The sequence below is a fragment of the Mesocricetus auratus genome, unplaced genomic scaffold, assembly GCF_017639785.1.
Source record: "Mesocricetus auratus isolate SY011 unplaced genomic scaffold, BCM_Maur_2.0 Super-Scaffold_2245, whole genome shotgun sequence".
NCBI lineage: Eukaryota > Metazoa > Chordata > Mammalia > Rodentia > Cricetidae > Mesocricetus > Mesocricetus auratus.
Genome location: NW_024429180.1, coordinates 23,301,801 through 23,445,979, shown reverse-complemented (window position 1 = coordinate 23,445,979; position 144,179 = coordinate 23,301,801). Strand labels below are relative to the sequence as shown.

At 40.3% G+C, this 144,179-nt stretch overlaps 2 long non-coding RNA genes across 2 annotated transcripts; both read left to right on the top strand.

Moving 5' to 3' along the window:
* The first annotated feature begins 19,498 nt into the window (after positions 1–19,498).
* LOC121142614 lies at positions 19,499–24,207 on the top strand. The gene is made up of 4 exons (XR_005879663.1): positions 19,499–19,559; positions 21,405–21,491; positions 23,488–23,580; positions 23,679–24,207. It is a non-coding gene; the product is annotated as an uncharacterized LOC121142614 (long non-coding RNA).
* A 30,984-nt stretch (positions 24,208–55,191) lies between these two features.
* Positions 55,192–126,352, top strand: LOC121142574. The gene is made up of 6 exons (XR_005879599.1): positions 55,192–55,327; positions 62,686–62,813; positions 66,755–68,320; positions 69,702–69,866; positions 124,053–124,303; positions 124,993–126,352. It is a non-coding gene; the product is annotated as an uncharacterized LOC121142574 (long non-coding RNA).
* The last annotated feature ends 17,827 nt before the right edge of the window (positions 126,353–144,179 follow it).

The following is a 144,179-nucleotide window of genomic DNA, read 5'->3' as shown; positions in this document are numbered from 1 at the left end:
TGTTTCAACTTTATTGATTTCAGCCCTGATTTTATTTATTGCCATTTATTACTTTTGGGTGTGATTTCTTCTTTTTGTTCTAAAATTTCAGGTGCTGTTAAGTTACCAGTATGAGACCATTCCAATTTTTTTTCCTGTAACCACTTAGTGGTGTGAACCTAGTGTCTTCTTAATGACAGGATCCTAATGTAGTTGTATCAGTTTAGGGAAAGACCGAGTAAGGTTTTCAGACAAGGGTGTTGGTGAGGTAAGGGCACTCCATGTAGAACAGTATGGTCAGGAACAGAACTAGTTAAGTGTTACTGGGAAGTGTGGAGGGTGGCTGGAAGGGCCTGAGGCTAGGAAGGTCAACAGGGGTGGATCCAAATGAATATCACATCTCCAAGAAGCCTTTTCTTCTAGATCTACAGATCTACTACAGTAGCCAATAACAATATGTGGAAATTGAACTCCAGAAGAGTTGTTCTAAGTTCAAAGTCCCACATCAAAATTCTATCTCCAAAGTTGGTGCATACATGCAGTCACATACACATACACATGCATGTACAAGTGTTTCTATATCTTTTAATAGTTTTAAAATATTTTGACTCTCACCTCCAGAAAGAAGCATCAGCAGAGACTGCTTTCCTGTGGAAGGTCCTTGTTCCACACTGCAATCACTCATGTGTTCTTGGCTAAGCATGTGGTAGCCATGTGTACAATGATGCTGTCTGAGGCATATTAGGCAGTTTGTACACCAGGACTGAGATCAGAATATACTGTGGTCATCATACCAAGAAAAGGACACAGAACCAAAATGAACCCTAGCCTTGACAGCTAGAAGACATCATGGCACTTTGTTGTACCCTGGGAATCCAGGAGAGCACTAGACAATAAGAAAAAAACACCACTGGATCAATGGTATAACTCAATTATGAAAGTGCTTGCTCTTGAAGCCCTATGACATGAGTTTGGTCTCTTGAGCCTCCATCAATGAGCAAGGACAGGACCAACTTCTTGAGGTTATCATCTGAACTTTCTCAGGTATGCCACCACACACACACAACTCCCAAATCATGTACACACATGTAACCAGAATGGTTCAGTGATTTTCAAAGTCATGCTCTTTTTTTTTTTTTTTGGCATTCCGAGTCAATAAGTAGAATTTTCTGTCTTCTAAATTGAACTTTCGCCAAGAGTAATTATGAAATTACAGAATTCTTAGCTTCAGCTCAGAAATCACTAATCCATTATTTTGATCTTATCCCATGATAACTTTCAGGTTAGTTTCACCAAAGATCCTTTTTAATGGAATACAAAACTTCGTGTTAAGTCTACATATTTTCTGTGTTGTTTTTGTTGTTGTTGTTATTGTTTTCTCTGTGTTGCTTTGGAGCCTGTCCTGGAACTCACTTTTGTAGACCTGGCTGGCCTCGAACTCACAGGGATCTGCCTGCCTCTGCTTCCCGAATTCTGGGATTAAAGGTATGCGTCACCAATGCCTGGCTCATTTTCTGTGTCTTACAAGGATTTAATATCAAGTTATATCAGGAACACAACTCAATAACATTAACATCAACTACTACAAAAGACAAATAGGTAGATAAAAGTGGTCAAAAGACACTCTGAAGGCAAAATATCTTTATCATATTAACTTGCAGTAAAATTTAACTGGAAATATAATCCTAATATTCTAGTATAAGTCAGATGGTTCACAAAATTACTGTTTTGGGATACTGAGTATTTCTGCCTACATGTTTTATGATGTGTTAGTGTAAGGTGGCTTCTCTATGTATTCCATATAGCAGCGGTAATTTTCTTCCATCCAAAAGTCATATAGGATGAACATGTCATCCATGAGTTAGCATATGTGTATATCCAATGTTTTTAACAATTCCTGAGTTTAGTACTAGTAGTTCTAGGAGCCGGGCCATATGCAGAGGATGCTAGGAGCTATGGTCTCTGTGAAAATCACTGACTCTGGTTCTGTTGTCTTTGAGCTATGACAGGGTGTAAATAGCCAGTAAGTATACGAGCTGAAAAGCACTGTGAAGCAAGTCATTACCAACACCATCATGTTTACTCCCTTTGTACCTTTTACACAGTTTGATTTTTCAATAAAGCATCTTAGTGTGCCTGAACTTTGTGCAAGTTTACAAGGAGTCAAAATCTAAAATCAAAAAGAAGACAATATGTTGAAAAAAAAAAAAGGTCTCAAGTCAGAGCTTCTTTAGTGGGCTGACTTATGAAAACTTTTGCATTTTTTAAAATTTATATTAGAAATAAGCATCACATGTCAATCCCAGCTCCCTCTTCCTCCCCTCCTCCCCACTCCCACCAACCCCCTTGAATCCCCCACCCAATCCCCACTCCACTCTCCAGGGAGGGTGAGGCCCTTCATGGGGTATCTCCAAAGTCCAGGGCAGGGCCTAGGCCCTCCCCCATGTGTCCAGGCTGAGAGAACATCCCTCCATGTGGAATGGGCTCCCAAAGTCCATTCAGATGCCAGGGATAAATACTGATCTAGTACCCAAGGCCTCATAGATTACCAAGGCCTCCTCATTGATAACCAAATTTAGGGGGTCTGGATCAGTCCCATGCTGGCTTCTCAGCATCAGTCTGGGGTCCACAAGCTCCCCCTTGTTCAGGTCAGCTTTTTCACACATTACCCCCACCCCCTACCCCCTCACCCTCCCAATTCACCCCCCCCCCCCTCGGTTCCAGGAGTTCAGTTCAGTGTTTAGCTGTGGGTATCTGCCTCTGCTTTCATCAGCTACTGGATGAAGGCTCTAGGAATGCATACAAAGTAGTCATCAATCTCATTATCGGGAGAGGGCATTTAAGGTGGCCTCTCCACTACTGCTTAGATTGTTAGTTGGGGGGTCATCCTTGTAGATCTCTGGAAATCTCACTAGTGCCAGACTTCTCCTCAAACCTATAATAACTCCCTCTATTTTAGTGCCTCTCATCCTGCTCTCCTCTATTCTTCCCTCGACTCAACCTTCCTGCTCCCCCAAATCCTCCTCTCCCCTTTTCCCCCTCACTTTCTCCCTGCTCCCTCTCCCCTCCCCCATGCTCCCAGTCCACTCAGGAAATCCTGTCCCATTCCCCTTCTCTGGGGTACCATGCATATCTCTCGCTGTTTCCCAGACTCTTTGGCAGTGGGATTGTAGGCTGACACTTCCCTGCTTCATGTCTAAGATCCATATATCAGTGAGTACATACTATGTTTGTCTTTTTTGTGAATAGGTTACGTCACTCAGGATGGTTTCTTCTAGTGCCATCCATTTGTCTATGAATTTCAAGATTCCATTTTTTTTCTGCTGAGTAGTACTCCATTGTGCAAATGTACCACATTTTCTCTATCTGCTCTTCAGTTGAGGGGCATCTAGGTTGCTTCCAGGTTCTGGCTATTACAAATAATGCTGCTATGAACATAGTGGAGCAGAATTAGCTCAAGTGGTAGAGTGCTTGCTTAGCATTCTGATTTTTTTAAAAAATATTTCCAGCGTGGTTCTAATTTTGAATAGTAGAATAGCTTTGAATGAAATATCAAGGAAAAAGATTATTGTAAAAATTCCAAAGATGTTGGTACAGATATATAATCCCAGCACCTGGGATGTAGAGGGAGAGAACAGCATTTGAGGTCAGTCTAGGCTATATGGTAATACCTTATCTCAATTAAGACAAAAGAAAAAATTAATAAAATAGGTACTTGGTTCTGTCTCCTCGTGCAGTTGGACTCCTTGCCACAAATTGTATTGCTATGGAAATGAATAGCATAATGTCCTCAGGTCCTGCTCTGTGAGTGCTGAGAATTGGGGGAATATAAACTACCTAGATGCTGGATCTCAATTTATTTTACAGCCTTCATATTTATGAAAAGCCTGAGGATTTGTGGCACTTAAGAGAGAAGATGATTTTACTTGGTTGCAAGAATTCAAACATCTGCTTATTTTCTCTGAATACCTTCTGATTTATGTGCCTGTACGAACTTGATAGCTATAAAACCAACTAGCAACGTAATATTTTGAAATTATATTCTCTCTCTGCTTTAGGGAGCTCCAGAACCTAGGAAGTGACTAATGATATTGCATGGATAGATTAACTTAATTCTTTCATCATTGATTTTTGTTTGTGACTGCACAGTAACAACTGTAAAAATAGAGACTAAGTGCTCACTGCTTGGAGCAATTCTGTTTTCCTGTTCACTTCAGGAAAATGCAGCTATATTCCATAATTTAAGGATTCTTCTGCCCTCCCTCAGCATCACGATGACTCAGCAATTTAGCCTTGTGCCATGGAAGCAAAAGAAGAAAAGTAGACTATTTGGATTCTGGCTTAGTGGGTATGGGTGTGGGGCTCCCTAACCAAGCCAATTGAGTCTTTAAACTCAATGTCACCACTTTAGAGAGAGCTACATGGTATTTGAAGACTGGGTTCTAACCTGATAGTTACTGTTTTGTCTTGACAGTAGTGTATCTTAAATGAAATCTTTCACTCTTTCTGCTCAACCGATGGTTTCATCTTCTTACCCCAGGGGAAGAATGTCTCCTATTTGTCCCTGTATTGGGACTTCAGTAACCTGTGTTGAAGCCTTGCAAAACCTTTATTTCCATCTTGGATCTATTTTCCCTATTATTTGAAAGTCTGGTGTTTTATAAGGCCTGAAAGTGATTGTAGGTCATTTCTGTTGTCCCTGAAGTACCTATTGTTTCTCCCATTCTTTCTGCCTGTCACTCTGTCTCTCATTCTTTGCATTCTCATTTTGAGGAGGCTCCTATGGACTTTCTTTAGTTAAGCTATAATTGAAGTCTGATTTCATAAGCCCATTACTGTGGCCAGATGACAGAAGAGCCTCTCAAAGGGCACACTTAATACAGGAAGTGAGGTTAGTGATTCAGTAGGCGAAACTCTTACTTGTGACTCACCGTAACGTACCACCTAATAAAATGCCTTGCTCACAATGGAGATTTAGCAAATGTTTGTGGACTGATTACTAGACCGCTGATAAATCCTGAGTATAAGGAAAATGTCATGTAGAAATCACCTAATTCAGTCCTAAAGATTAGGAAATAGAGATGCCCAAAATAAAACAGTGCATCTGACACAGTGTGAAAAAAGGCTTCCACAATAGAAATATTCCTATTAATGGATCTACTTTGTATGCCTATCTGTCTTTTTTTGTGCCTCTATCTTTCCTTTTCTCTTCTTTGAGATATGATCTCCTTCTGTAGGGCAAGCTAGCCCCAGACTCAGAATTCTTCCTAGCAGCCTCCTGAGCATTGGGATAATATATTTTCTTACTATAAAATCTTTGCACCCTGACATTATGTCTTAGCTTCCCAAGACATCTTAGGTGGCCTTTTGGAACAAGGGAGTGTAAAGGAATAATCACTAAGAAGACAATGAAACTTCAGCTTCCCAACTGTGCCTTGGCCATGTGTTTAAATTGAACACAACCTGAACTGGAAGTCGGGTTTCATGTGATTGGTCGGAAATGATGTAATCTGTGACAACTAGTTCATTCTAAGACAGAACTGACTCTGTTCATGTGCAGCGAGTTCAATTGTGCTGGGCCTCAGGATAGCTCACTCCTGAAACATAAATGACCTTGAGTGGTTTAGCAGTGGATTTTCATTTCTAGGAGCTTGTGGACATCATAAAGCTGTCCATACATATGCAGCCAGAGCAATTCACAAACAATTCAGCAAGCTTTTGTAGTATCTCCTAGTCTCTTTGTTGACACTCCATGGAACAATGGAGGAAAGCAGAATATAAAATCAAGACTATCTGGCTTAGAAAATGGGGGACTTCTATCCTGGTATGCTGGTTGTCTTACTTTTCAGAGGAGAGGGGACCATGTTGTTAAATCTTTAAATCTATTTTATGCAACATCAGAGAAGCATTTCCTTTAAAAACAGTAAGTTACAAACACTGTGAGTTTCATTCTATGGATATTATGTTCACGCTAGAACTTACTTGTGATTCATAAAAGTCAGGCTTCCATCAAGGTGTCACATGATGATAAGCAGATTCATTTCCAGTTCTAGAAATAAGAATTCAGGGAATCTGGAAGATGGCAATGACCTTATCTGGAGAAGACAAACCAAGACAGGAGGACCAGATGGGCCCAGCTACCTGAGTATGTAAATAGGATTATACTTGAATTCAAATCACTTGGGGTTCCTATGGCTGGCTTTATACTTCACAGGCTATTAGTTAATTATGACAGGTATTGCATAATAATACTAAAACTTAAAATATTCTCACCTGGCTCTTAAAGGAAAAGTGTACTGAACTTTGTCCTACAATGTTTTAATCCACAAATTCTCAGCCTCAGCATTATTGGTATGTTGGTTTGGATACTCTTTCTTGGTAGTAGGGCACATCTTTTGCATGGTAGGATTTTGGCTTTTATCTCCAGTCTCTGGTACCCACCAGATGCATCCTTTCTGATCCCTTTAATCAGCTTCTTCAGTTACTTTGAGTCGTAATACAGTATCGCAATTACTTTTCTTTCCTTATTTATATGTGAAGTCACAATGTCTCTTCCATTTTCTTTTTAAACAAAGAAATAGTTTAGAAGAAAAATTGACCTTTTTCTGTGTGGTATATATGTGCGGATGGTGTACACTTGTCTGTGTATGTAGCTGTGTGTGCCTGTGTGTATGTAGGCCAAAGAATGGTGTTGGGTATCCTCTGTCACTTTTTATGTTATTCCCTTAGCACAGGGTCCCTTGCTGCACCTGCCCCTCCCAGTGTTTTTCTGATAGGCTGGTTGGTGGTGAGTAAGCCCCACTGATTCTCCACTGTGCACCCCCAGAGATGTGGGGTTAACGATGTTCATGGCTACTCCTGGCTTTCGTACGTGTATGTTGGATGTCAGATCTTACTCCTCTTGCTTGGGCAACAAGCATTCTTATTCATCTCTCCCTAACCTTCAGAAAAACTAAGTTTAATGAAACAGTTTTTTGCTTTTGTTTTCATTAGAAGTTGTCATCTAAAAAACAAAAACAAGCAAACCTATCTTTACTTTCAGATAGATGAACAGAATAATAATTTTAGCCATCTAGATAAACTCGATGACTCTGGGGGTACTCTCATTTTGGTCCAAGGAGATATCTGTTTTAATGTTTATCTTGAGAAAATGAGTGAGTCAACTTTAGATATCTTGTTGAAATCAGACAAGGAAAACATAGTTGTTCCAGAGTCTACTCTAAGGCAAATGATGTGTTCATAGAGAAAATCCAAGCTGTTTGTCAGTCCAGAATAACTGACATGACATATTATTGCAAATCTATTACAGTGAAAATCCACACACCTTGAAAACAAAATGAAGCTTAGAGGTCAGGGCTGAATTTATTATTTGGAAAAAATGAGAAGTGAGTTTAAAATGAATTCATTGACTACTCAGCTTTAATGACCTGCAGTTATGATTCTTGTATCTTACCTGGTGAGGTAAATATGACCTAATGTTCTAGAAGCCTGTTCAATATGTGTGGCAACTGTGACGTCGCCATGGATCCGAGCAAAATATTGTTTCTTTGGCTAGGCTTCTGTTAGTACTGCTGTTATGTAACCTTAATCATCAGGGCCTGGATTAGGGAAGCCACAGAACTTGGTCAAGTTGCTGTAAGATAATCCCATGTGTCACTTACCTTTCTGTGTAAAATTTTGTCAGGGGAGTTTTGCTTCTTCTGTTTTACTCGGGTATAAGAAATCACTTTCAAAGTGTGGGAGAGCAAATATCCCATAATGTTTCCTCCGAAGCCAATGCCAAGGGGATCAAAGTTCCTTGTGACATCAAAGCTGGAGGCGCACGTTGTTTTGTTTTGTCTTTAACGATACAAGGTGGTCTCGTTTCTTTTCTTTTGTTTAATTAATCGAATTTCCCATGCTGGAAACTATTACTGTTTCATACTTGAGTGAATAGCCGCTTTGACCTTCTTACACAAAGAATTTTCAAAAAAAGTTCATTCAAATCCACAAACCAGTGTTTTTATTTGGAAAAAAAAAACTTTATGTTTCTGTGAAAAGAAAGAAAAAGAAAAAGGGAGAGCATAGCAATTGCTTGCTATTCATGGTTGTGGTGGTGATTATCCAATTACATGTGGTTTGTCCTGTATCATCTTGTCTGTATATCTTGTGGGTGTTATTCTGTTTAGTTTTGCTTTGATTATTTTAGAATAAGTGCAACATAGAGTGTGCCTGAGAGTAGAAGTTACTTTCAGGCCCAATCTTGTCAAGCTCTCCACCCTTTCACTACACAAGTTTCCAGAGGTAGCATGGAGGGACAGGGAACGTTTCCAGAGACGGTGAGATAGAGATAGAGAGACACACTGAGAGATCATGTATATAGAAATGGGGAAAGGAACAAACGGTTTAGACTGCACCGGGGAGAGGGATAGTGGGCACCTCCCCATTGGTCATTCTAAATCTTTGTCTGTCTCACAACAGGATTATAATTTACAGAAAAGATGAGACAGAGTCAGGCAAGCAACACGTAGGCCTTCTCCTACTGGGAGATGAGTCTTTCTTTCCAGTGCCAGGTTCCTGTGGGTGGCCTCTAGGATGGAATTTCCTGGAGAAATCCTAAACCCTAGTACCCCTGCTCCAGCATCTGGGTCCCACTTCGACTGCTGTAGGCAGTGTATCTGGAAGTGGGAAGGCTAGCTCTCAGCATGTCTCTGTTCCAGCCTTGGAGGAACGTTAGTTTTTTTGCACAACAGCTACACATTTCATCTCCCCATCAACTATGGGCAAGGAGCCCAGATTTTCCATGACTTCGTTTTTTTTTTTTTTTTTTTTACTTTAAATAATAATCTTCCTAGTGGGTATGTCCACAAATTAATACAACATTTTATGAAGTATAATTAAAATATGCTCATGTATTTCTAGACCCATTATCCTAATATAATGTGGCTCCTTTGTTTCGGAGCACAGTTCTACGGGTTCATCATGGAGAGAAGTTTCTGGAGGAAAGTACCTGCAGTTGAAGCACAGTGCCTCCTGAGTAGTGGTACTTCTTACAGTGAAATACAGCTCCTAGCATTCTGAAAAATGCATGTGGATTGTGGCCATCTAGTTTTGGTCTGGACCGTGTTCGATGTAAACGATGTACTTCCAGGGTATTCTGGTAACCAAAAATAGCAGTTGAGTTTGTGGGGTAAAATTTAGAGGTAAATCAGAAAGTCATAGGTTATTGTTTTTTTTTTTTCATGAGAATCACACCTGTCTTTCCTTCTGCCTAAAACGCAAGCCAGGGACGGGCAGTTCTAAAAGCAAGCAGCAGCAGCAGCCATAATAATTATGTATAAATCCGTCCTCATGCTGCTGGCAGAGGCAAGAGTTAAATCAGACAAGGATAGGGACAGCAACAAGACACTGTCATCCTGCCTGCCTCCATCCTCTGTGGCTCATGAAATTTGCCAAGGAGGAGGAGAAAACTGTGTTTTTGGTAAAATGTATAAGGCAAATGGAATAAAAAAATGGTTTCCTTTTCTCCCTTTCATTTAAGATTTTTGACACTGCTAGACAAGTCACTTGGGGCCTAGAACAACAAAGGTGTTTTTGTCCCACTATGTGTCCTGGGAGAATGGATTTTTTAGCCAAAGAGGGGGAAGGAGCATTTTATATTTTTTGTGCAAATTGCATTGAAAAATATTTCCTAAAATTATTAAAAGTAGGATTGAATATATAATTTTGCTCCATAGGGATGTTATTGGTAAACTTTGAGTTTGCCTAAATTTTTAGGTGGATGTCCATGTGTCACTGATGTGAACTCATGGTAGTTCATATTAGAGAATGTTTAGTCTCATGATCATGTTTTTGAAATATTATTTTCCCATGTTGGCAATAAATATTCAATAAAAGTGGGACATTAAATTATAAGATGAACTGAATGCCTCATCAGTATTTTCATTGAAATTAAAATCTAGATTGTGCATCATATAGAAGTTCTCTGACTTTCAAGGGTGCAGAATCTTTTTTTTTTTTTTTTTTTTTTTTTTTTTGGTTTTTCGAGACAGGGTTTCTCTGTGGCTTTGGAGGCTGTCCTGGAACTCACTCTGTAGACCAGGCTGGCCTCGAACTCACAGAGATCCGCCTGCCTCTGCCTCCCGAGTGCTGGGATTAAAGGCGTGCGCCACCAACGCCCAGCCAAGGGTGTAGAATCTTAATCAACCCATGTTTAGTTAAAAATATTATAAGCTGAAAATGCATTTAATGCATCCAAGCTACAGAATATCACAGCTTAGTCTGGGTGATTTCAGCTATACTTACTGCACATATCCTAATCCCAGCTAACACAGGGCCTTGTCTAAAGTAACAATGTGAGTGAGTGAAAAAAGGAAACATTATAATTTAGGCCTAGAAATTTAGAGATGTGTTCTAGTATGGTTTCCATGTGCTGTGATTAGCGCCCTAACCAAAAGAAAGTCCTTAAGACCAGAGAGAAGGAAAATCATTAAAAGGTGCTATTTGAGAGGCCAAGATTGGGTCCCATAAGATTATCTTCCTTTTACTCAATTTAGACTCACTCTCTGCGACCCAAAGTCGCTCTTCTAGGCTGAAGTATGCAGCCTCCCTCGAGGTTCTCCAACTGCCCTCTGTTATACCTTCTCTGTAGACTCCTGGTCTACTTCCCTCTAGAGGAGGCTCCAGGTATGGAAAAAATAATCCCTTGGAACAGCAGTTTCTCTGCTGAGTAGAGTTCAGCACCAGGTTACCCAGCAACCTTGTCAGGGACAGTGATTCCTTTTGAGGTGAGTGGACATGAGATGTGATATCATTACATGAACAATCACAGATTGTGACTACAGGTGGACATTTCACCACACAATGAAAATGAAGTGCCTACTGATTTTCTCCGGCTGGTGTGTAGTATTTGAAAAAGTCCTTGGATAAAATACTAAGAACAGATGGATGGGAATTCAAGGAACAGTATGAGTATGAGTATTTTTCAAATTTTAGTTTAGAGTTTTATTCCACTAATACCCTCTACTGAGAGATAGATGGCTTGAGAATCTTTTAAAACTTTCATATATTGTATGTTCTAAATTTATATTTTTTATTCTCCATGCTGAACCCTGCTGGTTTCTTATAGAAGGTAATAATGGACTGAATTTCCATAATCAGGATGCGATATCTACCACAGCCCCCCTTCCCCACCAACCACTCACCCCAAAGTCTTTGAGATAGTCTGTCTTCTACAAAGGTGTGTGTGTGTGTGTGTGTGTGTGTGTGTGTGTGTGTGTCTGTATCTGTGTCTGTGTATGTAGTGAGAATGTAGAGAAGATATCCCACCACTGAGATATTTTCTGTAGTGTGGGAAGGAAGGAATTCTGGAGTTATAATTGTCTCAGTGGCTTGTTAGTCTTGTCTCCATTTCTTCAATGTGTTTTGTTCTTGTCAAAGACTTATGTGGGGATTGTTTACACATCTGTACTCCATCTCTGTTAATGATGTTGGACTTCATGCATTTCATTTCCTGTATTATTGCATTCATGAAAAATTCCCAGTTATTCCTAAGCCATGCAGATTTAGGAGATAGTTTCAACAAAAGTATGTTGAGTTAAAAACAGCAAGTACCTAGTAATGACCTCCTTGTCAAATTATAATACTATCCTTATAGGCTACATGAAGAGGGATGTAGTCTCCAAGTAGAGGTGACTAGATAAATATTGTTATTTCAATACTCCACACTCTAGTTATGTTCATGTGGACATTTTAATAAATCATAGACAATGACTCCAGAATGCTGTTAATTTAGTGATGGAAGACATAGCTAATATTGTGTGAACCACTTCTGTGGTATTTGCTATGTGCCTATCCATGAGGCCCCAACTGCTTTATAAGATGGTTCTGACAATAATAATAATTAGTGATGATAATACCTTTTTGGATTTTCTATAGACATATATATATATATATATATATATGTATGGTGGGAGTCAGCTCTCTCCTTTGAACATGTGGGTTCCATGGATTGAACTTAAGTCATCAATCTATGTAGCTCTTTACCCACTGATTTATCTTGGTGGCCACTGCATAGAGCCATTTAATCTCATGTAATTATTTTAGTTGATTTGGGGATTTTTTTCCCCTTGCTGTTGGAACCCTTTTAAGAAACACTTGCCTATGCCTAACTCTTAAGGTGGTTTCCCTAGATGTTTCATAGTTTCAGATCTTATGTGGGAATTTAGTTCCCAACATTATTTGTTTAGTATCTATTATGTGTTTTTAGCCCTTTTGTCAGAAACCAGCGGGCAGTATATTTGTTTCTAGTCCTGTATTCAGTTTCATTGGTATGTATGTCTTTTTCTGCCACTAACCATGCTGCTGTGTTACTATGGTTCTATAACATAACTTGAGATGAGATTTTTATGATGCTTCCAGGATTGTCTTTGTGCTAAGTACTGGCTTGGTTATATGGGCTATTTTACATTTCCATATAAATATTATCCATATTATTGTTTTAGTTTGAAAAGGAACTCTACTGGGATTGATGGACATTTTGCTTAATCTAGAGATGGCTTTCAGTAACATAGCTATTTTTACAAGGAGATGACAGACTTTAAGACACTAAAGAAGGACAATGAAGAAGACACTGAACAATGGAAAGATTTACTATTGCAAAAACCTGAGAAACCATGGAAAAGAAGGACTGGGAATAAACACTAAAGGCACAGAGAATTTAGTCAATGACATCATAATAAACAATACCCAAAAGAAGTAGACATTCAAACAGAAGAGGTATTAAAAACTCCAAATAGACATTGCCAAAGAAGAACCACTTATAACAACATGTTAGTTAATATTAAATGAAAAACTCAGCAAGCTAATTTAAAAATACAGGGGCTATTTAGAGTTTTGAATGTAGACATAAGAAGAAAAACTCCCAACAACATATTATAGTCAATATGTAAAAAGCACAGAGCAAAGAAATAATACTAAAAGTTACAAGGGAAAACTACCAACTCTTCCCAAAAGGTAGACATGCCACCATGACATTAGATCCCTCATTAATGATACTCACAGGTAGGTTTTCTGTGGAAATTCTTGTGTTGGGCGCCATTTTGTAGTGGAGTTTTCTTGTCCCACCAGGTTCTGCTACCACTTCAAGCCCCAAATAAACATACAGGATGCTATATTAATTATTAAACTATTGACCAATGACTAGGGCTTCTTATTGGCTATCTCTGTCTTAATTATTAACCCATTTCTATAAATCTATGTATTTCCACATAGTCTTGGCTTACTGGAGAATGCCTGGATCTGTTAAGCCCTTTTGTGGATACATGGTGCCTCTCTGACTACCTTTCCCAGAATTCTCATCTCCTAGTCCTGCCTATCTTCCTGCCTCTATTAGCCAAATAGTGTTTTATTCATCAACCAGTAAGAGAAACATATATACAGAAGGACATTCCCCTTCAGAAAGAATGATGTATTTCAAGTCCTAAAATAAATAACTGCCAGCCAAGATAGCTATATCCTGTAATGCTATTTTTTAAAGCAATAGAACAATATGCTTGTGAGATGGCTTGCTGGGAAAAGGCAGTTGTCATGCAACTGACAACTCAAGTGAGAGCTCCAGAACATATGTAAAGGTAGATGGGGAGAAGCACTCTACAAAGACAACTCTTTCCTTGGTGCAAAATTGTTATCTGACTTCCGCATGTGTGTTGATATTTACAACACACACACACACACACACACACACACACACACACACATATGCATACATACAATGACAGGGAAAGAAATTCAAAATAAGCACAAACTAAAGTGGTTCATGACACCAAACCACTCTGTGGAAAATAAAGAAACCTATACACTGAAGGGAAAGGATGATTGTCTTAATCATGAGAAGGACTGAAAAAATTTCATGAGAAGAATAGATAAACAAAGGAGAGCCAGGAAGGAATCCACCATGTCCAGCACAGCAAGGTAGTAAACCACTGACGTTAATAGGAGAGAGCAAAGAACAAGCAATCTGTTCCCATAAAATCCATCAATGAAGTTACAGCAACTAAAACTATGTCTCAACAGTAACCTTAAATGTAAATGGCCTCAACTTACCAATAGTGAGACTCAGACTGGCTGTTTGCATCAAAGGACTAATTATTTTTGTGCACAAGGAGTGCATCTCACTGGTAAAGATACAGTCTGAGAGCTGAAGGATGCAAAGCCACCAAGCATGCAAGCCAGAAACAAGTTGGCCCAGCTATTCTGGTATCTCATAAAATGGACTTTAAATCAAATTAGCTAGGAATGACAAGGAAAGCCACTGCATATTAGTAAACATTCCTTTATTAAGACTATGTGATACTTATAAGTATATGTGCATTGAACACTGGTGCTCCTGGCCTCATAACAAACATTATGGGTCATAAAGGTCAGATAAATGCTAATAGATGCTGATATAGTAATAATACTCCACTCTCCTTGTTATCAGATAGATCACCCAAACTGAAAGTCATTAAAATAAAGTTCAACAACACCGTGGGTCAAATGGAATTGACAGAACATTTCATTCAACAGACACAGCTATATACTCTTCTAAGGAGCCAATGTACTGGTCTAAAATGTCACATTCTAGGCCACAAAGTCAAGTCTTACCAAATACAAAAGAATCAGAATAATTTCTTGTATCTGATCAGATCATAGTGGCATAAGGTAGAAATAAATAACAAGAAAGACTACATTAACTACACAGACACATGGAGACTGAAAAATACACTCTTGAATGTCCAATGGGTCTTAAAAAAATGAGAGAGGAAATTTAAAAATTCTTACAAGCAAATAAAAACGGAAGCACGATTTACCAGGAGCTTTGGAATACTGTTATGGCAAAGGATCCTAAATAAATAACCTAATTATGTAACTCAATGTCCTAAGGGAGGAAAAAGAACAATCCAAATGCAAAAGGAGTAGATGGCAAGAAATTAGAAATATCAGGGAAGAAATTAATAAAATGGTGGCTAACGTAACAATGCATTGAATCTGCCAAACAAAGAAGAGTTGCTTCATTGAAGAAATAAAAAAGATTCACCCCCTTTTACAAATCTTGGTTTACTATTTACTCTTGTGTCTCATGGCTTCCTTTGGGATTGATGTTTTTAATCTTTTAGGAGCATTTTTACAAATTGCACTACAGTGTGTTTATCAGAGATGAATTTTCTGGTGTTTTTCTGAGTCTGAAAATATTTTGAATGCCTCAGTGGAAATTTGGGCTTAACAGTTATTGCTCTGTTTTCTTGCTTCCATTATTGCCTTGATAAGTGAGCAGTTAGGTAACTGCTGCTTTTCCGTAGGCAACAGAAAATAAAAACAAAAACAAAAGCAGGAATTACCTGTTCTTTCTATGATATTTGTGTTTACTCTTTGTTCATTGTTAGGTTTTTCTTCCTGCCTTAGGTATTCTGCAGTTTCTGATGCACCAAGGTATAGATTTCTTTTTGTTTACCAGGCTTAGCATTTTTTGAACTTCTTTAATCCAAGGGTCTATGTCTTCAGTCAGTTCTAGAAAATTTTAGCTATTGCTTCTTTAACTTTACTACATCATCCTCATTTCATGTTGTTGTAATCTGTGTAAGACTGTCTTCCTCTTTAAGATAGCATTTTCCTTACTCTGCTTAAAAAGCAACTGCTATTGTATCATTATACTTGTAAATGTATTTATTGATCCTTACTGCTTACTCATTTATTAAATATCGTATCTTAGCAATAACTCAACATTAATGTGTCAGATTCTCTTCTAGGTGCTGAACATGTGTTATTGACTAAAAAAGAAATGGTGTAGCGCAAAGGGAGTGAGAGCACTGAGCATTTTAGTTACTGCTTCATGTAGGCTGCTTGTGTCTTCTGGGCTTTCCCAGGCATAAACAGGAACATATAACTTTAGATTATCTTAAGTGACATAGAGAAAATAGAGGCTTGTTTTTCCATGTCCTCTGACCTGTCTTGAAGTCTTACTATGTTACCCAGCCTAGACTGGAATATGCTCTCCAGCACCTCAGCCTCTAGGGAGTTGGGTGTCCCAAACACGGCTTTTAACTTCCTTTTTTAGAGACAACTTCTTCAACCTCAGTACTATTTTGCATATAATAAACAAATCTACATTTCTGAAATAACTAATTTTTCCTATATTTTGAGTTCTTATAGTTTTGGTTGTGAGCCTAGCCTTTAACGGCTGAGCCATCTCTCCAGCCCTATTTTGAGTTCTTTTAAACAAGTCAGTATATTTAAAAACCTAAAGGGCACAAATATAATTGTGGACCTGATTAAAACGCTGTCACAAAACCCACAATTATGGTGTTTTGCCAGATATGTAATAGAAAATAGAAGGTGTATAAATGTGAAATTCTTTCTGTAATCCCTAAATCTTTCCTCCTGGTACTTGGTCAAAAGCACAAGTATCTTCATGCTGTGGTCTTCAAACTAACCTAGACTTTTCATCTTTGAAGATGAAATATTTGCCATGTGTCATCCTAAGTAACAATGTGGAGGTTTGCATGTGTGTTTTCTTTGCATTGGGCATGTGCTGATCTAACCTGTGTGAGTCTTACCAGTACTTACAACCATGAGAAGATCACTGATTCGTGACAGTGGAACTTCAGGGGACTCATTGGTGTCATTTACCAAAACGTTTGGCTGAGCAGTGCTTTACATCAGAGACTCAGAAGACAAGTCTTTTCATTACAGGCACCTGAATTACATACGGTGTTAGTTATTTTTCTCATCTCTGTGACCACGTACCTGACAAGAAGCAACTTTAAAGAGAGAGGCTTAATAAACATTAGGGCTTATAGTTTGAGAAGGGAAATAGTCTATCACAGTGGGGAACACATGGTGGCAGGAGCCTAATGTCACCTCATTATCCACTGTCCGCATGTAAAAGACACGGGGTCTGGCTCCCCAGTCACAAGGCCCTTCATTTCCTCCGGCAAGGCTCCACTTTCCTGTGGATTCAGTGGACCTTCCCAAACAGTTCCAGTAGATGAGGGCCAAGTGTTCAAACACATGAAGCTAGAGGGGACAGATCACATTCAGATCACAGCTCCTGGTATCAGCCCATTTACCCATCAGACCATTGAAGCGTACCTTACATACAATGCACCTTAAGTGCTTCAGTGTCACACATCTTGACAACTGCTTAAATAAATCCTTGTAGCATTCACAAAAAAACAACATGAGCTTCCCCGTGAATCCTTCCTTCATAGCCCTTTCCAGCCAATCTTCACCAAAGCAATTACTTTATGTATTTTGTTATGACAACATGACTTTGCCTCCTTTTGGACTTCATGTGGATGGAATATCCATTACTTTCTTTGTGCTTAACTGATGGCATTTAAATATTTTCTAATTAACAAACTCTTTTCATTTTTATTTGATCTAATGAAAATAACTTTTAAGACGATCCTCAAACACTTTGTCTTGAATTGACTATTTGTCTTGTTTACTGGAAATATCTAGGAGCTTGAAATATGCGTATTAAGAGCATAGGTCTCATGGGTGAATCACATGAGGTTTCATATTGCCATTCCAAGTCAGGAAGTGTTTTAACCTTTTCTGTTTATGTGGATTGACTGTAGCATTCAGCTGAGCAGTTTAACTCATAAAGGCATAAACCTGAGAGCCAAAGGGGTTTTCTGCAATCACCTAACTGCTCCACTGTCATTGGACATCAGGTCTCAAGCAGCCATTGTGCTAGATGGACCTGGAAGATAGAGTCACAAATCAGATGAACAAGTGGCCTGAAGGATTCATAGCAGGAGAGATAGAAGACAGACAAGAGGTCATGTGATGTGTTAATCTGACTTTGTCAGAAGGTCACAGAAGATAGTCTCTAACAAAGGATGCTTAGGTGAAGATGGGAAGAATAAACAGGAGTAAGCCAGTGAAAAGGGCAGAAAAGAAGAAAGGAGAGATAAGGAGGGGAGGATTGATCCGGAGGGACCAGAATGGGCAATTGTAGGGAGGTGACACTGTTAATACCCCAGGGAACTGAGAAGCTTATGACTGAAAGTGGTCATAAAGACAACAAAAATTGCAAAAGTAGCAGAAAATTCACAGCCAGGTAGAAGTCTCTAATTAGTTCTGACCTCACAAGAGCCTCCAAAGTGTTTCAAGTGTGCTGTTACACAATCATACTTGCAGAAGCTTCTTCTATGCTGGGGAGCATGGGCTAGAAAGAAGTCAGACTGAGCCATTGCTTGAATGAACAGAGTGATGGAGCTAGTGAGAAGCAGACTAGACTAAGAGATAGTTCAACGGTGGTTACGTCAAGTTCTGGGAGGCAGTAATGGACATTGAGGAGAAAGATAACTAAAAGGTTCTTCACAGGTTGCCTGTTTAAGCAACCAGTCATTTGGTGGTACTGTTTCCTGAAAGGAGGAATGCCCATGAGAACACATTATGTGTGTGTGTGTGTGTGTGTGTGTGTGTGTGTGTGTGTGTGTGTGTGTGTGGTGTGTGTGCTCGCGCATGCGTGTGAGTACATGTACAGAGGAGAGAACCATGAACAAAAATGTTGGACCAATTTTTAACAGCTTTTCCTGTTGCTCATAAGACACTTGTATAGCCAATGGCAACATCCTGCAATGCATGGCAGAAGCTGAGGAGAGAAAGAGGTTGACTGGGTACACAAATTTGATGATGATCCACAAAAAAATAGCTTTTGAAATTGCCTACAAACCAGATAACTTTTAGAGATAATTAATATGTTGTTGGTGTAATATGTAGTGAATTTCATAGTAGACTTGTTCTAGTCAAGCAAGCTCCAGAAAGCATTGGATAACATTTTTCTATTGAAAATGTATAAGGTACAGGAGTGAATTAAGTCCACCAGTGTCAAAATGAGTTTCAATTAACACAATGCAGAGTCTCACAAACACCCCACTGCCATGTTTATTAAAATGTGATATATGTGCTGGCAAGATGGCTCAGTAAGCAAAGATGCCTGCCACCAAGTTTGACAAACTGAGTTTGGTCCCAGGAGCTATGTAGTTGAAAGAGATAACCGACCCCCATGGGCTGTTTGACTTCTGAACAAACCCAGTGGCACATACCCCTCCAATAATGTGATAATTTTAAAAATCAAAAGAACACAAATTACAAAAAAATAGAGCATGTGTATGTTAAGTGCACACAGAGGAGAGAGGAACTAAGCCCCACTAGCCTTTGCAACGCTGTTTCAATTAAGTTGACCCTGGGTAATGTGTACTCTGGTTCACTTCCCTGTGGTCTCATAGGAAGCAAGGAGTCTGTGCACAGACGTGTGATACAACTAAGGGTCTTGATTTGCTGAATGCTTAATATCAGATTTAGAGATCATCCTAGGTTCGATGTTCTTCAAATTTTATTCTTTTTTTTCTAAACACAATTTAAAATGTGATGGTGCTATTTTTGGGTTCTAAAATAATTGACAATTTTCTTTTATTGTAGTGCTATGTGACAGAAGATGTTAAGTCACTTAGTGAAATTTGGAGCCTATTCTCCTCTTTCCTTCTTTTACAGATTTGGAAAGACTGTGGCCACCAAGTCTTTTAAGTGACATAGGAGGCTAGCGTGTGAAGGTATGCAGTATTTGCTTAATTAATCGGGATTGTTTTAGAACTTAGCAGAGGCAGCTGAGTACTGTATTTAAACAAACTAACTAGAATCCTCTTGATGGTCTCACTGTCTCACTTACATCTATGGTGTTGACCTTTAATGGCATCAGGGTCTCTCAGATGAGCACTGAGTACATGTTTTACAGTATTCTCTACTCTGTGCATTCAAGTCTCTTTTAATGTAAAGCTTGTTGTCTTAAACTCACTGACCGCGAGTCATTCTAAACCTATGTCTCTTCATTTCCTGACTTGCCTCTTGGCATTAATGTATTAATTCTCTCAGGAAGAATTTATTGTTTTTAAAAATGCAGCTATTGCTTCACGTCCTGGGGCAGAATGGGGAAAGACAAGAATTTGTAGTTATCTTAGAATCCAACAACAGCACCATCAACTTTGAAGCTGCCTCAGGAAAGAGTGCAAATATGAAGGGCATTGAACCCAAGATCTCCTGTTAACCTGGTGTTAAGCATTCAGCAAACCAACACTGGTTCAGATGTTTCCTTCATCCCTCAGTTCTATCTCTCCCTCCTTCCCTCCCTCCCTCCCTCCCTCCCTCCCTCCCTCCCTCCCTCCCTCCCTCTCTCTTTCTCTCTCTGCTCCACCCCACTCCTGTGACTGATTGCCCCAGAGCAGTTCCCCATGTCCAACCTGGATGGTTGCAACATCCCTTATCTGGTGCCCCTGTCTCTTCTTTCATCCATCTCTGGTCTTCAACCTCCTGCTAGCATTATCTTTTTAAGGCCAAAATCTGATCAAGTACTTCTACTTTCCATCCATAATCACCATTGTTTATGGTGATACACGATCTTTGAGTGGATTTGAAACACTAATCTGATTTCATGTATCTCTATAATCCCATTTTCCAGTTCTTTCTCCACTCCCCTCTAAACTTCTTCAAGAGACACTGTTAACTTGTTCTCTGTCCCCATGCTCCATGCCTATTCTCCATGTCCTGGCTTACAATGCTTTTTCTCACTTCCTTTGTCTTTATTGTTATTAAAAATATGCAATAAACTCACATTTCTCCAAATAGATGGAATATCTTTTCCATCATCACTTCTGTTTATTAAAGTGCTAGTCATGCTATGAAGATGAAATATGTGTGCCCACCTATCCTACTATAGATTATGATCTTCTAAAGGAAATGTCTGCAAACTTTTCCTTAAAGGACCTTATAGGCCAGTCAAGTGGATATTATTATGTCAACCCGTCAACTCAGCTGTCTACTGAAAACATTCATAGAACAACAGCAACAACAAAAAGAATTAAAATTCATAGACACCAAAGTAAAAGTGAAAAAAACCTTGTTTCCACAAAAGTGTACAAATATGAACACTTGAATGTAATATAATTTTTGTAACAATGAATAGTTCTCTTCTTTTTCTTTTCAGACAACCATTCAAAACCTTAAAACTATTCTTAGATCATACAAACAAGACCTTATCCTATGTTCTGTATTTTGATCACCCCTTTCCCAAATGACAGGTTGTTTCATATTTGTTTCATATTCATAGTTTCAGTACCATTGGTAACTAACATCATACCCAGCACTAAATGAATGTTCATCAAATTCAATGCATGGAAACAAATATAGATCATTTTATGGTATCTTCCATCACAAACTGTGGTGCTGTGATAGAAACTATTCATTAGTTAAAAAACCCGTTTTAATTTCATTCCCTGTGAAAAATCTTTCTGAAGTATGTGATTCCATTTTATGCCCTAATAAGTAAGACTTAGTGAATATATTTAACCATTGTGTTTCAGTTCCCCAAGACATAATAAATGATAAGAATTCTGTGTTGCCAGGTAACATAGACAGAGAAGCTAGAGCAAATTGAACCCCGAATGCCTACAGATGAAGATACTCCGGAAAACGCCTTTTTGATGCAGGAAGTAAGTATGAGATATGCTAATTTTGTAGTTCTCTCTCTTTCTTTTGGTGCACAGAAACTGAATGAATGCAGAAGAAAAAGAAACTAACTTATGATGTTATTGGCTGGATTCCTAACATAGGGATGGGAGGGTGAGGGCTGGGAGGGGGTCTTTCCTTTCTTTCCTTCCCTTTCCTTCCTTTCCTTTCTTTTCCTTTCCTTTCTTTTTCTTCCAGCATGGTGCCATGGGAAGAACATTCATCTAATTGGATAAGCTCAGTCTCTACTCTACAAAATATTTTTAAAATAATGATTTTATTTCTTCTTTGAAACTTTCATGCATGTATATAGTGTATTTTGATCGTATCTACTCAGCACTCTCTTCTTCCAACTTCCTTCCTGGGACACCCCAACCTGTCCCTCTCCTAACTTCACATCCTCTCTTATGATAAAAATAACGGTTATTGCTAATTGTAAGCTTGAGTCCAACTCTTAGTAGTGACATATCCACATGGGTGTGGAGCCATCCCCAGGGGCATGAGTAGCCTCCCAGCAGCTATGCTCCTAATAGAGAATGACTCTGTCTCCCTCAGCACCCAGTAACTGACAATAACTCTTACTTTAGAGGTGGGGCTTGGGGATCCTCTCCCCCACATGCTGGAACTTGAATTACCTTGATCTTGGGCAGGTCTTAGACAGGCAAGCATAGCTGTTGGTAGTTGATGTTTCCCAGGAGCATGCTGTGTATCCAGAAGATAGCATTTTACAGTTCTCTTTCTCACCCTCTGCTACTTACATTCTCTGCAATAGAAATTGTTAAATAATGTTCATATTAATCCCACAAAACTGCAATAGATTTAGTACAACACACATTGGACAGGTCTGCATAGATGGCATGCTTAGTGGGACGGGCTCACTCTACTTACTATGGCCATCTAATTATCCATATATTCAGAATTTGGTTTCATCTTTTACATTTTCCATCATTTCATTAAGGAAAGACCTCAGACAATGATCTTGATGCACCTTTGCATTGCTTTTATTTTTATAAATACAACTCAAGGGAGAGAAGAAAATTAAGCAAAGGACCCTGTGTGTCCCTGTATTTGACTTATCTGTGCTTGGATTGCCATCTTGGGAGAACTGCTATTATCTGGTCAATGAAATCTTGGACAAAATATAATCTGTGATAGAAAGTTCTAGACAAGTATAGGCTCGATTCTGTGGGCACTTCCTTCTGTTCAAGACACAGAGTATGGAAATACGTCCTAGTGGTCACGTGGGGAACACAATTTGAGAGACTGTCTGAAGGATCCTTTGATAAAACCCGTCTTATTCTACGTGATAATGCATTTGAGATTTCCTAAGAATTCAGTCTTTGGGGTTAAACATGCTCTCATCATACTCTGTTCTATATATTCACTCACAGGCATCTATCTAGTGCCAGTGAGGCACAAATAAAACTCTGAAATAAAACTGATTGAGCTATTTAGATGTCGCAGTTCTCCTAGAGAAACCTAATAATGACAATAATAGCTGACACCATACCTTAGACACTGCACAGAATAATTTATAGGTATGTTCTTACCTACTTAGCATAATAAACACAAAGGAGACATTTAACACCTACAAGTCTGATCCCAAAAAAGTGGACAGTGTTTAAGGAACTGGAACAGTTTTGGCTATGAAGTAAACAGATTTTGTAAAAGTCAGCTAAGAGGCATGGGGCCTGTCCTTAAGAAGGGTTTGTATCCACAGTGAGACTCCATTGGATAACTCTGATTTTCCATTTGTGGAGGGTTAGCTTCTGGGTTGGGGATTGGGGATTGGGGCTTGTGTTCCTTTCTTCTCTCGCAATGGGATCACATCCGGTGCAGACCTGTTACAGGTCCTCTGCATTCTGCCAGAGTCTTTGTGAGTTAATACACACATCAATCTCCTGTGTTTAGATGGCTTTGTTTCCTTGGTGTCCTCCAACCCCTCTGGCTCTCACAATCTTTCTGCCTTCTCTTCCTCAGGGTTCCAATCGATATCTGACTGTATTTAAGGCCCACTACATGCCAGGGAACCCATGCCTGACACTGCTCAGCTGACTAAGAATCTGAGATTAGGTAGGCCAGGGACCTGGGGAAAAACCAAATGCTACTGTTTTGCTAAAGGAATGTAGCAATAAAATGACTCCTAATGACATTCTGCTGTATTCATATAGATCAGTGCCCTGCTCAGCCGGCATCAGAGGGGCTTCCTCATGCCCAGATGGGAACAAATCCAGAGACTCACAGCCAATGTGCAGAGAGTGAGACCTTGGAACACGCAGTTGTTTGTACCATGTTTGCCAGGTTTTTTGTTTGGTTGTTTGTTTTTTATCTTACAGGCCCTTTGTGTATATATTACAGCTTCTGGAACTTCCTGTTTTGAGTTTTTATGGGATACCTGTGTGTGTGTGTGTGTGTGTTTCTTCATCCATGTGTTTCTTGTGCTTTTTCTTTACTTTTTTTTCTTCTGCTCGTTTTGTCTTATCCCAATTTGTCTGTTTTTGTTTCATCTTATTTTACTTTACTATCATTATCTAAATGTCCATTTGTTTTATAGTAAGACAGAAGGGTGTGAATTCAGATGGGAGGAGACTTGGGAACAATCTGGGACGAGTTGGGGGAAGAGAAACTATAATCAAAACATTGACAAAAATAATCTATTTTTAGTGGAAGAAAAAAATGGAAGAAAAAAGTCAGTTAAGAGTTACCTTAGTTGCTGGTTTTTTTAATTTTAAATTGCATTTAACTAGTGTGTGTGCGTGTGTGTGCGTGTGTGTGTGTGTGTGTGTGTGTGTGGTCATGCAAGCTATGGCACACATGGAAGTCAGAGGGCAACTTGCCTGAGTCCATCTCTCCTTCTACTATGTGAGTCCTAGAAATCAAACTTAGGTGATCAGACTTGGCAGCAAGTGCCTTAATCCATTGAGCCTTTTGACCAACACAGTGTTTGTTATTCTTAATATTGTTCGTAATTTCTCCCCTTCTCACCAACTTTGCACTGTTTCAATGTTCCAGGGCTCAGTCCTTATCTTCACTTCTGTGTTATCTATTTCCTCTTTGGTACAAACACTTACCCTCAGTTTTGGCAACTGAATACATCTTCACAGTTCCTTACTTTGCTTTGTTTGTAAGACCTTTCTCCTAAATCCTAAACTTAGGTATCCAGTTCCATGTTGGAAACTGCTCTTGTGTAGCTTACAGATCTAACTTCAATGTGTTCAAATGAAAATTCCTGGGTTGCTCATGGACCCCAGACTGATAGCTGGGAAACTAGCATAGGACTGTTCCAGACCTTCTGAATGAGGATGTCAATTTGGAGGTCTGGTTAACCTGTGGGGCCTCTGGTAGTGGATCAGTATTTATCCCTAGTACACGAATGGACTTTGGGAGCCCACTCCCCATAGAGGTATACTCTCTCAGCCAAGACACATGGGGGAGGGTCTAGGCCCTGCTCCAAATGATGTGACAGACTTTGAAGATTCCCCCATGGAAGGGTTCACCCTCCCTGGGGAGCAGAAAGGGGATGGGATAGGGGGTTCATGGGGGGCAGGGGAGGACTGGAGGGAGAAGAAAAGGGATTGACATGTAAAAGAAGCTTGTTTCTAACTTAAATAAAAAAGGGGGGAGGGAAGAAAATTCCTGTCTTCCCCATTCCTGCATCTTTGACAATTGGCAAATTCATAAGTCCAGTTTTCCATAATAAAACTATTGAAGCCATTATTGACTCCTCTTATTCTGTTGATCCTCACATTTTAATTTGTCAAGAAATATTGTAAGCCAGCACTACCAGTTAATAAGTACATTCTGGTAAGATGTATTGAAGACCTACATAGTTTCTATAATATTCTTGCTAAAAGATGTCCTACAATATCATGAGGGAATATCAGATAAATCCAAACTATAGAACATTCTACAAAAGACCTGACTCTTACTCATCAAAAGTGCCCAGCTATATGACAAGGAGCATCTATACACCCAGATTAAAGAAAACTGGGGACACAATTCCTGAAATCTGTGTGAGGTCCTGGAAGGAAAACAGGCACTGGGGAAGGACACTGGGGACAACAAGGAATCAAGAGAATAACATCTGTCATGTGTATATGCATTACAACAGGAAGAAACCAAATACAATCTGTAATTTGTGTTTATGAATGGTACATAATAGGTATATGAGCTAATATTGGGGGAACTGTGAAGGACTTATGGGAACTCTATACTTTGCAACATTTTTTTGTTTTGTTTTTATGAGACAGGGTTTCTCTGTATTGTTTTGGAGGCTATTGGTCCAGCCCGGCCTCGAACTCACAGAGATCCGCCTGCCTCTGCCTCCCGAGTGCTGGGATTAAAGGCGTGCGCCACCACCGCCTGGCTGCAACATTTCTATGACAAAACTATTTCAACAACAAGAGGAAATTTTGCTGGGGCTTCCTTCACAATTAATGTAGAATTAGGCTACCTATATCTATGAAAACCACTCTAGATTATACCTAGTGTATCCGTTAAGCCATTTTAAGCTTGACTACCATTTCTCAGTGAGGTTTACCTCCCTGTTTATTTAAAATTTCATCCATCTCTGTTCATTGTCAGTGTTCAACAAGCCAAGACTGAAAGTATTTGCATGCTATCCAAGGGGATGGGGGTTCTCAATAGAGAGATGGATACATACGCATGGGCTCTATCAAGAGAAGTAAGCTTGAGAATTGTCAGGATGTGTGTGGTGTTTGTAACAAAGATTGACTGTGTGCCCCAAGAAGAAGCAAACATAGAGAATAGGAGAATCAGGAGTGAGCCGTGGCCATTGCAACCTGAGTCTTAATGGGAGTTCCCAATCATCTTATATTTTTGTAATAATTACACTTTTCCCTTATAAGTTTTTTTCAGTTTCCAAGAAGCTGTCTACATTGTTTATTTGTCATCACCACCATTACCGTCCTCACCATCATCACCATCTTTATGAGCGATCTCCTACAACTCACATGTGAGCTTCGGATGTAAAGACTCATTTCTCCTCCCTCCCTCCCCCTGGCAATGTATCCCCCAAACCAAGAATACTTTTTGACACAGAGTAGACACTCTGTGAATACTTGTTGGTGTGTTGAATAAGAGGTAGGATAGATAAGAAATGGAAAGCACCTTGATAGGAAAAGTAAAGCAGACAGCACGATTTCCAGCTGTGGATGCAGTGACATCTTCCTGTGAAGATGTCTAACAGTATGCTTACTGCGTATCTCTGCAACTCAGAGGGCATATCAGGAATGGACAGAGAAAATGTACGTCTCTGGTAACTGTGGGCATGAGAAGAATGACAGTTGAAGGCTGCTTACTATCTATCTATCTGTCTGTCTGTCTGTCTGTCTATCTATCTATCTATATCTATCTATCTATCTATCTAGATGTAGATATATTCATCTCATGACAGTTGAAAGTGTGGGTGGGTGAACCCCTAGAAGGCAGGGGAAGGGGTGACTGAGCTGGGGGTGTTGATTAGGTAGTGATGGAAAACAGTTTAGAAATGAAGGTCCCTGCATGCTAGACTTGTGCTCTGGTGCCTTCAAAATTTGGCAGAGCACTAGCAGGCTCATGGCAAAAGGGGGAGGGTTACAGAATGAAGATGGAGCAGAAGCAAAGGGTGGTGGAGCAGAACCTCAAATGCCAATTCTATACAGTCAAACCAGTCTTAACATAGGTGGCATCACCCTGTTATACAAGAACCTGAGTTGGGGCAGGGGATGAGTGTACCAGTAGTGAGGTATAGGGACATTGGCCTAACTCTTAATTTTGTAAACTCCAACAGTTGGGAAGACACAGTGGCATTTCTATTGGTCTTTCTGATTATCACCTTGTCCTTTCCTTGGCACACAATTTTGTCATTACAGCTTGCACTTGGCAGAGATCTGATTCACTGGGGAAGGCAGAACTCTGTGTTTGCATGCTTTAAGGCAGAGATGAAGTCTACTTTGGCAAGCCCCACAAGGAAAGAGAGAAAAGAAAATAAGAGCCATAAATCCTCTGGGGGCCAGGATGCAGGATTAAAGACACTCGATCCATTTTAGTGAGTACTGCTAGCATGTGTTTACCTAATGGCAGTTTCCCCTCCTTTCAGACTCCGGTCCAGTCCTTTTCCATTAGTTTGAAGTGTGGAAGTGACATCTTACATGAGAAAATACCGTGGAGAAAAGGTAAGACTGTCATTCTACAGCAGTGACCTTCTGGGGGTCCCTGTGCTTAACCAGCATCACTTAGGAGAATTTCTCTTTCTCGTGTTTTTATTTGAGTGTATCTTCAGAAATAATAAACACTTGCAATTCAATGCCTGCTTCTCTGTGGCAAACACGGTAGAGAATGGCATGATTCCCATCTTTTAACTGGCCTGATCCCCTTGACAGCACTAATATGATCACATGTTCCTGAAGTCTTGGTTAAAATCAGATTCACAGGGAACACGCCCTTATAGACTGATAGACTTCTTTTAATAAACTCTGAGCTTTTAGATTTGTGTTCAATGAGACTGAACTTTAGTGAACTCGTCTTCCTTTTTAGATAGCCTGAGAGCAGCTCTACACCTCATCATGAGTCACCCAGCTAGTTATTGCCTGTTGGTTTTGGAACAAAATACTGCTGATCAAATCTATGATGTCGCTCTATACTTTGTGAAAAAGAACAATATATATATATTTGCCCAATTATACCTAAAGTTGAGAGTGCAAAATTTCATTATCATTTGCTTTTAGATGGAATGTAAAGACAATGCTAGCAGGGACCTGGACAGATAGTGTGGAGTGTCACTTGTCAGGGCCGGAAGAGTGTCTTCCATGGAGCCATCAGTGTGTATTTGAAGATGAAGCAACATGAAAAAGGGGGACCAGCAAGATGGCTCATTGGGTAAAGGTACTCACTACACAAGCTTGGTGGCTTCAGTTCAAGGTGAAAGGAGAGAGTTGGCTCCACACAGCTGTCATTTAATCTCTTCATACACACTGTGGCATGTAAGACAACCCCCCCATCGTGCATATGAGCACACACGCTCCATAAGAGCATAAACTTTTATAAAGACAAGAGGAGGAATCTGTATTTTGGAGCCCCCCTGCAACCCTTTATGCCGTAGCTCTAACACAGTCAAAGGCAGCCTTCATATGACAGCTTGCCAGTTAATTGTTGGCAATTAGAATGTATTTACTCAGAGAGGCAGAAGGAGAGCGGGGCTTCCTCTTTCAGTGTGTTCCCAGTGTGATGGCACATGTACTAAACAGCTGAGTGTGCCATGAGTAAACATTTGAGGGCTGAGTACATAGGCAATCAGCCAATGGCAAGCCATTCTATTGGATTCCAGGAATAAGGGGAGTCTGGCAAACCCATTGTCACACTGATAGAGGGGACAGTGATGGACTTACCGCTGGTCACAAGAGGAGCATGTCTCCGCCTCTTGCACACTCCTGAGAAGGAATCACAGTCCAGTTGGGAAGGGGACAGTTAGGGCTGCATCTGGGGTGTCTCTGGGCTACTCAACCACCTTTCCGGACCATTATCCCCACCTAGCAACTTACCAACGTCCCACCAGAAGAGAGTTTCCAATTTGCAATCTCCCTCCCCATAACGTTTGAGTTAAGATTTGAACTTCAGAGCTTCTGGAGTTTTGAAGGAAAGGGAGCAAAAATGAACAAAATTTTGTGTCCATTTTTAGAGCATGCACGACCAACATGACATCCATTTTCAGAATTTTAACCAGCCTGGCATCTTCCCGTCTCGGGGGTGAAACCAGGCAGGCTCCTCCAGGCTCTTTACTTTCATAAGCTCATCTCACTTTGTAGTCCTGGTTCTAGCCATCCAGGCCAGGCTCTGAGATGCTTCCCTTGTTTGGATTCAGCCATGTCTAAGTCAGGCACAGACAGTGGCTGATAGTGCTGTGGTCCTTGTGACTAAGCAGTAGACTCCCGTATCTAAGGTGCATTCGGTTACCTCGGGTCAAAGGGATTTATTTGCATGAGAAAATTTTTGCAGCTGGAAGTATAAATCGCAGGCTTTATATTCACATGTGGAATAAAGGAAGTTTCTATTAAGGCCTCGGGGCAGATTGGATTCATAGACCTCACAAGCGAAGAGCAGTAAGCACGGCCTCCTGTTGTAAGGGGCTACGATCTGAGTGGATGTAGGGTGGAAACCTGGGATATGAGAAGTCCTTGTGGTGCTTGCTACCAGGAGCTAGAGCTGCATAAGCAGAACACAGAAATCTGGTCCTATTTTTTTTCTCACGTGAAGAGTCAAGTCTTGGGCGGGGTGGGGGGTGGGGATGGTAGGGGGCAGGGGAGAGAGCCAAGTCTGAGAAGTCTACACACCGTTTTGAATCGTTACACTGGAAATCTGAGAAGATGAAAGGTGAGTGATTAAGGCGGTTTCGGTCTAAGCTGTTGTGAGTGTTCAGCACTGTTTTTTGGCACAGCCTGATTAGCCAGAGTCGTTACACCCTTCCCAGGCAGAGCTTGAGGCTGGAAGATTAAGGACAGTAAAGGTCAAAGGTGAGCCGTGGCAACGTATTTATTTGGGAAAGTATACAAGAGCCCTTGTTAACCTTGGCTTCTGAAGGCTCAGCTGTCAGTCCCTCATGTTCGTGATCACGTTGTCATGTAGAAATGGTTTTGAGCAGTCTAGTATCGAAACAGGATCTGTGTCTCTCAGGTAGAAACATGTTGCCCTGCACAGTGCCCGTAATACTATGTGTGCTGGCAGCTTCTTCCTGTAGATGCCTATCACGTGAGCTATTCTTTTGTTCCTATAACTTAAGTTGCTATTTTAGGAAAGAAGGTTAAGTTCTTTTTAAAAAGATGGGGTACAGTGAAAGTACTTGGTTAACTTTTGAATACTTTTTGACTTTTTTTAAATTAACCTTTTGGCTCCCTAGTCTTTTAAGGACCATGCTTAGCCTCCTCCCTCCAAACACTGAATGTCTTTTCATCTGGAGGGGGGTACATAGCAACAAGCCATTATTGTTTGCTGACTTGCTCTCCTGGGAGCAGGCAAGCTGCCTTGATGACAGCTTATGCAACAACAATCCGTGATATAGTACTTACCTGGATGTAGCAACAAGCTTGCTGGAAGCCAAGAAGGGGGGGGGAGGGGGAGCCAGTCCCTTGTGCGTGAGAAGCTTGTAGATACCCCGAGGTGACTTCATATAATTCTAAAATAGCAGGTAGCTTCTTGCATAGCTAATCAAGGTATCAGTGCCTGGAGCAAGTGGAGGTGGCTGACAGTGTACTTTGGTTTCAGATGCATTCAGCTCTTTTTGAGTGATATGAGCTTAATTCGCATTCTAGTTTCTATACTCTAAAAGTTCAAGCATTCTGATTTGGCAAATAGCCTCCCTAGTAACAGCTCTGAGCGCTGACCAAGGGATTGACCTTAATGTCTTGCTGGTGTTTGCTCATTCTGCAACAGTGAGAAGGTTGGTAAAGCTGAATAAAGGAACATTTAGGTTTTTGTTTTGCTTTGTGTGTGTGTGTGTGTGTGTGTGTGTGTGTGTGTGTGTGTGTGTGTAAGCCTTTTTGTTTGTTCTTTCTATGTATCCCCACCTTCTGGTATCCACTTATTGCTGAGCAGGGGACATGGGGAGCTCACCTGAAAGACTGGAAATTCACACTCCAGGAAGGTAGAAAAAAAATGAAAGAGAAGTCACTCCACCTTGTAAAACAGGCAGGTCATTTCTGGGGAAAGTAGTCCCTGGGTCAGAGTGAAGGTCATGGGCTAATGGCCTTAGGTAGTTAGGTAGTTTCATTTCCAGTGTCTGCAGATGACTTTCTTTCTTTTCTTTCTCCCCTCGTTTTTTTCTTTTTTTGTATCCCAGCTGGCCTTGAGCTCTCCAGGTCATGAGAGGACAACGTTGAATTTCGGATCCTCCTGCCTCCACTCCCTAAGTGCTAAGATTACAGGCATCTGGTTTACACAGTGCTGGAGATGGAATCCAGGCGAGTGCTATGCCCACCGAGCTCTACTCCCTATCCCAGGACTGTCTGTCTGTTTTGGCGTGGCCTGCTGGTCATTGCACAAAGTAACAGCTTTCATTGGGACACTCTGCCACTGCGTGAAGTATACCTGTCTTACTAAACAGAAAGCTCTGAGTCACATTTACTGGCCTGGTGTTCAGGACCCAAAGTGGAAAAACTCCATGTGTGGAGAGACCATAATTTTACTCAACTAGATATTTAGCAGCTTATGTGAAATAACAAGGACTGTATTCACCCAGGCGCCATCCAGGAAGATCCGGTGGGTATTTTACATTCCAGTCTATGAAAGGAAAAGCATAACTTTTGATACTTTCCCAAGATATATGGATATTTTGGTATGCAAAGCGATAACACATAGCGCGCCTCTAAAGCTGAACCGAATTCTGCTTGGCCCAAAGGATTTATTGCTGTCAGTATAATGCGGGCTAGTCAATCAAGTTGAGTTTTTCTCCTGAATCGGTTGATGAGAGCTTGCGCAGGCAGCTACTTGCTCTCTTGCTTTGTTCGCTCACACACTGTTTGGTTTCCCTGTGCTTAGCTGATAGGCATGACATCTCCAAATGTGAACTCTCTCACTTGTCTCTCTCCGTGTTCCTCTAATGCACGGACTGCAGACTCCCCTGGCATGGTTTGATGCTCTCATAGTTTTCTTTACCACACGCTCAAAATTCACTGTGACTAAGCAGAATTCTCATCCTTGTCCCTCCTCCAATCTCAGACTCCACTAAATTATAGTCACTATAGTCTATAGTGACCTCCCCAGTCCGTGCTGTCTCCTTTTGATCTGTCATTAGTGCCCTCTATGTGTTCAGGTTGAATTACTGTCACATAAGCAGGGGGTATGGTGCCAGAGTTCTCCTGGTAGGGGGCTCATGCTCTGCAGTTAGCACAGGTGGGAGTCGAATCCTTCTGACTTAGCACTTAGGGTGTGAGTTCTGTCATGAGGTAGTGCAGTGGTAATGAGGGGACTTGCCTCCTCCATTCAAACACAAAAGTTCACACTGCTTGACTATTGCTTAGCTACAGTGTTCTTGATTTCCATTCATCTTCCTTCTCCCGTTTTACCCTCCCACCATTGGTGGTGTTGTTGTCCTTCCACTAGGAAATCATCAAGCCCCTACATTCTTCAGCCATCCCTAGTCATCACTGGTCCTGTCAGTAGAGGCCTTTGTGTACATTCAAAGTCCCTCCTGTCATACACTTCTCCCCTGTTGTGGGTTACCCTGCTGGGACACCCCTTGGGGAAGGGGGTGAGAAGACACAGGACTCAGGCATGGGAGTCAGTGAGTAGCAGAGCAAGCTGCAGACTCGTTTATTAAGGAAGTCAGGCCTGCCTTCATACCCCTCCCAAGGTCCCATTGTCTCAGGTGGCTGACTCTGCTGCGTTGTCGTTTCCTCATTGGTGTCTCTGGGTCTGGTGTCTGTCAGCAATCTTTGGGCACTGAGGCAGGCTTGGGAGCTTGGCTCAGGCAGGAAATTGCAGGCTGGCCTGGGCATGTGAGGGGGAGGGCAAGGTGATTGCGACTTGGGTAGGTTGGCCGCAGTTTCTCCTATACACCCCAAGTATCTGTCCCCTGCCCCCCACTCCAACATACATCAGCGTTTTCCAATCCATGCTTTTTACATCTTTCTGCCTTTGCTTTCTTTCTCTGCCACAAAATTTTACTCATCCACTGAGGGCCTGATCAAAAGCCATCACCTGCAGGAACTGTTTTCAGTATATTCCCAAGTCTTTCCTTGTCTGTCTACATAGAGTGAATTTCCTTTGGCCACAAGTTTCACCATACGTCTCTTGTGCTTCAAGTTAGACTCCTTCTGCCGTATTTTGGAATAGAGTCTGCTGTTTGTATCTGCCTGCTTCACGAGATTCTAAATAAGTTTAGGGCAAGAATTCTGACTTAAAACAATTCAGTATCACTTAGCCTTGTGCAATCGATACATGTTGCAGAATTGAATTGAAATTGAGTACTAAATGTGTTGCCTTTAAATATGGGTGGCTGAGTTGGGGCCACTGGTCTGGGTACATCTATTATAGACTACAGTCAGCATGGATTTGGAAACATGATAGTTCAGGAAGCTGAAAGGAAGGCATGTCCCACTGCAGGTTGCTGTGACCTACTGCAACAGAAATGGTCTGTATGTGTCCCAGACTGTGGAAACTATGCCACTTGGTCTTACATGGTGAGAGCAGGAGTTTCCTTTTCTGTTAGAAGGATGAACAGAGAGGTGGGAGAGAGGGAGAGAGATGCTAAATAAGCTCTGAAATGTGGTCCTTGGGAGGATTAAGACTCCTTGGAGATTACAGGGAGTTGTCCAGATTGTGGCACCATTGCATGAGAAGGCTTGTCTTAGCACAGAATGGAACATGCATTCTGATTAGCTGAGAAAGTTGACCAGCTGTATAGATAAGGAAGGTGAACAGAATGTATGTGGGGAGGATGTCTCTCACCCACTAGAACCACTTTCTCACCCTTTCCCCCTGTAACAGAGTCATAGCTGAGATCTAATTGAGTACCCGATTTGACTAGTTTCTAGCTTCCCTTGCAGCTAGACCCTAGGGAAAACAATGTCGTCAATAGTGACGCATGTAACTTTCTGTTCACATATTAAAGGAAAATAAATGGTATTAGAAGTGCTTTCCCCTCTCTTCCACTGGTTGGGATGGAAGTCCTTACACTGACACTGGATGCCACTTGTGGAGTGTGACAGATCTGATCTCTGAACACCTGAGTAAAGGAAAGTCTTCTGTTGAAATTGGAACAGGGTCAGCCATTGCTTTGCATTTGTTTTAGCAACTGCCGTTTCTTTGATTTAGTGTTTGTCCTTTTTTCATCCACATAAAACTAGCAACAAACATCTATTGAACATTATGTTAAGCCCTCGGGATATAAAAATATGAATGAATGTGTCTCAGTCCCTGACCTTAAGGAGTTTATAGTCAGATTGGAGAGATAAGACACATAACCATAAAATGAACCACACAGGTCAGGCTGTCACTCAAACCACAGGGTAGAAAAAGTCCTTTAGGCTCATGCAAGCAAAGAGGTCTCAGGAGGCGGTGATTCTTGAGAAAGAAGAAAAAGTGTAAGGCTACTATTGTTTTTGACAGGCAAGAACAGTGGGATTTTATTTTTTTGGAGGGTGTTGTTGTTTGTTTGTTTTGGATACTGGGATAGGCAATAGTGAATCCATCTTAGTTCAGGATGAAGCAGCTAGTTCACACCAAAAAGTGGTGGAGTTACCTTTGGGGCAGTTGTTGGGATATGATCAAGATGAGTTATGAGGACCAGGTTGCCTAGGAAATGCATCTCTCCCAAACCCTGGCGAGCTCTCCCAGGCGACATCATTGGATACTGTTGTGAATCTTCTAGGGAGAAGACAGCTACCGAAGTCACTGTTGTTCACAAGTCAGTTTTTCTGGAATCTTCTACAAAGCCATGAGGGATCTGATTCTGTTCCCAAAGTCCAGGGTTTTTTTTCTACAAACAGCTGATCTATAGACCACAGGCATGAGGCCACCCCACAGAACAAACTGCAGACGGACAAACACATGGTGACTTGTGTCACAGGCTCAGCCCTTTTCCTTTAACCTCACCTTTAAAACAAACTTCCTCTCGCCTTCCTGGTCTCTCATTTTCTATGCCAGTGACTTCTCACTGTGCCCATCTTTGTGTAATGACTTTTCAAAGAAAAAAAAAAGCAAGTAAACTCCGCATGTTTAAGCCTATTCTTCTTACCTCACTGACTGGCATTTTATTGATTTCCTTGTCCCAGAAGTCATGTTCAGACTCGGTTCCTCCATAGTCAATCTTGTTTGTTTGTATTTATCAGCCACCTAGCAACACAGTCCTTGAGAAAACTCTGCCAAACAGTCGCTACCTACATGTGTCTCTACCACATTATGGAGCTTTTCCCAGCTACAAATGTCTCTCTCTCTCTGTCTCTCTGTCTCTCTGTCTCTGTCTCTGTCTCTGTCTCTGTCTCTGTCTCTCTCTCTCTCTCTCTCTCTCTCTCTCTCTCTCTCTCTCTCTCTCTCTCTCTCTCTCTCTCTCTCTCTCCATCCAGTGGCAATTATTATGAATGTTGAGAAAGGTCCGTCGCCTTGTCTTTTGCCTCTTGGAAAATCAGGCCTGTGGAAAAGTTACTACTAGGTGTTTTTCCTTGTTTTATCTCTCCAGTGAAGACTTCTGTTGTCTTGAAAGGTGCAAACATTTAGATGAAGCACACTCGGTTGCAGCTGGCAACATCTGAGTACTATCTTTCAACTTGGGCGGGCTGACATTAACTTCAATGTGTTCCCTCAACATGTGAGGCTGGAAGGCTAAGACCCCGGAACGGTTTTCTATGACCCTTTGTCCTTAACTGATCTTTCCTGAGTTACTGAATCAGAAGACGGAGCAAATTGTATAAACAGAAGAAATCTTCCTGCCTTTAAAAGCTTGAGCTGTACACAGTATTATTCCTGACAATGTCACAGAACCTGTTGATAAGTTAAAGAATGTAGTAAAAGAATCTCAACTGGAAACTGAAATCTCAGTACCTGAGTAATGAAATCATCTCTGGCTTTGATCAACAGAACCGTGGTGATAGTCTGGCAGGCTAGTTTCCTTTTTGTCATTTTCTGACAAGTTATGTTTATATAGGTTGTGGTATAGTGTTCTTTAAATGATACCCATGTGTTTCCTGTCTTGTGAGACACATTCTGTCAGTTTGGGAAATGCACCTATATTGGTTCACTGGGATATATGCTTAGATATGGAGGTGGAGTTAGCAACATACCTACTTACAGTCTCTCCAACCTCTTATGAATTTGCTTGTGTTTTCCTTTCTCTTCCTGTCAATTGCCATTGATTCTTTAGCTTCTTTCATTTAGTCTCCCGTTTTGCTTTCTATAGTTCCTACTTTGTGTCTGTTTGCAAAGTTTGCAGTTGGAGAGAGAAAGGATAACTAATGTTAGATGGGAACAAGTTTGCCTTCTCATAGTGAAAAAGATGTTCTATAATTGACCGTGATGATGTAGAAATACAGTAGACATCTTTGGTTTTACTTTCTGTGATTTCAGTTACCTGCAACCAAGCCAAGTTAGAAAGTATTGATAGAAAATTCCAGAAATACAATTCATAAATTGTGAGTGATTCTGAAATTTCTGATGAATGTCTAAGACCTCCCTGCATTTTCAATTATCCCTCTACCTTTGTGTTTATGTCATACTTGTTACCCACCCCTCTCTCATTTAGTAGCCTTCATGTTTATCAGACTGACTGTAGCCATATGATAGTGATTGTATTCTGGCCACCTTTATTTCTCTTAATGGACCCCAAGTGCGAGGCCAACAATGCAAGAAATTTGAAGTTGCCAAAGACATACAGAGTGCTTCCTTTAAGTGAAAAAGTGAAAATCCTGGACTTAATACAAAAGGGAAAAAAGACTTAATTAAAAAAAAAGGTATATGTTAAAGTTGTTAAGGTCTATATAAATCATTATTTAACTGTTAACTCAATTTGCTTTGTAAATTAAACTGTATCATAGCTATACAAGACAATTCATAGTATATAATACAATAATACAATGTTTGATAATGTCTTCAATTTGGGCCTCTGCTGGAGAACCTCAACTATTGCCCTTCATAGAGAACAGGAAAATACCATCTACAACAAACAATTAAATGTATACCAAGAATGATTTTTATTGTATGTATACATATCATATATATACAAAGCTGAAATTTCTTTCAGAACTCAAAGTTTGAGCTGACTCCCAGGAGACATTTTCTGTTTTCACATGGCCAGTTCAGCTTCTCATTGCTGTATTCAGAAGTTCGTCATGACATCAGGTTGCTACTTTTTTTTAAAGATTTGTTTATTTTTATTTTATGTGTATGAATGTTTTGCCTGAATGTATGTATATGTACCATGTGCATGTCTGATGCTCAAGGAGGCCAGAAGAGGGTGTCAGATTCCCTGAAACAGTACTGAACCACCATGTGTATTCTGGGAATCGAACCCTGGTTGTCGTTGCAAGCGCTCTTAACCACTGAGCCATCTCACCAGTCCCAAGATTGCTATTTTTATCCACCTTCAAATTCTACATGTTTTAATTCAGTCTTGGAAGAGACATGCCAGTGTGTAATGTGGTATTAATTACTTGACAGTGTTGCTCACCAGGCAGAAATATATGGTTATATTGACATTTTACAATAAATTTATCGTATTTAGACTCAACTGACAATTTCTTTCACTATATATGACAGTCTAATTAATATAATATTGAAGAGTTTGGGTGTTATTTTTCCTCACATTTGCATGTGTGTGCTACTTCTAATAAAACTAATTGAACCTGGCATGCATAAATTTTCATGAGTATGCTTTGGCAACGATCCTTGGTTTGGGACAGTACCTGTTGCTATTTAAATATAATATGCTCTTCGATGCCCAGCTCAAGTTCTAGCACTTCACAGAACATTAAAATGTTCTCTAGTCCACCTTTCCAGTTATTCAATATTCATATCTTTTTTTAGGCAAACCCATTTCATAGAAATATATTTTGGAACTTTTTTTGACTTTGCTAATAGAGACGCAATGTGTCATATGACTAAATTTTAACCAAGTGAGATAACTATGCTTATCATTAGAATCAGATACAATCCTGAGTTATGATGATGAAAGTTCAGATTCAGACAATATCACCGTGTTTAACATATCAAAGTTCCATTTCATGCCCTCTCCACTTCTATCTTTTCATCCTGTGAGAGGTAACCAGTATTAGCAATTCAATGAGGAACCTCCTAGAACTTTTGCTGAATACATATGAACAAATATGCAAGTACACAGAGGTTTTTGTTTAATTTTTAATAAGTAGTATAATCTTATGTGAATTACTGAACCACCAGCCCCTTTGTTGTTATTACTGGTTTTTGTTTTTGCAGGACTACATTTTGAAACTGAGATATTACTTTTAATGCCTTTTGTTGTAATTGATGGTATGGATAAATTTTCTTCTTTCTCATTCTTATTCTTTGGTGTGGGGGCCTAAACCCAAGATCTTATGATCTCATACATACTGGATAAGCAACCTAGCACTAAACTCCCTCAATCATCCATTGCTTTCTTAGCCATTTTCTTTTGAAGGACATTTAGATTTTGTGCTTTTTGGTCTAAAAAGCAACTCTGCTATTAGACCCTTCCTACTGGAAGCTTCTTTGCAAGTATTTAGAAACATATATCTATTATGAAGACCTAAAAGGAATGTTGGGCAAATAATAATTATGTTAATGTTTGGATAGATGTATTGAATGTGTTGTCTTAGCTTTCTTTGTTTCCAGTAACAGAGATGTCACTTAAATACCAGCAACTGTGTTATTTGTTTCTGATTAAAGTCACAATAAAAGTATGAAAACAGAGGGGTAAAAGACTGACAATAATTTTAAAAAACATGGAATGGCAAAAAAAGTCATGGTATATATGATATTGGTGCTTTCTAATTTTTTCTTTACTATTTTATTAATGCTTTGAGAATTTTATACAATGTGCTTTGGTCATATTCATCCCTCCAGTGTAGGGAGTGTGTGAGTCCTAAGTGAATTTATATTGTTTGACATGGCCATGGCCATATCCAGAACCCTAACACCTCAGACTCATGGAAGTGGAAAAGATTTCCCTGGGTGAGGCTCACAGGGATAGCAAAGCCTTCCTCTGGCCTAAGTGCAAATGTTGCCAGTGTTTGCAGAAAATGTCCATGTAACTTTTTCACTCTGTGTGTTTACAGATTGAAGAGATCCCTCTACACAGATTGCTCCTACTGAGATGCGTGAAACCTGCTTCTTTGTTCAGTTGTGTAGAATAACTCTGCCTCTTTATCTGTCTATAATGCTGCTTCCTGTTCAGCTGTATGCAAGAACCCCACCTCTCTGTTTGATATGTATTACTAAACATACTGAACTTCCAGGGATGCTGTGGCTTCTCTATCAGAGAGCCCATTCTGTCCCATCCCAGCTCTTCTTCTATGTGTGAGTCTGTCATGTCTTCATCCCCTTGAAACTCCAGTCAGGAGTTCAGTCCCCAGGGCTGTATACAGCGGTGGAACCCTACTCTTCCCTTAAGTTATAAAATCTACCTACTCCTACCTCCCTGACACCCAACTTCATGTCTCTGTTTTGGTTTGTCCTAATAACTTATGGACTCTGATTTCTGCTGCCTATATAGTCCTGGGTATTACACCATCCACTGGAGTGTGGCTGACCTACCAGGAACTACGCCATTAAAGAAAGCCATCAACTGTCAATAACTCCTCAGGGGTGGGGTCTCCCGGACCCCTTCCCCACTGCATGCTAGAATGTTGACTGTTAACTGACTTGCTCTTGCATGATGCTTTCTGTTCTCATTATCCTTTCATGCGGCTATGTCAAGATGTGCTCTGCTGTGATCCACTCATCAGCTTCATTAAGCACCATGCGGAGCAAAGCTTTCGCAATAGTAATAAAGTGAAAAACAAAACAATACAAAACAAACAAACAAACAACACCCTGTGTTCAAAGGCTTGACCTTATAATTATGGAAACGAATATATTTTAGAAATATTTAATATATTAATAACTCTGCTAATAAGTATATTTGTCTAAGAAAGAGTCACTGGAGAAGGCCCTCTAAGAAGGGACAACTTCAAGGAAACCTGAATAATGGGGAAAACTCAGACATGAAGATTCAAAGAGAGGCAAAGCAGTTCATTGTCACGGGACTTCCAATGGGCAGTCATTAGAACACAAGCAAGTAGAGGCCTACTATAGCTAAATTTCTAGCTTCAAAAGGAGATCCATAAACCAATCAGAACAGTGTTAATATGATCCAGATTAGGGGTGAGGCTTGATTTTCATTATGGTAAGGGCAGTAGAGATGCTTTGGGGGGTAGCCCAGCGCATGTATCTTTCCTGTTTTCTATTTCTGATCACTGTGATATACACAGTAGATGTCTTGTTGAATGAATGTTTGCAAAGGGCTATTTGGGATGAAATATTTAAGCAACAACAAAAAGCCAGTGAAATATTGATCTTTGATGCCAGGAAATACAGACTTTTGCATTTAGCAATAGTCAGTTCTGTTAGGTGTCACTGGGCTGTCTGAGCATGTGATATCAGTAGAGATAATATAAGGGCAATGCTATTGTATGTCACTCTTCATCATAAAGCAATGCCGAAAGACTTTCATCTGAGATTTTATAGAGAGATTTTATAAGGGAGAGTCAGGGATGGCTTGACTTTGATATCTTGCTGTCACCTTTACTGTGTCTCCCCACTCTGGTGCTATTCATTGTGTTAAAACACCCTTTCTTGAAAAAAACAAAACTATACCTATCACATAGAGAGACACCACCAATGGACTAATATGGACCAGAGGAACAGACATGGAAGTTACATGATGTGGGGTCTATTTTCTGAGCAATCCATTTGTTACTTAATACATAAAGAGGCCATCGGATTCAAAGACAATCAGTTTCCCTGTTTGGATGTCTTGTTTCCTGGAAATTAACTTTGTCACAAGAGGCCTGTGTTTCTTTTTCTGGGAAGTAGCTGAGATGAAAGGGAAAGAACATGTCATTGGCATGTCAGTTTATACCCCAGTTCCGTCACTTGAGCAAGACACGTCTGGATTTAGTGTTCTCAGCTGTAGCGCGATAGAGGTACTACTATATTACTTTAAAAAATAACTACATTTGAGGGCTACTGAGGTGTGAGATAGCTTACGGGGCAGGTCGTAATCGTAAGTGTACCCTCTTTGCTGCCCCTCCCCCTCCTTCCTTTGTTAAAGATGCATGGAGCTGTCCTGTCCGATATCATTTTACTGCTTGTCTGCATTCCTGTGTCATGAGAACAGAGGAGCCACGGGTTCTAGGCAGAGGCTCAGCATGGTGCCGAACTGGGTAGAGAGCCCTGGCTCTCCTGCAGAACATGCAGAGCTAAAGCAGCCAAGGATTAAGTGAGCTGATGGGTTTCTGTGATTAAGTTAGACTCCAAACTAATGGTAAAGATATATGACCTGGGAAAATGAGCAAGCCAAAGCTAGCTGTGTTGTTTCATGCTTGGACAAAGGCTGCTGAGAAGGGAAAGGACTGCTCTCCACTCAGATGCTAGGGTTTGAGTTGATTACACTGTTTCCTCTCTAAACCGACACTTGCTTTTCAGCTTTCAAAGGAAGAGCAAGCATTTGCTTTTGTAATGTGGAATTCATGATCACTCTTTGGAAAAGGATTCCCAAACTTTCTGTGTGTGGTGTCCATGCTTCTCACAAGCACAATTATTTTCAAGCACACTGAATACCTTTTTGTACTGTGACATTTTTCTGGATCTGCATCTGAATTTTGTACCTTGATGTCTGGCATGATTGTCTCTGTAGGTTCACAGAAATCTGACAAACAGTAGGAATTCATTCTCAGGGCAGCAGACAAGTCCTCTAGGACCTTGGTGGCCACATGATAACCACCTTGCTGTGAGCCAGGTGCCTTTCTTTTCTAAGAAAAAGATTTGTAGAGGGGGGAAGGTCCTTGGATGGTATCAAACCAGGTAAAGAGGGATTCAGCAAGCAGTAATGCATCCTGGAGGCTTGTTTCCCAACAGAGAAAGAGCTGCACGTACATATGCACCTGTAACTGGGCTTAAAGATTTGAGTACGCTTTTGTATTGTGAGTCAAATGGTGGCATTGTGGAGGGCAAAGCTACAACTTGGTACTCTCCTAGGCTTTAAAAACCTGGGCATGAGTAGGAAAATGTCATGTGCGAAGCAGTAAGGCTGGAGAGAACAGCAAGAGGCAGACGTCAGTTTGTTGGGATAGCCTCCAGGTCTTAAGCTGTATTTGGAAGAAACCACTGGAATATGAGGAAACCATGGAGGGGAGGGAACAGACGGGAGATGCTAATTTTTGAGATTTAATTTAGAAAGGGAGCTACTGGAATTCAGTGGTTTGATTTGAAGAGTCCAGGCGAAAGGCAGGGAGACCAGGTGAAGTTTAATAGAAGACTCAAGAGGAAGAAAGCAATTGTGAATTAAGGCCACCATAGTAAGGTGGGAGAGACTAGAGGTCAGCCTTTAGTGAATGAGCAAATAGATGAAGAACCAGTAGTAACATGGTAATGATAATTAGAAGTTTAGTCTTTTGGCCAATAAGTCAATAAATACATCACTGTGTGCTGAAAGAAATAGTTCTGTTCTCTCTCTCTCTCTCTCTCTCTCTCTCTCTCTCTCTCTCTCTCTCTCTCTCTGTGTGTGTGTGTGTGTGTGTGCGCGCACTTATGAGTATGCATGAGTCTGCATGTACTTATATGTAAAGGCCAAAGGTTGATATATAGAGTTTTTTTAGTTACTTACTGCCTTACTTTTTGAAGTCTCTTGCTGAATCCAGGAGCTCACTAATGTAGTAAGACTAGCTTCAGTGAGCACATGCAAGTATGCACACTCACACCAAGTACATAAATAAATAAAACCATATTACTTTGAACTGGGACTTTCATTGACTTTAAAGAAATAAATTCAGAAGTTATCTCCAAGTTGGGAAGCGGGCAAACAAAAAACAATAAAAAAGAAGTATAAAGTAAGTTCTAGGAAGAAGTAAAGTCTTTGGATATCTTCAGGACCAGTGGGGTAGATGAAGGTATGGTAACTGTAGTACACAGGATTGCAGTTTGTGGTATCAACATCACATTGCAGTTTTAAAACATATTAACAGAGCAATGACAAATTCATGGTAGCTGGAGCTAAAGAAAAGGGCTGTTTTTAGTGATGAACTATCCCATCAGCAGCAGAAAAACTGGTATCTCCAGGTGGAATGAGAAGAAATTAAGAAGAAACAAAACACAGTAGGACACAACACCACAGGATGTTTTGGTGTTAATCAACATCCAGAGGGACTGACCAGAAGTGCATTTAGGAAAGTTATAGAAGTGACCCAGAGAATAATAAACTCCTAAATTGCCCAATGAGAACATGACACGGCAACGTGTAAATAGGCAATATGTCCAATATGTCAACATTTTATCTCCAAACATCCTAAGTTAGCTAATTGACCAACTGAACAAAATGTTGGAAAGGACACTATGAAATGAAACTGTTGGCAAGCCAAAGCAAATACTGTCACATGTGACATTTCCAAAAGACAAGGCTTCAAGTGAATAGGAGATGAAGAAATCCTTACTAGTAATGAATGGGAAGAGAAACCCTGGGATGTTTAAGAAAGACAAGCCAAACGGAAGACAGAGCTCATAGCTACAGTGGTTTAGGGGCATGAATTGCATTTCAGGAAGCCTGTCATTGCCTCACTCTTTCTGCCAGAAGCTCTAAGTCCATGCCTAGAAGTTTGGGAGGGTTCTGTTGCCTCAGATACCATCAGGACCCAGATTGCATTTTTCTCTTCTACAGAATGCATGGGCTGAAATGAAGACAGTCAGGTCACTTCTAGGTTTACATTTCTGTGACAATTGATTTTCAGGGAGATATTTGCATGTAAGAATTTTGACCCTGTTTGTTATCAGAAAGATCACTCCAGGAACCCTTGAGTTCCATGGCTAATTCTAGTGTGACCTTTGACAAGTCACTTACGCACTGACTAAATATCACATGTTTCTTATAAAAAGTAAAGTGTTCTCTAAGAGCTTTAGTATATTTTAAAAAATCTGTCTCAATGCAGACTACCACAATATTACCTGTCTACATAATCACTCCCCCCACCTAAAAAAATGCTCAGATACAGAATCAACTATGTCGTGGGTGACAGAGCCTAAGATTGTCTTCTAGAAAAGAAATAACACCCCACAATGGGATCTGACATCTTGCATGGAAGTGTGATACCTACAGTGTCAGGGACATACAGGAAGGAGGGTTGTTGGCTTTGCTGGATTGGCTGCCAGGCTGTTTACACACGGTTTCCTGAATGAGGTCACAATGGATATTGCTGCTCTGACACTGTGACTGTATATAGAGAGTGAACTTTTGGTTGGTACCTTAAGTGACTGTGGTTTTCATGCATATTAGGGAGGCATAATGATGGCCTGCAATAATTTTTAGACGTGTATATATATATATATATATATATATATATATATATATATAAAGCCTAAAGGCTTTATTGTATATACCAGTGGTTGCTTGAAGCTATGGAACAACTATACCATACTTTCATGGCTGATCACTGATTTATCAAGTATTTTGAGGAAGAGTAAAATATTTATAATATTAACATAAAGATGATGTTATAACAAACACCACAATACATAGTAAGTAACACAGTCATAGGGAAATTTCATCTCACTAATATATTAAAGAAACTGGCATTCAGCTTTCCTCTATGGGACCATTTAAGGACCCAGGTTCCTTCCATGTTGTGGCTCTGTCATTGACAATATAAGGCTTCTAAGGTTGGCATAATATTTTGAATGAAACCAACTGAAGTGGAAAGGGCCTAGCAAAGTCATAGTATCATTCTTTTTAGTATTCATATTGCTGTCTGTACTTATCCAATCCAATATCTCCAACTTAATTGGCTGAATCTTCGGACATTAATTAACATAATCAAGACAATTTCCCATAGACATGCTTACAGGATAATAATCTAGATACTCAAAGGTTCTCTTCCCCCCAATTGCCAGTAGGCTCTGTATATTATGTAACTAGGTCTTTAAATGTATAAAGGAAGTCAGCCATCTTTGTCCTCTAAAACAGTCTATACATCATCAGTTCAGTATTCATGCACATTCCTTGTTGGACCATCAAATTTATTCAAATTTGTGGCCTATGCTGATACAATTGTTGTTTTAAGCCATTGCTTTTTTTGGAGTAGTTTTTTAGGTAGCTTGAGTTGTGTGTTCAAGTTGAGTAGATTTATCTTTGAATTGAAAGTAATTGAGAATTTATTGCCATATAGGTGATATTAAAGGTGTAGGATTAAATAAGGTGACACAGTGAATGTATATTTGGAGAGATGTAAGGCTGAACTTGGTCTCTTTATCTTTAAAATGGTAAAGACCTAACCAAGGAGTGGTCTGTGAGATCATAGGCGAACCAACAGGAAACTGAGTCCCACAAGCCAAGAGAAATCAACATCCTAAGGAGAGTGACACAATCAAGTTTGTCAAATGGTACTGTTCAAAGGCAGATGTTAGCTGAGAATTATTGATGCTGGTAAAGTAGTTATTAATGACACCAATAAAAGCAGTTTCATGAAGTAGGGACAGGGATAATATCACGGTTTTGATTTCAAGTGTCCCTCTAAACCTCATATGCTGAAGGCTTAGTTCTCCATTGGATGGGAGGTGGAAGAAGCTCAGGAAAGGAAGTTAGGTCTTTGGGAGTGTGCTCTTGGAACCCAGGCTTTTTATCTGTTTCTTTTTACTTCCTGGAGAGCAGCATGGTTTACTAGACCATGATCTTCCTAAGAACAGTGGAGCCAACTGACCATGGACTAAGCTTCCGAAACCATCTACCGGAACAACAACTTTCTTCTTTTAAGTTGTTTGCCTTGAGTATTTTCTTCATAGTGAGACATAGATAATGCAGATCTGACTGGAGTATGTTCAAGAGAGAATGGAACATCAGAAACTAGAGATGGGAATAAAAGAAGCCCTCTCAACTCCCTTTCAGTAAGCAAAACAGCAGCTGAAGAGACATAGGGTCAAGAAGCACTTGTTTTGTTGCTCAATGAGAATGAGAATGATGACATAGGATTCAATCAGTAAGTGAGAGACAAAAGGCAAGAAAAGTATTTTCAGATGAGGGTAGATGCTGGGGGGACCCCAACAAGCTATGTCTGAGGAACAATGGGGTCTTATTGCAATTAAGAGGGTGGGGGTATGAAAGAGTCCTTTCTAACATGTTCAAGTTGAAATTCAGAGATCTTTTCAATGAGCAAGAGAGGAGAATGACGAAGAGACTGGAGGCAAGACAGGGAAGAAATAGAAAGATCAAGTGGTCCTAGAGAACTTGGGGCTGTGAGTGTGTGTGTGGAGTGAGGCCAATTCACACCAGGAAAAATGAGCAACAAAAGCGCATGGACCTAGCCAGTCTCCAGGCCCCAGGTATACAAATTGTGTATAGATCATGATAAATTTAGATTAATGCAAATGCAAAGAGAATTCCTTGGAATATTTTAAACACAATAATGCTTTAATATGATCATTAATAGTTCTGTCAATGAAATTGTAGCACATTGCATTTGTAGGTTGGTTTCAAACTCTTCTTTGTAGCCAAGGATATCCTTGAATTCCTGATTCTCCCACTCCCATCTCCCCAGGGCTGTCATCACAGGTGTTTACTACTAAGCCTGGCTTCAACTTGTATTTTCCAAGTACTTTATGGTCTAGAAATGTCAGTGTCATCAGAGAAAGTTCACATTGTTCAACCAGGCTCTGTACACAAACTCAGGTACCAAGCTCAGAGGTTAGCATGGAGGATGGATACAAACTCAGTCTTACCACCTGCAAAGGCAGTGTTATTTTCCCCACCACCCCTAAATGGGTGGAGACCTATAGGCTGAGAACCAGTGTGCTAGAAGATACTATGTGTGATGGAAGTAATCTTTTTTCTAAGACATGGGGAAGATTTACTATTACCAAAACCTTCGAGCTTTCAAATTTGATAGATTGCTCTAGAAAACAGAAAAATTTCTCCTCTGTATGATATAGAAGGTACTTTAAATTATTTTAATTTAACTAGGCAGTGGTGGAGCATGCTTTAATTCCAGTACTTGGGAGGCAGAAGTAGGTGGATCTCTGAGTTCAAGACCAGCCTAGTCTAAAGAGTGAGTTCCAGGACAGCCAGGGCTACACAGAGAAACCCTGTCTTACAAAAGGATTAACAAAATGATAATTTATTACCATGCACGCAATGTGCCAGTGTGGTGGGTACCCACGTGTCATGGCACATATGTGGAGGTCAGAGAACAATGTTGTGGAGTCACTTTTCTCCTTTCACCTTTACATGGGTTCTAGGGATTGAACTCACATCCTCAGACTTGCATGGCAGAAAAGCACTTTACCCACTGAACTACTATCTCACCAGCATCCCCACCCCCTGCCCAAATTTAGTTTGAATGAGAAACTTATTGGTAACCAGGGAAACAAAGCAAATATCTAGAAACAAATTAGATCAAGGATTCTGTCAAGTGTGCTGGTTGTGGTGACACATGCCTACACTTTCAACCCTGGAGAGGCTGAGGCAAGAGCATCACTGCTAGTTCGAGGTCAGCCTGATCTATATAGCAAGGTCCTGTTTCACGAAACAAACAAACAAGCAAAAGGATGGAAGTCAATGAGATTTTTGATTCAACCACAATTCAAGGAGCAGAAGGACCCTTAAAGTTTTTGAAACAGAGTATTTCCAATCTAAAGTCCATGTTTTAATCACAATGCATGTTAGAAGAAATTCTTATTATTATTTTGGCTTCCTTTCTGTTTGGAATTCGTCATGTATGGGTTTTGCTTTGCAACCTAAAAGCAATGGCTGTTCAATCAGCTTTAAAGGTTGATATCAACATCGCACAGGCGTGAGGCTGATCTAAGGGAATGGGGATCGATTGTGAGAACTGTGTGGCTTGGGAACAATACAATTTATACCAGGCTGATGCAGAGAGTTAGTGACTGAAAATGGCCCATTGGTTCAAGTGTTCCAAACCTATTAAAAAAAAGTAATAACAGGAATGAGAAAAATACCATCTCTTCTACTTCTATTAAGGAAATAAGTCAATGTAAGTAAAATTTCCTTAATATTTTCTCTACTTTCTGTCAGCTGTAGCTTCACAGGAACAGGGTAGTTGTCATTCAAAAGTTAATGTAAATAGAACCATTTGTATTAAACTTGTCTGTGTATAACTAGAGATCATGGGAATTTTATTTTAGGTGGGGCATTCAATTAGTGCAATGAAAGATGCATTTATCTGCACTGCAATTGTTTTCTATCTTGTGTGATAATAAGACTATTTTTTATTTAAAAGCATCAAGAGGCAAAATGAAACATCTCACCTTAACACTGAAATTATTTCACTTGGAAAGGAAGAATAATACCAAGCCTCTCCTATACACATTATGAAACCAAGAAACTTCTTTGACAGTAAGTCAAACAGCTAGGTCATATTCTTACACCATTCAATCCTAGTAATATATATAAAAACCCTATCAGGAGATCTACCAATGATTCAACAGCAAGTTGAGACTTGGAAACATTAAGAATTACAGAGTCCCCATCTGTATCAGTTTAGCTTTAATTATGGAGATAACATTAGGTTTTGTTTTTCTTATTCAGTAACCACTTTATCATTCCAGTTCAGTACACTGAACAGCGGAGAGCCCAATTCTTAGGAAATGCAGTTATCAGGCATCCCTTGAAAGATGTGGGCCCTGATCTCAAGGAGTCTGTGGTGTGATGGGAGGGGGGTTGAGGACACACAAGTCTGGTGCCGGTCTAGCTGAGACAGGAGCTGTGAGCTAGGAGAGCATAATGCTGAGCAAGTGCCTTTTATTTCACCCCGAGGAGTCAGGAAGGCTTCGGAGAGTGTAATGAGTGGGACTTACATAAGCAGAGAGCAAATAAAGGGCTCTCCAAGAAGAGGCACAGTAGGGTGGAGTACATCTCATTGCAATACTTTAGAGTAGTAAAGAGCCCCCACTGTGTGTGTGTGTGTGTGTGTGTGTGTGTGTGTGTGTGTGTGTGTGTAAAGACATATGTGGTGCACGCTTGTCTAGAGGCTAGAGGAGCTGGGACATGCTGTTCATGCTGGACTGGCTGGCTAGTGAGCCATCGACCTGCCTGTCTTCACATGCTGCAATGACAAACACATGCTCCTATGCCCAGGATCTTGTGAGCATGGGTTCTGAGGACTGAACAGAGGTCATGGCGCTGACATTTTAACCTAGAGCCTCCCGTAGCTATGTTACTCTGAGCATGCTCCCAGGCCAGCGTGGAGCCTTGCTAGAGGATGATTAGAAATGATAGAGGGTAGAGGATAGGCACTGGATCTGAGGCTGTTATTCTGAAGGCCAGGGAAGACTTGGAGATGTGACCAGCACAGGGCATTGACAGTACGCATGGATGGGAGGTGGGAACGTGTTGTAATCTGGTTTCTGCCTTGGCCATGTTCTTCCTCTGTTCTTGAGAGGACCCTGGTGTCTTTTCTCCTCACTTTTCAAACCTTAGCTCCAAAATGGCCCACAGAGAAGCCCTCCCATAGCCTCTCTGGAGCATAGGCCCCTGCATTCGGAGCATCTGGCTCATGCCTCACTCAGAACTTGTGAGGGTTTCCTCTGGCGTCCGCTTCATCTTGGACCCATTGATTCCAGGCTTGTATTAGAGTGAAGTAGCCAGGAACCCTCATGTATGATTCAGGGGAAAATGTGGTTTAAGGCAGAAACTTGAAATAGCAATGACTGTAGAATAGATACATTTTAATGAGGAAAATCACGGACTTTGCTGAGTTCATGTGACATTTCCACAGTCTATAAGAAAATCACACTTTTTTTGAGGAAGGGTTATACGTAGCCCAGGCTGTTTTCAAATTCACTATGTGGCCAGAGATAACCTTTCATTCCTAATCCTTCTGCCTCTGCCTCCCAAATGCTGAGATTATAAGCGTATCCCACCATGCCTGGCCAGAAAGTCATATGTTAAGTTTAGATTCAGGTCTAGTTATATCCACAAGTCTTTGGTATGCTTATGAATAGATTTTCCTCACCAAACAAAACTAAAGTATTTCATTTGGTGCTAGGTTCAGCCTGTTTATTGAAGAAAATTTTTATAACATAATAGAAACTATTACTAATATAAAGAAAACTTCTAAAAAATAATTCTAGCATTACTTTTTTTTTGTCTTTGTTTTTACTTCATTTCCGAACAAGGTCTCACTATACTGTAGCCCAGGCTGGCCAGAATCTTGAGGCCTCAGCAATATCACATCCAGAGTGATCAGTATCTTTACTAGAATGCTTAACTGGTACGCGTGCTATGTGAACAGCCGTATTGGTTAGCAATGCTCACAGAGGAGGCTGCTTATGTGAAAACCATCATGTGGCTTCCATCTGAAAGCCAATCCATGAGTGAGCAAATCTAGTTAGAGGACTTAGCCCTAGTGTAAGCTAAGCACCACCATTGATTGGTTGTAAACAATGGAAACAGACAAAAGGTGGGGAGTCTGGAAAAACAACAACAACACACGCACACACACACACACACACACACACACACACACACACACCTGTCAAGTCTAAGGACTTACTTACAGTTCTAATCTTAAGAGAAAACAGAGAATTCTTTAGCTGCCATTTACACTGAGCGACTGTTTCAGAAGGATATTTGTTTGTTTGTTTTTGTTTTTTGTTTTTTTTTCTAAAAGAAAAAGGAGTTAGAGCGTTGCTACCGTCCTTTGCTGTCCCGAGTGTGACAGTTGAAGTTTGGTTGGTGTTTCTTCCATTGGGGATCTGCAGAACAGGAGAGTGGTAGAAAGTTTTGAGGAGGGGGAGTTAGGCCTGAGCCGCCCCGGAAGTCCGGACAGTGCAGTGTAGGTCCCAGTAAGTAAGGCCATGCCCTTCCTAAGAACACATCTCACCCGGGACTCTCAAGGTTTCCCCATTGCCTGTGAGCTAGCATGTTCAAATGCCCTATGTCAGGGGAATATGCAATTGTAGCAATTCAGCTATAATTTCACTTCCTTTTCAATCACTTAGAGAAACTCTGCAAAATCACAAAGCTTGCTACTGGAGTCTCTTCCAGTCCTGTACCTCGTGAGCTGGAAACAAGGGAAGGGACTGCTCCCGAGCTGTGGGTTGGGATCATGCGCTGCTGGCGAGGTGGTTTCTGTGTTACAGCCATTCCTGCTAGGTGAGGGAAAGGGCCTGTGAAATCTTGAGCTCCTTAGAATGTTCCATGAAGATACTGCTCAGCTAAATGAGGCTGAGAAGTGAAAATCAGGTGCTCAAAAGAAAAACCTGGGCCTGGAGAGATGGCTCTTTGGTTAAGAGCGCTTACAGCTTTCTCAGGGGACCCGGGTTGACTGCTAGGACCATAGTTTGTGGATCGCAATTACCTGAAACCCCACCTCTGGGAACTCTGACATCCTCTTCCGGACTCTTCGGAAACCCATACACATGAGCATGTACCCTTCACTCACAGGTACATAAGAAATAACATAAATCTTAAGGAAAAATAAAAGAAAGAAAATTTTGGGTCATCGGACAAAACTCAGGGAGGATTTAGAAGATTGACTTGGAAGTAAAGGCAGGGACAGAGGCCTTGAGAGGGGCTGTAGGAAGAGACAGAAGCCAGCTGGTGGCCTCTGTCACTGCTCCTTGCTGGGCGGTATGAACTGAGGCCCAGAAAAGGGATTGGGGCCCAGGATTATAAGGTCCCTAAAAGCAATCTTTTGTTCTAGGGACAACAGGGGGAAACACACACTTTCCTTCCCCTTTGTCCCCTAGGAGTTTTGAAAGCTTCGTGGCAAATGCATGGCCTTAAGTCTTTAAGTGCTATTCAATCATCAGGGATTTTCCACAAGGCCTTACAAAAATGTAGATTACACTGTAAAAAAAAATGCTTTTCAGTCCATAAAAGTCCGTTTATACTGAGCAAATTTCTTTATGATGTTTAACTTTGGTTCAGGTCCTGATTCCGAGAAGTGAAATTTGGTGGCGTGAGAAGGAAAAAAAACCAACAGGGAAATAATAAGAAAGACCCACGATGGCCATTCTGAACACAATGGGACCTTGTTTACTCCACATGGACTCCAGTGTTCCCTTAAGAAACACAAGCGATTAAGAAAATACTTTGAAAACCTAATAATAGTCTCCTGAAACCTGAGAGCCACCTCTCATCTTTCTGACTCTCAGGAGCATGCTTCATAAGAATGTATGTTTTTAATACTCTGATTCTTAGCAACAATGTAGTTTTTAGTTAGTACAAAAGTAAAATGAGGCATGGCCCATTACTGCGCACCACATCTAGCATTCAGTGACTTGTACTGGCAGATTCGTTTGCATGTCACCACAGCACCTGTAATTTAGTTTAATGCCAGGTCACTGTGTTCTCTCTCTCTCCCTCACACCCCCCCCTCTCTCTCTGTGTGTGTGTGTGTCTGTGTGTGTGTAAATTTCCTCTCAACAGTTGTTTCACAGGGATTCTAAGTAGTAACTAAAATCAGTGTCAATTTTAGGAATCAACAATCTTCCTTGCAGATAGATACAATAGTCTTCACATACATTCAGGTAAGAAATGGTTCACTGTCTATACGGCTTGATTTAATACTGTGTTCTAAAAAATGCTGGATAAAGGGTGTAGCCTACAATTATATCACGGAAAATACTTTCTCTCTCTCTCTCTCCCTCCCTCCCTCCCTCCCTCCCTCCCTCCCTCCCTCCCTCCCTCTCCCTCCCTCTCTCTCTCTCTCTCTCTTTCTCTCCCTCTCCCCTCCTCCCCCTCCCTCCCTCCCTCTCTCCCTCCCTCCCTCCCTCTCTCTCCCCCCCCCTCTCTCTTTCTCTCTCTCTCTGTTGTATACATGCATATAAACAATGTGGGGGCAAGTTTATAGCCATGCATATGCAAGTATGAGGACCTGAGTTCAAATCCTTAGCATCCATGTAAAAGCTATGCCTCCCTACCTGGGATTACAGATATTGTCATGCGTAGCTTTTACCTGGGTGCTAAGGATTTGAACTCAGGTCCTCATACTTGCATAGCAAGCATTTGTCAACCGAATCATCTGTTCTGACCCAAGATACTGCCTTTTGAGTAAGATAAAGAGAAACAAAACCACAGGACTTGAAACAAGTCTGCAAGACCCAGTTAGATGGTTATTTCATAAGATCAGATACAAATGACCTGACCAATCCTTTTCAGTTTTAGTTTTTCTAATTCCTCATGTTAAAACATACAGTTTTCTGAGCTAGGGAATCAAGTCTTGGCAGAAGAGTGTAGTTTTTCTTGCATGACTGACTTGCCCAAAAGGAGGACGTCCGAGAAAGAATGTGTGCCAGGCCCTACCACATCAATCTCAATCAAAATCATCTTGTCTGTACAGGTGTTGTAGCAAGAAGTTTTGGATGAAAAAGGATGCCAAAAATATGAGGCAATCTCACTCCATAATGATCTAAAAGTATTCTCTTTTCTCTGGGAAAACTGTCAATAAAAGTGTGGATTTTATTCCCTGGCTCCTCACTGGGTTCCAGGGAGCAGACAGAGAGAAGCAGGATCTTTTTAAAATATGTAATTGTAATGATTTAAGTCTCTAAGATCTAGAATATTTTGTTTGTCTGAATGTCTAATCAGTATAAACCTTAGCCGTCATATGAAAATGGTGAATTCTATCCTTTGGCGTTTGAAAGTACAACATACATAATCCTTTATCTTTCCCAGAGCTATTAGCTTCTTGGCCTTTGGCTGGTCGATGTATACAGTATCTATAGTTATTGCATGCAAGGGCTCTCAACTGACTCCCAAGGTCTTTGATCAAACCAGCTAAACTTGATTTTCCAGATTGCTGGAGAGACAAGACCTACAACTATCAGCTTTTCATGTCCTGGCAAGTAATGGAGACCCCTTGCTCCCTGAATAGCTTTATCAGAATCAAAGGTAAACAGGGACCAGTTCTCATTCAAATATGTAGCATAGCATTAAGATCTTGCCTCGACTTTCACAGTTGTAGCAGCACAAGAAAAACAACAGTTGAAGTAAGAAAAAGGTTCCCTTGGTGGTAGGTGCCAAGCTAAATAATGACACCCAAAGCAAAAACATGCTTCACTGAAACGAAGCTTTAGTCAATTCAGCCCTACTGAAAACAAAGCTTTTTTTGTGATTTCAAAAGTGAACATTGTGCTTGGCTCTGGCAGTCATTTATATGTTTTTGAATGATCCGATTATGCACAAATCCCTGGCCTATGGGCCTTTCAGCACCTCATCTCAGGAGCGATTTGAAAACATGACTGAGAATTTCTGCATACAGCAAGTTTCTTTCTCTTAATCTGTTAAAACGTAGCCTTCAAGTGACAACATTTTGACATACATTGCTGTTCTCTTGGTCTCCCTCTTCCTCTTTCTGTCTCTGAAATACTTACAGAAGACAGAGAACTGGGTTCCTTGTCCCTGGGAACTCCTATTTCACCACCCTTCCATCTTTTTCTGCTTTGCTGTTCTCTTTCTGTTGACCCCACATATCCTAGAGGGCGCCTGAAGCCACCATCCCTGTAACTTGTGCAACCTATATTGGGAAGGTAACACATAAAACCCAGGGCTTTTGTCTTGTTTCTGTGCTTCCTTTTTAGTTGAGCAACGCCACATAGGCTTCGTTAGTAAGTAGACAGTTAAACTATCAGACTGCAAATGGTAACCAGTTTGAGAACACACAAGCGTTGGGGAGGGGTGGAAGCAGGAAATAATTTTCACAGGTCCCCTCTTCTTAGGGGAAAGTTGAGAGCTGACAATGGACACATAGTCATTGGGAGAGTACACCGTACATGGCAATAGCGGTACATGATACTTCTTGTGCCAGGTCCCAGCACAATTTCCAATTGTTCTACCATATGTATATACATACATACATACATACATACATACATACATACAAGGGATAACGCCATGTTTGGCTAAATTCCTAAGGGCATCATTGCATTCTCCATTTTGGAAGTTTCCAAGGCTGTTAAGAAGGGTGCTTTCCCTCCCTCTCTGAAGGTATCACCTGTAGCTCTTGCTTGGTACTATGCGGCAAATCAGCTGGCACCTGCCCCCTGCTTTCAGAGAGAGCAGATACGAGAAACAAGCCTGCGGAGCCCAGAAGGGACCTGTCTACTTGACAGATGCTTCTAAGAGACTGCCAAAACTGTAAGTAGAGTCTCCGGAGACCACCCCACTACCCCAAGCATTACCATACATTCATCTAATGCTAGGAGAGACTAATTCCACAAAATATCACAAGACTTCCCTGAAAAGTCATCAGCATTAAGATCAAACTTGAAGAAAGACAGACAACTGTATTAAGGAGCAGGAAAGTCACGTAGGATTGCTGAACCTGTTGTTCATTGAATCTACGTTTATCCGCACATGCACACCTGCCATGCCGGTGCTTGAGGAGGACGTTACTCTCTTGTTCTCTCCCTCAGCCCTGATGACTTCTCAGTTTCCTTTGCCCTCAAGTCTCACTCCAGATGTTCTAGCTAGATAAGCTTGTTTACTGGTGCAGTTTCAACTCCCTGTTCCATAGTGGTGATTCTCAAGTCAAAATCTGGAGGCAAGAGTGCTCTTAGGGTTTCAGTGCCCTTTATCCAACTCCATCTGCACTCCTCCTATCTCTCAGATACCTCAAGCCCAGCTGCACAACAGGGTCATGAGGCTCACACCTCTCTCTGCTCTGTGACCTGTGACCTGCTTTGTGAGTAGCATGGCTTTACCACGCTGTTTAGGCTGTACACCTAAGAGCTCTCTCGTTGCCTCCTCTTCCTCAAGCATCTAGCCAAAGCAGCCCTGGAGAGTCGTGTTCCCCCCCCCCCAAATCTCTCAGACCTGCTTGGATGCCAGGCACACAACTCAGTTCCATCTCCTGCCTTCTGTCTGTCCTCTGTCTTCAAGAGTGAACAAGAGTGAACTTTTCGGAGCTAGGATTCAGCTTCTCCATTCTCCTTCAAGCTTCCCCTTGCTCTTAGGATAAAGTCTAAACTATGGAGTATTGCTTACAAACCCTGTATGTTCCGGGATTCTTTGCTTCGACCTGTGTCTCTTTCAGCTACTGTCTTTCAGACTCTCTCACTTCAGGATCCCTGTGTACTGCTGTTGTCCTTGTTCAGTTATGATCGCTTGTGCTTAACCCCAGCAGGTGCCTCTCTACCTGCAAGACGCCTCTGAGCTTGCCAGTCTAGTGACAATGCCTCCTACCACCCCCTTACAAGCCCCATGATAGCATTTCTTCCTGCGGGTATGATTATCCCTTCAGGAGTTTCTGTGTTCATTCGCTCATGAATTCTTTGAGGAGAGTGACCTGATAGTTACTTCATCATACATTAATGTTTCAGGAGAAAGAAACACACACATGTACACCTGAAGAGGTTATGCCTATCCTAAGCAGAGCCTGACTTAATGAATGGGACAAATGATCTGTTTTCCTCTTTGTATGTCTCCAAATGTAGAAAGAGATTGCAGAAATATTGGAACTTGAGGACCTCTTACAGATCACCTTTATTTTCTGCATGAATAAACAATATCCAGGGAGAGAAAGTCACTTTGTCATCCTCCCATAGAGTAGTCCAATATCCCCTGCACTAACATCCTTTCTTCAGGCTTCTTAATTTTGGTCACTTAAATGTTTGCAATGCTGGTCCACTTTTTTTTCAATTGCCTTAGAAATGACAGGGTGGAACAAAGTTTTCATATTTAATGACTATTTGAATTTATCTTTATTCAGGTACCTCTTAAACCTTTATCAGTTTTATTGGATCATCTGCTTCTTTCTTACATGTTTAGGGATTTCTTTCATATTCTGCATATTATTTCTTAGTCATTTGTGTAACTTGTAAATTTCCCTTAGCCTTTTTTAGTCAGCTGGGACCCAATGTGAGCATAGGGCAGTCACCCATGAGGGAAAGACTCATGCAAGCAAGAATTTGGGGATATTTCTTGGGAGTGCTGTTTGTAAAAGTACACAATTGGAAATGCATGTGTGTCTGTCTACTCCAGTTTGCCTAATCCTGAATGAGTCAGTAAATTATGGTATGTTCACATAAAGGAAATATGAACATAAATGAACTAACTGGTTCTACATGTTCTCTACAGAGCTGGTGCCAGAAACTAGTGTGTTGCGTAGAAGAAGAGATAAAATAATACACACAGCATTTGATGTGGTCAAATGTATTTGGGATGGATATGAAAGAAAGGTGGGTTAAGCAGCTAAGAGTGACTGTGACTCAGGCCAAGGATCGGAGTTCAGTTCCCAGCTACTCTGTCAGGTGGATCACAACTCTCTGTTACTCCATTTCCAGGGACTCAGGTGCCTCTGTCATCCTTGGGCTCCTCCACTCACACCCACAGACCCCACCCTTAAAGACAAATACATGTAATCTTTACAAATCAAAAATTAAAATAAAACCTCACAAAAACCATGAAGGGAAGAAGACAGGAGAAAGAAAGGCAGGGTGCTCCTTTGGGCCTGTGATGGGTCTCATTGAAGGGAATTTGTAGAAAATGGATAGATGTTAGCACATGGTTAAGTCTGAGCTATGGGTAATGGAATGCCTGTGATTTTACTTTGCATTATTTGTTAAGATTGAGTTATTTCCTACTTAAAGAAAAGATGAAAACCTGGCAAACAAGCTTCATTAGAACTATCTTGTCAAACTAACAGAATATGCACAGTTTTGATATATAGTACACATTTAAATAACTTGTAGAAGAGGTGGAGGTTCTATCAACACAGGAACATTTTAGTGCAAAGGAAGGATAGGAGGGGAAAACAGGGGAGAGAAGGAGAAGGTCCAGGAGGGAATGAGGAGTTGGGGAAGGGAGGACTACTACACTACCTAGCTTGCCTTGGGAGGAGTTGGAGGGAGAAACACATCATCGAGAGCCATCATCTTTGAATAAACCTTTATAAACCATTTATATTAATGTATTATAGGAACTGAAAAAAACTGTCTAAGCCAACATGTCCTTCATGCTAGTCATAAGACAAACAAAGCCCAGAAAAAAAAACCCAGAAAATAAGTCAGGGCATTTTATTTCAGACTATCTGTATCTAGCTATTCTAGTCTTTGGATGTACTTGTACTGGTTGACTTTTTAGTTTATATGACATCAAATTATACTATGGTTGTATGCTCTAGACAGAATGTTAGAAAGGATATACGGGATTAGGAAGCAAAGGTATTGTATCTATAGAAATGTCACAATGCAGACTTCTGTGAAATGGGTGTAATTATGGAGACTCTCAAAGAGGGACACTAGAATTAAATTGCTGCCACCTCTCACTTGTGCCTGGGGGCATCCTGCTCGCTAGCTGATCAACATCATTCTGGTTACATCTGTCTTTTATGACTCTAATAAAGAGTATCTCATTAGGTGGCTCAAGGCCAAGAGATAACAATGAAGATCTTCCATGAAGTTCTTACAAAAGGTAGCCTTAGGTCACCACCACTAAGGTGTGTCACTGTGATTTTCCTCTGGGACTTTCTTCTAGCTATGGGCTATTTGGGAGTTGTGGAATGTACCAATGTTACATCTTTGTGTTGATAGCATAGGTAGAGATCATGGTGAGGAATGACCTTAATAAAGATAGAGGAGGCAGCTGGCTGAGCCATGAAGCACTGGTCCATAGGTTTTCCTACCCTAAGGGTCCTCACACTCCCCCAGCTAGAGCCATAGGTCTGCAGATGCAGGTGGACTTGCTATCTCCTGTGACATGAGAAGAGGGGTCTTCCAAAGGTATCATCAGGAGCTTTCCCTCCTGTAAGTCAGCACTACAATGAATTTCCTGGATTAGCTAATCACATCTTCAGAAGGTGTAGGGAGCCTTGTCCTCATGAGGTGACATATAAGACTGGCAGGTTTCAGCTTGCTCAGGAGAAGGTAGCTCCAATGAAAACAAACAAACAAACAAACAAACATTAAGAAACTTAAACTTCTATTGGTCACCTCAAATTGCAGCATCATCATTTGATGTCATTCTATTTCACACCTTCTCAAACACTTATGCTTTCCTTTCTAATATTTTTTTTTTGTTTTTTTGAGATAGGGTTTCTCTGTATTGTTTTGGAGGCTGTCCTGTCGCTCCTGTAGACCAGGCTGGCCTCGAACTCAGAGAGATCCACCTGCCTCTGCCTCCCTGGGATTAAAGGTGTGCACCACCACCGCCCGGTTCCTTTCTAATATTTAGGAAGGTTTTATTTAGATAGCCATTTGTGTGATTGGTATTCATTTGTTTTTCTGGCTAACCTGTGAATCTCATGAGATCAGGGACCACATCTCTTTTATTATTTACGTCATCTCAGAGCCTCTCCAAGAGTCTAGTTTACATTTATTAAGTTCAACACACACTTGTTGACTGTGTTGTTAAGTGAGTGAATGAATGAATGAGTGAAGGAGTATAAGAGCGAGAGGAGTGAATGGAGAATGACTGAATTCAATGTAGGTGATACCAAGGGTATATGAGCTATTGATAGGACCACTGTGCAACAATATAGAACACACTCTTTAAAGATAGGGGCCTAGGGAGAGCAGTGTGGCGTCATGACTGATGGCATGGTGCTGCGATGTTTCTGTTCCCTCACCTGTTACGTGACCTCGGGTAGCTTAGTTCTGCATTCTGACACTGTTCCCCCTCCCCTTTATACAATGAGAACATGGGGAATGAAACTTGCTTTTGAATGGGCATGAGGGCTAAATAAGATAAAGAGCCAGTCTATACAAACTTTTATTCTAAAAGGTCTTTTTTGGGGGGGTGACATTAAACAACACTCAGTTTTATTTATGAAAAAAATGGGTAGATCAGTGGTGTCACTGATGGAACCACAAGAAAAACAGCAAGGGTAGAGCTGTATAGAACAGCATGGATGGGACTTAGGCTTGGAATCACTATGATGGGCTGGGGCATGGAGTAGGCATGCCTGAGGCCCAGGAAGAAGTCTAGGGTAGTAGGTAACCAAGACTTGTTTCTGAGTAGAAAAGAAGTCATCCCTGGGTGGGGCTGTCAGTTACATTTAGGAAAATTCTTTGTTTTTAGTGGATTGGTCACATCTGAGTGGCTCTGCAATGTCACTCTGCAAACTCCAAAGACAGTACTATCTAGAGAAATATCTCTTTGCAAATGGAGACAGTCAGTACAAACTTTTCAAGTTTGGGACTCTGATAATCAAAGTTTCAATATAATTTCTGTTTTGTCCTTGGTCCTGGCTTTTATGCCCGAAGTGAAGAACTTTTCAGATGACTCAGGGTGGAAAGGCCTTGCATCAGTGTGGGGTGGCATCATACCTCCTTCCCTGTAACCATTTGCTCTACAGGACCTATCCTAGAGGATATCACTTACACTTTCCCATCATATTGTAGTCTTCCTTTATGGATTCCCAAAATAAAGAGTCAAAAAAGCATCTATCAGGGCTAGAGAGATGGCCCGGAGGTTATGAACACTGAGTGCTCCTCCAAACGTCTGTCCTGAGTTAAATTCCCAGCAATCACATGATGGCTCACAACCATCTATAATGAGATCTTGTGCCCTCTTCTGACCTGCAGGGAAATATGCAGGCAGAGCACTTTATACACAAGAAATAAATAATCTTTAAAAAAGGAAAACAATAATAAAAAAGTATTTACCATACAGAATTCTGTTGTCCGTTTGATCAGCTAGCTGTACTCTCTTCCCCTTGTAACCTCATAACTACATAATACCCCAGTTACAGATGTTTTATATGATACAAAAAATTCTATACTTTACTTGGGGTTGACTACAGAGATATGAATTTCATGGTGATAATCACTGATATTTTATTTACAACTTTAGTTCCTTTCGTATTTCAAAATGAATTAAGAGCTCCTTGCTTCTTGGTCTGCATCCATTGAAGAACCAGTTATAATCAGGCTTGACTTTTGATGATTGTTTCTGTGATGAGGGGATATAGGTATTTTGTTGTTGTTGTTATTAATACAACCTTACCTTGGCTTCCTTTTACTTAAACTGAATGTATTTATAAATAGCATTGAAATTTTCCTTCCTTTTTGAATTGATAAAGATTTTATTTATTTATTTGATTTCTCAAGACAGGATTTCTCAATGTGTAGCATTGAGTGCTCTAGAACTCATTCAGTAGACCAGGCTGACCTGGAACTCACAGAGATCCACCTGCCTCTGTCTTCTGAGTGCTGTGATTAAAGGAATGCACCACCACTACCAGTTTCTAGAAAAATTAAGCAAGTTCAATAATTTCTCCCATTAAATTCACATTTTTAATAGTTTGCTCCAGTTGCACAATGGTAGTTTATTAACTAGAGTCTGTTTGTACATCCTGTCTCGCTCAGGTGCCTGCTTCTGTGGATTTTGACAAAAGTATGTCCTATGTACACTATTAAAATCCTATGCAAGAGTTTCTCTGTCCCACAGATTTGTGTGTTACCCTTTTGTTTTCTTCTTCTTCCAGACCCCTCATTTGTCTAGTTTGTGTGAATATCACCTTTTCTAAACTTCATGGACTCCATCGCTTCCTTCAGAGTATGCTAGTTTATTATTATTATTATTATTAGTTAAGGAAAGAAGAGCACGTTGAATACATTATGAAGGCTACTCTCCTAATTAACGAAAAGACGTGGCTGAGTTTAAAAACAAAGTCACCCTTTTCATATCCAAGTTTCTTTTAGAAGCTTCTATAAATTATTACCTTCCTCCATATAAGAGGTGTCTTATGACTAAAGGCTGAGACAGCCTCCATCATTCTCTTTAACAATGACTCCTATGTTTCTTTTGGTAAACTCATAATGTTAATTACACTCCGCAACAGATGGAGCACCTTACATCCAGGACCTTGGTGCACCTTGCAAATGTTATAAATCTTCAAAGCCTTTCCATAATGGAGGTAAGTATCTATGGTCACAGTTTTATAGGCTAAGAAGCACAAAGCAGGCGAGTGTTTTGTCTTGTAAAGTGGAATACGCTTTGGCCAAAGATGTAGTCATCATTAAGAAAGTAGTGAAAACCCGTGAATACTTATTGAAAGAGACCTGAGTGAAGTGTCTCACTGGCAAGCTTGGCTTTTCCTGCCAGGGAACACCGAAGCAATAGTATTTGAAAACCCACAGTGTAGTACATCAAAAGTTATCTGCTGATGATTAATCAACTTTTCCAATGATTAGTGTAGACAATGGCTCTCAGACCTCCGTGGTGATATGGCAAATTCTGAAAATAGAAATGTTCCAACATCTTCTCCTCCTCCTCTTCCTTCTTCTCTACTATTGTTATCTCTCTCTCTCTCTCTCTCTCTCTCTCTCTCTCTCTCTCTCTCTGTCTCTCTGTGTGTATGTGTATGCATATGTGTTATATGGTGTCAACGTGGAGAGTATATAGTGGTCAAAGGACAACTTTGCGATTTTAGTTCTCTCCTTCCACCTTTACATGGTATATGAATTACCTTTGTGCTGATGTGATTAAAAAAAAAACTATGACCAAAAGCAATTTAAGGAAGAAAAAGGTTTATTTTATCTTACTGTTTATAGGGATGGAGTTCATTATGTCTGGGAAGGCATGGCAACTGTTAGCAAAAGCACAGTGACAGGAACTGCAAGCTGGCTGGTCACATTTTCATCCACACGGAGGAAGTAGAGCGAGGCCCAGAACTCTCAAAGTAAGTACTCCCAGTGACTTCCTCCAACAAGGCTACACCTTCTAAAGTTCCATACCCTCCTCAAATAACAGCACCAGCTGGGGACCAAGTGCGGAAACAAAACCACAGAGGCCATTTCCTACTTAAACCACAACGTGCTGGTTCCAAACACTGACCTCAGGTTGTCAGGCAATAATGCCCTTCTCTGGTGAACCATCTCATTGGTCCCCCAAACATTTTTTCACTTGATCTTTGCCAGAAGGCCAAGAAGTGATCCCCAAACATTTTTACAACCTGACACCAAAGCACTGAAACTCTGAGCTGAGTCTAGAGATTATCCAGTCAAGCATTTTCACAATTTAGATGAGAAAATTGGGTTGGAGAAAGGTTAATAAGTAACGTGCATGAAGTCATTCACCTTTTAAAACCTTAATTGAATTTTTCTATCCTCCCTTTTGAGTCAGAAAGCGTTTACTTTGGCTTAGTCATTCAGTTGGTTAGTGCCACCAATAACTAAAATTTAGGCTCCTCACCCTCATTAGTCCATCTTCCCAATGAATTACATTTTTTTCCCTCATGGGGTTCTTTATTAGGCATGAACTAAAAGCATTCATAATGTGTGCCCTTCTACATCCTAAGTATCATAAAACCACAAGATGTGGGCATTTCGAGATGTTGACTATTGTTATGCTTTTCTTTAACTTCAGGGGAATCTGACACTCAGAGAGTTTAAAGGAGTCACTTGGGGCACTGTGGCCAGTTACCAGCACACAGAAGCCCAGACTCTCCATTTCCCCTTCCTTCCACAGACTTGAAGTACTCATTTGTTAACTAGGATTCCAGCAACCAAAACTATCAATACAGTTTTATACTGACTTTTCACAAGTATGCTTTTATTAAAGACAAATTAGAAGAAAGTAAGGTAACATTAAGGAATTAAAACAAAATAAATGGAAACAAAAACTCAGGGAATGCAGCTAGGTAAGACAGTAATTGACGTTCTGCCTGTTTCTTTGAAATGCCCTGAACCTGGAAACCTGACAGTGGTTGATAACTTATAAGGATCATGAGGAATTGCAAGACCCCAGCATGCTCACTGATGATTCAGAGCTCGAACCATCGTATGCCTTTTGTTTATTGATAGAACTGCCAGCTGTCTACCGTGGCATATTCTGATAGCCCTAGATATTCAGGAGACTGAGGCAGGAGGATTACTCAAGTTAGGAATTTGAGAAGAACTGGTAGAATGGGATCTTGTCTCAAACCAAAATGCCAACCCCAGTCAAAAGAAAGAAACAAAGGACAATAGGTAGGTTGGAAGAAAGGGAGGGAGAGAGACTATTGGAGGCCATAGGTAAAGTATGGTAATCCTCACTGAACAAGAATGATTAATGAAAGCAACACACTGAGTATTTTAAACTATCACTGATAACCTAGAGTTTATAGAATTTTCAACTCATTCTTTGACCACCAGATAAAGGGAAGAATGCTTGAATCCATTCTTAAGATAATTGTTCCAGTATTTTACAAATCCTTCCTTCCTTTGGAAGTTACCCCTATAATATGCATTTTGGATCATCTGGCCATCTTTAAAAATTACAAAATAAGAGTTCTTATATTAAATTAATCATGTTATATGACACTGTCCAGTTTTTGGGGGGTTTAATGTCAGCTGGTATCTCACATGACTGTTCTTTGGGTGTCATTGGAAGCTAGCAAGCATCTTTCCCTATTACAGAAATGATGGAGACAAGGGCTTGAGCTGAGTTGGGAGTGGGCCGGGGTAGGGCTGGGCTGAAGACTTTCCTTGTCTTTTCATTTTCAAGCTGTCAAATCCTGCTGGTGGGCCCTCAGTGTCAACGGGAGAGTAGATGCACTGGACACCTCTAGACTGCCTTGCTGTTGCTAACATCTGTTCTGCTAGCTTTTCATCTCTCAACCTTGCTCACTGAGCTCCAGCGGCTAATGATTTCTTGCCACTATTTGCAAAGGAAATTAACCGTGCAGCTCCGCGTTGCCTCCTTTATCTCTGAGCGTCCTGGGGTCTTTGAAAGGTTGTACTGTGGAATTTGTACTGTGAGTTGAATATTAATAAGATAAGAAGAAACACATTTCTCTTTTCGAAAGCCTCAAACCGGCAGCACAGGCAGGAAAGTCAGCTCATGTGTGTAGGCCTAGAAGTCCCGGCCCTGCATTCGGCTTCCTGTTAATACCTCCTGGTAACTGAGAGATTACGTTGGGACAGTTTGGATTTAAGTAAAGTGTGAAAGAACTCAGAGTCTTTTACGTGAGTTGCATGCTTTGCTTAGCTACAGCTCTATAGCTACTAAATTTTAGCCTTCTTTATGCCTTCTCTTTGAAGTGAAGGGAAGGCTCAGGAATGTCATTTAACACGAGAAAAAAAAAAGAAAGAAAAAGAAAGCATTTTAAGCTCCTTAAAGAGATGCTTCAATATTCTTTTTTTTTTTATTCCTGAGTATTCTATGGACAAATGTGCATCTCTATAGACATTTCTTCTGAAAGTCTCCTGCCTTCCTCTCCTTGTCCAGTCTCTTAGCTTCCCCACAAACCAGGCAAAGGGTCCATAGGCTGGTATATGAATGGCACTTAAAAAGAGAAAGCTCAGAAGAGCAGCTTCACACTGGGAAATTTCTTTCCTTTCTTTCCTTCAGCTGATTGATAGGTAAATCCAGATGCAATTCTTTAATCACTGAATGTTACAATTTGCACTCTTACATTTTCTCTCCCAGGGACTACCAAAGTGTCTGACAGCACTGGAATAGAGTCCTCTAAGATCTTTCCAAATTAAATGGATGCCTTGAATGATCAGCCTCCTCTGTTAGAGAAATAGGAATGACAATATGAACCCCGTGAATCCATAAACATGGGTAGTCTAGTAACTGAAAGTCTGGGCTGAAGTTCTAACCTTTGCAACTTGAATTCAGGTGGTTCAACACACAGGGAGGGGTTTCTACTATGTGCAACCTGGGCGATGGCCTAAAATCATAATATCTATAAGGAGAGAGGACAATGGTGAAATTGAGCTAGTTTCCCAGCCACTCACTCCATCTTTGAAATCATGACTATTTAGAATTATGTTTTCTGCTTGCTGTGACTGTGTACTTGTGAAAGCCTGGCACTTGGAAGCTAAAAGCAGATAGATCATTGCAAGTTCGAGGCTAGCATAGTCTACATATGAAGGTCTCAGACAAACAGGGCTATGCAGTAAGAGCTTGTCTCCTAGAGACAAAGAAGGGGCTGGAAAAAGACAGAGCTCAGCCAAGGAAGTGCCCGTTCTGTAAGCATGGAGACCTGAGTTTGATCCTCAGAAGTTCTATTTAAAGACCGAGAAAGTGGGCATGTATTTCTTTTTTTCTTTTTTTTTTTTTTTTTTTTTTTTTTTTTTGGTTTTTCGAGACAAGGTTTCTCTGTGGCTTTGGAGGCTGTCCTGGAACTCACTCTGTAGACCAGGCTGGCCTTGAACTCACAGAGATCCGCCTGCCTCTGCCTCCCGAGTGCTGGGATTCATGTATTTCTAATCACAGAATGTCTCACCTAATTTGCAAGCCGTAGGCCAATGAAAGCTCTATCACAAACAACAAGGTGGATTATGCCAACGACACAATAATACCCAGGGCATCCCCTGGCCTTCACACATGTGTGCATTCCCACCTGCATATTCATGTAAACTCACATAGAAGCCCCCATTCCCAAAGAATTATATGCTTTCCCATTTATTGTATAGCTAGGAAACATGCACATGCACAATAGGCAGTGTTAAGGATGAATCAAAAACTAGACTCCCAGGGACAGTGTACAATGCTAGGAGCGAATGCGGAATGTGTGCTCACACAGCATGATGGCCCCTATATGTTTTTTTTATTCCAGAGTATTCTATGGACAAATATATATCTCTATAGACTTTTCTTCTGAAAGTCTCCTGCCTTTCTCTCCTTGTCCAGGCTCTTAGCTTCCCGCAAACCAGGCAAAGTGTCCACAGATGAGTGTCCCAGGTTGGTACGTAAATGGCACTTACAAAGAGAAAGCTGAGAAGAGCAGTTTCATACTGGGAAATTCCTTCTTTCAGTGAATTGATAGGTAAATCCAGATGCAATTCTTTAATCTGGGAATATTACCTTTTACACTCTTACATTTCCTCTCACAGGGAATACCAGCAACTAACAAGCCACCTGTCTGTGCTTTCTTCTCAATTGTTTTCATTTATATAGCCCCCAGGTTTCTGTAGAAATAATATCATAGAGCATTCCTATTTGCTATTTCATTGTAATTCTTTATCACCCTTGAAACTGAGTCAATAATCAATACAATCACTATGATTCCCACTCAATAGACACAAAGACTTGAAGTCTCTAAAAAGCTGTTCAAGCAAGAACAAGGATCAGATGAGCATCTCTAGTCTGCCCTGTTATTTTCGTTTTCACTGAGTGCCTTGCTTGAAGAAGAGCTATTTGTGCATTCGATGAAAAAGCTGTAAAGCATTTTATTGTAATACAATCACAAAGAAGGAAAAGAAAAAAAATAAACACATTCCACTCACCCAGTTTCACTTTCTAAATAGCTTTTGGTACAGATATAGCATCTTCAAATGTGGTCATGCCACACCATCAGCTCTGTGTCCAATAAATGAATGCTTTCATTAACTGTACAAATGTGTTACAAAGAGAGTTTAGTCCTTTCCTTACACACTCTCAGCTTCTATAATCTATTCATCGTTTCCGGTTTTGTAGGTTAGGCTTTGGCTGTTGGAGGCTGGAATCCATTTCTGACTCACTTTTATTTTTAATATCATCAGTAGTTGGCATTGAACACTGCATAGAGTCTGTGTTCCATACATATTTGCTGAACTAAGGGAGTAAATGATTACTTTCACAGGGTGGAGGGACACAGTATTAATGACACTGTTGACATTAGATGCTCTGCTTGGCTGCCCTCATTTCTCTTTTCGTTTGAGGACCATGGTGGCTATGCCTGAGTCTTTTTGTTTCTAGTAGCATAACTGGTAATTGAAAACCTATTTAGACCTTGGCCTCACACATATGTCTCTCATAGTGGCATCCTTATTTCATGAGTGTTGGGATAAAAGGGACAAGAAAGGGGGAATAGAAAAGAGAATTCCTTCAGAATTGTTCTATTCTATTTGAAGGCCAGAAATTGCTCTAATGTTTTACCTGCATCAAGTTATTTATTCCAGTCAATGTCTTCAACAAGCAAATAAAAGCAGTAATTTGTTCACCTCAAAATTCTGGTAAGCGACAGAGGCAGGATTCAAACCCACTGGCAGCATAGTATCACTCCAGCTCTTGATGAAGTTTCACGAAGTGGCAGGAAAGATCAGGAAGAAGGATGAAAAGGAGGAAACAGCAGTCAACAACAGAGAATCAGTGACAACCGGACACTACTGTGGTAACCACACTAGAGAAGCATGAAGTCTCAGATCCCAGGAAGAACTCTCCCTTATGTGGTTAACTTCATTTGATCTCTCTGGCCTCACTCCTCTAATCTGCTAGGTGGGTGAAATTATTCTAGACCAATCTCACTCAAATTGTGATATGAGAACACATTTTGAAAAGGATGAGGGTAAAGTACAATAACTTTTGAACAATATACTTTAAAAGCTCTTGTATATGGCAAAATATATTTTATCAGTTATTCTCAACAATTCCTCACACAGCATCTATAATTAACTTTACTCAGTTAAGCAGAGGTACAAAATGAGCAATATCAATCTCTGTGGATTCTGTCCAAATGCTATTGACTTAACTGCTGAAGCCTTTAATATTATCATGGACATAATAAAATGTAATCTATAATAGATATGTATACATACACCACACACACACACTGTAGAGGACTTGGAGGAGTTTCTTTTTAATAGCTCACATATCAGTATCATCCAATCTCTCCCAATGCAATGGTGGAGGAGGTGGAGCTGGCATGAGAGGGGTGGGTGATAAATATGCAATCAGAGGAAAGAGCTCCACCTATTGATTGCAATGCCACTTCCCACCATACCCCTAGAGGCCAGCCTGATTCACCGTGGATCACACACAATCTGTTCACTTTGGAGAGCAAATAGCATCATTACTCTCGCTACCATCAGTTCACCTGCATGCCAACCCACAAACCCTATAACTTAGTGACTAGATGCCCTTACATCTATTAGTCTCAATCACGACTCCATCGGCGGTGATTAAAAGTAGAGTCAAAATCTGAACCATGAGGTTTAGGACCCCCCATCTTTCCTTTTTCAGGTATGTGGGAAATCAGGGTACTATACCAAGTCTTCAATTTTCCATGTATGACTAAGTTTTTTTTTAAATAACTTCTGCCTCATTGGATGATTATGAGGATTTTTTCAAGTTAATGTTTATAAAGAATTTACAAAATAGCTTGGTGTGGAATAAGTAAGCATAAAAATGCACAAGCCGAGGGTCACAAAAAAAATTGTCACAGAGCTCTTAAAGTGGCCAACTTAGGAGTTGACTACAGAAGATACCCATGCCTGTGCTCCTGGGTACTGGGTGGCACAGCTCCTTAGCATGTGACCTACGGTGATGACCCATGATCTAAAGTCACTGAAAATATGAGGTGATCTCATGTTCGTAGGTATAATGACGTGGTATTTGAATAAAATCAAGTCTTTTCCTTGTGGTAATTCTTATCTTGTTTTCTTAATCATTGCCTTTCCAATCCCTTAGGTTTGTCCAATTATTGCTACAATAATTTTCATGAAAAACTGTGAAAATGACTACACATTATGAGTATCCTAAGATATTTCTCTTTTTATTTTACTCATTAGTTTAAGAGTCCTTTCCAAGTAAATTTCTCACTTCAAGGTTCTGTTTCAACACAATTACTGAAATCATTTGTTAAACTCCTGATACAAAGGTATCCACGGCAGTGATAATTCATACTTGAAGCTGTTCTTGGGAGTAGTCACCAACCAGAGACACTATTGAAGAACAGCCTGACGCTGAGCATGATGTTCAACTGGCTTGAACTGCTGAGGCAACGACTATGGAGTATTGGAAAACTTTTGAATTTGGATTGAAGGTGAGACATCTTTCCTCAGGTCGACTGATCATTTGTACCTGAGAAAATCAAATAGTCTGAGTTATGAATCATAGGTTCTGAACAGCAATAATTTCAAGCTGAAGTTGAACAAGAGACAGAAGCATAAAGGGGACATACAGCATACTACTTCATTTTCTTCCTAACGTGACCATATTGTAAGATGTAGTCTCAATTTTATGACATAGGAGATGGGGTTGAATTTATGGTACCTGATTGACTAATAATTATATTAATATTATTTGATCTTTCTATATTTTAAATGGGATTTGCAAAATGCATCAAGCAACTTGGGAGAAGCAAAGATAATAAAAATGTTGGGAAATCAATAAAAAGTTAAAGGATTGTGGGAAATTTAATTGGGGAAATAATTATGGGCAATTGAAGTTTTTCCAACGCTATGGAATGCTATTTGTTGAAGACTAAGTAGTTGGTCTTTGTTTCCATAGAGATCAGAAATAGAAATGTTCTTGAAGTTCTTATAAGAAATCTTATACTTACACAGCAGAAACAATGTCTTCATTAAACAGGAGAACTTGCCAATTGTGGGTCTTTGCTCCGGGAAATCTGTAAAAACTATGGGTAATCTGATGTGGTGTTGGGTTGAAGCAGGAGGCTTAACTGGGATTCCTCTAGGCCCATCTGGTACTTAGATTCCATGATTGCATCAATAAGAATTTGTGCACAAAGCAGGAAAAGGCGCAGACACCCCATCAGGCTTGGTCCACTTAGCAATGTAGTTGCTGGTCATGAACAAAACTCTTAGAAACATCTGCTTCAATGCAGTTACAGTATGTAGCTGCAGTCTTGTGAATACCTTAGAAGGATGGTCAGGCTCTCATATGAAATCTTACTGCAGGGCAATTCAAACAGCAAAGGCTTGTGGGGGATTATTCTGGTTACATGTGTATATTTTTCTAAACATAATTCATTGAATAATGAATGCATCAGATGAATTTGTCAGAAATGGACACAGTCTAGTGAATTGAGGGTAGGTTTCCTATGGCATATCTTAAATTAAAATTAAAAAGCTAAAATAATTTCATGGGAAAGATGATGATGTATCACTCAGTATTTTCAAACCATCATCTTCATTTTAGAAGTTTATTTCATTATTTTTAAATTAAGTATATGATTTTGTGTGTCTGGGGTGGCGGACCCCCCAGAGCTGGAGTTACAGGTGGTTGTGAACCAGCAGATGTGAGTGCTGGGACTCAAACTCAAGGCCTCTGAAGGGGAAATACATCCTCTGAGCCATGGAGTCATCACCCAACACTAAGGCCTTCATTTTTAAAAATGAACATTCCACTATGGTTTGATTCTGAAATGTCCCCCACAAGGCTAATGTGTGTGGACTTTTGGTCCCTACCTAATAGTACTGTTCTGAGAGGTCACAGAAGCTTTTGGGCATAGTGTAGGCCATTGGGGTTATATCAGCTCTGATTCCTCACTGAGGTCTCTTCTCCCAGCTAAAGCATCCAGGCTCACTGATGGAGCTGGCCAAACCCCAACTCTTCCCCATCCAGATGCTCTGTGCCTAGATACTGTGAGCCCAAAAGCCCTCTTGAGTCACTTCTGTTGGGTGTCTAGTCACAATGACAAAAAAAAAATGTAACTAGTGTACTTCCCTCAACGTCAGAATTAGACAACTCTCACATAGTGGATATGATTGCATCTACATATGAAGAGTTTGGGAACAATGGAGAATTCAGTGTACTCCCAGAAGGAAAATTAGGTAGAGTGTCCAGAATTTGACTGTGATTTTCTAACTCTGTATCTGGAATCTCAAAGATTTGCTTCTTTTCTTGACACAAAGTTTCTTTTATACAAAAGTCATCAACTCTGGATTCAAAATCAGCAGAGGCCAGGAAGACAAAATGATCAAGACCAGCTTGGCAAGACTCCTTTGTTAGATTAGCATCTCAGGCTGTTATAGGTCAACTCAGTACTTGTGTTCTGATCCATTGATATTCCTCACAAAGCAACCTTGAGGTGGTGACTTCCTTTCCAGAATGTTGGAAGATAGGTTTGCCAGTTAAACCATACCAACTTCTTTAATAGTTGATCTGATACTATGAAAACCTCATGAGTGATGTATCACCCAATGGCATGCTATATTAGGAATCTGAATCTGTAGGGTTCATATTCTTGTATATTATTTGCATTATGGTTAATACAAACAAGCAGAGATTTGCTGAGCAGTTCTCTCTTTCTATCATAATTAAGCTGAAACAAAGTATGATTTAAAAAATTAAAATACATTTTACTTATTTTGCATGCATACATTTGGAGATCAGAAGACAACTTGTTAGAGTTGTTTCTCTCCTTCTGTTACGTGGGTACCAGGAATGGGACGCAAGTTTTCAGGCTTATTGAGACATCTCAATGGCCTCAAAAACATAGTTTTAAATACACTTATTCAAGTGATTATTTTTCCCTAGTCTCTCACAGACAAGATTTCCCACATTGCATTGGTTGGCAGAAATGAGAGTAATAGATCAAACCTTGGGGGAAGGAGGCAATGAGTGGCCCTTAGACTGTCTAGCAAGGATACTTTTCATAGGAGAACAGTAGTGGGGTTGATGACTCACAAGTTCAATAGCCACATTTATCAGACATGTTGTATGTCAATTGCTTTGAGATGTAATAACCTTTGTACTCATTTGGACATACATTAGCAATTTCCTGCATTGCTTTCCAGGACCCCAATACAATGGCATTGTCTAAATGACTGGAAATGATGCCGTAAAACTCTATGGATATACTAGTATTGGTTTTAGATAGCAGTGGATTTCCTGATTCTTGGACTAGGGCTCTGATGAATCTCACTACCACACTATGTCTCTCTGTGAGCTTATCAGATTTCCTAAGCTGAACAGGCTTTGTCTGGGGACGTCTGTGAGTGGCAGCGGTCCAAGGAAAACCAGGTGCTACAGGAAGTGGAGTTGGTGATTCAGTCAGGTGCATTCTTTCTTATGATTCAGGCTGACCCACTCACTAATCACGGTGAGTGGGCACTCTGCTTGCGAGGCTGCTCATGAATAAGGAGTATGGTAAAGGTCTTAATCATTTCTGCTGACAGCAGAGCTTTCATGGAGATTTGCTCTAATGTTGCCAGAATTGCAACAGACAGGATCAATTCTGCTGTAGCAATAAATGCTAAAGGTAATACCATTTTAGGTATGCTATATGCTTCACTTCCTGTCCTCGTTTAACACAGCAGCATGGGATGCGTTACTAAGCACCCAGGGCATTTTACTTCGGAGCTAAATTTACATTTGACTATAAATGTATTTTTTTAACTTGTTAAATCTTTGGACAGTAAAGTAATATATATGTATATGTTTGTGTATTTCTGTCTTTCTAAGTATCTATCTATCATAGATAGTTGGCTTATTTCATCTGTTTATATTTTCCCTGAAGGCTTTTAAAAAAGGACTATCAAATAGAAGCTATGGGATAATAGATTAGAAGCTGAAGCAAGAAGTAAACACAATCAAGAAGGAAAGGTGTATGGGAGCTAAGGAGTCTGCACTTGCTAAAGTACCTAAGATTGCATGTTATAGCTAACATATAAAACATAATTACAATAAAACTATCCTTCCGGATTCAGCTGAGAAAGCATAATAGTTAAGCTTTTAGCCATGACACAGATCTACATTTGTTTCAAGTGTTTACTACTTTACGTAAATTGCTAAAGGGAAAGAGAGGGAGGGAGGGAGAGGGAGGGAGGGGAGAGGGAGGAAGGGAGGGGGAGATTGAAATGGATAGTAGATTGGCATCTACCCTCTGTAGACTGTAGACTCATATTAAGGAAGATAATCTAATCTATGTGGCATATTCACCATGACACCTGGCACATAATAAGTTTTATCAAATCTGAACTACATTTGCTATAAAAAATCTTATTGTGTTAATTTCTATACATAAAAGGGAGACTCGTAAGAGTTTTATTGAGTACAATTGCCTTTAAAACTGAAAGGCTTTTGGGTGTTTAGAGAGGAATTAAGTTCTACAGTCTCTGGAGCAGATTTGGTCATCCCCATCCATTTCTTCCCAGGCTGCAGGACAGGATCCCCTAAGGACACGCTTATCTACCGACATGGCTGTGGCCAAGGCATAGCGGTCCCTCAGGCCTCTCTTATCCTCACTTCATCCAGCTATTCAAGGGTCAGCATAGAAATGAAGCAACCCTATTGGGTCTTCTTATAAGTGGTGGGAATGTGTCAGAAATGTTCTGGCTTGACCTCACTCTGTAGTATTTGGGAGGGCTGTTGTCTTGGCTTTGCCTCTCTGGCCTGAACCCGAAGAAAATAAAATCTTCCCCAGGCTTTAACAAAGATTTTGTACAACTTGCTGGGCTCCTCACTTAATTCGGGGCCTGCTTCCTGGTGCAGGTTATCTCCCAGTTCCCTGCCACAGGTACAGACACCCATTTGCTGGGGTGACACTTGGATCCCACAGGGCAAGTGGCATCTCAATGAGTTCTCAGGGCAAGATCCCCGATTGCTGCATATTTCAGAAAACAAAATCTATTAAAGTTTCAAGGAGGTAGGTGTTAGCTATAGGACAAGGGGAAGGAGGACACCCCTGTCTGTTCTAAAAATGTTGTAGGGGGAAATCGTTTGATTTTAAGTACTGTTCATTTCTGGAAAACTTTACTATAAAGAGAAAATGAGCCTTCAACGCCTAATTTTAGATACTCCAGAGTCTTTCCAGTGTCTACTCCAAATGTGTGAATGAAGTAGACCTGTAACTTGGCTAATTTCAACATTAGTGAATATTTTAATCTGAAAACAAATCAGCTCTTTTTGGGGTGGAGTGGGTGTGGCATCTTAGTTCATATTAGAAGTGATCTTTCAAGAGTCTCATAAGTGTCCCCAGTGTGAGTCTTTGTCACTAACAGCCAGTTTATTAAAGGAGCTGAATTGCTCAAATAACATTTCCAAACTATGTATTTTTTCTAGTAAATTCTGATTTTATGTTTCAAATTTTCTATGGCCTCTGAACTTGTTCACCTCTCAGATCACTGATCGTGACTGTTCTGTGTGGGTTTTGGCATCATGATGGCTCCAAACTGACTGACTGTATGATTGTAAGCAGCCAATCACATCTTTTAATACTGAATTTTCTCATAGGTAAGCTGAGCATTAATGATAAACATGTGAAGGTTAATATGAAAATTAATTAATACAATGTATGGAATGTACAATTTGTGTTAGCCACTATTATAATGCTAAATGTTGATTTCAAGGGGCTGGAGAGATAGCTCAGCAGTTAGGAGCACTGGCTGCTTTTCCTAAGGGGCCAACTTTGATTCCCAGCACCCATATGGAGGCACACAACTGTTGATGGATCCACTTCCAAGAAATCTTGATGCCTTCTTCTCCCTCCAATGGCCCTGGGCATACATGTGGTACCCAGACATATGAGGAAGCCAAGTACTCATACACATGAAATAATAATAAAAATGTAAAAAGTGTTAGTGTCCAAAGCAATCCATTCAGACTATGCAAAGGAACATCTTACACAGGAAAAATTCAAAAGAGATGCAAACCAATGAAGAGATGTTTAAACTCATTAAAAATATAATAAATAGAAGTTACATATTAGCAAGCACCTTTTACCTAAAGAATATGTTTTGGAAAAATGCAATGAACTAGAGAGATGCTCTCATAACTGGAGTGTGAAACTTTAATTCAACACAGGCTTTGGGAGCCCAACTCAGTGCCTGTGAAGTTGAAGAAGGTCTCATGTTCTTTGATCCTATAGTAGAGTAGGCTGTACCTCTTAAGGGAATGGTCATTATGGTCATCTCTCCTACCAAGATTTTTCACATATAAATGTGAAAACAGCACTTGGAATGAGAACGTAGAAAACTTTAAAAGCAATGTTTTCAATATTTAAGAGTGAGAGAACTACTCCAAAGATGTTAGAGAACCAAATGGGGCATACTACTATATTTTATTATTAACACATGTGTGGTATACATCTATTTGTGATGGCTCTTATACATCTCCATGAGGATGGCCTCTAGTCATTTCAAACTTGACCTTCCCATATCTCTAAACCCATTCTTCTTTTACTCTTTGCCATCCCTGTTTGTTTGTTTGCGTTGTCTTTGAGACAGGGTCTTACTGTGTAGTCTAGGCTGTCCTGAAAACTGTGATTTATCCAGACTGGACTCGAAGTCATGATTCTTTTGCCTCTATCTCCTGAGTGCTAAAAGTCAGCCCATTGATGCTAAGATGTTTCTGTTGGAGGAGAAGTGGATAGTGGAGAGCAGAGAGGAAGCATGGGGGAGAGGATGAGAGGCGACAATGGAGGGGAGATTGCTGTCAGGATATGAAATAATTAAATAAATTAAATAAAAAGATGTTTCTGTTGTTGATGATCACTTGGATCTATAGCCTTTAGAACAAATAGAATAATTTTGCTCAGTGATTTTTAAAATTCAAACAATTTTTTCTTAGAAAATTTCATGCACCTGTCATAAACCCAAAAGAAACATCCAAATCAATGATTTTGGTCCAGATAAATTTGATCATTTTAATATATTTTCATTTAATTTTTTCAAAATGATTTTTTCTATCTTTACTACCAGGAAATAAACATAATAAACATTCCCCCTTTCAGTTTTGATTTGGTAGCTGCTAGTTTTAAGGGCTGAGTGAATTGTTCAACCATCTCTGTATTTCAGCTTGGGCCATTCAGTATGAAGTAGAATCAGTTTTAGAAAGGACAAAGATCTGTGCTTTCCATTTCCTCTCATTTTTTGGGGGGAGACTACATTACTGGAAATGCTTTCTCCATTTCAATACCTGAGTCAACAGCTCGTCAGCAGGCTAGCTACCTGTCCATCCTATCAATGTCTTCCTATTGTTCTTGCTGTAAGAACAAGGACAATGAGCACTCTAGTGATTTTGCTTTGTGGTCAATATAATTTCTAGTTTCTCCATTTCTTCTAATGCACTAAATCCTAGTCTAAGGTCTGTATAGCTGTGCACAGTGGAAAAAACCTAACATCTATAGGGTAGTTCAGGTCCTTGGAACCTGACCAAGTCACTATGCATCTACTACACCTTTGCTTCCTTAGAAAAATTGTCTGTGAAGCTATTATTACTCTATGTGATGAGGCAGAAACACACTGAGCATTTTAGAAACCAGATGAAGAGCACCTGGTCAGTATGAGCCAGTGAGATTTGTCTGACTACAGTCTACAATTTTCCTACTTCCCAGAGGTTGTTTATTTCCACATCTATCTGCCCACACCCATTTCAGAAAGGGTTTGTAGCAGATGACTTTGTTACTAACCTCTGTTTTCACTTCCACACTTAGCAAGGCCAATAGGCTGAAGAGGGTTGGCATCAGTTGTAGGTAGACTGTGGGAGGGAACTCTTCCTGTCCTAACTCATCCTCTCAATGTCATCTACCAATCTTGACAGACTTACAACAGAAATGAGATGGCTCATCTGGGGACAGCGCTGGGCATATTTTCTGTAGGGAGATCAGTTTAAATGGGAAATGAAGGTTGATAATTACTGTACTGTAGATGGGCTCTGATCTAGAATTTTCATTAGTTCTTTTGAGTGATAATTTTCTTCAGCAATTTAAAAATTTAAAAGTTTTTGGAAATATATATATATATATATATATATATATATATATATATTCCGTGTATCTTATTACATCTGTCTGGTCACTCTGTCCCTCGAATTTTCCTCAGCCTCACATTTCTCTCTACACTTCTTGCCTCACTTATTTTAGAAAACAACCATCTGAGTTCGATTAGTGCTGTCTGTATGCACGAGGGTATGGGGTCATTCATTGGTGTGTGGGACACCCACCGGTGGCCCTGGTAGCCATCAGCTGTATTTGGCAACTTTTAAGAATTGTGTGTGTGTGTGCATAATATTACGTATATCTTTTTCCAAATTCCTTTGTAAGGAACTTTTGTTAATTTTAAAGAAGACTTGGTGGTGGTAGCTAACATCTGTGGAATAGCAATTTAAACATCCCTTTCAATTTCCCCAAATGTCTGCAGATAGATCTCATTATCTTTTTTTTCTCTATTGATGCAGAAATTGAGGCAGAGGGGAACAACTGAGTTGCTTAGATACCAGAGTCCCAATGTAATTCTACTGAACCTGAAAGTCCATTTCTTTCTCCTCCCTTCCATACACACCTTGTTTTGGCTGATTTGGAGAGATGTACCATGGTTCTAAGAGTTAGAGCCACGTATAAAACCAAAGTGCATGGTGTCATTGAGAGCATGAGGCTGCTGAGGAGAATGGAAAGACTTCGGTCAGGTAGAGGAAGTTAGCCTGTTTCACAGGATGAGCAGAGCACTGTCATGGTACAGATGAACCTGATTTACTTCAGAGTCTGACGTTGGCCTCCATGAGACTTCTGCATTCCTCATTGAAATCAGCGTTGTTGCCAAGACACTTTGATGTGTGCACATCTAAGAAAGTTAAAACACTGCTGTGTTAACCCCAAGGCAGCATGGGGGTTAACAAAATGGCTTTCTCAGCTTTGTGCCTTAGTTGAATGGATACAGTGGCTTGTTAAATTCACACCGAGGTGGTGTGCTTTTATCTGAAACTCCTTTATCTAGAATGTGCTTGTCCTTGGGAAGAATCAAGCTCTTCTGTGATGGCATTTCAGGGGCTGGAGAGGCAAACAAGTTCTACCAGTGTCGGGAAACTGTGAGTCATCCCAGCTCTCCTGCTTTGTGAGTCTGAATGAAGAACAGCAATGTTCACATAGAAACCGTATAATTTGTCACGTTGAGAACAGGCTGATCTTGACTTAATGCTCTTGCAGAACTCCAGATACCCTTATATGAGGAGAAAACTTCAGAAATTAATAAAATGAGGTTCAGCCTTAAGGAATATGACTAATACATCTGAAATGAGTGACTCAAAAGCACTCAAAAGGGGGAGATGCCTGCAGTTTTACCGTGAAACCATTGAGTTGCTTAAGGTTTTTGTTTTGTTTTAGGATCACAGAAACATTGTGTCCGCATGTAGAACATGAGAGCATTTCCTCATTCCATAGATATAAAAGGAAATCAGCTATAGGATAGAAATAGAACAAAATTTAATCCCTAAAGGACAGTATATTAGTATCTTGATATCATTTTGTTACATAGAACAAAGCAAATACTTGTTCCAACTTTTTCAGTATTGACCTTAAGGTAGGATTTTAACCCGTGATAATTCCACACGATAATTTGTTTGTATCCTCATTTCCCTGAGTGCCTAGTGGCACTCTGTGTGTGTGTGTGTGTGTGTGTGTGTGTACATGTGTGTGTGCATGTGAGCATGCATGTGTATGCCTGTGCGTGTGTGTGTGCGTGCGTGTGTGCGTGCGTGTGTGTGTGTGTGTGTGTGTGTGTGTATGAGTGTGTGCGTGTGATGAGCTATGCAGGCTTGTGGGGACAAGTGAAGGCACAAGAAGATGCATAGATAATAGCAGACCCTCGGGGATGTCAGATGTTTTGAATGGTGGCAGCGGGCAGGGTTCCATATTTGGTGACTTTTGCCAAATTGCAGAGTGCAAATTGGCAAAGTGAGTTTTATCACTCAGAACCAGCAGTTTTGGACACGGAAGAGACACACAGCTATTTAGTCAAATCCCTTTTTGTTTAGAGGTGTGAGCTAAGGTTTTTCTCAGAAAGTAAAACTATCTTTTCAGAACTACCCACCCTGTGGTGGACACCAGGCTTCTCAGAACGCATTGCCCAGCAAATAGTTGCTAGCGGAATTGTGTTGAGAAGTTCACTGACATAGTGGATGTGTAAGTGACAGGAAGGTCTCGGACAGATTGTGTAAACTGTCACCAGTGGAAACCCAGGTGTGCTTTTAGTTTCTTCCTAATTTCTTGTCCTTCTTTCCAGACGAGTTAATCAATTCCTTTTCCTCTTTGACCCTTAAGCCTCATTCCTGGAAACGCTACCTATTGTTGACCAATGAGGCCATTCCTTCCCTATTTTCACCTCTTCCCCTAAGCTTTGCTGAGTAACTGGGAAAACAGTGGTTTCTTCCTCAACCCCACTGTGTCTGAACTTGCAGGAGGTAGTGAGTCACCCAACTCCTGAGACACAAAGTTCGCTCAAATATTTACTGCTCTGATCTCTGATTTACTTCATATTAATGCGATTGTCTGGGTAGCCTTTATGCCTTTGGTATACGCACTAATCTTAATGTTTGTCTTAGATCCCAAACTACTTTAGAGTTCTAAATTTGGCAAATATGGGATCTTTCCAGTTAAGGTAACAGACAGAATTTAAAATACGTTTTTAGTTTTGCTGAATGCTAGATTTTGTTTTAGACAAGGGCTATTTACTTTCTTATTTTCAAAAGTTTCTAATAATCTTACAGGATAAGAGTTGTTTCAGCCACTGCTTGTTTTTATTTTTTTCCCCCTCCATACAAGGAAACTAAGACTTCAAAGAAAGTTTCATAGCTATGTTTCAAGTTGAGATTTATCTGATTCTATAGATGAAATTCTCTGCGCCATATTAAAACCTCATGTCTTCCCACCCCATAGTCACATAGAACATGGAAAGATGCAGGGCTGGGGTGGGCTCTCCAATGTCACATTAGGAGTGAAGAAAGAATGAGCAAAAAATAAGAAGAATGGGTTAAGCAAGATCCACTCAGAAATATTGGCGGTGACTGTCTGTAGTTAAGGATGATTAAGATTTCCTTTTTAACCACTCTGCTAAGTTTTCAGAATGAACAAACATATATTATAGAAATAAACGTATAGTATGGATAGACTTAGTGACAGCATCTGTCCATCAACCCCCACCCCAGGTCTCCCCACACACACCCAAAAGTAAGCTGATTGGTCGGGGTGGAAGGAATGGAAATGTGAAAATACTGACTTTGGATGCCAACAGCAGGCTGTGTTTGACGGCCCAGGGAATGACGAGACAGCAGCAGGTGAAGATCTCAGGTTCCCTTTCATTGTAGCACCTGGGAACAAAGGTCCCAGTAGCCCCAAACTAGCTCAAACTCCAAGAAAAATAGGCTGTTTTATCCCAGGGGCAAGAGAAGCCAAGAACTGATGGAAAAACTAGCCCCCCCTGTGTTTTCTACTTGTTTTCTTCTGCTATCGCATTGGGGAAGGGGACAGAATAGAACAGAGTCCTTGACTGAGAACACACTCCGGTTCTTGTGGGCTTTCTCTCTTCTTCTTTGTTTTGAATTGTCTTTCCTATTGGTCCCCATTTTATGCATCATTTTCATACACACACTCAGCCAATCAGGGCCCATCAGGCCCTGTATAAATAGGTGCGGCATGTTTGTTTGTTTGTCATTGCAAGACCAGTTCTGAGCAGAAGTCTGCTCCAGGCTCTGAACAGTGATTTTTCTCCCAGATCTTATTGGGGAAGAAAGAAAATCACAAGTGAGACCTGCTGGACTCAGTTGTACCACTAGGGAGCCTCCACAGGCAGCACAACTCTGGCAGTCTCCCAGTGTCCTACTGGAGAGCCACTATTCCTGCCTCGGGCCTTTGAGATGCTAGTCTGTGACCAGTTCTCTGCACACTTACTCTGTAGAGGACTACCGCTGTGGTAGCAACACTTCTGAGAGCTGTGACACTTGTCAGCAAGCTCCTGGTTAGCCCCCAGAGTTCAAATCTATGCTATTGGTGTTGCCATCGTTGCGTAGCAACTTATTTTCCCATTCAAATGTGTACTCCATGTGACAAGCAAAAGTGACTTTTATGTTTGTTCACTGTCTGCTCTGTTCTTGGAGGGAGGGCAAGGCAAGAACTTACTTGGAAAACACAGAACTGACTGTCCCCACAGCTTTTGAAGAAGTAAATGTAAAGGCATTAGGAGTGTAGAGATGAGCAGGTAAATAACCAAAAAACACACGAACAACACTAGTTGTAGAAAGTAGGGCCTGATGGCACACTTCTATAACCTTAATGCTTGGATAGGCTGAAGCAGGAGAGTGGGGAGTTTGAGGTCAGTCTACAAAACACAGAAGACCACAAGAGAATGGTATTGCCTGCCACAGGGGCTTAGAGCAGAGGGGTACCAGCTGCATATGGGAAGACTAAGAACAGGATCGAGGAAGAGGACACATAGTTTGAAAATTCTGTATCATAGATTGTGATAGCAAAACACGACACATAGAATACGTTCAGTTTATTCATCAGGATTTTAAACTCTGATGTTTTTGTTTCTTTTAAAACTGTAAAGTTTTGGTTTCACGGCTTTATACAAGCAGGAATTTACTATGTCTTAGTGTTTTTTATCTAAATAAAGAATGAAAATAACCCAAGACAACTAACTAACATGGTTGAGACGACAGGACTACTAAGATCCGACCTGTGTGGTCACCAATTATACCAGCTGGGCAAGCAATTTCTGTTCCATTACCTGATGGAACCTTAGACTCTGGGGAAGCAGAGGGATCAAGACAACGATAGGGAAAAGGATTCCTGTACTAATCTCTCAAGTCACTTTAGAGTGTCATCAAGTGAGGAGTGAAGAGATGACCTCTCTGAATTTCCAATAACCAAGGCTTACTTTCAAATTTATTGCTATTATTATTGTGTGTTTGTTTCCAGCATGTGTGGGAGAACATGCGTCATAGCATGTGGAGGTCAGATAGCAACCGTATGGACTTGGTTCTCTCTGCTTACCCTTACATAGGTTCCAGGTAGCCAAATGTTTGTGGCAGGTGACTTTACCCACAGAGCCACCTCACCAGTTCCAACCAGGAACACTGTTCTTTCCTAACTTAGCTCAGAGGTGAATTCAGAGCAGTCAGTTTAGCTTAGCAACAGTTGGCCTGTTCTTTAATTTTGATGCTCAATATATTCTCATACTCTACCCTTTTATTACCACTTGTTTCCTAAAGTATTGCAGAATATCATCTGTGGCTTTTTGGGGTTGTTCATTTTTGACAGTTTTGTACCTGTACATAAATGAAGGAATCTATTCTGATTGCATTCACTCCTCCACCCTCTGTAATCTTCTCGCACCTCCATCAGCCCTCCTTGCCTCTTTAAGTCCTTTCCCCATGGCTAGTGTCCTTTCATTTAGTTTCACGACACATTGAGTTTAACCAAGGCTACCCATAAAAACATGGGTGTGGAACGATCCACCGGAGCCTGCAGGCTCATCAGTAGGACATGACTGAAGACAACATTCTCCATCCTTTAGCATCCACTGATAATCAGCTGTTCCCAGGCATGGATAAGGTCCCATGAACCCCTCTCCAAATCCATGACTAACTGTGGACAGGCACAGTTTTGTGTAGGCAACTGCAGGTGCTTCGAGCTCATGTTTGCAGCAGCCATGTCAAGTGCAGAAGGTAGTATTTCAAAGCAATACTCCTGACTGTCTAGCTCTCATATTCTTTATGCTCCCTCTTATGTGATGTACCCTGAGCCTTAGAAGTGGAGATGTCAATATCCTGTTTAGAGCTAAGCACTAAACTTACTCTTAACACCTTCAACAGAAGACTTACAATGAGTGTCTATTTCATAAGATTTGCTGTGAAAAGTTCTGGGAGCCTGTTAATAGGCACATTGATACCTGTGTTTCTTTTTCCAGTGGAAGACAAAGTCAGGAAACTTTCAAGTTAGACTGTGATCACTATAAATTGGCTTATTCACTCATTCCATCAACAATGATTTGTTAACTTTTCCTATGATGAATATAGAAACTATTAGAATAAAGAGCAGCCAGTGTTAATCCACTTGAAGGGCATACAGATTAAGGGGGTTAGGACAAAGGCACTGCAGTATCAGGAGGATTCGTGGACAGCCTCTTGGAGAGCACAATGCTGGCTCTGGACTCTGTTGGCTTGGGAGGGATGGAGCCCTCAGTCAAGGCCAGTCAATCCAAATGGAAGACGGTGGTAGCAAGCATCAGAAGGAAGAGAGCAGCTAGGCAAGGCAAGCTCCAATGGACGGATGGTGAAGACAAGGGATGCAGACATGTTTTTGTGTTTCAACTCCTGGAAGGCAAGGACAGTGTTTGCTTTATAAGGGCTCAGTCTTCACCCGAGGTGACACTCAAGTCTCACAAGCCACATCAGTACTTGGTGCTGCTGCTGATACTTGTGATGGCGGCGGTGATGATGAGAGAGGAAATGAATATAGCCACCTGGTAACCGGCAATAGAACAGAAGGAAGATACGCAGCAAGCAAGGCGGGTTACTGTTTGCTTCTTAAGTTCTTAAGCTTTTATTTTCTGTGTATGTCTGTTTTGTCCGCATGTATGCCTGTGCATCGTGTATGTGCCTGGCCAGGGAGGCTAGAAGAGGACATTGCAGCCCCTGGAACTGGAGTTATAGATAGTTGTCAGTGGCTGTATGGGTGCTGGGCATTGAACCTTGGTCCTCTGGAAAAGCAGCCAGTGCATCAAGCTATTTTTACAGTACATCATTGTGGAAATTTTATTTGGGCTCTATTTGAGGATACATGCATGCAGAAGGTCTCAGGCACATGGGGGAATTACAGAACTGTGAACTCAGTTTTAATAGTTAGCTTAACTGATTCAAGAGGGCATTGAAATTAATCGGAGTTGAAGGGCATTTTTCCAACAAAAGAAGACTGGATTAAAGACAAGTAACAGTGGCAATAAGGGATAATGTAAGACATAAAATTAACCTGTGGCAATGCAGTACCACAGGACAGAATGGATGGTTTCTAGTTAATGTAGAACTATACGATTTAAACATTTATTACCTACATGAATAATCATTACTAGTTGCTAATATCCACAGATGTAAGAATTATTGTCCATTGTTAATATGACTTAAGATGCTGAAACAAGCTTGTTGCTTTTATGGATCCAATGAATAAGCAAATCTAGTATTCTATAACTTTGAGTTAATGAGGGAGGAGTCCCATGAATCCTATTGTGTAATCTCACAGAACCGAAAGATGGAATTGCTGTGACCATTAGTATTAGCTCCAGTGACATGCAGCTCTGATGACTTCCACTATTTGCTCAGGAAAATTATTCTTTTACACAGTCTTTGTCAACGTCTAGCAACGAGTATTAGTAGGTGTCCCCTTCCTGTCTCCGCCCATCAGTTGTGCATCCTCAGCAGGTACAAAATCCCCACACATGTACATGTATCTTACATACGCACCATTTCCTTCCTCTAACAGTTGCATCCAGTTTGACAGTCCTTTTCCCTTATATTTCCTGCTTGTGTGTCTTTGTCAGCTTGACAGATGTTTCCCGGGAGCTTAAGACAAAGGTGCAGTTTTGGAACGTAACCCTAGCAAGCCGTTTGGGAGAGGTGGTGGAGAGAGCAATGGTTTTGGAATACAGTGGGTTAAGGTTTGGATCTTGGTTCTGCTAAATGACAGATAGGAACCTTGAACAAGCTTCCTAACCAACTTGAGCCCCGTCCTTCATTTGCCCAATGGAACAGGAGGACGATACTACCTTCCTAGCACTGTTCTTGTGAGGGTGTGGGGAAATGGCTGCCCGTGGAACAAAGCATCGATTCTGTGGCAAATACAGTGGTCATTTTAGTGTTACAGGGTTACATCCTCAGAGAGAAGAGGAGCAAAGGTTTTTATCTCCTCTTCATATACACTTCCTTATTGGTTTCCCAGCTATTTCCCTTCTAGAGACCCACGTTCCTCTGTTCTCTTCCTTGAGACTTGACAGCAGAGAGACCATAGAACGTGTTGCACTGATGGACTCATCAATCCTTTCTGTCAGAGGGCATTTACCCTGTGGTCTACACACTGTTCAAAACAGCTATGCATGTGGCCAATGCAAAACTGTAAACTTACTCAAAATTTTAAGATAAAAACACGCTGTCAGTGTGTGTGTGTGTGTGTGTGTGTGTGTGTGTGTGTGTGTGTGTGTGTGTGTTTGCATCTGTTTCCTGAAGCAAAGTTCAGGATTTTTTAGATGGCATCATGCTGTAATGCCAGAAAGTTGGGTACCACTTCCAGGTGTAAGCTAACCACATGGTTCAAATTAGGAGGTAGGGGATGCTGTTGCATTTGACTACAATCTCAAATCAAGTCCTTCAGTAATGTTTTAGAAAGAAGGAAATTGGTAATTTTTACTATCTGGTTTGTGTTTGTGTGTGTCTGTGTGTACCTTTCTTAAGCCATACAAAATTTGTAGGTATAACCAGTGACTAAATTTACGAGTTCAATGAGTTTCACAGGGCATGGAAGTTATCCAGTAGGAATTAGGACATCACTATCACAGTAGAAGAAACAGAGAATTTGAAAAAAATTACCTTTGGAGTTTGGTTAGGAAGCTCATAACAATTAGGAAAAATGAGCCACGTTACTTTTGTAAATGTCTTGAATTCATTGAGATTTTATACTTTTTTTTAATCTTTTATAGTTTTGGGAAACTTGGACTTCTTACTGCCCAATCATAATGTAATGAGTCACATTTTTACTAAGAATTTTGGAGTTTTTAAATGAATAAAAAAACTAGAAGCCATTGAGCAACAATTTTTATAACACAGTAGCAGACTTCATAAGAAGTCAGGATGTTGGCCAAAAGAGTAATAGCCTTTTAATCTACATGCTGAAACTCTTTATCTATTCAAAATAGACATTCTAATAATGTAACGAAGTTATTATTTTTAAAAAAGATATATAGTAATTTGTGTGGACTCAAATAAAAGTGTAATAGCCACTCCTTCATGAGTAGTTGTTAGTCCTGTTTAATCCTCATGGTTATCCTATAAGCCAGCAATTTCGGCTATTAGTGCTCAACACATGAGCAAACAGACCAGGTGTGTTAAAGCAGGCATCCATCTTTATGTGTCAGATAGTGGCCAAATCTGAAGGAACACAGGCAACTCACTTGTAGAGCTGTAATTCTAGAACAGCTGGCCACCAGCAGCCATTATCTCTTCAGAGACAAGTCTTCAGTCATGTAACTCCCTTCAGAAACGAGGGAGTGGGCCAGGGCCAGGAAGATGGTTCAGTGGGCACAAGCACTAGCCTGAAACCTGCCCATCACCCAGAGTCAGCCCATACATGCAGCAAGATGTGGTGATGAGCATCTGGAATCCCAGCACTCCAGCTCTGACAGCAGAATCAGGTGAAATCCCATGGTGCAGCAAGCCTGGAGTACACAGCACAGTGACAGAAACAAGAAAGACCCTGTCTTAACAAGGTGATGAATTCTAAAAATGTCCTGGAACTCCATGTATAGACCAGGCTGGCCTCAAACTCACAAAGATCCCCCTGCCTGTGCCCCCAGATGCTAGGATTAAAGGTGTCTGTCCATCACCATGCCAGGCAACAAATACTTTCAAAATGAGGGAAATAAGTTTCTTTGTAAGATTTTTACATTTTTGAACAATTCTTCATAATCATCTTATATTAAAGTCACCCAAAATTGTCTATGAAAACTTTAGCTTTATTTAAAACTTAATCTGTCTTCATAACTAAAAAGCAAACTTAGCACTCAGCAGAAACACACACACACACACCTAAATACAGTACATGTGCACACACATGTGTGACATTAAAACACGTATTTACAAATATGTGTTCACTTTTGAACATTTTAACTCACTGAACTAATTAAATTGTCTTCTTATTGCTGTTATAAAAATTTATCCCAAACTTGGTGACTGAAAATAACATGAACTTATAACTGGAAAGGTAGAAGCTTGAAGTGGCTTTCCCTGGGCTAAAGCCAATATGTAGCGATGATTGTGTTACATTCTGAAGGATTGGCAGGGATGGGGGTGGGGTGCATTTTACTGCCTTCCCATTCCCAAACATTTGGTTCTTTGGCTCATTGGTTCTTTCCATGTTCAATGGCAGCAATTTCTAGGTAAGTTTCAAAATGCCTTTAACTTAATCTAACTTGTCTGCTTGCTCATCTGTAGACTGAAGTTTCTGTTGGTGCCAATTGTAACTTGATACATAAAAAAACCCAGAGACAGATATTGGGGTTTAAGCTTCAAGCTGAAGATCAGAAAAACAAAGCAGCCAGCTGCTACCTCTTACCTCTATCTCAGCTCAGACCAAAGGGGTGATCCTCAGTCTGTTCCCAACCTCACAGCTCCTCAGATTCACTCAGACTGCTATGCTCTCCTCAGTGTGAATAGAAATTCAGTGCCTCATATTGACTACTGAAGATCCTGCTCCTCTTTTGCACCTCTCAAGTGCTGGGATTAAGGGCTGAACTCTGTTACTCTTTTAGATTGATTCAGTCTCATGTAGTCTTGGGAGATCTTGAATTCAGAGAGATCCATCTGCCTTTGTATCCTGAGTCCTGGGATTAAAGACGTGTACTACCACTGTCTGATTCCAATACCTTGAGACTGACTTTGTTTTCTGACTCCTCAGGAAAGCTTCACTAAATCATAGATAATTTACCATCACACTCATCATTTAAGGACCCTGTAGAACCCCCAGAGCATGCTGGCTAGCTAAACTAGCCAAAACAGTGAGAGACCTCAATATATAGGGTGGAGACCAGTTGTGGAAGACACTTTCTTTCAACCTCAAGCCTCCAAATTTGTGTATGTCATGCACATATACACCCACACATCTTCATCAACAACATGGGAAGATACATGCACATACACAATATACACAATCAAGCAAAATTATCTATCATACAATAGGACATATTCAGACATTCTGGGGATCATCACATGGACAGTTTTTTTTTTTTAACGAGACAGGGTTTCTCTGTATTGTTTCGGAGGCTATCGGTCCAGCTTGGCCTCGAACGCACAAAGATCCGCCTGCCTCTGCCTCCCGAGTGCTGGGATTAAAGGCGTGCGCCACCACCGCCCGGCTCCACATGGACAGTTTTTTAGATGCTACCACAATAGGAACTTTCCCTTCTTGTAAAACTTACCCAGATTTGGAATAAATAAAATATTTAATTTTGCACATTTAAACCACCAGGATTATAGTTTACCACATGCCATGAACTCATCTAATCCAAATTCTTGGGCCAATTAGATAGCTGTATTTGTCAAAGGAGGCCAACTTTTGTGAACATCAATAAAAACAAATGTGTTTCACCATCATGCTTTTGTTGTTGTTGTTGTTTTTTGAGACAGGCCTTCTCTGTATTGTTTTGGAGCCTTTCCTGGATCTCTCTCTGTAGACCAGGCTGGCCTCTGAACTCATGAGATCTGCTTGTCTCTGCTTCCCCGGTGCTGGGATTAAAGGCGTGTGCCACCAAAACTCAGCTCACCATCTTGTTTTTAAGTAGAGAAATCTTTCTTTGAAATCACTTGGTCCCTCCCCCAAACTCAATATAAATTCTTTAATTGATCATATAAAATCAGTTTGTGCAGTCTTTGTGCTACTTTGCAGATTGACTTTATTTCATCCATTAGTGACATTTTTCTTAATGCTGAAGAGAAGCTTGTTAGCTCTAATGCTTTCTACATGATTAAAATACCCCCCCCACTGAGACACATACACTCACACATGCACTCTCACACACAGGCACACTCCCACTCCCAGCCACACATACACAGACAAACACACACCCCACCACCACTCTGCTGTTAATGGACTAGAAGTTTTAGCCAAAAAGGAAGACTTTGTTGTAAAGATATTAACACACTAATCTCATAGATTATTGCTTCAAAGAGTTGCACTGAAAGATAAAATAGCATGCACTTTCTGGGAAAATTAATCTATAATCTTCAGAAAGTCTGCTTCCTCCTTGATCCTCCCAACACGCACAGGGCTCCATTTCCTTTGTGTTGCTCGTCCGTAATGCAAATGTGAAGCTCTCTCTATTAGTGCCCCTTAAAAGTCAGTTGATACTTTGGAGCTTGTAAATGGACCTAAATGGTTCTCAGGCATTTTCATTTCTGCTTTGCACTAACCAGGGAGCCTCTAAGGGTGTGGGGGGGGGCAAGCCTTCTTTGTAAGTCCTCAAAGCTCCTGTCTAGTCCATCTTGGGCTTAGTTGGGTTTTCATTATAACTTGAAAATACAGTAGTTAACCACTAGTTGTCTGTAAAAATGGACTGAAAATAAACATCATTTGTATGGGAAAATGGCACAAATTCCAAGTGATTTACTCCAAGTGTACTCTTGTAAGCTTGTCTTTTACATGAGAATTGGTATAGAAAGGTGAGCATTCTCTAAAATATCTCTTAACAGGGTAACTTTACTTAAAATTGGTGAAATTGTCTCCTTGACTCCAAGGGTTGAAGAATCAATAAAAATAAATTAGAGGCGAGCCTTAAAACACTCATCCCCTCCCACTCTCCAAGTATCTAATTGCTTTGGGTGCCTGATTTAGTGGGAGCCCATAAAATAATATGTTTTCCTAAGCTGGAAATTAAAACTCAGGGAACATGTGTGGGTCTTCTATTTCCAAACTCGGTGGAGCACACTGAAATGGATGACTCAATCCCCCAGGACCCAGCTTTCGAAGTGGAGCACGTTTGCATGAGTCTGGTCTCCTAATGAGCAGAAACAGACAGAGAATGTCTCATGCACACGGATGCGATTATTTTGGAAAGTAAACGAATGCACAAGCCCACACAAAATTCCTTTGCTATCACTAGCCAGATTCTGTGAGCTGTTGGCCAAGAGTTCGCAGCAATGGGAGCTGTTCCTCAATATAATTGACTCCATGGAAAATTTTCCAGAAGGTGCATTTTTGTGTTTTGCTTTTTCAATGTAAACATATGTGCATTGTGTTTTTTGAACATTATGAATGGAGGAGAGGTTTAAAGGTCATGACAGGAAAGGACAGGAGGTGGAATTTACTTGTTGAGGATTTATGACTATTTAGATTAGTAATTGGTGAAATTTAAATTTATTTCATTGCTTATGGCCCTCACTAGGTGAAAACTCATTTAAATATTCACTTAGAATGGGGCTGGGGAGATGGGTCACTCAGTAAATTTCCTTCCCTACAAGCATAAGGGTCTGAGTTTGGATCTTAACCACTGAAGTGACAAGGTGGGCATGGCCGGGCAGTGCATCTGTAGCCTTCACACTGGAGAAGTGGAGACTCATGGATGCCTAGAGCTCATTGGCCAGCCAGCCTAGAAGAATCAATGAGTTCTAGACTGCGTGAGAAATCCTGTCTCAAAAAATAAGGTAAAAGGTGGTACAGGAAGACACCAATGTCTACCACTGGTGTCTACACATGGTGCACATAGTCAAACATACATACATATTTATGTGATCACACACACACACACACACACACACTTACACACACAGATAAAGACACAAAATATCACCAAGAAACTTTTAGACTGTAGTTTCCAATTTATATAAAGATGTTCTAAAGATGTTCTAAAATATCTATGTATATTCCTTTTTTTGTTTTTTTTTTGTTTTTTTGTTTTTTGAGATGGGAGTCACATGTATCCCAGGTTGACCTTGAATCCCTGTGTAGCTAGGATTGACATGGACTTCTCGTCCTCTTGCCTTTACCTCCAAAGTTATGGAATTAGACCTAGTTTATTCAATGCCTAAGCTTGAATCTCACATATCATCTCTTATGGGAAATTTCATTGCAGTGAAATTGCTTAAAAACTAGATTTACAAAGTGAAATAGTCTAAGTTTCCAAAATACGGATTTGGTTAATGATAGCTGTGTCCTCTACAAAGCAATAACCAACACAAGACCAATCATATAAGAGATCTACTGGATAAATGTCAATGAGGAAAGATGGGAGGAGAGAGAGAGATCACATCGTTAGACCACAGTGCAGGTCTGACCTTGGTGAAGGAGGGGGAAGGGAGGAAGCTTGAATGAAGAGTGCTGCAGTTTTAATAAAATGTTGGAAAGATCAATAGAGTGCAAGCCAAAGTCACTTACCAAGGAAGTCCTGTGGCTCTCAGGGACACCATGGAGTGTGGCCTTTGCTCACATCAAGGGAGGGGTTCAGTCAGTACAGTTGAAGTAACGGGTCAATAATGTTCTTTGAAGCAGAATTGAGAACAACACTCTCACAGTCTTACCTTAAGTTACAACATATCTCCATCTGGATTTAAACATTATAATAGGTGAAGAATTGCTGACAAAAAGATTATTAGGATGTATTTTATTATAATTAAAATGTGAATCTACTTTGAACGTAATTAGCTTTATACCTTTTGCTATGTACATACAGTTGCCCCAGGCAATTTTTATCCGTTTTTTTCAGTTTGGGAAAAGAAGATGTACTAGAAAGTTGTCATTGGCAACATTTTCTATTGTATCGTTGTTGCTTTTCTGTCTAATGGTTATAATCACAAAAGAGAAAGAAACATGAAATGGGCCAACCATACAAGTATACAGGGTTTTGCAAACTACTCTAGTTAGAGAGTAGGGCACTAGCTAGATCTATTGATTTTAAATATTTAAAAAATATATTTGGGCTGGAGAGTTGTTTGAGTACGTAAGAACAATTGTTGTTCTCCCAGAGGACCTGGATTTAATTCCCAGCACATACATAGTAGCTTACCATGCTCCATAGTTCCAGTCACAAGAATACAGATCGTTTTCTGACCTACATGGGCACCAGGCATTCATGCAGTAAACACACATACATGCCAGCCAAACATTCAGACACATAAAAGAAATAAATCTAAAACAAAAATTTAAAGTGGTATTTATTTTATTTCCTGAAAAATAAATGATAGGTATGTGACAAATAAAATACTGAACAGAAACACACATGCGTTATTAATTATTTAGGTGGCGTGTTATCTCATTTGAAAGGCAGGAGATTAACAATGAGCAGTGCCAGGAGTGAGTAATACCAATGTACATCTTGATGCATCTTCAGGCTTATCTGTCCAACTAAGGCCATGCACATAGAAATTGCCCCTCCCCTCAAATTTGGAGAATACATAAGAACAGGAAAACATGCCTTAGCTGTTCTGTTTTTCCACATACCCACCTGTGAAGTACAACATTCAGAGATGATCGGTAACCATTGTGATAATGATCTTTGTATGCACGCCAATTTGCAATTAGTCGCTTCAGGTAGAAAAATGGAAGAGCACCACAGACCATGCCATACTTGTGACATTTTAAAATAAGAGTCCCGTGGTCAAGAAAATTTAGGTATTGCTTCAAATAATTTTACCTTCATAGTGCTAATTAGTATATCAAAAAGTATCAGCAATCCTGCCATAAAGCTCCATTTTGTTTGGTACTGTACTTCTAAAACACAGAAAAGCATGAGATTTCTTTAGTGAAACCTTTACACGGTAACGAGCCATAATATCATTTTGCTTCACCTGAGAACCCTGAGGGGTTCCCATGACCAAGATCACATACATGAACTCTGGCAGATGAGGTTCTAAGATGAGGGCATTTGACTCAGTCATCAATCGACTATATATGTAGCATACTCTCCTGTCTATTAAAGTTGGGCCATTTTATCATCTTCTTTAGATACTGTAACTAAGTTTGTGGAGACTCAAGTAAGAAAAACCATCCTAAATAACTACTTCAGAAATATGCAAATTATCTTGTCGAGAACCAAAGGAGAAGCGGAAAATCAATCTAGTGTCTCCTTCCTTACTCAGCTACTGTGTTGAAGGATGTATTTTGGATGCTTGGGCTGAATCACAAGCTTCCTTAAGAGTTGCTTTTGAGAAGCAATTTCTTACTTGGCTTCTGAAGTAACTTACAGTTCTGTTCCTTTTATTAGGCTCCATAATGGAATGCTACAAAGCTTATGTTGCTTTTCTCTTTGATGCTTCTCAAATTATAGCAGAGGCATCCATATGGCCAAGTGGAAACAGATTAAAAAGCAGGCATTTAAATGTGTGCTTTGGGATGACACTGGATTCTTCATCTCCTGGGGGGGGGGGAGCAGAGCAGCTGTACCCTCAGGTTCCCCCAGTCCCCTGCCTTGAACTAATTTGCCAGAAGATTAGAAATAGATTGATGAAAGGCTGTGCAGCCGGGGGTCAAACCATAGGCCTACTAGCTCTCCCACTTGTTGATATTTTTGTTAAAGCTTCCAGTGATCTTGGTGCGGCATGTTGAGTAAGAGATCCAAGATTGTATCCAGGTTGCTGGACTGAACCCAACTATACAAATTCTGAAGCTTTGCTGGGCTCGAACCAAGAAACACAGGTGGTCTTATGAAGCCACTACACTCTCAGCTCAGCCTTATAATAGCATCAAATACCTGGGTGTGTTTATTATCCTCCAACAAATATTTTTCCATTTATTTCATTTTTAAAACATCCAGAGACAAAGCTTATTCAGCTGTAAAAATGAATTTCGGTCCTGATTCAGTTGACTTTGCCTTTGTATTTTTTCTCCCTCAGTTCAAGAGAAAAGGGAAAAGTGTTAGGAAAAGCAGTCATTTTCACAAGTGTATCAGTTATGGAGTCCTTTAGTGTAACCTGGCATTTTTTGTTTTTTTACGAGGTAGGGATCTCCTGCCTTAATCATTCCTGGACTTGTCTACAAAGACTCTCTGAGTGTTTGTTTCCACAGAGATCTCTACAAACATTAGAGACCCACGAAGCAGAGTGAATTCCCTCAGTGAAAAGGCTATCCTCTGCCAAGAGTCAGAGGTCAGCCCAGTGGAGTGCCGTCCTCCTGGTCAGCCACTACAGCGTGTCTGGAACAGAGTGAGAACAAAAATGATCCTAGCTTGGTGCCCCTTGACTCTTTACGGGAAGAATCCCAATGAAAAGGCCACTGGGAATTCAGAAAGCACATTTGGAGACTGGGAAAGGGCCAGGCCAAACAGAAGAGAATGGCAATGGAGAGTCAATAAGATAAAGGAAATAAATGACTCAAAGAAGAGTTTTAAGCCAATATTTACATGCATATTGCCATATTTACAGCTTAAACACTATGCTCTGGACATGCAGGAAGTAAGTTTTTTTATGAGTCTCTTAATGAATGTTAAGTCAATAATATGGCAAACAATGGGCCCCAGTGAGCTTTCCTCTGAAAGCCATAGAGGGACTTATTCAAATGGAGTCAGCCAGTCCAACTCAGCAACTCAAAGTTTTAGAAAAATTATTTTCCAATTAGCCAGTTCTATTGTGATAAAGAAGTAAGCATGCCTATTACTAAAGAAAACTATGACATGGAAATAGAAGACTTCTATACTACCTATATAGCAGTTTTTATTGTCTGTAGAAACAGTGGTCAAAGAGTAATTGTCACCATGACTGCCATCCTGAGGGAGCAATTACACATGTAGACAAAGCTAATTAAATGGCTAATTAACAAACTAATGTACTCAACTGTGAAGGTTGTGGTAACCAGGCTGTAACAGGGATTCTGTCAATGGTTTGTGCCATGGAGAAGTAACTGTCTTTTTAAAGTCTCCTCTCACATTGCTAGTTCATTTTTTAAGAAAAGGGGAGATCTCACAGATATAAAATGGCACTTTGAACTGGTCCTGAGGAATCAGTAAGGCATGAACACTGATATGTAAAAGACATGTTCAGAAAAAACATCACTCGGTGCTTTGATCTGAATGAGATGCTCAGATGTGTTTTTGAAACTTTGTCTTTTGGGTGTCCCATTGTTCGGTCTTCCCAGACTACATTTACAAATGTAATAGAAAATGACCTCTCTGACATTCTTTCTAAAAAATGTCAAAGCCCATGTAAAATGAGCCTCATTCAGAATGAGCCCTGCTTTTGGACACTATGACAGGCACCCAGCTTGATGGGGTGGGCCTCATAGTTTGAGAACACTCGTTCTTAGAAATAACGTCTTTGTAAAAAGACACCCAAAAAAACTCATCAAAAAGGAAGGGTCTTCTGATGGCTGGGGACATGGCTCAGTTGGCATAGTGCCTGCTGTACAACATGAAGACTCAAGGTCACATCCCCAGCAGCCACATAAGAGTTGGGAGTGGCAGCATACTCTTGTAATCCCAATGCTGGCCAGCAAGTCTTACTGATTTGTGAGCTTCAAGTTCAATGAGAGACCTTGTTTCCAAACAAATCGAAAAAGGGACAGTGCTTAGAAGATGATATCTGATTTCAAGCCCTGGCTTCCACACGCACAGGCATATATGTTGGCACACACCCTCACACTCACACACACATGCCACACTCATCCACACAAACACATATGCTGGACAAAAAGGGAGGGGATTCTAGCTGAAGGCTCATATACAAGTTAGTAGAAAATTGTTGTAGTTACCAGCATTCATATGAGCATCACATCTAATCCTCTGTTCATAGGAGTGTAAATTGTCACTCAGTTTCAAGAAAAACGATACATAAAGAAAAGGCTTTGTGACCAGTGAGAAGGTTCAGCAGATGGAGGCATTTGCTATGCAAGCCTAATGGTTGGAGTTTGATCTCCAAAATCCACAGTGGACAAAGAGAACCAACCCTGAAAGTTGCCCTCTGACCTCTATACATGCATGATGGCATGCATGTGTCTGCAAACACAGACACACACACACACACACACAAACACACCCCAGACACACACAATAAAAATTAAATTATAAAAAGGAAAGTCTTTTGTTTATTAAAAAGGAGCTACTATTTTGAAAAGAAAAGTCATACATATAATAGTTTAGGTAGATGTTACTCTAAAGCTCTGGTACAAAATAAAACCATTGGTTTTATACATAGGTCCAGTTCTGATTATCAGGTATGTTGTGTGTGTCCAAGATGCATAAATTAACCTTTGAACCTCAGTTTAGTCATTAGCAAAACTGATACAATATCTGCCTTACGGGGTTGTGTCAACAATGAGGTATGCAAGTATTGTGGTACCCTCCTACTCAACAGTTTCCAAGACTGTAGATACCAAAATCTCTGTGTGTTCAATTATCTTACATTAAAGGTCAAAATATTTGCATCTAACCAACCCTACTCGTCCTGTACTTTCAAACATTTTCAGATTACTTATAATCTCTACTGCAAATGGAGTAGAAATATTGTTATATAAATACTTGCAGATATTTGGATATTTCCCCCCAATATTTTCTATTTATAGAAAGTCTCCATAGTTACAGATCCTAGGGATGGAGGTCAACTGCATATGACATCATGTAGCACATTGCCTAGCATCTTTGAATAGCTAACTCTGACAACTGATCCTTACCATCTTAGAGATTTACATTGATAGGAACCCATGGTGGTTTTCCAAGATACACACTCAAGAGAATGTGAGTGAGAAACCCAGGCAATAGTGATACTCGACACTGTCCTTTCAAAAGTTTTAACCTTGGAAACTCAATAAGAATCTCAATAAGAGACTCAATAGTCTCCCTGATGTTGAAGAAGTAGCCTTAATGAAGGTATTAAGATAAAAAAGTATTACAAAGAAAAAGAAAAGGGAAATGGAGTTGAGTTCTTATCTGTTGCATATATTTTACCAAAATATTCAGGCAAAATGTGTCTGTCATGGTGGGCACCTACCAAATCAGTGGTATTTGCTAAGGAAAGATAAAATATGTATTGATGATTCTCAGGAAGGTCAAACAAGTTGGCAGCCTGGGACAGGCATTTTCCCCTTTGGCCCTAGCCTTACGTGGTTTTAATTCAAGCTTTTTCTATCCTGTCTTAAAGATATTCCTTGAAACTCTACATGAATTTACTAATAGGTTTGTGATTCTGCATGGCCAGTTGAAAAAAGTTTCTTCTCCTCACACGGTAGAGGCAAGAAGCTGAATGATAGGCCAGCTCTGGCTTGGAGACAAAGAAGACAAATCAGGTGATCTGAACTGAGGGCTTCTATGGGCTATGTTGAGAGTGAAGGCTAAGCCAGGAGTGGAACTCTGAAGGCTAAAATAATCCATACGAGACTCTCACAGGGCAGGGAGCCGCATCATCTCCAAAGAATTAATGGCAGTCAGAAGGCTTTCCTTGATCATGTGATCCAGCAGGGATGATGATCTCAGGGTAGAAGGGCTCGTCCCAGGAAAACAGCAGCATCTGTCATAGTACTGAAGATAAACATGGATCCAACTTTTGCTATAGTGAAGCTCCAGTGAGGAGTGCAAATTCCCAAAGTCAAATCTTGAGGAAAACATGTGAATAGGACATCTCAAATTATTATGATGATAAGATTGCAATAATCAGAAAGTAGATGCAAAACAACTTTTAAGAACCTCAACTGTGGTAGGATGCCACAGTAAATCAACGGAAGGACTCAGTGGATAGCGATTGCCTCACAAGCATAAGAAGCAGAGTTCAAATCCCCAGCACCTACATAAATGCAGGCTGGACACGCTGGGCTACCTATGACGCCAGGACTCAGGAGCAGAGGCAGGAACTTCCCAGAGCAAGCTGCCTAGTTAGAGTATTGGAACTGGGGCGCTCTGGGTTCAGGCGAATGAGCTTATGTGGACTTGAAAGTGGAGAGTGATGGACGAAGTTTGTCAGACCTCCACCTCCACATACAGGTGTGCCCACGGACACACACAATCACAACTTCATAATCTACAATCAGCACTGGGATGTCTCAAGTTGCAAAATGTCTTTGTATTCAAGATGTTAACTGTAAGTACTTTTTAAGAGGAAACTACTACTGCTATCATATTATTTTTGTAAGAACAAGGTGAATAGGCACTCAATAGAAAAAGCAATATGCAGTAATAATTATATAACCAATTTTCATTAAAAAACTATGGTATTGCTTGTTCAGGGATTCACTGTTTTAGTGACTCACTCTTGCAGTTCTTTAAATAACAGTATATTCTGAAACAAAGGCTTTTTTTAATGTTAGTCTCCAGATGCTAAAAAATGTTTCCCCTTAGAGATTTTGTTATTTCAGAAGTTTGGAGAACAGTAGGTTCTACTCAGAAGTTGCATCTCAATAAACACTTGAATTCAACAACGTTTATTAAGAAATTGCAAGAGGCTTACCCAGAAGGCAACGTGTCCAAACTTACTTGATTTGAGAAACTTCATTTCATATTTGCGTATTAAGACTTTATAGAGCTAGCAAGCACGCCTTTAATCCCAGCACTCGGAAGGCAGAGACAGGCTGTGAGTTCGAGGCCGGGCTGGACCGACAGCCTCCAAAACAATACAGAGAAACCCTGTCTCATAAAAAACCAAAAAAATAAAAAAATAAAAAATAAAATAAAGAGTCGCAGAAATCCTGCATTGGACCAATGGACAAAACAGTAAGATTTGTACAGAACATCTTTGCAACACTAAATTTGTGGATTCTATATTTGTAGAGGGGATTCTTTTAGCATTAAGGAAAAAATAAAAATGAAATGTAAATGCAGTCGACTTGTCACTTTCACGTTTTATTGCTTTTCAAAAGGAAGCCCCACAAGAGCTCCTGTTGGAAGAACTGACATAGCATCATGTCATCGTGGAAATTGCGGTTTTCCGGCTGCAAAAGAGAAGGTGTGAAGAGCTTTGTGCTGAAGAGGTGCATGTGTGATCATTTACCTGGACCTCTATGTACAGAGTGAGGCTGTAATTGTTTGCAACCATTGGCAACACCTCGCCATTTGGTCCTGTTTAGGTTCAGACATGCGCAGAGCGGGTAGGTAGGCATCTCTTCTTTCCACTGAGGGAGGTTCTGGAAGGAACTGATGTTAGATCACGTCCTTCCATTTTCTTTGGAGTTGGAGTATGCTGTTTTGTTTGAAACAGTTAAAACCAATTAAATAATATAAGTCTCAAAACACTTTTCAAGGACTTTTTTTTTTTTGGCCTTACTTTTCAACTGTCACAGTTCCTGTTTACCATCAAGGACATTTAAGAACTGGTTTATTTGGATTTTGAGTACGTCCAACCATTACATCAACAATCAGCTAAAAATCAATCTTTCCATAATCAAACATAGATTGAAGTAAAAAACACACAGAAAGTCTGAAATTTGGTTATATTCTTGAACCTGTTATGGATTCTCAATTGTCACACATCTCCAGCCTTGTCTGAATCCCCTCAGGTTTTCTTGAAACAGAATTAAGTCTCGTATTGCAATAACTGTATGGAATATGTTTTATTCAAAGGTACATCATTCCTTGCAATTTTGCTTTCTAAGATCTCAGGTAAAATACTACATGGAAAATCCTAGAAATAAAAAAAAAACAACGTATGTTTTCTTTTGAGCATCTTTCCTAATAGTGTGTTCAATACTCACTCCATGCCACCCATCTGCCTTGAACTTGAAGCCATCTGCATTAAGATCACTGACTGCCATGATGTTGCTTGTGCTTAAATGGCCCTTACTTTACTCAACAATGACACTACATTGTAAGGACAGTGATAACGATGATTTTATTGAAGTAGAGTGCTATAATTTTTCTATTGTTTTCAATATCTTTTTGATGTGCCTGATTTATGAACTCAACTCTATCATAGCTATGTTTCTACAGGGGGAAAGATCTAGTTCATAGAAAATTCGGTACATTTTTCTCATGTCCATTTGGATCTTAGATATCCTCTGTGGAGGACAGGGGTGGGGTGGGAGGGGTGCTCCTGTGTTAGGGACCACCACCTCCTTTAAAGTCAAGGCCATGGAAGAGGAAGGAAGGCTGAAGTGTAAACCCAATTACCAAGCTCAGAAAGTTAGCACAAAGGGCTCATATCTTCTTTCAACAGTGATAGCATTTCATTTTCTATATTTATATCCCTGTACACTTGCATGCACAATGGAAGCTCTGTAGTACTGTGTCTGGCCAAAGTTTTGCATCCGTTTATGACAGGCAGTAATTGCAACTGGTATGTCATGTACCTGGGGAACAGAGGTACTGGCTTGTGGCATTTCCTTTTGGGCAGTGTTCTAGCTGGCACTGCCGTATTTTCTCCTTTCCTACCCTCCCAAACTTCCTTCATTCAATAGCACTCTTATGTTTTATTTTACTCTGATCTAATATGTTTTTGTGAGGCCTGTTCTAGAAAACATAAAAGCTCATTGTAGGGTGGTAATTATAAGCCATGGTTCTCCCTAGCACCTCCTGTGGTCAGTCGATAAATGCATAATCACCCAGTAACATGAAAAGTCAGACTGAGGGGCCAGAGGACTTTGTTGTTTCACTCCACCCTCTGTGAGTCAGAGAAATGGATGGAATCGTAAACCAGAAACCAGCACTTCAGTTTGAGGAGACTCATCCTAAGAAGTAAGAGTGATTACATGTTGGGAGTTTATAAAATGTGATGCTCTGTCTTAATCCATTGGCACCAACATTGCCTTACTAATGGCAACATTGTTTTTTGTAAATTAAATAGTGATGGAGATGACAGGGCTCTAAGGAATCCATTCCCATTTCTCTCCCTCCTCTTTAACCCTCGCTTCCCTCTTTCCTCATCTATAAGAAGGGTCCCCTCTTTCTGGAGGATAAGACAAGACTGGGCCTTGTATCTGCAAGGCTGCCTGTGCAGAGGGACACTTCCCCACAGAAATGAGTGATGGTTTGCCTGGTAGACAACCTGGAAAGGAATGCAACTGCGGCATGCTGCTAAATTTTACAAATGCATATATAGTTGGTGTAAGTGTGTATATGCATGCTTGGTTTTCATTTTTGGTTGTGAGAAGTCCCCTGGAATTATATTACTTTTTCCTAAGGTTGTTTAAGGACCTGATGACTGCAATAAGCAGGGATTGGAACATGAAGTCACCCAAGACCGGCTTAAAATAATTTGATCCAGTGGAGAAATTTTCTGACTTGCCTTACAAATAAGCCACTCTAAGAGTCATCTCCAAGGCTGGCTTTATCTTGGATGGATCTGCTTATAACTTTGGTAATGACGTGTCTCAGGCAGACAGGATATGGCAGACCAGGAAGCCGGAGTTGTAATCAGGAGGCTTATTATCCAAAGATCAAACTTAATGTTACCCACACACTGCCGAACACAGCCCATATCCAGCTTGACACATCCAAAGGTTACTGTTTTGTCCCCAGGACTTGAAGAGAGAACAATGCACAGAGTAAATCAGAGTTTCTGTGGGAATAGTCTGTACCCTGCACAAGGACAGCTAGTGACAAGGGAGTTGGGTGACCTAAGACCCATGTTATGATATGCTCACTGAGAGGAGGCTGTCTGCCCAGAGAAGAGCTTTTGTCCTGGTTTCACAGAGGTTCTGGTTGGGGTGTCTTTGGGATAGCATCCTCTTCTAGCCAGGGTGGATTATCTGGAAATGCTTCTAGGCCAGGGGGATAGGCAGCAGTTCTCACACAGCCAAGACTCAAGAAGATCTTCTCACTGGTAATGGGGGAACAATGCCAGCTCAGGATGACATTCTTTCCATCCTGAAAGTTTAAGACACTCCGGTGATTCCAGGTTGTAGGCTCATCCGAGTAAGAAGCATGGTTGCTACACTCTCTTCCTTTTCTGGAGAATTGTCAAGACCCAGGTTTTCCCCAGAGCTAGAACCATTGGCAAACCCTGCTGCGATAGTAGAGAGTAAATACCCCAGAAGGCTGTGTCTCCTGCATTCTGACACCCAGATCAGGCCTTTCCTTTAAGTCTAGCTCAAGAGCATTGTTACAGCTCAGACTGGCAGTTTCTTTCCTATGTTGACTGCCATGTGCTTCTTTTATGGAATGAAGTTGGGTTCCATTGATTTATTGAATGTCCTATACCTTAACAAAATCCCCCTTAGATTGTGTGTGTAATATAACAGTGTAACAACAAAAAATTAGCATACAACTCCACTCTACTTGTCCTAGCTCATGTACACACACACACACACACACACACACACACACACACACACACACACACTGAGAGAGAGAGAGAGAGAGAGAGAGAGAGAGAGAGAGAGAGCTATCCATAAAATTACTTGGGAGAAACTGTCAGAAAATGAAGGCAAAGGCATACAATTGAGACCCTTTTTGAAAAAGACAAGGCAAATGGATTTTAAAATTCTCTTTCTATGATTGAGCTCATTATAAAATGAAGGCATCAATACTTGACATTGCCCATAGCACTCCAAGGGAAAATTCTGTTAAGGAAATATCTATTCACTTATTACCCAAATGTAAATTATATGTTCTCTTGAAGGATGCCCTTTATTTAATTTTAATGCATTTTAAACTTTAATAGGGATTACTCTACATGAATCACTTGCTTTTCAATCCCATTAGCACATAAAACTTGAGAAAGAGATTCGATTTTCTGGTAATTCTACGTTTTTTTTTAAATGTGATTTATCACATAAAATCATCCAATGAAGAGGGATTTAATATGTGTTGAAGAAGTTTCAGTATGATGTGTTAGCCATGATTTACCATGATAAAGTAATGTCTTTCTCTATTCCCAGCTAACAAACAGTCTCCCATTTCCATTCCATCCCTAAAACCATCATTAGTTCACAATAAAACCAGGCATAGTTGCTTTTTAAAGGAATATATTGGAATTTCTCTAAAAGAAATATGTGGTCAAAAGATTCAATTTTCTAAGCAAATACATGTTATCTATGTACCTTATGAAGCACAAGATTTTATATTTGAATAAATTCAGTAATGTAGGACTCTGCATTTGACACTTGAAATATTTACATTAAATTTAAAGTATGAAACAGACAGACTCTTTCAAAAGGGCTGGGGCTGTTGCTCATTGGTTGAGGGTTAGAGCAGCGTCCACAAGGCCTTGACCCGGCAAAATAACATAAAAAAATGCTTAGGTCATGATTTGAAGTGTTTTTGGCTTTTTGGAAAGAGAAAAGAGAAGTTCACTAGTAACCTTGATGCAAATTATAACTTGAAAAATGCCAGACAAGAGACCCCCAAAATTGAGACAGAAGGAGAGGAGGCAAGGCTGAGGATGGAGGGAAGGTTGCATCACAGAGGAGAGTGACACACAGTGTAACTGAAGGCAGAGTGGTAGTGTGGCTGAGTCACTTAGGGTAGCATGGGTAATACAGTTTTAGTAGAAAGGAGACTACGCAGTAGAAGTATCAGGCTGTATCTGTAGAAGAATCAGGCTGCAGGCTAGGTGGGGGTTATGCTGTGAAAGGCCTTGTATTCTGCACGTAGGCAGTGGTATCCTGCTAAGGGCCAAGTAGATAGATACTGGGGCCTGTGAAAGGCAGTTCAGACTCACCGTGTGCTCTGAATTTCCAATCTTCTCATGAGGCCACTGAATGTAGAACTGGCAGAAAGGATAACAATGTGTTATGGGGATCAGGTCAAGTCAGCTCTATCACTATTGCTGTTGGTTGGACTCTAGGCATGGATTGCTAGAAAAGACAAGGGGAGGAGGAAGAGAAGGAGGAACAGCGAGAGCAGGAATAGGAGGAGGAGGAGGAGGAGGAGGAGGAGGAGGAGGAGAAGACAAATTAACAAACACCCCAAGGTAGACCCTGTGGATTGCTACCCTTTAAAATAAATAGTGAGGGAAACAGAGATAGACACGGGAAAGGAGGCAGGAGATCAAGCTGAGTTACGTGTTGAAGAAGCTGAATGAGAGAGACCATCAAGACCCAAATAACCTTCATTTGGAAATGAAAAGAAATCTGGGGTTTTGAGAGAACAGATTTAGGAACATGGCAGGGATAAAAGTCAGAACATGTAAGATTAAGAATGATTAAGAATTGGGTTAGCAGGCTATGGGTTCATGTTTATTAGTGACTAGCATCCAGTCATATTCAAATGAGTCCACTCTCTAAAGAAAACCCTATCTAGGTAATTGCAACAAACATAGGAATTAGAGCACAGTGGCTAAGTTACTAATTCCATAGCAAAGATTTTGGCAAACTTTCCACCGCTCCCCTGGTTTGGGACACCTCAGTGATTTTCAGGTTTTCAGATTCTCTCCTTACATCTGTACAGTCATAATCTGTGAACAATTAGATGGACATGTGAGCTAATGTTGTTTGTATCAATCTCTTTGGGAAATGAGAGATTGTGGGTTAGTAACTACTGTGAGGCTGGATCGTTTGTCTCTCTTTCTCCATGAAGATTTAGCAAATACAGTCCATGGTGTGAATGAGAATGCCTGCACAGGTTCATGTATTTGCATACTTAGTTCCCAGTGAGTAGATTGTTTAGGAAGGATAAGGAGGCGTAACCTTGTTGGAAGAGGTGTGTCACTGGGAGTCGGTTTGAGGTTTCAAAAGCCCATACTAGGCCCAGTCTCTCTCTCTCTCTCTCTGGTGCCCCTCTCTGTCTGTCTTTCTGCAGATCAGAATGTAACGTTCCCAGATATTGCTCTCGCCTCATGCCTGTCTGCTTCCTGTTGTAATGATCATGGAATAACTTTCTAACACTGTAAGCCAAACCCTAACTAAATACTTTCTGTTGTAAGAGTTGCCTTGGTCATGCTGTTTCCTCACAGCAATAGGACAGCAACTAAGACACAGTACAACCAGTTACAGATGAATTTTAGATAAGCAATCATTAACTTTTAGTATAAGGACATCCCATACAGCACTTGGGATATACTTGTAAGTCTTAAGCATGTGTCAACTTGGCAGAATCTAGAATCACCAAAGACAAACCTCTGTGTATGATTGTGAGGTATTATTTTGATTAGGCTAATCAAGGTCTGCTATAGCTTGATGGCCCCATTGCCTGAGTTGGAGTCTTGGACTGAACAAAGGAGAACTCTCTAACAGGGCATAAGCATTGTTCACTCCGTTTCCTGACTATGGATACAATGTGATGAAATGCCTCAAATTCCTGCTGTCATAATTTCTCTGCTATGATGGCTATACCTTCAAACCATGAGCCAAAACAAACCCTTTCTCCCCTAAGTTGCTTTGGTCAGGCTGTTTTCGTCAAAGCATCAAGTAACTAAGACTTATTCCCATGCAATACTTGGCCCTGCACTAAATGTAACTTGGATATATTTTATAAGCAAACTTGTACATAATTTTCAGGGTCCAATGTAGAATGAACATGTGTGGGGTCTCCTTGTTCAAATACTATTATAAAATTTAAGATGTTGGCCTCAGAGCAACATGGAGCAGCCCTTTTAATCATGGGACCTTGAGTGACAGTGACAGTACAACTCATGCTCCCAAGAAGCTTGCCCTGTTCTTCATATTTGGCATAGTTTATTTGGTCACATTTATATATAAAATAAACAGGCTGAGACAGTGTGTTTCAAATGAGTTTTTGATGAAAGAGTCTGAAGTAGATAGTTGAGTGTATTTTGATTGTAAGGTACATAAGGGTATGGTTCACACATGAGTTACTCTGTTTTTCTACCATGCCTGGCAGGTGGAAATCAGTCTAATTACATGGAGTAACTATCTCACAGGTATATGTATAGCATGCATTTTCCTTGAAGTGATATTAAAATTAAGTAAAGATACATTTCAAACCAATTGTAATTTCAATTTGAGTACTAAGAGATTAGGTAATTAAAGTGAATTGTAACAGTATTTGCACTAACAATGTCCTTGCTTGTATATTATATAGCATGTGTGTACATTTACATGTATTTCATTTACATGCTCCAGTTGATGCATTAATAGTAAATACCTATATCTTCATGTTCTGAAACTGCCTACAAATAACAGCCAGATCCTGTTTTGGTTTTCTAAAGGGATAATCCCTAACTATCTGCAAATCCTTCCAAGTGATTACTCACCAGCCTTTAAATGCCAGAGGCTGTCTTGTTGGTGTTAGTCAATTCCTTGCCCTTGAGGTCCCAGGAGAGCAGCAAGTAATGGATGCTCCAGTTTCCTCACCACCGTGATGCTATTGACTCTTGACCCTGCTGTGATTCTCTAGACCAATGACTCTCAAACTGCACAAAGGTTTTCCAGGGTAGGCTCCCACAATATAGTGTTTTGTGTCTCTAGGATACAATCCTTTCATTGATGTTTAGCAAAGAATTTGGACGTTCCAAGGATGAGGGGTACTGGGTGATGGGATTTCTTGGCACTATGTATGGAAGTCAAGTGATACTCTGTTTAATTCAGGGTCCTATCAGTTGCTTTCCAGTGGAGAATGGACATTGTTTCACATACATCATTCTAATTCTGAGTCCAATTTTTTTTTCCGAGACATGGTTTCTCTGTGACTTTGGAGGCTGTCCTGGAACTAGCTCTTGTATACTAGGCTGGTCTCGAACTCACAGAGATCTGCCAGCCTCTGTCTCCCAAGTGCTGGGATTAAAGGCATGTACCACCAATGCCCAGCCGAGCCCAATATTTATAATCAGAATTTCTTAGCAGATCTTGGGTTCCAGGAAAATTAAGGATATTATAGGTTTCTGCTTGGGTGACCCTGTCTAGCATATTATGGCTTCAGAGGCTTGTGTGTTCAGTGTGTTCATATTTTGATCCTGCCAGAACTAGAAAAAGGTATCTTTTTTTATTTTTATTTTTTGGTTTTACAAGACAGGGTTTCTCTGTATTGTTTTGGAGGCTGTCGGTCCAGCCTGGCCTTGAACTCACAGAGATCCGCCTGCCTCTGCCTCCCGAGTGCTGGGATTAGAAAAAGGTTTCTTATATGGCCCAGGCTGGTATCAAACTCACAAGCTGAGGCTGACCTTGATCACCTGGTCCTTTTGCTTCTACAAGTTCTGTTATTCAGGCATGTACTGCCATGCCCAAATAGATTTTGTCTCCTGAAATACGCTCAGAAGTCTAAAACCTACTTAAATGTTTTCAATGCATTTTATTTAGCATACTTAGAAACATATCCCTAATATGAAAGGTTAGTCAATACCAATTTGGTAGCAAAATAACTCTTTTCTAATTCAAATACATAATTTGCTGCAATTGTGACAAAATGCCTGCATAAGCAATTTGATGGATAGTCATTTTATTTTAGCTCACAGATTAAGGAGGCATATAGGTTACTTTTTCAGGCAGGGATATGAAGTATCTGGTCTGTACACTGCTTGAATTCTAATTGGTCTTAATAATAAATAATAATAATAAAGTCAGAAATCAGGGTAAATGCTGAAAGATTGGGGAAGTAAAGGAGTCAGTCACAAGAGAGACCTCTTACCTATCCTGAATCCTCAGACCAAAGTGGACAAGATCCTGTCTCCACAAATCCTCAGGCTGAATGCTAAGTTTATATCTCTTTCCATCTTATATTCCTCTCTCTGCCCAGTTACATCCATTCCTGTCTCCATTCTCCTAGTGTTGGGCTCAACGGTGTGAGGTGTATTTATTTTTTAGATTGATTCAATCTCATGTAGCCTGGGGTAGCCTTGAACTCATACTCCCAAGTTCTGTGATTAAAGATGTGTGCCACCACCAACTGGCCTCTGTGGTTAACTAGTGTGGTTAGCTCTGCACTCTGATCTTCAGGAAAGTTTTATTTGTTACAGCACAAACAAAATACCATCACACCAGCAAGACTGCATTCAAAATTAGAACATAAAAAGAGATAAATGTTATTATCAGCTGACTTCCTCCTTTCCCAGATTTTATTTAGTCTGGAACTGCAGACAATTGGATGGCATGGTCAACATTCAAGGTTAGCCTTCTTCCACCACAGGCGATTAGATAGCATAGTCAATATTCAGGGTGGGTTCTTCCCTGCTCAGTTAAACTGCTTAGGACTTGTCATCATAGAATAATCCCAGATATATGTTTCATAGGTATTCCCAAACCCAATCAAGTTGACAGTGAAGACCAGCCAGCATGAACTCATTCACAGTCAACTTGATACCTAAACACATATTTTTAATCCAAAACTTCTATTGTTGCCTAACCCAAGGTTGACAGTCATTTTATAATTCAAAATTTATCTCTAAGAGTGCTGCCAAGTTGATAACTCTATCACTATTTAAAATCTTAAAGTTCTAGGATTGTCTTTTAGCTAAACTGGAACAGTGTCAACCTGCCTTCTAAGTATTAATGTTTATACCCATGGACAAATGCTAGTGTTAGTCTTAATCAGTAGGCAAAGAAAGAATGTAAGAGTTAGAAGACACGGACTTGAAGGTCTGTAAAATACCGTTGTCTGTGCATGACAGTCATTAGAGCCACAACTTATTAACAATGCTGTAGCAACTTACTTGACAGAAGAAGCAAAAAGTGGTGGATCATTTTAGCTCATAGTTTCATAAGGGGTGAAGCCCACCATGACATGGAAGCCATGGCAGTGAACATGTGAAGCAGATGGTCTGTTGTATCTGCAGCCAAGGGACAGAGAGAGAGAGAGAGAGAGAGAGAGAGAGAGAGAGAGAGAGAGAGAGAGAGAGAGAGAGAGAGACACTAGTCCAATGTTGCTTTCTCCTTTCCCCTTTAATGCAGTCTGAGATCCCAGCCCATGGACTGGTGCTATCTACATTCCTCCTCAGTTAAACCCTAATGATCAGGTTGATAATGAAGGCTGAACATCACAACTGCTAAATTTTATATCACATGTTTTTAAACTTTTAAGGTCTAGCTGTTAGTGTATTAATGATTTTATTGTATTAATGATTTATTGTATTAATGATTATTTATTAATGTACATATAATTTTCCCTACTCCTAAATATACACTAAACTAAATGGCTGTAATATTTAATAAGTTATAAACCATGATGCTAATGCTAAGCAGTGGTTTTTTTTACAACCCAGTACACTGTATGATTTTGACAAAAGAATTGTAGTTACAAAGTGACCTAAAACTTAGCTTATTTTTAAAACTGGATACTCTCTCTCTCACACACACACACACACATACACACACACACACACATATATATATATATATATATATATATACATACACACACACATATATATATATATGCACAATACACACCAGGAGATAATTTATAGATTCAAATAAAAAAATTAAATTTCAAGGTTGTATAAGCATAGAGTTGCCTTATGGGAATGCTTCATCTCTACTTTTCAAAAGCAGAAGAATTTCATTATTTTCCAGTTTCAGGTAGGAGGGTATGAGTAAAATATCATTGGTAGTTAATTGGTCCTGAAGGTCTCTAGTACATACTGTGTATGCTGGGGTTTATTATTGATTTTCTGTGTTCCTGTTACCTCTTTTGTAAATTCAATTGCTATAAGGATGTCTTCAACAAGAAAGTGTGCTATTGACTGAACAATTGGTTTTTCCTCAAATTTGTTTATAAATGTTCCGTTTCTGTAAACATTACTTACCTTTTCTTCTCCATTGGTTGCTAATTATTCCATATGTGCTAACCAATAAACTCTGTGGATTTAGCTCAAGGATACCAGAAGAGCCCCATATACCATATGTCTAGATATTTACAAGCAATAAACCAAGCTAACACACAGTTAGCTAAAGATATCCTGTCTTACAACTTGACAGAGCTCACTCTCAATGGCTGGAAGTTACACCTGAAATCAGAATTTTCAGCACCTTTACTTGATGCAGTTGGGTAAGAAGAGCTTGTCCAGCCTCTGGATCCTGGTTTGGGTATTTTTCTCTTCCATCTCCAATAGCCATTTCCACTTTGAAGACCCTCAAGTATATCTGTCACTGCAACTTGTCTTTCCAATCTTCTTTCATATTTTCATAGTCACTTATTTATGGCAACTTATTAATGTGGACACCTGAGAGTGGGTACACATTGCTCAGAGTGAGACAGACTAGGTACGAGAAGACACAGGACTTAGGGATAGATTAGGGTCATCAAGACAACCACCATATGGTTTCTAGATAACCAGTGTATGGTCTACAGTGTAGTGGGGTTGGCCAGCCTCTTAGTGAGTATGTTTGCCTTGATAAGTGAATTTTTTTATTCTGTGGGAACAGGACAATTTAAAAGAAAATTAGGACTTGGACCTCCAGCACAGAGACTCATCACTGGGCAGTATTTCTTGGTATGCATTTTGACATGGCAGTTTAAACAAACAAACACACACATACACATACCCCAAACCAAACCAAGGTAAAACAAGATCCCCTCCAAAACCCACAGAAACAGCTGACCTGAACAAGGGGGAGCTTATGGGCCCCAGACTGACAGCTGGGAAACCAGTATAGGACTGGTCCAGACCCCTTGAATGAAGATGTCAGTTTGGAGGTCTGGTTAATCTATGGGGCTTCTGGTAGTGGATCAGTATTTATCCCTAGTACATGGAATGGACTTTGGGAGCCCATTCCACATAGAGGGATACTCAGCCTAGACACACAGGGGAGAGCCTAGGCCCTGCTCCAAGTGATATAAAAGATCCTCCATGGAAGGCCTCACCCTCCCTGGGGAGCAAAAAGGGGATGGGATAGCTGGTCAGTGGGGGGTAGCGGAGGAGGGAAGGGAGAGGGAACTGGGATTGACATGTAAATCAAGCTTGTTTCTAATTTAAATTTAAAGAAAGAGAAAAAAGATCCCCCTCAATGATGTTATTGACTTAAAAAAAGATTTTAAAATTTATTTTTAATTTGTGTTTTGGGTGTTTTGCTTGTATATGTGTCTGTGCACCACATGAATAAGGTGACTGCAGAGGTAAGAAGAGAGTGCTGGGTTCTGTGGAGCTGGAGTTACAAACAGTTGTTAGTCACCATCTGGGTGTAAGGAGCTGAACCTGGGTCCTCTGGAAGAACAGCAACTTTTTAAGACCTGCTCGATTAGAGGGAAACATGCCTGGTACTGGAAACCTAGTTAAGTACTCAGTGCTAGTGAAATCATGGTTACTGGAAAATCTATAACCACTAATTTACTGAACTAACAAAATCCTTAAGAACAATCTATAAACACTGTCCTTATACTACACGTAAGTGTAGTCTATTATGGATATTATTTTTGTACACTAAAGATTTGTCACTTGGATTGGTTTAATAAAAAGCTGAATGTCCAAGAGCTATGCAGGATTTTTGGAGCAGAGAGGATGCTGGGAAGCAGGGCTGGCTTCTTGGAGAGTCACCAGCCAGACACAAAACAAGTAGCACACACAAAATGGGAATAGAGGTAAAAGCCACATGGTAGAATGTAAATTAATAAAAATTGATTAATTTAAATGGTAAGAGCTAGTTAGCAACAAGCCTAAGCTATTGGTCAAGCTTTCATAATTAATACTAAGTCTTTGTGTACTTATTTGGGAGCTGGCAGGAGGGGCAGAATAAGTCAGGCTGCAGAAGTCTTCACTGCTCATCAAGGAAACTTCTCTTTGCAACAGATGGAAACCACTACAGAAAACCAAAATCAATTAAAATGCAGAGTTGTGGAGCCCAGTCCTAATGGAAATTCTCCTTTTGAAAACACATTTCTGCAGACTCTAATGTGTTCTATGGTATGGCTATTACAATATGAATCTGAAATTCTCATTTTGGGGAGGATGTACACCCTTTAAGACATTGGACCTTGCTAGTGGGAGTGAGTGACTGAGGGTGGGTTTTTTTTAATAGTCTAGCTCTGTTCCAATCTGGGTATGTGATTCCTGGTGCACCCTGATGTCAAGGGTCTTTATCCCACATTCCCATGACCACAAACTCCACCATTCCTTCCCTGCTGAAATAGTCTGATATAACCTAACACTGAGTCAAAATAAGTTTTTCCTCCCTGAAGTTCTCTTTTCCAGGCATTTTGATCACATTCATTTTAAAAGGTGGCCAATACAGCCATAATGAATGATATAACCATCTCTTGGGCCTGCATCTCTCCTGCTTGTAATCTCCATCCTGCCTGAAGAGATCCACCTGTTCATCTTAACTTGGTTCTCAACATTTGACTCAAAGTTTTTTCTTAAGTCTAATTGTGATTATCCTTTCTCCTCCTTAATCACTCTGTAGCTTAACTATTGGGACCACCTCTCTGTACTGTAATAACTGACACATGATTTCTGCCCTGGGCTGTACACTCACTAATGATGAAACTGTCTTGTATCCATCTCTGCATCTGAAGCATACTACAGCACAGGGCTTGACACAGGACTGGTTCAAGTGAGGATGGATGAATGAGTGAGTGATGGGGGAGGTATTTGCAATGTAGTCACTTCCCCTCTAGAACCATGATGGGACCCCAACAAAGCACATGAAAGGAATCGTTTTGTACCTGATAGTTCAGGGTACCTGAATGATAGAGGCTTGATTCAGGTGCAGCTTCTAAACATACCCAAGGATTTTTTCAGCTCTTCGTATCTACATCAGAACTTTCCTTTGAAACGTGGTCCTATTTGTTTCCTGCTTCTACCTGAATAGTTCAACTTCATGTTTTCATTGTTCTTTGGCTTTCTGTAATAGTGTCAATTTCCCTAATGACCTTTCCAATTTTTCCCTGGAGCAATTTCTGTTGAGTGAGATTACAGAACTCCCACCTCAGAGTCAGGGATCTGCCTTGGAATGAGAAGACACAAAAAAGAGAAAAAATGTGGGTTTTCTTAATAAATAATACTCATGTGTAATGATCAAACACAGTATTTCATTCTCTACCTAAAGCTGCCAAAGAGAAGAGGAGGACCATTCATCATTCTGGGAACTGAGGTTTAAATCATTCCATACTTCACAGAACAAGTATTAGTCTAAAATGGGGAATTTCAATTATTTCTGTTTTCTAGTGGTGCTGGAATCTTTTTAATTGTAAAAATGTACCTAATTGCAGTTGGAATGAACTTCCTTGCAATGGCAGGGGGAGGGGATCTAAAAAGACTTACTTCTGACTTACCTCCTACCTCGGAACTTGCCCAGTGCTTCCAATAATGCCATCACAATGTGAATCAGTGAGTTGATTGACTGCTATTTAGGTCAGAGCTTCATGATTTAATTACCCCTTGAAGATTTGATCCACCTGCTGGAGACCAATAACTCATGGACCTTTTGTGTGTGTGGGGGGGGAGGGGAGCTTGATATCCAAGCCATGACATTTCTATTTTCAGATATCTTTAAAACTGAATTACAGAATGTGAATTCTGGGAAAATGTGTATTTGGATTCCAACTTGCACCTGAGACATTTGCTCAAGCCTACAACATATTAGAATTTAAAGTTTTGGAATGAAATTTCTGTGCTCATTCATGTTGCAATCAAACTTAAAACTCACTCACTCTGTCTCTCTCAGAATATGGTATTTTCTCCTCGATAGCATGAGATGATTCTTTAAGGGAATACATAGGCCTCTTCTCTGGGAGATTTGTTATGGATTGAATATGGAAAGTCTCCCATGAACCCATGTGTTGAATGTTTAGTGAAGAGTTGTTGGTAATATTTTTGGAGATCATGAAAACATCAGGGGTTGAGCCCCAGCTGGACAATGGAGGGACATATTTGGAGGTCATACTTGCCCCTGGTCTTTGTCATATGTCCTTTAAGTTGTTGTCAGGTATTTATTTGTTCAGAGCATGATAAAGTCATACGATAGCCCAAGTTGCTGTAATCATTACTTTTATATTTTGGGTTTATTAGTAAGTATGATAAAGGATGGTTTAACAACTGCCTTTTTCAGAGTTGATTACTGGGTTGATTACTAATTAATATGCAGGAAGTATATATAGAGTGAATACACTAGACAAAAAGGTTTGCTCACATCCTGCGTTTGCAGAGTGGGATATCAGGAGATTCCATTGTTTTTCTCAGAGCACCACATAACTTAAAACTTAGGAATTGTTTATTTTTATAACTCTCCATGTAATTGTCTTCAGAACTGTAGGAGAGCATACACAAGGAAGGACTACTAAATATAACAGCATCCATTTTGTTACCCGCTTAATGCTGAGGAGAAAAAGCTAAGTGTGTGTTTTTAAATGTCAGCGTTCTCAAGAATGTAATACCCACAAAAATGGAAGCGTCTCGTCTCCTGAAGATTAGTGGGTAGTTTCAGGGGCCAGTGAGATGGCTCAGTGGAAGCACGGTCAAGCCTGAAAACCCGAGTCTGTCAGATGACAGAAGGAGAGAAGAGTTCGAAGGAGACGACCCGGGCTGGAGGCTGTGCTCCGACTTCCACACGTGTATCATAGCATGCATGCAGCCATCCACAAGATAAAAGAGGCTCATACACAACTTCAACGGGTGATTTTAGTATAGACGTTAGTGCCAGGAAGGGTGTCAGCCACGCTCGATACTGGCGAAACATTGGGAAGCGGCGCGTCTAACCAGCACACGCAGTGCTCCATGCCTCCTTTGTTTGCACCGCAGGTTTTCAGTCTCCACTGGTGCGCATGTGCCTGCTTGAGGGTGTTTGAAGGGTTTTGGTACTGTCCTGCTTGAAACACAGCTTGTATTTCAATAAATGTGCATCTTTCTGAGGGGGTTTTTGCCGCAAGATTAACTATTTTTTAAGCAGGAATTCTAACTTGGTCTTCCTGGACCGTGGAAGTGTCAGTGACTACTACAAGAGTGTCTTCACATAAATCTTCATAGAGTCTGTGTCTGAATGGCTTAGCTGTATGAACCTTCTAAATTTTAATAAAGTCGGTCTGCTGTCAATCATATATTAAATCAGGGATTACTCATAATTTTCCCATTATATTAGCCCATTGTAAATCTCACCCATATCATCATTTGCATTGTTTCTTGAGAGGATCCCATAGGAATACATTTGCTGGTGCTTTCTGGATGGGTCTGCTGGGCTTGAGCGCCCTGTTCTTGGCTGTGATATTGCTGCAATTGGCCAAGATAGCATGGGTTGGAAGAGGTGTAAATCTGACAGCAGGAAGCCAGGAGAAGAAGGGAAATGAGCATCAGTAATGGGTTTGTTTTGAAGGAAGATGGCAACAGTCATAATGAGTCCTCAAAAGGACATTTGCTTAGAAGCAGATTTGAAATCTGGCAAGTGAGGAGAGTTCTACAGTTAAATATAACTGCATTGCATCACCCGAATGTGGATTTATTAGTTAGTTTTGAGACCTTAATGAAAAGCTCTCCATAAAACAGTTATTAGCGCACAGAATCGTTAGTTTTCTCTGTGCATTACACTGAATTATTAAGACTGCATGCTGCAGCTCAGCAATAAACATTTGCCTAAGCGCATTCAAAAGGCATCATTGATGCTATAGCATGGGCATTTCTTAGTTTTGCTAATATCTTAAATATAGCTTTTCAAACTTGAGATTATGGGGGCAGGATTCCACTTAAAATTGTTCTTATGAGGTTGCAAATAAATAAAAATATTTCATATTGTTCCCCTGATGTGAAGAGGACTAAGGGCAATAAGCAAAAGAGGAGCTAGCAATGAAGAAATCTGAGGTAATCTTTCCTTAGTTGTTGTCATGAAGGACATCGGGCAACTCATTTTCTGAGCATTGTCCTAGAATCACGAGCAAGGTAGATCACGGTCTGTGAACAGGAGCCTCTTAGAGAAGAGATTTGGGCTTAGAATTATGACCCAGAGCCAATTTTTTGGTTGGGAGCCAGCAGTCTTCTTGTTGGAAATGCCCATGACTTTCCCAAACCATTTGGCTCACCTCCTGACGTAATTGCATCTGAGAGACAAATATTTAAATGGGATGGAGTGAGGGTAATGGAAGGATTTCAATTACCAAAGAGCATACTGGATTACTTTAAGTGGCATAAATCGGCCTTAAGGCAAACTTAAAGACCAGGGGCAGTGTAGTTTTCCAATGCAATATGCATCTCCCGTCTCTGAAGGTAACTCTCTGTGCTCTTAGGCAATGTGAAACAAGGGTTAGGGGTTGAGATGTAATTTGAGTGGAAATCTATTGGGAAACACGAATCATAATTTCAAATGTGGAGCAAGGCCAAAATGGTTGAGCATGCTGAAATAATGGTCAAGGGGCCCTAGATATGCTTGAAAATGATTTTAAAAATTCATGCAAGTATAAATTGAAAATTGTTGTGTGGTACCAACCAATGAGAAACAGTGATAAAGTTTTAGAGCAAAACATAATGTATAGCATGCCAATTAAAAAGAGTCAGTCTCTTTGCATCTGAGAACTTAAGCAAAATAGAACAGAGTTTAGGACTAAATGTGGAGATGCAGGCTTTACTTCCTGTCTCTCACAGCTCTAGATGTGTGGGAGCAAAGCCGACCGAGGGATTTAGCTGGATTCATTTTCAGTTTCAGAGATGGCGGGAGCTGTGTGGGGTGAACTATGCATTTCTCTTCTTTCCATTACAACCCGCCTTTTTGCTTTCTTCTTGTATGTCCGCTGTACTATTACACCTCTTTAAGACACGGTGGTTTCTTTGTCCTCCCACCTGAACCTCCATCCCTGTTCCCTACACTGGCTTCTCCTACAAAAGTCCTTGCATTTTGCTTACCTTCCAAGTCCCACCTGCTCAGAATGGAGACTTTCAAATACTCCATTGGTTCCTCTTGTGAGTTGGTTTATATTCTATCTACCAGCATCCTTGCTGCCTGATCAAGCCGGGAAGGTAATGCAAGTGTTTGATATATGATTTCTGAGCAAAAGCTGCTAAGAAAAGACCACACTGAAACAGCCTAGACCTGGAAAATAGTTATAATATCACATGAGACTAGAAGGAAACCAGGTGTACATCTTGAGGGTGAAAGAAGACAAAAATGGAACCTAATGAACTCTGAAAGGCCACATAGCAAGTCATTAAAAGTCACTTACTGTATGTAGGACTCTGAAATTGTTTTATCCTCTCTGTGACTGGTGAGAGACAGTGTGAGGTGTAAAAGACCTGAAGGGTAAAGTAACTTTCCCAAGTTAGCTTACCAGCTAATGTACAGCTAGTACCAAATCCAGGTACCAATACTGTCATGTCCCAGAGTCACCTTAGCCTCATATTCTACTATCTTTCAAAAAAAGATATTCTACTATCTCTCAAAAAAAAGAGAGATTTCATAAATATTAGGGAAAATAGTTATTAACTAGTAAGTGTTTGGGGTATATCTAGTCTTATAGTGTGTTGTATCATAAACCAAAAAGAGCCAGGAAAAGTGTTCAAATGTATTTTAAGCCATGGAAAAGCATTAGAAAATAAATATAATACATAATTAATGTCAATTCTGTGCAGAGTCCTCCCTGCAGGTAGAGAGGGGGAAGGGCTGGTCCAGCCGGCCTCTTCCTGGTGGCTGAGCGGGATGGTGAGTGTCTACGACTCAGACCCTCCCCCGTTAGTTACCAGGGAGAAAAAAAACACACTGAGTCAGGAGTCTGTCGAAGCAGGTTCTCGATTTATTCCAACTCACAGGAACTTATATAGGACTGAGGTAGGGGATGAGAATCTTGGGATAGAGTAAGGTGACATGAGGAGTTAAGGGCCAATAGTATTCCACCAAACAGACAAGTAGCTAGGCAGGGGGCAATCTTGCATCAGATCTGGCTGAGTCACCCCCACGGGGAAGTTACAGGTTAGAGACAGGTCGCTAAACTCTAGCCAGGCTCAGGAGCTTACACTGGGCCTCACATCCAAGCCTTTCTTAGGCCCAACAATTCTGTAATAATATTAATTTGCCAACTACTAAGCAAGAGAAAAGATGAGACAAAGTCACACATTGATCAGCAATTTGCTAGATTGCAGTACTTTCAAAATTCTGTTAGCACTCAAAATAACAAGCCAAAAATCTAAACACCAGTGGTGCCAGTAAGTATTTTCAAAAACTATGGTCAACAGAATCCATGCCTCCACTACATAGGCACTCCAGTATTAACTAACACAAATACCAAGATCACAAATAGATGAATTGGCAAAGATAATTTACAGGAAATGAAACACATACAATAATAATAAATCAAACAACACACATAACATGAAAACTATTCATCTAATCTTATTATAAAAGAGTCATAAAAAATTCAGTGTGCCTCACAGACCAGTTAGAGTAAGGAAGATATTTCCAACAAACTTCAGTGAAGAATGAAGGAAAATGATATTGCTGGAGAAGAGGAGTCTGGAGGCTTGGAAGACAGCAGAATAATATGATGATCATGATGCCCAGGTACTCAGGCCCAGTTCATGAGAACATCACACTGGAGTTGGGAAGAAAACTCAGAACAAGGATGAGGCTTATGGCAGTGGCCATCAAACTTTAAGGTACCCCAACATCTTCTGACATTTCACCACAGAGAGGTTGCTGTGCCCCACTTTCAGACTTCTATTCTGAATAAGCTGGGAGTGTGTCCTCCTAACAGCACAGTTCTAAGTGATTCTTTTGTTACCTCAGTGCTTCAAGGTAGGGCCTAACCTTGAGAACCACTGAATCATAGAATCAGCTGCTGAAAGCATGGAGTTCGATGAAGCCAATAGTGTTGAAAAGGAGGGAACTAAAGATGAGGGTGGGTGGAGAGACAGAAACGGTGTGGAAAGGGGGTTGCAAACCAAAGCGGGATTTTGTTACCCTCTGGCTCCCAGAAACTGTCTACCTAGAGAAGCTCATGGGGCAGCCTGAATTATTCTAAATTCATGAGTATTATTTTGATGCCCTGATGCTCTTTCCTTCCACTTAATGACAACAGTTCTGATTGGCTAATGATTTACTAGAGTTATCCCTCCTTGGTCTTCACCTCTAAGTTAGCATTGTCTAGCTCATAGATGCCTACTTTCTGCTCTTAGCTTCCCACTGAAAACCTTTTAGTTAATGAGCCTGTAACCTGCTCTGATTATACCCATGGCATGCAAACAGTCATTGACAATAATTCTGTCCATTGCTGTAGTAGTTATTGTTTTTTGTTGTTGGCACCAAATATCTTACAAAAGTAAATTAAGAGAGAAGAGTTTATTTTGGCTCAAAGTTAAAAAAGAGATATGTTAGGCAGGGAGGGTAGGGGAGGCTAAGGATGGAATACAGGGAGAAATAGATAAAACCAAGGGCCATTTGAGGGGTAGTATGGAAACCTAACATAGTATATCTTAGCTAGAGTTTCTATTGCTATGAAGAGATACCAGGACCATGGCAACTCCTATAAAGGGAAACATTTAATTGGGGCTGGCTTACAGTTTCTGAGGTTTAGTCCATTATCATCATAGTGGGAAGAACGGTGGTATGCTGGCAGACATGGTGCTGGAAAAGGAGCTGAGGATTCTACATTTTGATCCACAGGCAACAGGTAGTGAACTGTGCACCACACTGAGTGTAGCGTGAGCAACGGAGACCTCAGAACCCTGGCCCACACTGACACACTTCCTCCAACAAGTTCAGACCAACTCCAACAAAGTCATATCTCCTAGTAGTGCCACTCTTATAGAGGCCATTTCCTTTCAAACCACCACACAGTAGAAGCTTCCTGAAATATATATATATATGAAGAGGATCTGTATGAACTTGCTAAATGACAGGGGAGACAGCGTTCCAGCTGGATACTTCTTTTTCATTTAAATTAGAAACAAGCTTGTTTCACATGTCAATCCCAGCTCCCTCTCCCTCTCCTCCTGCCGTGTCCCCCTCCAATTCCCACAATTCTCACTTTGCTCACCAGGGAGGGTGAGACCCTCTGTGGGGGATCTCCAGAGTCTGTCATTTCATCCAGGGCAGGGCCTAGGCCCTTCCCCGTGTGTCCAGGCTGAAAGAGCATCACTCCATGTGGAATGGGCTCCCAAAGTTCATTCATGTACTAGGGATAAATATTGATCCACTACCTGATGCCCAATAGATTTTCAAGGCCTCCTCACTGACACCCAAATTTAGGGGGTCTGGATAACTCCGATGCTGGCCTCTCAGCCATCAGTCGGGGGTCCATGAGCTCCCCCTTATTCAGGTCAGCTGTTTCTGTGGGTTTTACCAGCCTGATCTTGACCCCTTTGCTCATCACTCCTTCCTCTCTGCAACTGGTTTCCAGGAGTTCAGTTCAGTATTTAGCTGTGGGTATCTGTCTCTGCTTTTATTATCCCCTGGATGAAGGCTCTAGGATGGTATATAAGGTAGTCCTCAGTCTCATTATTTGGGAATTATTTTAAGGTAGCCTCTCCACTATTGATTAGTTTGCCAGTTGGTGTCAACCTTGTAGATCCCTGGAAATCACACTAGTGCTAGATCTCTCCTCAAATCTATAGTGACTCCCTATATTATGGTATCTGGATATGTCTTGTTACTCGATGAAGCTTCTAATACCAGGACTTGGCTACATCTAATTGAGTTGATGGCCAAAGGGGTCCCATGGGAATCTCCAAACAACACATGCTGTTGCCAAGACTATAGGATTTTCTGTACAAACTAATGGCTAGGCCCTATTGCTGAAGACAATATCCATAAACTTATTGAACATAGAGAAGTAAAGCTAGTACCTACGTAGAGCTTTCACTCCTATATGCTGGTATCTTTGGTACAGGAAGGTATTCTGCAAGCTACCAAAGGGAAAATGTGGGTCTCCTTCTCCTTGGGGTTGTTGGCCACTGACCAGAGAGGGCAAAGGGAGGAGAAGGGGTAAGCAGGGTTTGGATGACCCTGAGAGTGACAGAAAGAACTTCCAGGAGTCAACTTCATAGAGACACATCAGTTTATTGTTCCAGGAGTAAGGTATATAAGGGTTCTTAGGGTTATGGGAGGGAAGGGCTGATTGGTCATAACATAGCACCTAATTATCATACAGGCAGAAGGAAAGAGCAGGACTTTTGTGCTGAGTCATAACTCATTGCTCCCCCAAATAAGGTCAGGCATCTGAGCTGAAAGACACTCTCCAAATAATGTTACTGAAAGACAGGAAGCCCCGCTGAGAAAGGGAGTTCTCCATCTTGCACCAAGCTCAGAGAATTATCCAGACATGGTGGAATGCAACCTTAATACCAGGATTCCCCAACAGAGAAACGTAAACACCAACCCAGATGAAAACTCTTATATCTTCAATGTTGACCTGCCTATAGGATATGCTAGAGCAATGGTGGTACAAAGCTGTTGGGAGTAACCAACCAACATTTGTCTTCATGTAAGATCCACCCCATGAATGGAACTCAGACCCAACCCTGCTTGGGTGACCAAGAATCCAAGAATAGATAGCCAAGACACCTACAGTAAAGCTAAACACTACCATTAAAACAAACAAATAAGCAAACAAAACCCAATAACGAACAAAAATCAACCCAAAGAAGAAACAAAAACCACCCCCAAAAACATAGCAATAAAATGACTCTTAAAGACTTCATCCAATGCTCACAGGTCAGTGCCTCACTTAGCCTTCATCAGAGGAACTTCCTGCTGTGGCAGATGGAAAAAAATGCATGGATCCATAGTCAGACAATATGTAGAATGAGAGACCTTGGAACACTCAGATCCTACATGGAATATCTCCATCAAATATGTCCCTCAGGGCTCAGAAAATTCTTCGAAAGAGAGGGCAGAGTGTTAAGAGCCATAGGGGATGGAGGACATCAAGGAAACAAGGGCTTCTAGACACAGAGGACCAACATGTATATGAACTCACAGAGACTGAGGCTGCATGCACAGGGCCTAGATGGGTCTGCACAAGACGGGGCCCTAGAACTGAAAGAAGTTCACATATGCCCCATCCCTAGTGCAGAAGCTGTCTCCAATTGATAACCACTTGCAAATAAAAATTTAGTTTTCTCCGAGAGATTATCACTGGGGAAACAAACTATTCTTAAGGATAGGCTGTGTGTCTAGCAGTTGATGGCCAACAGAAAATAAACTCAATGGCATCTTTGGAGGTTCTTTGTCTCATAAAGTCATAGCGGGTATTTTTCTTTTGCTTCTTTTTTAATTTTTAATATTTTTTCTTCCTTTCTGTTTTTGTTTTCACAACAGGTCCTTGGATTCTTGTTTTGTGTTTTAATGGACTCTTGAGTACGAGCATTGAGTGGGTCTCTGTGTGAGTCAAAAAGTACATATAATACAACAGGGGCAAGATCACGAGAAATATAAAGAAGGGATGTAATGCGTCTTGGTGGGGGAATAAATGGAGGCAGAATAGTGGGAGTCACGGTGAGACTACTCGAGGTATATGACATCTGTAAGTCATGGGAAGCCTGAAGCTATTAGAGCTACAAGAGGGGAAGAAACATGCTCATCCTCAGAACTATCAAAAGGCCAATCCTGCCTCCACATCAGCATCAGACTAGTGGCCTCTAAAACTAGCCCAGAGTACATTCCTGACATTTAAACAGCTTGGCATGGGGTAGTGTTGCTGCTGCCCTGGAAATGAATACCAACCCTAGGCTTGTAGAGATTTGGGAAGGGGAGAAGGCGGAAAGTCACATTCTGATAAAATGTGACTGTAAATGCCATTTCACTGAGCAATCTGCTCAATAGTAAGTAAAGAAGAATGGGCTGGGTGGGGGTCACAGGTGGGCACGAAGCCTGGATTGCTCCCTTAGTTAGACTGAAGGAGGAAAGGCGTCACTGTGCAGCGGAAGCGTGCACACATCCTAGTAGTGGGAAGAAAGCAGCAGAATAGAGTGGTGTGTCATAGAGGTCAAAACACACACACACACACACACACACACACACAAAATCTCAAAGCCTTTGTTCCTTTCTCATTTCGACAGCATGAAGATAAAGTGACAGCTACTTTGGACACATGATGCTCATTATTGACATGAGGAGACCTGGTTCTTACACTTGAAGAGGGTGGAGAGCACAATTGGGATGGAGAAACCTGATGGTTAATCTTAATAAGCAACTTGGTTATTATATACACCAAACATAATAAAGCACATCTCTGGGTGTGCCTGAAAGAGAATTCTCAGGAACAATTAGATCATTGTTAGACCAGGAGTTCTGACCTCATAAATACACCAACTTTAGGAGAGATTCACAATATGGTAACATTGCTGGATGGGGTGAAAAATGGGAGGAGGGACCTAGTTGGAGAAAGTGGTTACTGAGAACATGTCTTTGGGGGAATATATCTTGCCTCGGCTCTTTTCTATGTTTGTGGGTCCCATCTCTGGCTTACCATGAGCTAAACAGCTTTTTACACTCTACATACCTACTGCCATGTTCTGCCTAATCACACAAGGCCAAGCAACCATAGCCTGAAATCACTGACCCAAAATAAATCTTCATGTCTTTGGAGAAATTCTCTAAGGTATTTTAGTTACAACTATTAACCAACACAGAAAGGCAGCATAATAACTGTGGAAGACTGTGTAAGAGGGGTTGCTGCAAAGCAAGCCAGAAATCAAAGCTAGAGGGAAACAGGATCAAAGGGTCAATTTTAAAAGATGGGGGGGGGGTAAGTGGTGTTCGACTCGCTTACCCCTGGGTATTAAATGACAGAATAAGTGAAGATTGGTTTTAAGTGAGCCCCAAAAGCTCAACTCAGAAAGCTTACTGAGCAAGGAGAGGTTGGTGATCAAACAAGGAGCAATGTGGATGAGTAGCCTCCTGGCATGCGTATTAAAGGAGGGGTGGATTTTGGTGAATGAAGTAAAAGCAATGGCTTCAGAATGGCTCTGTATCCCAACTCCAACATGCCGAGTAGAGAGTGAGAGGACGAAGCAGCCTCCTCAGGCTGCAGAGGATGCTGTGACCCAATAGAAGAAATCATCACTTGCTCTGGACTCAACCAGGGGCCAGGGACCCTTGTTAAGTTTGCCACACTAACTGCCATTGGCATTTTCTTTATTATATTCTTTATAGGAATCTCCAAATGACAGGCATCTCAGGACTACATTGTCTAACTCACTCCAGGAATCTTGGGTCTATCCTTGCTTGGAAAGCTGGTCAGGGTGGAAACACAGCATGTTTGTGTTTCTGTAAGAAAATGAAGAGGATCGTAAGAGGAGGGGCCCAAGAAGAAAGGACATTTGTCAAAACACAGCTACGGAGGGTATCCATGTCCCAGGAGGACACACATGTCACCGTGTGCAGAGAAACTGGAGCACAGATCTGTGAGTTTGCAGCTTGGCCTCTTCTAAAAAGTTCCATTTGAAATTAAGATGTACCACCCCTGCTCCTTTCCCTCTAGAAAAGCTTTTCCATTGCTCTAGAGTTTGAATGGATTGATATGAAAAGATGAAAATAAAAATGAATTATGGATGGATTCATCTCTCTGTGTCAGCAAAGACTTCTTAAGCAGAGATATGTTAATCCAAAGGGAGAAATAGTAAGTTGATTTACATTAAAATTAACACAGGTTCACCAAAAGACAACCTTAGAAGGCACAAATTCCAGCCTCGGCTTGCAAGATTATACTAACAAAGGACATGTGTAAAGACCATAAACATGTAATCAATACACTCTTCACCGGGTCACAGACTAGCCTTTGATTTATGTGTCTTCTTTATTATTGTTCATACTTTATTCATTTTAACCATATTGATTTAAACTTCTGCTTACCTGTATATCATATATATCACAATGGGCAAAACTTCATATTTTTAGTTGTGAGCCTAGCCTTTACTGGGTGAGCTATCTCTCCAGCCTTGAACTGAACCTTTTAAGTTACAAATAAAATAATTGAGGCAGGGTCTTTTGTAGCCCAGGCTGGCCTTGAAATCATTAGATAGCTGACGATGTTCTTGAACTCTTGACCCTCCTGTCTCAACCTCCTAAGAGCTAGTCCAAACATTTCTTTCAGGGTGCTGTATCTGTGAAGGGAGTTCATCAGGACTTCAGGGCAAGGTGACCCAGCATCCTGATTCTTCTCACCCTGATGGCACTGAGAAGAGAACGTCTCAAAGAGTATCCTGTGTTGTTCTTTTGCTCTCATCCCAGGTAGAGCTCAGATGGGTGCCTGCTCTGTAAAAACAGAACAAAAAAAAATATAATGTAGTTTTGAAAATATGTTCTATGATTTCTTTTTCTAGCTCCTTTTCGGGGGTGTCCAGGTTCCTGTGGGGATGAAATTATGATTAATTTTAATATCCCTTTGTCCAGGAGCAAGAAGGAAGAGAAGCATTTGCTGCTAAGAAAGGTTCAGGTTGCAACTTCTTCTGCTTATTTATTGAGGTTAAAAGTTAAACTGGATTAGGACAATCATATTTTTCTGACACGTTGACTTGCTTCTTAAGAAAACATATTCAGCTCTTTTTCATGAACCATTTCGGTGGAAGAGCCAGGAGCTCTCTGGTCATGAGTTTTGGAGAAACCCTGAGGGCCCCTTTGTAACCGACTTTGTTAGCTGTGCATATTTATTTGGCTCGCTTCCCCCTCTGGGTTACATTTTGACTGAAACATTTGTACATGGAGCAGGAGAACAGGCATTTGGGCTCACTTTTGTGAATCCTCCCCACACACATACAGATAAAAATAGCACCAAGTTGACGGGTCTGATGGCTTTCTCCAAGTTGTGGTCTAGAAGGGTGTCTGCATTCATCAATCATTTCCTCTCTCCCAATTTCCACAACTCTCCTTCTCCTGTGTTCCTAAAATTGGCTCATTTCACACTCAAGACTAAGAAGAAACAGGGCTGAGAAGAAAATCAAGAGGTGTCAGCCTTTGGCGCAGCAGCTGGAATGTTAAGCTCTGGGGTGTTAAGGAATCACCCCATGGATGACCAGCCATACCCCAGAGCTCTTCCACACAAGTCGGTAGGATAGAAGACTCTGTTTGAGGTACCATTCTACTTCTAATGAAATTTCCTATTGTAACTGGCCAACAACATCTAATATGGTGCACACTTATGACTGCTTTAGAATACAGAAATATAGCTATGTTTCTGCTCAGGGCATCAAATTTCAATCTTCCTAACTCAAAATCTGAAGTTGCTTGCCAGGGCATTTCCCCTTTCATAATGGGAAATGGATGGGATAAGACTTTTATTGGTTTTATTGTGATTATAAATAGTTTAGACATTACAGTCTCACATAAAGGAGAAAGTAAAAGTACCATATAATCCGTTCACTGGGGTTTTATGTACATCCTTTGAGAAACAGTCTACTAGCTATGAACTCTTTTTTTTGTAACTAACATGTTCTATTAAAATATGCAGTTTTAAAGGTTTTATTCTTATTTTTATTTGTGTGTGTGTGTGTGTGTGTGTGTGTGTGTGTGTGTGCCCGCTCGTGCACATGCCACAAGTATGCAATGTCCACCAAGGCCAAAGATAGTGTCAGATGTTGTGGACCTGGAGTTCCAGGCAGATGTGAGCCAATCTATGTGAGGGCTGGGAACGGAACTTAAGGCATTTGGAACAGCAGCAAGTCTCCTAACAACTGAGTCACAATTGGCCTCATCATATATCAATAAATCATACATTTGCATCCTGAATGAATTAAGGATGTTTCAGAGGCACATACACCATATTTATTTAATTAATTTCATACTTATAGACAACTGGGCTTCTTCTGGTTTTCACAAAGCAATGAAACCTTGTTGCAAAACCTTTTATCATACCCTGTACCAATCCCCAAATCCAAATCACATTTTCTTCCGCAGACAGCACTTGCTGACTTCAACTCACTGACAATAAAATGTACTGACTCCCTTCCTATCTCCTAAAGACGTGGATGTAATTACTTCACTAGACTCAAGATAAAAGTTAAATGGGTATTCATTGGAACAATTTCACAGAAAAAAAAATGCGGGAGGAGCATTTCTCTGCAATTCCTGCCGGAAGTGCAGGAAAGCCTTGCCTCAAGCTTCCATCTGCCTGAGGCCACGCCCAAGGCTGTGTGGCCACTATTATAAGTTCACTGCAAGACTGCTACAATCCCCAGTATGGGCATTACTGCCCTGAAAATCATCCACCAATCAACTGGTTAAAAATGCTGTGCTCCATTTTCGTTATTGAATTCGATTTCATTGATCATCAATGAGGTTGAGTACATTTTGCTATTTGCCATCTGATTATCTTGTTAAGGAAAGTCCCTCTAAATTGTGTTTCTAAAAAATAATGTAATTGACTGTAAGAACTGAAGAATATATTTACCACAGTGACATTTGTCCACCATGGATTTTGTATATTCTCTTATATATTTTTATTTCTAGGGAAGCATTTTTCTAGATTTCATTCTGTTTCAGTCAACCCTACAATCTATAAACCCCTTGTTTAGTGATTTCTGTCCTTGGCTGACTGATCAGAAAGACCTTACTGCTGACATTGTAAAAGAAATAGATGTAAGATCCTTACACATTAAGTTGTGACAAACATTTAAAGAGAAAATGGTGTCCGAATTGTTAGAGGATTGTAAGTTAGCTTTTTGTGTTTTGATTTTTGTTTTGTTGTGTTTTTCAAACACAGCATTGTTATACCCCTTTTGGGAGATTATGTATGAGGAGTCTGTGAATGAGGAAAACACCCATGATTCATGGTAACTGCATGATTGTACTTTCCCAAGAATCATTACACTTAAGTGCCTGGCATGGGGAGCCTTCTATTCTTTCTATGTCTATTCTGGCCAAGACACCTATCTTGCCTTTCCTGGTAAGTAAGGTTGAGTAAATGAATAATGGCATTAAAAAGTAAGGTGTTTATAGTTCTGATTAACATGAAACAGTGACATCATAAAATACAGTAGTAATTCATACTTCAGAAGCTAATAATGTTTAAACTGACTAAATGATTTCTATAACTTGAGTAAGTTATTAAGATAGATTTAAATCAAGAAATCTGTTTTAATCTGACAGATGTGACAATCTCTGCTTCTCTTAATTGATTGGAAGTATTTTGGGGGACCTATGGAGAAGAGGGAAGAGGGGAGGAGAGGATAGTCTCATCTAGACACCGGCTGCTTTCCACACATCATCCTCATTTAGTTCTATGCAATGGCCTCATCTCCAGCGTGCAAGACTTCGGAGTGAGGTAACTTGTTAACCCTACTGGAAATTCAGCAGAGGAGGGCAGAGCTTATACTATTTCGATTTTTTAAAAAATCATTACCTAGTCTGCATCTGGAGTCACAGGGACATAGTCTAAGCTACCAGAGAGGCTAATGATGATTGACAGATCAAGGCCTACTTAGTCTACAAAGAGAAAGCAAGGCTAATCTGGGAAAGTTAGTAAAACCCTGTTTTTAAAAGGCAAAAAAGAATTGTAGCAGTGTGTCTCAGTGGCCCTGGTTCCATCTTTAGCATGAATGAATAAATGAATGAATGAATGTCATTTCCTGGAAACCCAAATAAGATTCTTTTAAAAAGTTTTTAGCCATTTTTTTTGGAAAGCCCAGTATAAACTTACTTGACTTCAAAATTGAATGACCTTCCCCATCTACTAGTAACTGTCTACCAGAGAACCTGGTCACCAGTGAGCTGGTCCATTCCTCTTTGTGTTATAGCTAACTCTTAGTCGTGTGTGTATTTCTGTCTTGGACTAGAGAGATGACTCAGTGTCTAAGAGCACTTGCTGCTCTTATAGGGGACCCAGGCTTTGTTTCTAGCACTCACATTACCACGTGGCTTACAGCCACCTTTAAGTCCAGTTTCAGGGTGCTCTGACGTCCTCTTCTGGCCTCCCCAGGTACCTATCCACATACCAGACAAGTCAGCACAAACATAGGCACATAAGTAAACCTATTTTTAATTCAAAATTTCATCTTGTTTTCTCTTCTGCTTTTATACCATAATCCACTAATAAAATGTTGACTCAAAATTTTCCTAAGTAAACCTTTCAGTGTCTTCTCATAAAACAGGAGAGTTTGCTTAGCTTGCTGATAAAGTCCTGGATGTCTTCTGTTTCGATGTCTCTCCTGGCTTCTCAGGAAAGTGTAAGTGAAAATGCTGTGTAGCGAGCAGATGTGCTTGTCACTGAAACTGGCATGTCTTCCAAAGTGAGGAGATGGAAGGATTATACTAAACACACTGGAATGATGGGAAGGAAATGCACGTGCTCAGGCAAACCAAGAAAGAGGACCATCCTAAACTGATTTTAAAATATCAGGTAGAAATATTATCAAAATTGACTGTAAACTCTTCAAATGAGTGTTTATTTAGATTCAGAGAGAAGAGGACAGTTTCTAAAGTCACTTATTTCAGTTAGTTAGAGATTTCCTAGGATGTCATCTTTTTAAACTATAAAGTCAGGAAAGAAGCAACTAAAAAAAATATTTAACAGGAATACACCTCTGTAACATGTAATCTTCCCGCCAGTCAGCTGGATCCCGAGCTGTCTCAGCCCCCAAATAACACACAGAACACTATATTAACTATGAAGCTGTTGGGCATTTGCTTGGTTTCTTATTGGCTAGCTGATTTAATTATCAACCCATAATTGTTAATCTGAGTATTTTCATGTGGTCTTCTCTTACTAGAGAAAAGGGTCTGGACCTCTTACTCCTCTGTGTCCTACATTGTGACTGACTATGCCTCTGTTTCCCAGAATCCTCCTCGACCTCTAACCTCACCTGTCTTGCTTCCCTATTGGCCAACAGTGCTTTACTCAACAACCAATAAGATAAGCACATACACAGAAGGACTTCCCCCGCTACACCTCCACTTGGAAAAGTTTGGGAAACCTATGTTTATACTTTTTTTTAAGTAAAAACATGCATCTTTTCTTGTTTTTGATAATTGTGTAACACCCATGAGCCTTGAGTTAAGCGATTTATTGGATTAGAATATAAAAAGCAGTAATAAGTAGTAAACTAAGAACCAGGGTATGAGTAAGCAGAAATAATAATGCTGTTTCTTAAATGTGTGATCATTGGTCCTTATAAAAACCCTGTGATATGCCATATTCCCATTTAACAGAAGGGAAAACTGAGGGTCATCAGCTTGATGATGGTCATGAAATAGCAGTAAAACAGAATAATTTGTTGTCTGAATTCCAAGGCCAGACATTCACTATGAATGTTTTCTCTCATTGAAGAGAGAGTCTTTGTCTAATTTCCATTGTCACCTTCTATTTTTTCTGGGATGATTAAAGACCTATACTTATATCATGTATCTTTTTTCCCACAAAAATAAATCTGTTGCTTATGTTGTTTGTGGAACAGGCTTTTTAGTCTACCTGTTACAATTATTTGATTAAACATTTATCAGCATGGCTAACCAAAGAGAGTTATAGCGGTCTCCTATGGCAGAGATGCTAATGACGTTATTTATTCAATCACCCAGTTTTGGATTTTATAATGGACTGAAGCCATACTGCTTTCCTAACACAGGTTGTACTCTGCTTGTTTTGTCTTCCAAGATGGCTATCTGCCTTAGTAGCTAGTTTCAGAACACACCTGACCCATCAGACCCAGCAGCGTTAGTACCTCACCTCTCTCCATCCCATTTAGATAACAAGTAGGAACAGGTCCCTGACTGCTGTTGAAACTTTTCATGGGAACACATGTCTGGAGAGGGGCAACGGCACCTCTAGGAGCATAAACAGTGCTATTGATGATGTGTAATAATGATAACTGCCCTAGAGAAACCCATGTCGGTGGTTTGTAACCACAAGGAGGTCTTAGTCTCCTATAGCAACTGAACACAAGAATACTGGGGATGTCAGTGTTGGAAACTAGTGTCTGTGAAGCATATTGCCAAGAAGAACAATGGGCAATCCACCTGCTGTTCCAGATGAGAGTCACTGCGGCCCATTCTCTTGAAGGCAAACATGGAGACCAATCACCAATATTTTTTCCATCATCCCATGAAATTCTCCATGAGGATTATTGCATTGTTTAGAACGGGTTTCAGTTGTAATTTTCTGTCTAAATTGGGTTTCTCTTCCTGTCCTATTAAACCCATCAACAACATCCTGGTACTAAACAACAACAACAACGAGATCAAACAACACAAGTGTTAACATAAACATTAATATTTCTTTAACAATGCTTCCAGTCCAATTCTTGCTCTACCCCCACCCTCTTTTGATTAATGTTTTCATAATTTAAAAAGTTCCTTTTTAATGTGGGAACATTATTGTGTTGGAGAGATGACTCAGTTTGTAGAATGCTTGCTGTATAAGAATGAAGAATTGAGTTCATCCCCCTCACCCATATAAAAGCTGGTCATGGTAGTACATGTCAGTAATACCAGAGTTGGGGACTGACAAGACGATCCCAGGGGCTAGCTTCTAGTCAAATCAAAAAGCTCCAGGTTTCAGGGAGAGACCCTGTCTCAAACGATAAGGTAGGAAGTAATTGAGGAAGACACCTGATGTTGACTTATGTCTCCAGCACACAGATGTGTACATATTTGTGCACACATTCTCATACACATATGAACATGTGCCAAATACATATGTGAAACAAAATTCTTAATAACAATTATTATTATTTAAAATTTGAAAATATCTCAAATATTTAGAAAATGAGCAAATTATAGTATTAAAACATTATAATTTTTCTCTGGAACTATTTGAGGGTAAATTTCTAGCATGACATGCCATCACTCCTAAATATTTATTGGAGCCCGAAAGCTCAGGGATGTTTTAGTTTTGTCTTCTTCACAAGTTGGCCCCCACGTCATGTCCGGAGCTCTGTCACTGTAACTGCCACTGAGTCTGAGCACATGTATATCTCCACTCTGTTACACAATGCCCAATTATTCTTCAAAATGACTCACAGGTTTGGTTTGCTGGCATAGTACTGTTACCGTTCACTTTCCTTATCAAAGACATACTTTTGGCAATGTTAGTTATTATCCTCCATTCCTGTACCTGCATAGAAGGGCCCTGGTGATGATCACCTGAAGAACTGCCTCCATCAAATTGTCCTGTGACAGATTTTCTTGAGTGACGATGCTGTGGGAGGGCCCAAAACTCAGTCCACTGTGGGCAACACCAACCTTAGGCAGATGGGCCTGGTTGTGTAAGTGAGAACCAGAGAGTAAACAAGTAATCAACATCCCTCCATAATGTCTGCTTTAATTCCTGCTTGAGTTCCTGCCCTGACTTCCTTCAAGGAGGGAATGTGTCCTAAAATGTAAGCTAAAAGAAGTTCTTTCAGCTCATTAGTTGCTTTGCGTCAGAATGTTTTCTCACAGTGACAGAAAATGAACAAAAACCCAGACTTTACCATCTGTCATTCAGCATCATTGTGTCACAATAACTTACCATTCTTTCCCTCGGTTACTCATACCTAACATCAATGATTTCTAATATGCAGGACAAAGACCCCACGCTCTAAATTGTTATACCAGTGAATCCATGAATCTGTATATATCTATCTCAGTATTAGATTGAATGAATCTAATGTGCCTCATATCTCTAAAAATCTAATGTCTATATTATTTAAATTCATGGTTATTTAAAGGCAGTTTGGAGTGACTTGATCTTTATGTATTATAATCACTGAAAAACTACTTTAATAATTATCATATTGGGTGTGTAAAATGTTTTGCTAACTATAAGTGAACCTCTGTTTCTAAAAGTCTTAATTCTAAGGAAACTAGGTGCCACTATCCCACCTACATTTCTGTCTCTAAAACTCAACTACCAACACCCAAGGACATCTTTTCCAAGTTTTTTTGTTGTTTGTTTTTGTTTTGTTTGTTTGTTGTTTGTTTTTGTTTTGTTTGTTTGTTGTTTTTGAGACAGGGTTTCTTTGTGTAGCCCTGGCTATCCCAGAACTCACTGTGTTGACCAGGCTGGCTTCTAACTCAGAAATTCGATTGCCTCTGCCTCCTGAGTTCTGGGATTAAAGGCGTGTGCCACCACCATCTGGCACAACGTTTTTTTTTTTTTCTCTTAAATTTGCCTTTAGTGTGTCTTTCTGTTGAAATCTCTTTTAACACTGTCCTTAAGTGTAGCTGATCCATTTCTGCATGCCAAAGACTTTTCTTTCTCTCTGTGTCCTAAAATACTATTTTAGTGGTCGCATACCAAATGAGCAGAAAAACTATTGTCAGAACTGTTCAAGTTGGCATAACGTAGGCTGACAAAATGGCTCAGGAGATAAGGCACTTACCACCAAGCGGAATGTCCTAATTTTAATCTCTGGTACCCATGTGGTAGAAGAAAAAAACCTATTGCGACAAGTTGTTTTTAGACACACACACACACACACACACACACACACACACACACACACAGAGTATACACACACACACACGTGCGTGCGCACAAACACACACACTAAGTAGGAAAAAATAATGATGAAAGTAAAAATACCACCACGATTCAAAAAACATAATGGCATAAAGATTGTCCTATGAATAATCATCAACAACTATCTAACAAAGTCATAGGCATCTACATTAGACCCAATGTAAATGAAGTGGTGTATTGCAAATAATTAGAAAAATTATTATGTAAATCCATCACTACACTACTTCAGAGCTTTAGAGCTCTGGAACTTGCCCTGATTTCAAGCTATTTTTAGCCTTTACACCTATGAACAAGAAGCTGAGATAGCTCATGTTTATTTCATAGGCAAAATCAATTTCCTCTGCTAGATGATTAATATAATGTTCCAACTCTAAACAATATCAGCTGATTAATGTATTTCCATGAAGAATTAGCTTATAAGGGTTTCAAAAAGAGCTCAGACTTGGAACTGCATTCTAATAGAAATCTTATTGTTGTCCCTTATAGTACAACTCTGATTTTTTTAAAAATAGCCTGGCTAGGTATCTCTATTCCCTTCTCCTAAAGAAGCACACAGAAATTTGAGAACATGTGTTAGAGTGTCTAATATCTGAACACATGCTGAGGTCTACAACAGGGAATGCTCTGTGCTGACTTTGATGTTGGAACAAGTTTCCTATGTGATAATGACTTACAATCAAGGCCCCCAAAGTAAAACAGCTTTACATTCCTGCTGAGGTGAATGGAAATATTTAATCTTTTTCTTGCACTTCCTTCTTTAACCTCATTCAAGTTATATTTTGTATTATTTTTCTGATAAGGTATCACAATGACTTTGATTCATAATAGACATGTCTCTCCCTTGGGGAACCTTCATTCACCCAAACCAGACAGAACCTTCAGATTTGTTGTAGTTATGAAGCGATGGGTCTGAGAATAGAAAAATGCACCTAATCTAGGGTACTAGTATGGTTTGAGTATTTGTGTCCTAACCCCAATATAAATGTTGAAATATAATCACCACTGTTGGAGGTATAGGGGGATTTTGCCATGCAGCTGAAGAACTCAGAAGTGGATAAGCATCCTTATGAGGGGCCTAAGAGATCAAAGTTCTTCCCTGTGAGGATGTGGGGTTCCTACCATTAGGATCATCTCAGAATCTGCAAATCTGCCTTAATTAAACCCCAGATCTTCCAGTGCCCAGATCTCAGATGGCTCAGCCTTTGAGTCATGAGAAATAATTTTCTATCATATATGAACTTAGACTATAATATTTATAGCAGCTCAAAGAGGCAAAAGAGAACTTCTGTAAGTACAGAATATATTCTTGGTGCATAAGTACCAGTCAGGGGGAGGCTAGTAAAGGAATGTTCAAAAACCCATTTATACATTGCCTTTTTCTTTTTACACTTTTTAATTATATATTTAAATTAGAAGCAAGCTTGTCAGTCCCAGCTCCCTCTCCCTACCCTCAATGCCCACTCTCTCCCACCAGCCGCCCCAGCCCCCCACCCAATCCCCACTCCATTCCCCAGGGAGGGTAAGGCCCTTCATGGGGGATCTCTAGAGTATGTCATTTTGTTCTGGGGAGGACCCAGGCCCTCCCCAAAGTGTCTAAATTGAGAAAGCATCCCTCATTGTGGGATGGGTCCCTAAAGTCCTTTTGTGTGCCAGGAATAAATATTGATCTACAACCCCCAAACCCCATAGATTGCCTGAGTCCCCTCACTGACACCCACACTCAGGGGTCTGGATCAGTCCCCTGTTGGCCTCTCAGCCATCAGTCTAGGTTCCAAGAGCTCCCCCTTGTTCAGGTCAGCTGTTTCTCTGGGATCCACCAGCCCAGGCTTGACCCCTTTGCTCATAGCTCCTCCCTCTCTGTCACTGGGTTCCAGGAATTCAGTTCAGTGTTTAGCTATGGGTGTCTGCCTCTGCTTCTGTCTGTCACTGGATGGAGGTTCTAGGATGGTATGTAAGATAGTCGTCAAAATCATTATTAGGGAGGGGCATTTAAAGTAGTCTCTCCACTACTTCTTAGTTTGCCAGTTGGTGTCATCCTTGTGGATCTCTGGAGATCTCATTAGTGCCAGATCTCCCGGCAAACCTAGAATGACTCCCTCTATTATGATATCGCTCATCCTGCTCTCCTCTATTCTTCCCCTGACTCAACCTTCCTGCTCCCCCATGTCTTCCTCTCCCCTCCTCTTCTTCCCATCTCTTTTTCCTGGCTCCTTTCCCCTGCCCCTGCTCCTAATCTGCTCAGGAGATCTAGCCTCATTTCACCTTCTCTGGGGTACTATATATATATATATATATACATATATATATATCTTAGGGTCCTTCCTGTTTCCCTGCCTCTCTGGCAGTGGGATTGTAGACAGGCACTCCCATGATTCACATCTAAAACCCATATATGAGTGAGTACATATCATGTTTGTCTTTTTGTGACTGGGTTACCTCACTCAGGATGTTTTTTTCTAGTGCCATCCATTTGCCTGCAAATTTAAGGATTCCATTGTTTTTTCTGCTGAATAGTACTCCATTGTGTAAATGTACCACATTTTCTCTATCTACTCTTCAGTTGAGGGGCATCTCGGTTGCTTCCAGGTTCTAGCTATTACAAATAGTGCTGCTATAAACATAGTGAAACAGATGTCCTTGTTGTATGAATGTGCATCTTTTGGGTATATGCCTAACAGTAGAATTTCTGGGTCTTGTGGTAGACTGATTCCCATTTTCCTGATTTCCATAGTAGCTGTACCAGCAGTGGAAGAGTGTTCCCCTCTCTCCACATCCTCTCCAGCATAAACTGTCATTGGTGTTTTTGATTTTAGCCATTCTGACAGGAGTGAGATGGTATCTCAGAGTTGTTTTTATTTGCATGTCTCTGATTGCTAAGGATGATGAGCACTTTCTTATGTGTCACTCAGCCATTTTAGACTCCTCTATTGAGAATTCTCTATTTAGTTCTGTAGCCCACTTTTTAATCGGATCCTTTGGTGCTTTGGAGACTTGCTTCTTGAGCTCTTTGTAGATTTTGGAGATCAACCCTCTGTCAGATGTGGGATTAGTGAATATCTTTTCCTATTCTGTGGGCTGCCTTTTGGTCTTGTTAACAGTGTCCTTTGCCTTGCAGAAGCTTCTCAACTTCAGCAGGTCCCATTTATTAATTGTCGATCTGAGTGTCTGTGCTACTGGTGTTATGCTCAGGAAGCTGTCTCTTGTACCAATGCGTTCAAGAATACCTCCCACTTTCTCTTCTAACAGGTTCAGTATGACTGGATTTATGTTGAGGTCTTTGATCCATTTGGACTTAAGTTTTGTGCATGGCGATAGACATGAATCTATCTGCAGTCTTCTGCATGACAGTATCCAGTTATGCCAGCACAATTTGCTGAAGATGCCTTCTTTTTTCCATTGTATAATTTTAGCTTCTTTGTGAAAAACCAAGTGTTCATATGTGTGTGGGTTAATATCAGGGTTTTCTAGTCAATTCCATTGGTCTACCTGTCTATTTTTGTGCCAATTCCAAGCTGTTTTCAGGACTATAGCTCTGCAATAGAGCTTGAAGTCAAGGGTGGTGATGCCTCCTGATGTTGCCTTGTTGAACAGGGTCATTTTGGCTATCCTGGGTCTTTGTTTTTCCATATAAAGTTGAGAATTGTTCTTTCAAGGTTTGTGAAGAATTGTGCTGGGATTTCAATGGGGATAGCATTGAATCTGCAGATTGCTTTTGGCAAGATTGCCATTTTTTCTATGTTGATCCTACCTATCCTAGAGTATGGGAGATCTCTCCATTTTCTGGTGTCTTCTTTAATTTCTTTCTTCAAAGACTCAAAGTTCTCAAGATATAGGTCTTTTACTTGTTTGGTTAGGGTTACCCCAAGGTATGTTATGTTGTTTATGGCAATTGTAAAGGGTGATATTTTTCTGATTTCTTGTTCAGCCCTTTTATCGTCTGTATATAGTAAAGCTACTGATTTTCTTGAGTTGATCTTGTATCCTGCCATGTTGCTAAGGTATTTATCAGCTGTAGGAGTTCCCTTGTAGAGGTTTTTGGGTCACTTATATAAACTATCATATCATCTGCAAATAGTGAAAGTTTGACTTCTTCCTTTCCAATTTGTATTCCCTTGATCTCCTTTTGTTGTCTTATTGCTCTGGCTAGAATTTCAAGTACAATATTGAAGAGGTATGGAGAGAGAAGACAGCCTTGTCTTGTTCCCGATTTTAGAGGAATCACGTTGAGTTTCTGTCCGTTTAGTTTGATGTTGGCTGTTGGTTTGCTGTATATAGCTTTTATTATGTTAAGGTAAGTTCCTGTTATCCTGGATATCTCCAAGACCTTTATCAAGAAGGGGTGTCAGATTTTGTCAAAGGCTTTTTCAGCATCTAGTGAGATGATCATATGATTTTTGTTTCTCTACTTGTTTATATGGTGGGTTACATTGATGGATTTTCCTATGTTGAACCATCCCTGCATCCCTGGGATGAAACCTACTTGATCATGGTGGATGAGTTTTCTGATGTGTTCTTGGATCCAATTTGCCTGTATTTTATTGAGTACTTTTGCATCAATGTTGATCAAGGATATTGGTCTGAAGTTCTCTTTCTTAATTGTGTCTTTGTGTTGCTTTGATATCAAGTTCATTGAAGCCTCGTAAAAAGAGTTTGGCAAAGACCCTTCTGCTTCTATTGCATGGAATACTTTGAGGAGAATTGGTATGAGCTGATCTTTGAATTTCTGGTAGAATTCTGCACTGAGGCCATCTGGACCTGGGATTTTTTTGGTTGGGAGACTTTTGATGACTGTTTCTGTTTCCATAGGGGTTATAGATCTATCTAAATTGCTTATCTGTTCTTGATTTAATTTTGGCAGGTGATATCTATCCAGTTGTCCATTTCCTTTAAATTTTGAATTCTGTGGAGTACAGGTTTTCAAAGTATGACCTGATGATTCTCTGGATTTCCTCAGGGTCCATTGTTATGTCCCCCTTTTCATTTCTGATTTTGTTAATTTTTGTGTTCACATTCTTCCCTTTCGTGAGTTTGGAAAAAGGTTTGTCTGTCTTGTTGCTTTTCTCAAAGAACCAACTCTTCCTTACATTGATTCTTTGTATCATTGTCCTAGTTTCTACTTTATTGACTTCAGGCCTCAATTTGATTATTATCGTGGCATCTACTCCTCCTGGATGAGTTAGCCTCTTTGTGTTCTAGAGCTTCCAGTTGTGCTGTTAATTCTCTAGTATGACTATTCTCCAGTTTATTTATGTGGGCACTTAGTGCTATGAACTTCCCTTGCAGCACTGCTTTCAAAGTATCCCATAAATACGGGTATGTTGTGTCTTCATTCAATTTCTTTCTTTATTTCTTCTGTGACCCAGGAGTGGTACAATTGGGCATTATTCAATTTCCATGAGTTTGTAGGGTTTCTGCAATTTGTTTTGTTTTTCAATTCTAACTTTAAAGCATGGTGGTCTGATAAGATACATGGAGTTATTCCAATTATTTTGTACCTGTTGAGGTTTGATATGCGGCCAAGTATGTGGTCAATTTTTGAGAAGGTTCCATGTGGCGCTGAGAAGAAGGCATATTCTTTTGTGTTTGGATGGAATGTTCTATAGCTGTCAGTCAAACCCAATTGGGTCATAACTTCTATTAGTTCCTTTTTTTCTTTGTTGAGTTTGTGTCTGGTAGTCCTGTCTATTAGTGAGAGTGGGGTGTTGAAGTCTCTCACTCAATAAGTGTGTGGGATTTTATGTGTGGTTTGAGTTTTAGTAATGTCTTTTTTTATGAATGTGGATGCCTATGTATTTGGGACATAGATGTTCAGAATTGAAACTTCATCTTGGTGGATTTCTCCTGTGATGAATATGAAATGACTTCTTCATCTCTTTTGATTGATTTCAGTTTAAAGTCTACTTTTTTAGATATTAGGATTGTTATCCCTGCTTGTTTCTTGATTGGAAAATCTTTTCCCAACCCTTAACTCTGAGGTAACATCTGTCTTTGAAGCTGAAGTGTGTTTCTTTTATGCAGCAGAAGGATGGATTCTGTCTTCAAATCCATTTTGTTAGCCTGTGCCTTTTTATGGGCGAGCTAAGATCGTTAATATTGAGGGATATTAATGACCTTCAATTATTTGTTCTCATTTGTTTTGAAATGGTTGATGATGGTGGAATTGTGTATGGATTTCCACCCCTTTTCTCTTTTGGCTGTTGGTAAAGTGGAATTATGTATTACCTATGTTTGTTTGGTTGTAGTTAACTTTCTTGGATTGGAGTTTTCCTTCTAGAACTTTCAGTAGGGCTGGGTTAGTGGATATTTATTGTTTAAATCTGGTTTTGTCATGGAATATCTTGTTTTCTCCATCTATATTGATTGAAAGCTTTGCTGAGTATAGTAGCCTGGGCTGGCATCCATGATCTTTTAGTGTTGATAGACTATCTATCCAGGACCTTCTGGCTTTCAGAGTTTCCATGGAGAAGTCTGGTCTAATCCTGATAGGTTTGCTTTTATATATTATTTGACCTTTTTACTTAGCTGCTTTCTATATTCTGTATGCTTGGGGTCTTTTTTTGTGGTCCATTCTATTTGGTGTTCTGTAAGCTTCTTGCAACTTCATTGGCATGTCTTTCTTTAGGTTGGGAAAGTTTTCTTCTATGATTTTGTTGAATATGTTTTCTGCCCCTTTGAGTGTGGTTTCTTCACCTTCTATACCTATTATTCTTAGGTTTGGTCTTTTCACAGTGTCCCATATTTCCTGCATGTTTTGTGTTAGGGATTTGTTGGACTTAAGATTTTCTTTGGTCGATGAATCTATTTCTCCTAGTGTGTTTTTAACACCTGAGATTCTCTCTTCCATCTATTGTATTCTGTTGGCTGTGTTTGTATCTGTAGTACCTGACCATTTCCCCAGTTTTTCTATTTCTAGCATTCCTTCAGACCGTGTTTTCTTTATTGTCTTCATGTCATCTCTCAACCCTTGTACTGTTTGAATTGTTTCCTGTAATTTTTGCTTCGTGTTTTCCTCCCTTTCTTGCATTTGTTGGAATTTTTGGTCTGTCTTTTTCTTCCATTTCTTTAAGGGATTTTCTCATATCCTCTTTGAGCGCCTCTATCATTTTCATGAAGTTGTTTTTAAGGTCATTCCCTTCTGCTTCATCTGCACTGGGGTGTTCAGGTCTTGCTGGTGTAAAATCTCTAGACTCTGGTGGTGTCATATTTGTTTTTCGTTTGCTGAGTGTGTTCTTATATAGCTTCTTTCCCATATCTTCTTCCAGTGGGTGTAAAAAGAGCCTCTTCCTTTCCTGGTGGGCAGGCAATCAGGGTTCCCTGTTAGTGTGTTCAAGCAAATCCAATACTCTCTGGCCTCTGCTCTCTGCTCTCTGTCCCCTGTCCTCTGTCCTGAGTGAGGGCAGGAGTGGGCCTACTCTCTCTGCAGGCTTCTGGTAGCTTGGTCTTCAGTCCAGGTGCAAGTCGACCTGGCTTCAGTTCCCAGGTCAGGGGATTCGCGAGAGGTCTACATTGCCTTTTAAGTGCAATTATAATGCTAAAATATGTCTAAGTCAGTCATTATTCAGGACATCACCTCTCTGCCAATTTAGATAATAATAATTACACCTTAACTGGAAAATTATCCCAATATTATCAAGTGATGTTTTCTCAGAAAGAACAATCACTTCTTGCTGTAGTGCTAACAGTGTACTGAACAAAAATCTCAAAGGCCAAATTAAAAACAAAACAAAATCCCCTTAGACTTCTCCATGGTACAGAAAGTCAAGGCCCAGTGCTCTTTACATAATGGTGATGTTGACTCAAAGTCTCTTGGATGGAGAGCTGGAAACTATAGCAGAGCTGGGAACAAACTTTGGGAAATTCTAGAAGACAGAAGTGGGACTCCCATCAGACTAGTGGCAATGCAAATTTGGAAACTAATGCCTCATGGCAAGTGATATTAGGAAATATTCCTGAAGGTCAATTGATCCTATCATCAGACAAGCTATTTTTAAAAGTGTTTATAAAATACTCCATATAGTTGTCCTGGGGTGGGACTCTAATTTCCTCCTTCCTTTATCTTGGCAGGACATCCTCATAATAAGTTTCCCACAAGGAAATGCCAAATCTTAACATCACACAGTTACACTGAGAGCAAATAAAAGATTATTTCACATTTTTTTTTGCTCAAGGACCAATCATTGTTATTCACCCATGATATTTGTACACTTGTATTCAGTCATATCATGCATTTTTAGGTACTTGAATATATATATATATATATATATATATATATATATATATATATTCATTAAAGCCCCAACTGGAGAGAGTGAAGCTCAGTGATGAACAGCATGGTCCATTAGATGCACTTCAAATGTCAACAGGTCTTCTGAGAAATGACAGTATTTTAAGATGGCGTTTCCTTTCTACAGTTCCTCCAAGTCATGTATGGGCTATGATGACGGCAAAGGCCAAAAGATCAATCATGCCCCTGCCCTGGAGTAGATTGTGTCCCCTTTGGTGTTAATTACAACTACTAGGCAAATGTTCAGACATGACCATCTCTCAAGTCACAATTGACAGCCATGCCTCCAACTTCCTCTCCCACAGAAAAACAAACAAGAATCAGGGCCAGTCCAGGGTTATACATAAGGCATGGGAAGCCTGAACTTAACATGATCCACATGACCATCTCTAAACCTCAGAAAAAGTGTTACTTAGTGTTTCACTCTAATCCTAGGGAGTTGCTTTGATATTTCTTTATTAGTTGGGGGTGGAGGAGGCCAAGGAAAACACATTCTTCTTGTGTTTCATGCCGAAGTTCAGCCCTGCACACAGTAGTTCAGTGTCATCAGCGTGTGTGGCAGCACCTTCGCAAGGCAAAATAAATGAAAGTACTCCCAAGATGCTTGCTTTCTCAACTCCCCCTTCCCCCCAAAAAATACAATAAGGGATGTGGGGTAACTTAGTGGTGGGATTCCTGTCTAGCAATGTATGGTCCTGGGTTTGATTCTTAGCACTGAAAAGCAAACAACTCCAGATTTCATAGTGTCCATGGTATTTATTATCATCACTCTCATTGGGCTCACTGAGGAGAGGTATAATGATGGGCTAGGGAGGCAAGATGACCTTCTATATTCCTAAAGCCCTCTAACTCCAAAGCATGCAGCATGACATCATTAGTGGTTTCAAAGCATTGACAAGTTTCAACAGATTGGTGTAACAGTCATGGGTATTTTTTTTTTATGACAAATCACCATTTACTTAAATCCAAGTAAACATCATCTGCTAACCTATGTCAAAACAAGGTGTTCATACGCTGTTCCCTTATTCCTTAAGTGAATCATGCTAAACTTAAACAATGCCTCCCAGGGACTGTACAGAAACACCTGTTTTCTTAAGCAGCATGCGTTCGCTGAGAAACCAATTCAAAGTAAATAAGAAGGACACGAAACCATTTCATAACTTGTGCCAAGGTAAAATCCAACAGCACCTCCTAACTTAAGCCAAACAAAACCAGAAATATGTGACAGGCTTGTCTACGAATGTCCTCAGTGTTGTCAGTTCTTCAGTCTCTGTCTGAAGTCATTTGATTTTTATCTCATCTTATAAAATGTAAGTTACTGAATTGATGCCAAAATCTACTTTGTGATGTACTTCATTTCTTTTAATGTCAGAAGAAATTCAGACAGAAACTATATTTTAAGCCTGTTAGTATTTATTTTTATTTTTGGCTTGTTTATTTATAAGATATTTTAGCAAAATTAATATGGATCCAGAAAAACACAAATATTAAGATAGCAATGTTTATTTAACCTCTAATATGATGTTGCTTTACTTTTGAAACAGGCCACCTCTGCGCTCCTTACTGAGCATAGTGTGTTTAGATTGTTTGCCTAACTTTTGTGAATGAAAATCTGATGGACTCCTCTGAATCCCTCAACCCTAAAACTTCTTTCTCCTAAGCTGTCCTCACACTTGGAGATACTCTTAACATGGTCTCCTGATGGTGAGATTACAGGCAGGTACCACCATGCCTCTCCATTGGCCCAATCCTTGTTCTGTACCAAATATTACACTGAAAGTGGTCTTTAAGGCCTGTAGACACTCTCCCTATCCTTTTTCTAGTTTTGAGACAAAGTCTCATGTACCCCAGGCTAGCCTCACATTTTCTGTGTAGCAGAGGAGGGTCATGGCTTTCTGATGTTGCTGAATGCACCTGCCAAGTGCTTGGATTGTGAACATGTGCCTGCACACCCAGTTTATACAATCCAGGGATTTGTACCAGCTAGGTGAATCAATCTATTATCTGAGCCATGCTGCTATTAACTGAGCTCTCTTTGACCATCTTCCCAATGGCTCTTTCTTGATGATTTTTCTTGTGGCCGTCTCACAATGCTTTCCACAGTGTTTGGAACGTGGTAGGCATGATAAAGACTTGCTAAAAGTTTTCAGAAAATGAATGAACTGATTACTGTCTCTTTTTTTGTGCAAGGGTCTGAGGACTAAACTGAATTTTAAAATCCCCCCAAAAGAAAAACAGCACGTTGGTATCATCATTTCCTAAAACTGAAAAGCATTTTCAATAATTTAGTGAATGCTATGTACATTTTCATAGACTGGAAGCATCTTGCTCCTTCTGTTACTTTCAGAAAGTCAAAAGGAAAAGAAAAGCAAAATAATGAACTATATAAATCACAACAGGAATGTTATCAAGTCATTGGGCTGATAGGTTTTGTTTGAAAAGAACTGTTCTTGAATATGCAATGTAAGTGGCCAGAACATGAAAAATACTTCTGTCCCTATCAGTTCCCAACACATGGTAGCATTGCTAATGTTCTTAGATGCATCTTCAGTGATGACTCCTTTGT